We start from the raw sequence: 144,179 nt of genomic DNA on the forward strand, positions 1-144,179 counted from the left end.
CAAAACTGTGTGTGTCCAAATCATGTCTTGAACAGCAGACTGCCACTATACAAACAAAAGTATGTGGACACCCCTTCAAATGAGTGGATCCGGGTATTTCAGCCACACCCGTTGCTGACTGGTGTATAAAATCGAGCACACCGCCATGCAATCTCCATAGACAAACATTTGCAGTAGAATGGCATTACTGAAGTGCTCAGTGACTTTCAACATGGCACCGTCATAGGATGCCATCTTTCCAACAAGTTTCTGCCCTGCTAGAGCTGCCCGGTCAACTGTAAGTGCTTTTATTGTGAAGTGGAAATGTCTAGAAGCAACAACGGCTCAGCCACCAAGTGGTAGGCCACACAAGCTCACAGAACGGAACTGCCGGGTGCTGAAGTGCGTAGCACACAAAAATCATCTGACCTCGGTTGCAACACTCACTACAGAGTTCCAAACTGCCTCTAGAAGCAACGTCAGCACAAGAACTGTTTGTTGGGAGCTTCATGAACTGGGTTTCCATGGCCGAGCATCCACACACAAGCCTAAGATCACCTTGCGCAATGCCAAGCGTCGGCTGGAGTGGTGTAAAGCTCGCCGCCATTGGAGCAGTGGAAACGTGTTCTCTGGAGTGATGAATCACACTTCACCATCTGGCAGTCCGACGGACGAATCTGGGTTTGGCAGATGCCAGGAGAACGCTACCTGCCAGAATGCATAGTGCCAACTGTAAAGTTTGGTGGAGGAGGAATCCTGGTCTGGGGTTGTTTTTCATGGTTCGGGCTAGGCCCATAGTTCCAATGAAGGGAAATCTTAATGCTACAGCATTCAATGACATTCTGTCACATATACTCCCTCTCCGGCCTCTAGGTCATCAGGCTGCTGATTATCCTGTCACATCGTCTCGCGCACCAGTTCCTCATGACACTCACCTGGACTCCATCACCTCCTTGCTTATCTTCCCTATATCTGTCACTTCCCTTGGTTCTTTCCTCAGGTGTTATTGACTCTGTTTTCATGTTGGTGCATTGTTTGTGTTTCATGTTTATTGTTTTGTTTATTTATTAAAACACTCACTCCCTATACTTGCTTCCCGACTCTCAGCGCACTCGTTATACATTCTAGACAATTCTGTGCTTCCAACTTTGTGGCAACAGTTTGGGGAAGGCCCTTTCCTGTTTCAGCATGACAATGCCCCCGTGCACAAAGCGAGGTCCAACAGCTTTGGGATGAATTGGAACGCCGACTGCGAGTCAGGCCTACCTGCCCAACATCATTGGCCGACCTCACTAATGCTCTTGTGGCTGAATGGAAACTAGTCCTGCAGCAATGTTCCAACACCTATTGGAAAGCCTTCCCAGAAGAGTGGAGGCTGTTGTAGCAGCAAAGGGAGGACCAACTCCAACTTTTGGTCATGTAGTGTACCATGACCACCTAACATGCACATACCTCTGGTGTGTGGGAGGAATCTTGACTCAGTAGTGAATCTTGACTGGGTAGCAAATGTCTCTTGTGATGCAGTTGCTAAGGCTTGATGATGAGTTGATTATTTGAATCAGGTGTGTAGTGTTAGGGCAAAAACTAAAATGTGCACCCATTTGGGTCCCCAGGACCAGGACTGCATAGGGATATAGGTACACTCTAGATCTAGCTGTGGTGGGTTGGCCCAGTGTGCTGTAGGCAGCAGAGGTACTGAAGCTAGCGCTGAGTCAGCCATAATAACATGGGATCTCAATATATACTAAGCATGAATAATTCAACCAGGAGTCATGTGTTGCCATGGGCCTGGCTTGGCAGGATCATTAAACATTCACATGGATGAAAAAACACCTCTTCCTGCAGTAATCGCTCCTATTCAGGTGGCTGGGGTGTAGGGTCTATGCATATTACAGTGTATTCACATCCTGGTTAAAGATGAGCAAAAATGACCGTATAAAATACATCATATAAATACTGAGCTATATTGTATGCTTAATAAAAAACGGGAAAACAACATTATTTTATACTAATACAATTCCTCAGAGAAATATTTTTTTTTACCAATCGACGCCAAACCCAGCACTGGTGTGCGTGCAAAGCACCAGATCCAATCCAAGTGCCAATGCCGTTTAGCAAACTCCAGGTGTTTACATTTGTTCAATGACATGAAAATAGAGCTCTTTGGCCACGCACATCGTGGTGGGTGAGAATGCATGAGCAGAAAATAACCCAGTACCTACTGTAAAATATGGTGGTGTATCTTTGATGTTATGGGGCTAATTGGTTCCACTGTTGCTGGGGCCCTTGTTAAGATCAACGGCATCATGAACTTTACCCAGTACCAGGACATTTTTGCCAAAAACCTAGTTGCCTCTGCCAGGAGGCTTAAACTTAGCCCCAAGTGGATCTTCCAGCAAGACAATAACCCCAAGCAAACATCAACATCCACAAAGACAGTTAATTGGCTACAAAATCCACAAAGAGACAGTTAATTGGCTACAAAATCCACATTTTGCAATGGCCATCTTCGTCTCCAGACTTGAAATCCATTGAAAACCTGTGGTTTGAATTGCAGAGGACAGTCCAGCAGACAAAGGATATCAAGGATCGGGAAGGATTATGTATGGAGGAATGGTCTAAGATCCCTCCCAATGTGTTCTCCAACTAATAAAACATTTTAGAAAAAGGCTCAGTGCCATTATCCTTGCAAGGTGAGATATTCAAAGATACTGAAAACAGGGGTGTCAATAATTTTGACCCCTACCTTTTTTGAGAAAAACATTTGTATTAGTATAAATTCATATAATTTCCTTTTTTTGTTGTCGCACACAATAGACATTAGCATTTAGTATTAGTATTAGTATAGTATTTGAATTATTTATACTGTTTTTTTGCTCATCTTTATCAAGTGTGTCAATCATTTCAGACCCCACTCTACATGCACCTGTGCTCTGCATGTTTTAGCAGTAAAGGCCAATCAATCATTTCAGACCCCACTCTACATGCATCTGTGCTCTGCATGTTTTAGCAGTAAAGGCCTGCGAGTAACAATCATTTCAGACCCCATTTACAGCATCTGTGCTCTGCCCAGTAAAGGCCTGCGAGTAACAATCATTTCAGACCCCATCTACATGCATCTGTGCTCTGCATGTTTTAGCAGTAAAGGCCTGCGAGTAACAATCATTTCAGACCCCACTCTACATGCATCTGTGCTCTGCATGTTTTAGCAGTAAAGGCCTGCGAGTAACAATCATTTCAGACCCCACTCTACATGCATCTGTGCTCTGCATGTTTTAGCAGTAAATGTTTTATGCATCTGTAAATGGCAGTAAAGGCCTGAGTAACAATCATTTCAGACCCCACTCTACATGCATCTGTGCTCTGCATGTTTTAGCAGTAAAGGCCTGCGAGTAACAATCATTTCAGACCCCACACTACATGCATCTGTGCTCTGCATGTTTTAGCAGTAAAGGCCTGCGAGTAACAATCATTTCAGACCCCACTCTACATGCATCTGTGCTCTGCATGTTTTAGCAGTAAAGGCCTGCGAGTAACATTTGCATAACCATCTTTCAAGACAAACACTGAGAAAACCTTCCTAATTATGAGTTGCATGAAATGTATGAGCTTGACGATCATATCTTTTCACATATCTGTCTATTCAACTGCTTAGCATCTAAATATAGCACTGAGGCTGTGGTGGTGCGATAACGTCACACTGCAGGGAGGCACAATCATCAGATGGGCACATTAAGACAGTGGTTATGTCACGCAGCACATTACTTTACGTTGGATTACCGCCCCATGATGAGAGCCTGATAAATGAGCGCACACGCATGCAAGCATGGACATACACACACGGTCACACACACAAGTCACACACACATGCGTCACACAACCACCCACACACATATGTGTCACACACCCATACAACCACGCACGCACGCACACACACACACACGCACGCACGCACGCACGCACGCACGCACGCACGCACGCACGCACGCACACACACACGCACACACACACACACGCACACACACACACACACACACACACACACACACACACACACACACACACACACAGACTGATATAGTACTACATTTGAGCATTCCTCATATAAAAAAACGCAGAGCGTTCTATCTTGGTTTAGGGCGATGTGTAATGTTTTATAAATGAAGCTATATCATTTCCAGAGCCTTTTAAAATGTATGACAAATAAACGTAAATTCATGTCACACACCAGAACCAGGATTGGAAACACCTGGAATAAGGTATACAAAGTGACCTGCTGGGCCTGTTGTGCAGCTCAGATTCCCAGCAACATGACCCCGCATAAGCACCACTCCACACTCCCCTTCCCATCTAACTGTGAGCCAGCATAGGTCACTCACCACTTTGGGGAGAAGCACAGCCTAACTAGGCATGGGGGGAAGCACAGGGGAACGTGACACGAATGTGACACATACATGATACACCAACATACAGTAACGTTATAGACCAGGCCTAGATAATGTGTCATACTGTAGGATTACACAGGATTATCTTCTTCTGACACCCTGAAGGTTCAATAACAACAGTCACTATACAGTATATACATGTACCAACACAATCCAATAGTGCACATTCACACATTCAATTAGTTATGTTTAATTAAGAATGATAGATGTTGACATTGAAGTATTGGATTGAACCAATATTGTCAATCAATGGTTCAATTGTTTTAATGAAATCCTTGGGCTCCCAAGTGGTGCAGCGGTCTAAGGCAGTGCTTGTCAGTGCTAGAGGTGTCACTACAGACCCTGGTTTGATTCCAGGCTGTATCACAACCGGCTGTGATTGGAAGTCCCACAGTGTGGCACACAATTGGCCCAGCGTCGTTAGGGTTTGGCCGGGGTAGGCTGTCGTTGTAAATAAGAATTTGAATCTGACCTGCCTAGTTAAAAAAAATAAAAAATCATATTGATCCCATCTCCTTCTGATGTGATGAACCACATGACTGAACACTGCCAGGGTTAGAGGTAGGGTTAGGATCAACCCATTCTGTCATATCCATATAGTGGAAAGACACCTTACTGTACTTCATGCTCTGATTCTACATGAGCTCTCTAAAAAGCTTGTTGCCAAGATGTTCAAAAGAGGAACTTGAATCTGTAATGACCTTATGTCCATGAAGTGAATGGGTGATTTTGGATGGCAGGCTCTCTGTTAATTAAATCCTCTTGAAGCTAGGGGGCACGATTTTTATGTTTGGAAAAATAACGTTCCCAAAGTAAACAGCCTATTTCTCATGACCAGATGCTAGAATATGCATATAATTGACAGATTAGGATAGAAAACACTCTAAAGTTTCCAAAACTGTAAAAATATTGTCTGTGGGTATAACAGAACTGATATTGCAGACGAAAGCTTGAGGATAATCCAATAAGTGCCTCTTATTTTGAAACCTCTGTGTTCCTATGCGTGCCTGTCCTCCATTTAAAGGGATATCAACCATATTCCTTTTTCTGTGGCTTCCCTAATGTGTCAACAGTCTTTAGACATAGTTTCAGGCTTTTATTTTGAAAAATGAGCGTGGAGGATCACATTGCGTAAGTGGAGAGGTGGGGGCTCTCAGAGTGAGATGGTGCACAATTGAGTGAAGCGGCCATTGTTCCTCCCGCTGTTATGGAAAAAGCTACACACTCGGTTGATATATTATCGAATATATATTTAAAACACTACCTGAGGAATGATTATAAAAAACGTTTGACATGTTTCTGTGGACATTATGAAGACTATTTGGAATTTCTGTCTGCGTTGTCGTGACCGCTCTTTCCTGTGGATTTCTGAACATAACGCGACAAACAAACGTCGGTATTTTGGCTATAAAAATAATCTTTATGGAACAAAAGGAACATTTACTGTGTAACTGGGAGTCTCGTGAGTGGAAACATCCGAAGATCATCAAAGGTAAACGGTTAATTTGATTGCTTTTCTGATTTTCGTGACCAAGCTTCCTGATGCTAAGTGTACATAATGCTATGCTAGGATATCGATAAACTTACACAAACGCTTGGATTGCTTTCGCTGTAAAGCATCATTTCAAAATCTAAGACAACAGGGTGATTAACAAAATATTGCACTTATGATTTCATGAATATGAATATTTTCTAGTGATATTATTTTACTGTTGTTTTTTGTGATTTCTATTCGGACTCCCATTAGATGTTGAAGAAGCAGCAGCTATTCTTCCTGAGGTCCACACAAAACATAGACCATGTCCCATCTGCTCCTGCTCCTCCCCTCCGGCATACGACATCACCAGAGTACTAACCATTGGTTTTGGGATTCGTCATTACACACACCTGGACTCCATCATTATCTTCATCATGCTTCCCCTTTATATGTCACTCTCCCATGTTCACCCATCAGTTGGTATTGTTGTTGTGTATCAGCATTCTGCCTTATGTTAGTGTCATGTTCTTGGTTTTGTTGTTTCATTAAAACGTATCACCTGCTTCCGACTCACCGCCCCATCATTACAGAATACCAACTCAAAATATGGAAGCAGCACGACAACTGGACATCTCCCAAATAAACGATGAACAAGGTTACTTTCTTCATCAACACCATGATCAGCTGGCTCAACTGGAGAAGGCCACGGAAGATGTTCTCCGCAGTCTACAATGTCTCAACAGCGGAGGATATTCTAGATCCAGTCTACCCAACAAGTCAGCACACCAGCCCATCAAGCAACCCGCTCAGGTCAGTGATGCCCGTCTATCCCTCCCGGAGAAATATGACGGGAGACCATCCAAATGCCGTGGCTTCCTCCGTCAATGCTCCCTCTATTTCGCACATCAGATGGGAGCCCCCACCACCTAGAGGTCTAAGGTTGCCATGGTTATTTCTCTGCTGACTGGGCAGGCATTGGAATGGGCTGGTTGAGAGGAGGAGTTTGAGTCTTATGAGGGGTTCATGGCTCTGTTTTAAATTTATTTTTGATTAAATATATTTTCGATCATGAGCTTCTGCTTCAGCTCCAGCGGGGAATCAGACAGCTGCTGAGTATGCGCTTACCTTGCGGATAGTAGCAGCTTCCAGTGGATGGAATGAGCTGGCGCTCAGCACGTTATTTTTAAGAGGTCTGCGCGAGAAGGTCCAGATGGAAATGGCCTGCCGAGATGACAACCTCACCCTGGACACACTCATTGCGATGGACATCTGTCTGGATATCCTCCTCCTGGAGTGTCTGTATCTTCATTGCTTCTCTCCCTTGTTTAGTGAGTGTTTGGGATCAGAGCCTGAACCCATGGAGGTAGGGGTCACACGCCTTCCCGCAGCTGGGGCTCTGTCTGTACTGTGGCCAGGGAGGGCACAAGCACCAGTGGTGTCCGTTACTTCAGAATCTGGGCTCCACTAGAGCAGAAGGACAGTCACGGGATGTTACATCCCCTGGACCAGGAGTGAGTATTCCATCTACTGCTCTTCCTGTTAGACTCTTTGTAGTACCCATCACTCTGGCTGACTGGCCCTCATGCCCTGTGTCTACAGCGTTAGTGGATTCTGGCTCTACCTACCTGCTCTCCTCTCCTTTTCCGGTTCAAGGTCTTGACTGTCTGCCTCTAGGATCCGGAACCATCACACACATCCTCCTCACCTTGGAGCCCATTCACCAGGAAAACATCCCCTTCATCACCAGGTCATAAGATCATCCTCGGCCTACCTTGGCTTCAGCGCCATAACCCTACCATCTCATGGTCGGGGATGAGAATCACCAACAGGTCACCTGAATGCCGGAGGACCTACTTCCCTGTCCCCTGTGGTTCCACGTCAGTTGAGAGTCCTGTGGTTGCTCTCCTGCCCAACATCCGGGAGAAATATCAGGATCTAAGGGAGGTATTCTCCAAGACCCGCGCTACATGCCTCCCTCCTCATCACCCCTGGGACTGTGCCATTGACCTGTTGTTCTGGTGATACATCTCTGCGCAGACTCATCTACTCTCTGTTGGTGGCTGAGACCCAGGCCATGGAGGACTACATTCAAGAGGCGCTCCAACAGGGTTTCATGCGCAGGTCCACGTCCCCTGCGTCAGCAGGTTTCTTCTTCGAAGCCAAGAAAGAGGGAGGATTACGCCTTTGAATCGATTACCGTGGACTCAATGACATCACCACGAAGTGTCAGTACCCTCTCCCGTTGGTGCTGTCAGCCATCGAGCAGCTCCGCGGGGCCCGGTTCTTCAAACTGGACCTGCGGAGTGCCTACAATCTAATTTGCAACCAGGAGGGGATGAGTGGAAGACGGCGTTCAGCATGATGTCTGGTCACTACGAGTACTTGGTTATGCCTTTTGGCTTAACGGTTTAAGGGTTTCCCAACTTTTACCAACGCTTCATCAGGAGCTTCAGCGCTGTCGCCGCACCTCTCACCTCCCTCCTCAAGGGTGGGCCTTGTAGGTTGGTTTGGTCTCCAGCAGCTGACGAGGCCTTTCGTCTCCTCAAGGGGCATTTCACCTCCGCCCCCTTGCTAAAACACCCAGATCCCACGCTACTTTTTAAGGTTGAGGTAGAGGCATCGGAGGTGGGTGTGGAGCAGTTTTGTCACAAAGACAGGGGGACCCATTAAAATGGTATCCTTGTGCTTTCTTCTCCAAGAAACTGTCAACGCAGAGGAATTACGACTTTGGTGACTTTGGTGATCGGGAGCTCTTGGCGGTGAAGTTGGCATTAGAGGACTGGAGACACTGGCTGGAGGGCACCAAGGAACCATTCGTCATCCTCACCGACCATCGGAACCTTGACTACATACAGACAGCGATGAGACTGAATCCGCGCAAAGCCAGATGGGCCCTCTTCTTCACCAGGTTCGACTTCACGCTGACCTATTGCCCAGGTTCTATGAACATCAAGGCTGATACACTGTCCAGTATCTACAATTCGGGAAAGGGTTCTGTCCAGAGGGCACCCATGCTCCCGAGTCGTGGGTCCAGTGGTTTGTGATGTAGATGTGGACATTTACCAGGAATTGTCCTCCCGCGCGCATCTATTTTCCCACAGGGATAAGGGATCGGCTGCTGACCTGGGCACACACAGTTGTCATCACTGGACATTCTCGCACCATCCATTCCCTCACTGAGAAATACTGGTGGTCCACCTTGGTGCAGGATGTTCCGTGTGTGCTCAAACCAAGTCCCCCCCGAATGCTCCAGCAGGGAAGCTCCTGCAGCTTCCCATGCCTCAGCAACTTTGGTGCCATCTATCCATTGACTTTGTTATCTTCCCCCTTCTGAATGTTTCACCACCATTCTGGTGGTAGTGGATAGATGTGCCAAGTCATGTTGATTCATTCCTCTTCCTGGTGTTCCCACGGCTCTCCAGATTGCTGAGGCACTCTTCCAGCAGATCTTCCGGCATTATGGCCTTCCGGAGGACATTGTCTCGGACCGTGGCCCCCAATTCACATCCCGAGTAAGGAAGGCCTTCTTGGAGAAGCTCGGGTCATGATTAACCTCATCCGGGTATCGGCCTCAATCTAACGGGCAGGTGGAGAGGATGAATCAGGAGCTAGGGAGGTTCCTGAGGAGTCACTGTCAGGACCGGCAGGATGAGTGGGCACATTTCCTTCCTTGGGCAGAGTACGCTCAGAACTCTCTATGTCACTCCTCCACTGGGTTGACCCCCCCTTCCAGTGTGTTTTGGGTTGCCAGCCAGCCCTGGCCCCATGGACCCCAGGCCAGACAGCGGCTCCTGTGGTAGATGGAAGTCGTTAGAAGGAACAGGCAGACACTCACCACAGTGAGACCCCTGCGTTCCATCCTGGGTATTGCGACCGACTCTCTACCATGAACCTCCCACTCCACCTGTCTGGAGAAACTGAGTCCCCAGTTTGTGAGGCGTTCAAGGTTCTCCGGGGGGTCAATGAGGTGACATGCAGGATACAATTACCCAGTCACTACCGTGTTTCACCCTTGTTTTCATGTCTTCCTTCTCAGGCCGGTGGTTCCTGGTACCCTAGCTGATGCCGTCCACCATGACACACCTCCACCCCCATGGACATCGAGGCGTACGCTGTCAGAACCCTACTGGACTCCTGATGTTGTGGGGGTCAGCTCCAGCTCCATCTGGTGGACTGGGATGGGGTATGGCCCAGAGGAGCGGTATTGGGTTCCAGTGGAGGACATTCTGGACCCCAACATCTGTGATTTCCACCTTCGCCCACAGACCCGCTCCTCGGGGTCATCCCCCTGGTCGGTGTCATCCTGTGGCTGGAGCCGCACATCGGGGGTGCTGTCACGTCTGCTCCTCCCCTCCAGCGTATGACGTCGCCACAGTACTAACCACCGGTCCTGGGATTCATCATTACGCACACCTGGCACTCATTACACGCACTTGTTCATCATTGATTCACACCTGGACTCCATTACCTTCATCTCCTCCGCTTTATATGTCACTCTCCCATGTTCACTCACCAGTTGGTATTGTTCTTGTGTATCAGCGTTCTGCCTTATGTTAGTGTTGTGTTCTAGGTTTTATTAAAACATTTCACCTGCTTCCGACTCATGACCCCATCATTACAGGCCATGACAAAACCCCGAACACTAATGGACAAGAACAGCAACACACATTTAAACTAAGAACACTACGACTAACGAATGTAACTAATTTAAAAAAGGATAAATACATTATTAATCTTAAACATTCAAGTGCTTTGCCATGTAAACACTTTTAGGCTGTTGCAGCTAAAGAATAATGTTTGTCTCTTCAGTCCTCATTGTTCCTTGATGTGTTTTATTGTATTTAAAAAAAAATAGATTGTACTTCTAGCCTGAGGTAGAAGAGAATAACATAGTCATTGCTCTATACAGTATTGTCTCCCAGCCTCTGTTTTGGACTTGGACTATGCAGAGACGCCTGATTGCTTTTCTTGTGGGTATATATGGGTTTTTGAGCTGAGTTAACAGGCTGAACAGATCATTTCATTACTTTCAGCATATCAATACGTCTTACAAAGAGCAGCACTGATGCAGTCACTGTCACCCACCCTGAGCCAGCTCCCCTCTGGAATACACCTCGACATGTTTAACATCAGAAGCTTCCATTAAAGAACTGTCTATCCATGATATGGCAGATATAGCTTTTTCAATAACATGATGATCAATATCAAAGGCTGCACTGAAATCTAATTGTACAGCTCCCACAATCTTGTTATTATCAATTTCTTTCAGCCAATCATTAGTCATTTGTGTCAGTGCAAAACATGTTGAGTGTTCTTCCCTATAAGTGTGCTGAAAGTCAGTTAAATTGTTCAGAGAAACAGCATTGTATCTGGTCAACTAAAAAAATCCATAAGTTTGCTAAGAACTGGCAGCAAGCTGATTGGTCGGCTGTTAGAACCAGCAAAGGGAGCTTTACCATTTTGGGGTAGCAGAATGACTTTTGCTTCCCTCCAGGTCTGTGGAAAAACACTCTCCAGACTCAGATTATAGAAGTGGCAATATACAGTATTCTGCTACCATCCTCTGTCGCTTTAATCTAGGTTGTCAATGTAGCCCCAACTGTTTGGCTGCTCTGTTTGTCTGGTTCTCTGACTACTTGTGTTCTGATGCTGTCCACCAGACACTGCTGACTGATACACACTGAGTCAGAGCAGGCTAGGTTGGAGTATAATAACATTATCAATCATATAGTGATAGTGATGAATGTTTGGCTTGGTGGACGATTGCCATAAAACAACATTCTAAACTCAGTTTATTCACATCAACTCAAAGGGGTGAGCTGGAGGTTACCTGTGACAAATTAAACGAATGTGTTTTTTAAGCTATTTCAAAAAAGGACTATGTACCCATACCGACCTCTACACCCATTCCACACACCCTTGGATGTCATCTAGAATCAGAACTGAGCTTTTCTAACTGCCCCTTTACATTTAGGAGAGAGGAGACTGCACGCACACACACACACACACACACACACACACACACACACACACACACAGGTAGAGTTGTTGTCTGGCAAGAAGCAAGACAGCTTGACTGTTTCCTCAGTGTATACCCCTTCTACCACCATTCTCCCTCTCTTCTCTCGCGTCCTCCCTCTACCCTCATCATTAGTTTGTGATTAGCAAAAATGACAGGGGCTGAGGCCTCAGTTCAATGTGTCCTCATTCCTATCTAACTGGGTCAGAGTCAAGGGACTCAAGGATGGATATGGTACCTTATTTTATGGCATAATTACTACTGTATTAACTACAGTAAAGATTGGACTTAGTCTTTCAGTATTAAGATCCTGTCCTATAGTCTTTCACTATTAAGATTCCATCCTATAGTCTTTCACTACTAAGATTCCATCCTATAGAGTATTTTACTATTAAGATTCCGCCCTATAGAGTATTTCACTACTAAGATTCCATCCTATAGAGTATTTTACTATTAAGATTCCGCCCTATAGAGTATTTCACTATTAAGATTCCATCCTATAGAGTCTTTCATCATTAAGATTCTGTCCTATAGAATGGTGTTCCAGAGCAATCAATTTTATGAGAGGAAACTATTCGATGGAGAGCTAAATGCAATCTATTGAAAATATCAATGACTAGCTAATGAAATGTCATGGTAATATCATATGGCTGGAACTGGAACTCTGTGTGCCCTTGCATATAAAATAGATAACCTATACCATGAAGACATTATAAGAATATGCCCATCCATCAGAATGGAAAAAGTCAAGGACACCAAGAGTACCTGTTCTCTGTTATACAGCCTACATGTTAGAGACAAAATTGTGCCTGAAGCCAACCCTCCTGATCACAAGAGATCCCTCAACCTGTCCTCCTGCCCCCCAAAAACACCCATCGAACCCCACTCCCACCGAGAACACTGAGGGGCATGCCAACAGAGCTGATCAATTCACAAGGACATGTGTCTCGTCATGACTGCGGCGAGGGGCTGGGTGGCTGACCACCGCAGCGCAGCAAGACATGTTATGGCCTTCAGGACTAGGACTCTGTGTGGATTAGACGGTCATCTGATAAATGAGTCAGTCAGCTCAGAGCAGCCAGACAGCAGTGGAGCATTCAGAGGAGAAAATGAGATCTCTCATAATACAAGCAAAATCACACCCTGCAGGGAAATGAATCTGTAGAGCTTTGTATTTAACCTGTGTCATCTCAGAGGATACTGTGACATTGATTCTAGTTGAGTTAATAAAGCTATTGTAATGAAACGTTAAGGTAAATGGTTATTATAAACTGGTTGGTTAGAGCACTGAATGCTGATTGCCTGACAGCCATGGTATATCAGACTGTATACCACGGGTATGACAAAACATGTATTTTTACAGCTCTAATTACGTCAGTAACTAGTTTATAATAGCAAGGCACCTTCGGGATTTGTGGTATATGGCCAGTATACGATGGCTAAAGGCTGTGTCCAGGCACTCCGCAATGCGTCGTGCTTAAGAACAGCTCCTAGCCGTGGTATATTGGCCATATACCACACCCCCTCGTGTCTTATCGCTTAACTATACCATATAGTTATCATATAGAAAACTACAACACGTTTTCATTTCCCATCACAAAGGCCTTTATTACCGTTGTTTTAATAAAATATAGGCTACATTACAAACTCACCATAAAAATAACGGGTACTTCTGCCGTGCAAACAGACAGACTACAGTGATAAACATTAGCGCCAAACAACACGCCAGACACCAAGACACAACAACACAGACAGATGATGGATTGCAGTACGAAGGTTTGCATAGGTTCAAAATAAGAATACTGATAACCTTATAGGTCAAACCAAGGGATATTCACTTCCTCCACTCCACATATGAGTAAAGTGAACTTGATTTGAACTATTTCAGATGTATTACATTTCACAGTGAGAGAGAAAGCTGTGTATGAAACATGGAGAACATCTTGGTTAGTAGCATTTCACAGGAATACGTGTAAAGTCGGAAGAGGCATACCAAACCAAATCATGCCTCTTTTCCTAGCTTTTCTACTTTCCTACTCAAAGTGCACTATGAACTTTGAGTAGCTCAATATTACAATCATTAGTCACTCCTTTCAGACGTTTCAGATACTCAAAAGTGTATGTTATCTTTAGTGGCATGCATGCAACTCTTTAGCCTAAAGACCCCCTCAGTTTAGCCACAGTACATACTGTCCAGTATGATTTGACTGCTCGACCTATTATCACATGTTGAACAACCTACCATAACATCCCTTCACAGCTCAGACCTCTTATGTGTTCATTTCAGTATGAACTCTAAACATAAGGCAATGGAACCATCTTTAGTTACACCTTATACAATAACCCTATCATTCCTGGGACCACACCCGCATTTTGGCATAAGGTTCAGTGGCGTATCGGAGTTTTAAAGGACATTTCCTGAAATTCTATTTTGTTCAGATCGTTTTTAGATTGGATTGCTATTGTACATGTATATTTGGAGTTACTTTGTAGTTCTGAGTTGGGTATTCATCCACCGCTTGCAATCCTGGTTTTGAAATGCTATTACACTTCATAATATGGTAGCAGAAAGACATTCAATATGCGACACATAAAAAACAGATAAACATCAGCTAGTGATCATAAAATGTGGTTACATTGTGTTGACAAACCCCATACTGTCTGTTTCTGGAAGCCTTTCATCCTTCCCCTATAAAACATATTTAATTCCATGACATATTCACAAAGTTAAATGTTTGAAATGATTAAATGATTGAAACAATTCATGAGTGAAATCATACTGTACTACATGTACACTTATTGAGAGAATATTTGCAGTTAACAGAAATCATAAGCAAAAGCTACATGAGGAAAAATAACCATCATATTTCATCAGACTTAAGAACATAAAACAATCTCTGACAAGGCGTGACATCTTGTTAACCACAGTAGTCTTTGTGGAGATACAGCTGCCGTGTGTGGAACTCACTGACTGCACAGACCAGCATGTTTCTGAACATAGTGAGGCCAACCAGCTGCCAACCAATGGTCATGTCTCAACTCAAGACTGGTCTGCACAATTAATCGAATTCACGTCGAAATCACATATTGACATGTGTAATATCCATATTGCAAAAGAACCATATCATATGCAATATTTTTGAAACGCATCTCAGCCTTGAGTAACTTCAGGTTTTAGAGTTAACGTTTTTTCCTCCTCTTGCGGCTGCTTCGCACACACACTAAGCCTCGCCCCCTGTCACTCAAACAGCGCAGTTCCTCCCCCTCGCTGTTAGATGATTGACTATAAATTTGCATGTTGTTCCGTTTGGTCAATGCAGTCAACAAATTGTTCCAAAACAAGAACGATGCTGCTTTCCGCTTGCTTATGAATATAATTCAATATATTTCTATAATTCCAACAGTTCACCCAAATATTTTGATCTTCATCACACTTCAAATCGCAATAGCCATATTTGTTAAAAATAAAAATCGCTGTTAGATGTTTTTGCCAATATCGTGCAGCCCTAGAGATCGGTTAATGTCATGGTGGACGTGAGACTATAAATTCGGTTATTTTGGTCCAACCAGGCTCTACGGATTTCCCATGGACATATTAGAAAGAGCCAACCGCTGGACTCTGGAAACCAAACAGCTCTGCTAAATTGTATGGGTCATTTGGACATGCTCAGTGGTCACATGAGTAGTCTATTTTCCATTTTCAATCTCAAGGGTTGAATAGTCTGGCCAAGCTCCCTCCAAGTCCTGGTTCATGTAAACACAGGCTTTTCTTACTGACCACCATAGGCAGACAGTAACTAACTACATTAAATAACTACATCTGTTAGTCTCAGAGATGCATTCCATTTTCTAAACAGATACATCTCCAAGTTGCTGATCTCTCAGAGGCGTCCTAATAAAAACAAAATATTGATTCATTCCAAGCATTCATGTCATAGAAAACTCCCATAAATTATTACCCAAATTAATACAAACTCGAATGTAAACATGCTGTACATCCAGTACACAAATAGACAAACCATTTGTGTAATGTGGGCGGTTGAGTTACATAACCTAAGTTTAGTTTGCCATCCATCCATAATGAGGTCTCTCACCTCATGTCAGGGGTGTCAAAGACAACCAGGTGAGAGGAGTTCCTTATTAGTTATTGACCTTAATTCATCAATCAAGTACAAGGGTGGAGCAAAAACCAGCCGACACTCTACCCTCAGTTGAAGGAGTTTAACACATGCATTATGTGATGCCAATATGCCAACAAATGAGTTCAGCATGAAGAACCAGTGCAATAGCATCAACTGTACGATATGTACTCCCACCAAACACTGCTCTTTTCTATATCATCAGCCAAGTCTAACATTACGACTTTGAAATCAGTAAAAGTAGTTCAGATGCTGTCATCACTATAGTTCTACTGTAAAATACAACATTGCACAGTGGAAGTTATTTACAAAATACTGACAATGAAATGCTACTGTTTTACTGGACTGGGTGTGTTTAAAAAAATGGCATGAGTTTGACTATTTTGGTTCTACTGTATTTCATAAAAAAATAATGTTTTGTTTTGTTCAACCTGAATAAAAGGAGAAAAACCTGGATTTTTTTGGAAGATCGTCAGGTCCGCACTCTAGAAACGAACTGAGGTAAATGTATCATTTTCCACAGCAACAGTTGCTTTTCAGGTCCAACAAGGAACAGAAACAAAAGCCCAACAGTATCTGTCTCTGTAATTTATCATTGTGTAATAACAGTTATAAAATGGAGTAATATCCATGTGGATACTGTATGAGTGAGGCAGTGGTGACTGACTCTGCAGTGGACCTTAGGGTTAGAGCTATCCTCAACTATTGTTTACAAGACACCTGGTGAATTATTGTGACTGGTTGAGATCAAGAGTGTAACAACAGGAATGTTGTAAAATATCACCTGTAATGCCATAAAGTTTAGGCAGATCTGTGATTAGTGGTGCTGGAAATCAATTAGACACATGCAGACTGCACTGCAGAGAAAAATCTAGTATAAGATCCTGAACAAAATGTTCTGTACAATAGTTTTTTGGGTCAAATATACATGTCCTCTAGTTTAAAATAATGCATATAGCATATGCATTATTTGGCATTTGAGAGTGGTAAAGATCCACATGTTATTATGTTAAATGTTTGGGGGTTATACCAAAGCATCCTAATAGGCTAGCCTACTGCTAGACTGTAGGGCTCCACTCTGACCCACAGTCTACTCTCCTGCTAAAGGTTACCATCATCTGGAGAAAAAATTATGGTGCATTTATAACCAGCGAACAAGGCTCGTGGGATGATTTCCTTTTTCTAACATCATCTCGTTGAGCAGTGTTATAGAGAGGGTTTAATAATTTCCACAACATTTAAATATTCATGTTCAAATAGTTATAAAACTCAATACACCCAATATTGATCAGGATAAAAGCACAGCAGCGTTCCCCGTTAGTTATAAGGGGTATTATAAGGCATATCCAAGAAGATGAAAAGATGAGGAATTGGTAAGATAAATTACAATTTGATATTTCCTTTGTTGGTCCATTACGAATATTGTTGTGACTGGGCCTCGGCCTGCCCCATCCGCTGGAGTTTTCAGATGAGAGAGAATCGGATTGAAATCCGGCATGAAGGGTACACAGGGGGATGCACGTGAGCACAGTCCCATGCTATCGGAAATAAACAAAGATAAGACGTGCGGGAAGCTGTCTTAGAGTTTTTCATAACCATTTTCCTCCGTTTTTTTATAAGCAGTCGTTGACAGTTAAGACATCGTACAAGATGTTTAATAAAATAGTCAAAGGTGGGGATGGAATCGAGCATCGCTGCGTTTTAGAGAGGGATAGTGATGCTTAAATGGGGTATATTCCTGGCACGTTTTCAATGGCACGTGTCATTACATAAGAGTATAGTTGTGCCACACCAAAGGGCACAGGACTACAAAGCTCCCGACACCAAGGCTAATTATCATACAGCAGATTTACCTCCCGCGCCGGACACATAATGAAGGGCTTGTCTTTCAATCCAGTCAAATCTGTCAAACATAATGACATGAAACAAAACCATTGTGACCGTGGTGGGGGGGAAAAAATGTTAAAAAATGACTGAGTTTACAGTTGGACACGGCGGTTGGATCATTAACACAATGTGTAGAGGCTAAATTCGATGGTAGCCCTATTCTTCATTATGGTGAAGTAGTGCCCGTTGAGAGATTGCGTGCTTTACACACACAGTGCGCCGGTGAGAACGCCAAGGGCGCATGCAGGTTAGATGAAGTGAATCCAGCCATTCTCCCACTCACGGGGTGGAGAAATCTTAAACCTGTGGCGTCGCACTTTGTAGTTGACCCCGTTATTATTGTCCCAATACTCATCTCCACCAACGCAGTATCTTATGGCAAACTGGAATGTGCCTCCGCTCTCCAGAAACGTTGTTGGGGTGATTATCTTAAAGGAGAATTTGTCTGTCACGCCGTTGCTTGATTCTGGGACATATGATGCCAGACTGTCCATGAAGGTTATCCAGTTGTTGATTGAGAACCTCAAATAGACACTTTTCTCGAAAGCCATGTTCAAAACCCGCACGACGCCCGACAGACTGAACTCGTCGGCTTCAGCACACTCCAACAACACTTTAAGTTCTTTCACTTTCTCAGTAAAGCCTGGTAGGGTCCCGGGGTTCTTGAATTGCAGCTCCATAAAAATTGACTGGGTGGTCGGTGCCCTGGGGAACTTGTCAAATGGGTTCAGGTGGAGGGGACCCCTCTCGAATGTGGCCATTATGCGCTCCGGCACATCGGGCATGTCGGTGTCATTGAAGTGCTTCACAGAGGTGAGCTCCAGACCCAGAGAGTCGGCGAAACGGACCTTTTTCTGGCTGCAGGGACTCCGGCTGCGGGAGATCTCAAGCTTCGCTCTCTCTATGGGGGTCGGCAGAGACTTGCACCTTCGGCGCAGGTTCGGACTCTGCGGGGGTTTGAGGAAGGATTCCCGGCCTCTTGGTCTCTCATCCACCACATGGTGCATCTCGATGGGCTCGCTGGATCCGTTCAGCTCCATCCCCTCCACGTCTTCTAGTCTCGGGTCTGCTGCCAAGCTCCCGAACAACCCAGCTATGCAGCTGTAGTTCCTCGTGAGGCAGTTCTTGGGAGGCAGCATGACCACGACAGAGCGCACAGCCTCGGTTTCCATAAAGCGGGAGAGTCGCCGGTCTTTAGTCGAAGTCGTCGTGATCAGAGGCACTGAGAAAGGAACACACCGTCAGGTGTAAGAGATAAACACACGTATAGGCGCCGTAGTACCACGTCAGACTGTGACACTGCGCATTTCTGAACCAATAAACCAAGCTTCTACAAGTGCAGCTAGAACAACGCACCACAAAAACCAGACATGCCTTCCTAACGTCACATTAGATTTCATTCACAGGCATACAAATTCGTTCATTATGAAAGAATATGAAATATGGGATTCCCGTATCACTGTGGACATTTCCAGCAGCATGGCCCAGTTAATGTGTGTGTGGCTGAGCTTACAGTGCACATAAAACTAGGGGACCGAGTGAGAGACATGACATTACAGTCATCAGGTTTGTGCCTGGCTGGACCACGACGTTCCAAATAGCACGTCCCATTTCTTGCCTGACGACTCATCCTGCTATATCGATTGCTTCATGGAGAAGAAACGTGAGTGGGCGTGGCGTTTGGCCGAAGCGATGTGGATGGGCAGCTAGGCAATCTCATGTCGGCCATGAGCCAAAAACGCATAACTTCCTTTCTCATTTTTTTTTAAAATACCGAAACAGAGGTGAGTGCCCACTTTGTTATTGTTTCAATCAAGGACTCTAGCTTTGAGAGTATACTCTAGATACCTGTAAATAATTTACATAATGTAAATGAGTAGGCCTATGTAAAGGACGTCACACTGCTTGCGAGTACCACGGCCGTCAAGAAGCGTCAACAGTCGGTGCCACGCGAAAAGATAACTATTCGCTGGCGCAAGTGGGGACAGTTCAGGTTGAGGATTTTCCCACATCCCCATGTGCTACAGCTACTGTAGCCATACTATGAAGCATTGGCCAATCTGAATCAGTGCTAGACTTGGGTAGGAGTTCACCGGAGCTCAGTACCAGCACCTCAAATGTTCTACTGCTCGAGCTCATTTTATAGAATATTAGCTCAAAAGTGTTGTGGAGCTCGTGCACCTAAATATAAACAGTACTGCCACCTAAAATGAATACCTGAACCTATTTCAAAGTCAAGCACTGACCTGAATCAAATTCACTTAGGCCCATGCCCACTATTTTATAGCCTTACGTTATACAATATATATTATAATACTGTTATAATGGGCTATTTTGGATCATATTGTATAGGACAGTTTACTATAGATTACATACATTTTAGTCTTAATTATAGATATTGAATGAAATAGTCAGCAACATAGTGGACAGACACCATGCTGTAAATCAAGAATTGTAACAAGCAGCAAATCCAGGTCTAGAAATTGTTACATTTTCTTAGATAACATGGAAATTAGCAATAACCTGTCAAGTGCAATTTGTTTTCTCACGCCCCCTCCCATTTTCCTCTTCGTTTCCCCTGCGTCACTTCTGAGCGCCCTGTTGTAGCGGAGTTGTCACGGCAACGACGTTCTATCTCTTCTCCAAACACTTCGTGGGCCAAGCACATCTTTGATTTTGTTTGAGGGCGTCTCCTGCAAAACTGTAATAAATATTTGATGACTATTCTATGTTACTGCCTATTAAGTTGAATGTAAAAACCTCAAGGAGCAAATGCTTGGATGGTATTGCTAAGGAAAATGTCGAACTCGATCCCCTTTAATGGTAAGTTGTCTCTTTTACAGCCTTGCTTCTGGCTTCAGGTAACAGAACAAGCTTCCTACTTCAGTTGCTAACGTTAGTTTACCTAACGTTAACGTTAGTAGCTAGGCAGAAATGTGAGGTTCTCTAGCTAGCTAGAATGTTTATGAATCCATTTAATGGACAGGTTTTGTAAACAGGGTCAACACGTTTGTTAACACTGAGTTAACATGTCATAAAGTTGACGTTAAAGGCTACATATCTTCAGATATCTTACAAATAGTTTTGCTTACAATTAATTATAGGTTACTTGCTGTTTGTGTATCTCCACTTTTACCAGAGAGCCTACAAGATGAGTGCCGAATTAGGGATGCTTTTTCACTCTCAACAGATTTCACCCTGAAAGGCTCATCTTAGAATGGACAAATTCAAGGAATGGGATCAGGCGCCTGTAGAAGTGGCTGAAGACAGAAGTGTGGCAGTCGAGTACACAGGATGGGACCAGAGCTGCCAACTACCCAACACGGGCCACGTCGATGCCCTTTTGGATATCAGCGATGATACCTCATCAAAAGAGCAGGAGCCATTTGAGTTTATCTGTCTCTCCAGATGGGAGGAAGCTGTAAGTAATCACTGTGGTTACTCTTTTATTTTTTGGCTAGATTGTGAATGATATCCAGCCATATATCACATTAGGCACCAGATACACACTCCAATTACATGTGAGTTAAGACAAAGTGAAAGTGTCAGTATGTTTATTCACTGTTTATAACTACATTCAATCTCAGAAATCATCTTAAAAGGTAAAACCTCATTTTCTCTAAGTTGCAATACACTGATTAAAATGGAATTACGTTTCACTTAATGCTGTTGTGTTCGTTGTTGAGACAGATCCGGGGCTGGAGCAGAACTACTCCACTTGGCTGCCTGGTTCAGACCCAGAGGAGAGGAAAGAGGGTCAAGACTGGAGACACAGACCACCACTGCCACCTGTGTGTGGACCTTGTGAAGTTCTCGGTTCCCCTTGACTCTGAGTCCAACGTAACCCACTCCCCTGAGTCCTTCTGGGATTCCTCCCTGGACTCATGGGAGAACCCCTCCCCCACAACCCTGGGAGACTTCTTGAACAGACTCTACAGTCAAACCTCTAACATCTCTTCAGAGGAGTCCCCACCAGAGTCCTTCAGGTACCTTCAGAAAGCCACACAGCAATTGACACTCCAAGACAAGATGGTGGAGGACAAAGCTGGGTGTGTGAGATCAGTGACTCACTGCTGGGATCTGCCCCCTCCCAGGATCACGACCACTCAGCCTCAGAGTGTCCCATGACGCTGATCATCAACAGCTTCACCATCCTACCACCCGTGAAGGCCTCCCAGTCCAAACACACTAGGGTTACCAGCCAGCTCCGGAGGGAGGAGGCCGGCCCGGGGCGCAGTGCCTCAGACGGGGAGACCGCAGCGGCTGGGTCAGACGGTGTCACGCCTGCCTGGGAGAGCGGAGGTGGTGTGGAGAGCCAGCAGTCGCCACCTGTTGTCTGCTTTCAGCATCCCCATCCCCAAGACATGTGCCATACCCTCAGCACTGTCAGATCCTCTACCCCGCTCCACCTACACCCTGGACAGACACCTCAGACAGGATCCCCGGACCAGCAGTGCTCACAGACTCTACTTTGGACTGAAGACCAAGATTCTGAAGCGTGCAGAGCCCCAACTGCCCATTCTGTTTGGGAACAGGGTGCCCATCCCAGCCTCTGCACAGAGACTACTCTGAACAGAGACTGTTACTTTGCACTCCATACTCTCTCCCAACCCAAAAGCTCAGTCTTCGTGGGTTTATGATTAAAAATAAGCTTTCTTTGAAATATCTTCATATCTTTTACATGACACTGATGACGAATTCAACTTGGTCGTTTTAAACTACATGAAATTGACATTAGTTTACAGACTGCTGTTAGTTCTATTTGATTTATAGGCTATACCACCTCAGCCTCATTGTATAACCAGTTTATTCATGCGTTTAAAAAGGTAGCATTTGGTCCATCATCACACATGCCATCACTCTTAACATCAGCAATGCAAAGTAGTCCAGATTGCTAGAATTCATTGTGCAGACATGTTATGGTCATTTGTTACCACTGATTATTCAGCGTGAAATCATTTAACTGTTACATGAGCCTTCCATAATTACAAACCCTCCACGTACCTGGACATATGGAGTGACTCATTTTAAAATGGAGTGATACATTCATTTGTGTGTGATTTCAGTTCTAGATTTTGCATGTGCTTTTATTGTGGTGCTCACACTTACCCAGCAACTGTGCCTACTACTCTATGATGCTGAGCTCTAGGTCAGATTCTTGGATTCCTGAATGTTAAACTGCAGACATTATTCTCCTCAGTATGACAAAACATGATCTGAGCCATTACCAAAGCATGCTAGTGCACTCTAATGGAATGAGCAGTCAGTGATTGTAGTGTTCCAACCCATGTGAAGATGTCATTGGTAGCCTATTGAATTACATGCTAGATGTGAACCACACTGTGACTCTGAGGGGCTGTGACAGCATAGGTGTGTGGGCGGCGGGATTAGTATCATATTCCAAATGACTTACACAATTACAATCCTGTATTCAAATGGGCTGAGCATTATACATGTACATAGTACATTAACTTGTACTGCCACACAACCCAGGTGAAAACTACCTGACATTTACCGAAAAATAGCACATTGAGTGTGTACAATATTGATTTGACTTGGCTTTATACAGCACTGCATTACTGTCCTTTGATTTGAAGTGTACTGGAACTAAGCTAGTACAAACAACCAGCTACTACATCAACTCAAACAATCAACCCTTTATGAAGAGTTTATTATGAGCGTCTGCTGAATAGCACCAACAAAACAAACAGCGAGAGGCAACCTTTATCGACCCTCTACACATTCAGGCAACTGAAATACAACAGATAAGACCGCAAACAGAAATACAACTGAAATAACTTACATTGGCACCAAAGACTGCATGCACTCCCTACTGAGAAAAACCAAAGCGCTGAAGTCGACACCCCCATGTAGCATGGTTAGGATCAATTCCATTTCAATTCCAATTTTCTTTCAAAATTAGGAAAATTGGGAATTGGAATTTGGTTTACTTTCTCAATTACCTGGAATTAAAATGAAATTGACTTCAACCCTGCCATGTAGTCTACTGTACATGTTTTTTTTTTAAAAGCAAGGCAGTTTCTCCCCTCAGCACTATTATAATCAAGTTGAAGAACGATAAATTAAATAGAAGTAGTGTTTTCAGTACAGCACAATACATTGTTATGAAATGTGGTTGAGTATGAAAGTCTGTTATAAACTGGAATGAAACAGTCCAGTGCAAAAACTAAGCCATGTTGTGTAGTATGGGCACAGTGTCATGTAGGCTACATTCTGCCGTTTCTGGGTCCACTTCTCCACATATTGATAGTGTACCACAGTAGGGCGAATGCTGCCTTGGAAACAAATACTGCATTGCATTCTTAGAACCTAGATGTGTAACACAAAACAGGACTTCTAACATATCTTGCAACAAAATGTTCTTGAAAGTAGAGGTACAGGAAACAAACATACTCAACATGCAAATTAAAAGACACTTGAGTTTTCAAAGTATTCTTCCAAGACACCCTCCACAAATAAATATCATGTAAATGTTAAATACATTTAGATCCTGAACTTCTTCCTACCTCTTAAAGCTGCTTAGTGCATCACTGACCAATGGAAACATAACAAAATATAATGAAAAATACTTGCTTTAAGGCACCAACTTAACAAAATCCAACATGGACAAATACTCAAATCTTGAAGAGCTCTTGTAAAGTTCACATTCAATAAAAATGTCTCAACAAATGGGTTTCTTGAAATTTGAATGGGGTGCATGTGCAAATGAGGTAAAATATTGTAATGATACCAACAGCTAGCTTTGACCAATAAGGTAGGCTTTAGAGTATAGTTCAAGAAAAGTTTGATAGAAATTGTAATATTGTCAGTTTATGTTCAGTAACGTTTAGTGGGGTTGTTATACAGTACCTTCAGAAAGTATTCACACTCATTGCCCCCCAAATGGTGTTACAGCCTGAATTTAAACTGGATTAAATTGAGACTTGTCACTGGCCTTATCACAATACCCCATAATGTCAAAGTGGAATTATGTTTTAGGAAATTTGTACAAATTAACATATGAAATGAAAAGCCGAAATGTCTTGTCAGTAAGTATTCAACCCCTTTGTTATGGCAAGCCTAAATACATTGAGTAAAACTGTGCTTAACAAGTCACATAAGTTGCATGGACTCACACTGTGTACAATAAGTGTATAACATGATTTGTTTTTTAAATGACCACCTCATCTCTAACTTCCACACACACTTATCTGTAAGATCCCTCAGTCAAGCAGTGAATTTCAAACACAGATTCAACCACAAAGACCAGGGAGGTTTGCCAATGCCTCGCAAATAAGGGCACTTATTGGTAGACGGGTACAAGTAAAGAAAGCAGACATTGAATATCCCTTTGTGCATGGTGAGGTTATTAATTACACTTTGAATGGTGTATTCCTAACACAGTTGCAGGAGAGGAAGGAAACTGCACAGGTACTTCAACATGAGGCCAATGACTTTAAAACAGTTAAGAGTTTAATGGCTGTGATAGGAGAAAATGGAGGATGGCTCAACAACATTGTAGTTACTCCACAATACAAAACATGTGGCAAAGCAATTCACTTTTTATTCTGAATACAAAGTGTTATGTTTGGGGTACCACTCCACATATTTTCAAGCATAGTGGTGGCTGCATCATGTCATGGGTATGCTTGTAATCATTAAGGACTGGGGAGTTTGAGGATAAAAAAGAAGCGTAATGGAGCTAAGCACAGGCAAAATCCTAGAGGAAAACCCGATTCAGTCTGCTTTCTACCAGATACTGGGAGATTAATTCACCTTTCAGCAGGACAATAACCTACAACACAAGGCCAAATCTACACTGGAGTTGCTTACCAAGAAGACAGTGAATGTTCCCGAATATCCGAGTTACAGTTTTGACTTAAATCTACTTGAAAAGCTATGGCAAGACCTAAAAAAGGTTGTCTAGCAATGATCAATAACCAATTTGACAGAGTTTGAAAAATTCTGAAAATAATAAATGGGCAAATGTTGCACAATCCAGGTATGGAAATCTCAAAAGACTGACCCAGAAAGAGTTGTAATTGAAAGGTGATTCTAACATGCATTTACTCAGGGGGTTGAATACTTATTTAATGCAGAAATATTCATTACATTTTCCATAAATGCTCAATTTTTTGTTCCACTTAGTCCCACTTTGTAACAACAACATGTGGAAAACGTCAAGGGGTATGAATACTTTCTGAAGGCACTGTATATGGTGGACATACACAATCACAACATAATCACAGTGACTAGAGAGTAGCTAGATCCTCATAGTGTTTCTCTACAGTGTTGTATCACTTCAGCACACTGTGCTGCTAGCCAGCTAATGAATAAGTCAAAGACCATGACAGGCTAGTCTGCTAACGCGGTGACCCAGCTTATAGGTGGGTGGCCCTGTACCAATAGGGCAATTCTACAAGACTGCACTTCACAATCACATGTCAACAATGGTAGTGCGGCAACTATTTTAGAGTTTTACGAGTATATTTGTGCCACATCAAATCTGCCAGAAGCCATTCAATAGCAGAATGATTAAGGAAAGGCTCAACAGGCATTACATACTCTTTTACAGCAAACATTAGTGCTCAAAATTTAAAACATTGTAAACGGACTAAACTGGCTTTTCAGACAAAATATATATTTAAGTAGTAAGACGCGCAAATAAACATGTAAACAAGGATGGGAAATCATATCCATGAACTATAATAAAGTGCTTTCGAGCTAGCATGAGGGAGATGTCTGGACATGTTATCCTAGACATGCTACCCCTCTGTAGAATGTCCTAAGACTTCAAGAAGGCTCACTTCTACACCTAAACCTCCAGTAGTAGAGGGACAAAGACTGTAGAGTATGATGAGTAGGATCCCAGGACCTCCTGGACAGAAACCAGAACCCCATTGCGTGGACTGAGGAGGTGTGTGTGGGGGGTGGTAATTCAGCTGTTGGGTTTCTCAGAGTGCTGAAAGAGAGCAAACAGCTCCTCACACGTCTGCGTCTCCACCGAGCTGAAGTGGGACTCCATGTTCCAGGCCATGTCAGCTGACAGGAAGTCGTCCATGACTGTCTGAGTCTCGTTGCTGGTCAGGAAGAGGTTTCCGAGGCCCTCAGAAGATGCGTCGGTCACCGTCTGAGTCTCCGTGCTGCTCAAGAGCCTGGCCTGGTCACCCTGGGACACGGAGGGAAGGGTGTTGGAGTTTGGTGTTGGTGTAAGCTGTCGGTGGAGGTCGGTCTGCGTCTCAGTGTCAGAGGACTCTGTGCTCATGGAGAAGCTGGACTGGCGCAGAATGTTGCCTAGGGGCATGTGGCCTCCGGCTTTCAGCAGGAAGTTGAGGTCCGTCTGGGTCTGGGTGTCAAACATCTCCAGTTCCAGGTCGCTGGCCTGGCTCCGGCCCGGCCCCTCACTGTTTCCCAGGCCCTCCAGGAGGAGGAAGTCTGTCTGGGTTTGGATATCCAGGACCTCCAGGGGTGTGTCGGCCCCCAGACCGCTCAGCTCGCTCTCCTCCGTCTGGGTCTGGATGTGGGCCGCGTTCAGGAATTCCTCAAAGTCAAAGTCGATGCCCGTGTGCTGTTCCTGAACAGAGCCCAGACCTGACCCACAGCCTGTTGAATGATCCATCTGCGTCTGGTGACCGGATAGAGAGTGACCTGACAAGATATTCTCCAAGTCGTTGAACAGAGCCAAGGTGGTCTGGGTTTGGTTGTCCGCCACGCTGCCCGACTGGAGATCGTCTGTCTGCACGCCAAAGCACATGCCTCCTGCTGACTTGTCGTGGTCATAGAGACTGTTACCGGAAAGGGGGTCGTCTACACCGTGGGTTCTGAAGCTTCCGTCTGTCAGTGCCGTCTGTGTTGAGACACTGAGGGAGTAACTGTCGAAAAGGTCTGAGCACATAATGGCCTGGTCCATCTGAGCCCTCTCTTCTGACCCAGCCAGGATGAGTCTGGTCTGGGTCTGCTTGGTAATGTAGGGGGACTGGGATGGGGAGGAATAGGGGCAGGGCAGCTGGCTGAGGGTATCTGTCTGTGCCCCGATGGTGGTGGTGGCTTTGGCCTTAGAGGGGAACGTCTGGGTCTCTACACTGACCGGCAGCAGGACCTGAGCACTCACACTAATATCTGTCTGAGAACACGATGAGACCGACGACTCACCAAAGGGGCACATCTCCGTCCCCACCCCGACCCCCATAGGCATTCTGGACAAGTATGAGATGTCTGTCTGGATGTTGGTGGAGGTATTGCTCCCCCTGGTTCCTCCTGAGTCATTGCCAGAGCCCACTGACTCCAGACTTACCTGCACCCCCATGCTGACAGGCCCCAGACTGGAGCGGGAGGCAGGCATGCTGCCCCTGAAGCACAGGGTCTTAGGGTCCAGGTGAGGCACCATGGCCCCCATGGACTGGGGCATGAGGTGGAGGGTGCTGAAGGAGCCCTGGCTGTCCAAAGCCAGCACCACAGACCTCAGAACCCCGCTCTCTGTGGAGGGAAGGAGGACGGGGAGATGGGCCAGCTGCATGACAGGGAAATTCACCAGAGCCACTTCGGGCTTGGGTAGAAGGAGTTTCTGGAGGTGTTTAGGGGGGTTGTTGTGGCAGACCCTGTCTGAAGGGAGGGAGTCCTCTGAGAGTTCTCTGTCTGTTTTTATGATCTGACACATGAATTCACTGGGCTTGACTTTTTCCGCTCCACTTATCTGTCTCTCCATCTTCCGCTTTTTCACTGGTGGATACCTGCAAACACCGGGCGGAGGAGAGAATACGTCAAGCAGACAAAACAGCAGTAGGTAGTTCTAAAGCTTTGACAAACACTAATAAAAGCAAGGTACAGTGGCAGCATCGTTGTGCAGTCAAATTCAAGGTCTGTTCTCAAGCCACGTTGTGCATGCAGGCGTTTGTCCCAACATGATCTGTTATTGAATAATGACATGGTTTACTGGATAAACTGCATGACACTTGAAGACGTTGAGCCTCTCTGCCACCACGTGTCCCCACCATCTTTAAGTCCCCTCCAACAGCATGTCCAACCAAATACAAGTCTTTCTTAATAGAAACCCATTTGAATGTCATGTGTCGACTAATGCTTTGAGGAGCACCCACTGCCGATTCAATGTCACCACATGGCAGTGACTGCAATATGCAAGGAGGAAGGATAGCCTACAAAGTGAACGTTGGCGCCTTGCACAACACGTCTCAATCTGTCCATCTGGCTTGTCAAAATCCTCTGTTTCAGTGTCTAATTATTTGTCCACTTGTCTGTACCTCCATCCTTGGTACAGTAGCTAGTTAGTCAAGCATTTTTGAGCCAACTACTGAAACAGGCAGTAGACTAGAGGAAGAGTAGGGAAGCACGATTATTTCATCTCTTGCATTCCCCCTTAGTGGACATTACCGTACATTCTATTTTAGGGAGATTCATGTAGCATAAAATCATCATTCTCCACTGAGTCATGTGCATGCAGTTATGTGTCAGAGACTGGCATGTGAACATTTTGTGGCCTGTTCCAGTTGATATCTTGCTAATTCTCTAGTGAGAGCATGAGCTCAAGATAGCCAGGCAGGAAGAGAAACAGGCGAAGTAGAGAGATCATTGAAAGACGACGTGAACCAACCTCCATGCGTAGCTAATGTGATTTATGGAGGATGTTTTTTGCTGGACAATGTCTTGGACAATGCTTATATATGTCAGCTTTTGTGTATTTTGGACTTTAAATTGGCCAAAACCCGTCAATAACCTGTTAATGGAAACACTGCCCTCTAGTATGATATCCAGTACACACAGTGAACAAAACATTAAGAACACCTTACACCTTTGCCCTCAGAACAGCCTCATTTCGCAGGACAAGGTGTCGAAAGCATTCCACAGGGATGTTGGCCCATGTTCACTACAATGCTTCCCACAGCTGTGTCAAGTTGGCTGAATGTGCTTTGGGTGGGGAACCATTCTTGATACACACAGGAAACTATTGAGCGTGAAAATCCCAGCAACATTGCAGTTCTTAACACATACCGGTGCGCCTGAAACCTACTACCAGACCCTGTTCAAAACCACTTCAGTATTTTGTCTTGCCCAGTCACCCTCTGAATGGCACACATACACAATCCATGTCTCAATTGTCTCAAGGCTTAAAAATATATGTTTTAACCTGTCTCCCCCCCTTCATCTACATTGATTGAAGTGAATTTAAAAGCTGACGTCAATAATCAGACTGACCAGGTGAAAGCTATGTCATGGAAAGAGTACATGTTCCTAATGTTTTGTACCCTCTACCTGTGTTCTGTGGGGACCTCGTGGCCGGTCCTGTAGATATGTGACAGTAGCGCTGCTCTGCTGGCGTAGGGGCAGCCACACGTGCAGCGGTAGGTCCTCCCACAGTCCTCTATGTGGCGCCTCAGGTCCCACTCTGTGCTGTAGCCGTTGTTGCACTTGGAACACTTGTGCTTCTTCTCTGCATGCATTTTCATAAAGTGCTGGATAGAGCAGAATATACATCGGGCTATGAGAGGAGGTTACTTGTTACATGAACTGGAAAAATACAATAAAGGAATCTATTATTCCCTTCTTGTTCACTAATTCCAATTTCCTAGTTATACTTCAAAAGCCTCTCTATTGAGACATAATTATTAGACACACTTTCCAATAATTTACAATTCCCATCCACCATCAGGATCTCAGGGGAGATCCAAAGCAGGACCCGAAAGTGATTAGGGGAAAACCCAGGAGGAAATGTCTGTCTCAGTCTTTTCATTCATTAGACAATCCACATGAGTCTGACTCAGGTGGTTTCAGCCAGGCAATCTCTGTCATTATACAGATCTTAGACTGACTGTAGATATGTGGTACCTGTTTAACCAGGGAAAACTGGGAGAAGGGTCTATTGGGGCCTCGTGGACAGCCCTCTATGGGACAACAGTAGAGCTTCTGGGAGCCCTTCATGTCCTTCCTGATGGTGGGGTTGACAAGACCGTCCTGTGGTGAGAGAGGATGAATGATTAGACTGTGATATTAAAGGCTTAAGATTTAGTGTCATCTGTCAGCAGTGAAATAATGTAGGCTAACCAACCACATTTAGAAAGGTAGGCCATCAGACAACTCTCAAGACCGCTGAGCTAAAGGCTAGGCATTAGTTATACTTTAGTTAGAGAGAGACTAAAATCCTCTCTCTCGAAAACATCCAGCCGATGGACACGCCAATTATCCTTTGTAGAAAACCATATGAATGTCAAATACAGAGACGAAGGTGGTCCAGATGGAAGGTCCACATCTATGACTTTAAAGAGGTTCAGATGAAAGTTATTAGTTTAACAGCACATCGAGTTTGTGCTTTCCAGTGTGCTACATCACTCCACACTCCTGGCAGTCTCCAGACAGCTGTCAGCAGCACATTGTATTAACTCAATGAACAACAGCATGATGCTTATGTAAGAGTACAGCAGACACAGAGCTTGGTATGACTCACAGGCCACAGATAGACCTCAGCATCGACCCGTGTGTACAGCCTAACCATCATTACTAGCACTGCAGTATTTCACTGGCCAAGGTCACCTAGCAGGCTACATCGACTGTGTCATTGTTACAGTAAAAGAGACGTTTTGATGGAAGTTAGGCTAATATACATAAACATCCTGCATAGTGCTAAAATGATCTGTCTTCACAGGAAACAGACACAGTGTATCTTATATTATTGTAAAGGCTACATCAGAGGCATACAGTTCTGTATAGGCTACTTGCAGCAGCAGATGAGCAGGTTAACATTCAGACGGTCTGTTCTAGGCCAGAGCACAGTCCCTGAGCTGCTCTCCATGACACTATTATGTCCCTTCCCAGCAGACAGACCAGGCACAGTGCATTGCCAGACGGTGATACAGGCAGGCAGGCAGGACAGAGATAGCTTTGTTTCTGTCTGCTACAAGACAGCCTGGGTAGGGTCTGCTGAGCAGCATCGCTGCTAGGAAATGCAAACTGAAAACATGCGAGTTAAACATGTTAAGTGACTCACTGACACCTTGCATACAGCCATTACACAAGAAGTGTGACTAGTCTAACACTACAGCCTGCCTAGTACAGAAGGCTATTATTTGAGTACGATTTGTAATGTTCGGAAGTGTGTGAAATTAAATTGATTGCCGTGTTACACACACATCCAGCAGTTGGCCAGCAAATGTGATACGGCAGTTCAGCCGAGTTAAGGCACAGTGAGTGTCCAGTGACAACCGTGTTATAACTAGAGGTCGACCGATTAATCGGAATGGCCGATTAATAAGGGCCGATATGTTCCTAAACATCAATGCTTTTCTTAAAATCAATACACAAGTATATATTTTTAAACCTGCATATTTGGTTAATATTGCCTGCTAACATGAATTTCTTTTAACTAGGGAAATTGTGTCACTTCTCTTGCAACAGAGTCAGGGTATATGCAGCAGTTTGGGCCACCTGGCTCGTTGCGAACTGTGTGAAGACTACTTCTTCCTAACAAAGACAGCCAACTTCGCCAAACGGGGGATGATTTAACAAAAGCGCATTTGCAAAATAAGCACAACCATTGCACAACTATACCTAACCATAAACATCAATGCCTTCTTTAAAATCAATACACAGAAGTATATTTTTTTTTAAACCTGCATATTTAGCTAAAAGAAATCCAGGTTAGCAGGCAATATTAACCAGGTGAAATTGTGTCACTTCTCTGCGTTCATTGCACACAGAGTCAGGGTATATGCAGCAGTTTGGGCTGCCTGGCTCATTGAGGAGGAAGTGTAGTTTGAGGGCGTATGGATCTGTGCAAACCTGCTACAGTAAATGTATTTTATTGAAAGATTATTTCTAATTGAAATGAAGGATAAGTTCCATATGTTTTGAAAACCGTATCGCAAGCGATAACTGACGTTTCTAAATATTAAAACAGAGCGTTGGGATTGTAGTCACATGCTCCCACCGGTACTTATAGCGGGGAACCTTTGTGACAAGGCAGAATGCTTTGGGTTCTCAAAAGCAAGGGTATAGTTGCCTCTACTGGCAGCCCTGTCACACAGTCATAGACATCTAAGACTACGCTCACTTCACACCATTTTGTTCAGATTAACATTGTTTCCTTCATGAACTGCTGCATAATGTATTTTCTCCATCTCTCATTCTCCTGCATTAGGCCCAGTTGAATTAGTTCAATATTGAGAACAGTTAGCACTTCAGAAGCATGAAGTGCTTTTCAGACCTAATTCAAATTCAAACATTCACCTTTTCTTTTTTTCCAAAGAGCTCAGTCTGTAGCAAGACAAAAGACAGCTAGATCCCAGCAGAGAACAGCATTCATTTGGGGGAAACTGGAATCACTAGGACTCCCACAGGGCAGCAAGACTAGGCGAGGACAGTGCATACATTTCAGTTAAAGAGGAGGATCATTGTCTCCAAGACCTTTACTGTAGCCAGTATTCACATTTAGGCTAAAGACAGTGTGACATTAGTCAGACTGATTTGATTGCACATCTTGGGCTTAGCCCATCTTCTTCAGCCATATAAACATTAATTCACTGAGGGTTATTTTAATTGCTCGAATTTCCATAATCTTCTAGAAAACCAAATGACTCAATAATATTACAACGTTAGGCTGTGGGCATGGAGACAAGTATATTTACATGCACACTAATAATTCGTTATTAAACTGAGTATGACAGTCATTTAAACAACTTACGCCGATTTAAGATAAGCAGAGTAAGGTCATAATCGAAGTAAACCGATTAAAACACCTGGTTTTCGGAGCAACCTTCGAATTAAGGCACGTAAACAGTTTAATCGGCGTTCCAGCGGTGTATTTGATCTGCGCATGTGCCAGCACCCGTAGCGCAAACCTCCCTCAATCGTGAGTTCGGAAAAACTGAAAGTGTGCATCTTTTCACATACAAACATTATATGTCCTAATTCAATATCAAATCGTATTCTCAAATTAACATGGCCACTGTGGTAGAACGTTTATTTTTATTGCCGATGTTTTGCATTTATCAAAAGTCCCATCATTAGCATAACTTCAGATGTGTTTATGTAAACCGGATTATTACTGAAATCGTTGTTCTTGCAAAGCATGTAAACGTTTTAAACGAACTATTATATTAATCTGAATATCCACAATGTTCGTGTTATTGTGCGCATCTAACCGTGTGGGTTTGAACATATAATATATTTGTATGGCTGACATGTAAAGGCAGTACAAGAAAGCTTGTTAACTTAACATTAGCCAGGATAATCAGTCTCATACAGCCATGATCCTAGCCTAGGATGATAGTTCAAATGCTTTAAAGCAATGTTTCACAATAGTAACCAAATAACGTTATCAGCAATATACAGTTGTAGCTAGCCAACTTCAAAGAACTGGCCTCAAACAGTGCACAATGACTTGCCGTTTTCCCAATAAGCATGCCTCTAACTACCTAACGTAACTAGTTAGCGATACAAGCATCATGAATTGAAAAATAGACGTTTTGGAATATGTCAGTAGCCTCTTTGGTTAGCTTGCAAATAGGCTAACAAGCTAGCTACCTTTACTCTGTGGGACTTCACGAGATGCATGTTCAGGGCTGGCGTGTTCGGTAGAATCTTGCCACATCCTTCTACGGTGCATAGGATATTGGTCCGCACTTCTTTGGTGAGCTCGATGATAGACGGTTTGATAATCTCCCGCGTCGGTGCAGGGGGCTCTTCGGTGCATTTTTGACTGCCCGTGGAAGCGTTATCGTTTCGGTATGCATTCCCGGACGCAGAGGCAGCCATGTTTCTGTTGACAAGTCACCAAACCAACTGCTCCTCAGGCAGCAGAAAAGCTGCTGCAAACAAGCCAGGAAAATATGGTCCGGAAAATACAAGGAGGCGGCCACTTCCGGGAGACCTTTCTTAGCAACAGACAGCCACTCCCACAAGCGTCCTGGCAACATCAGAGGGCTGGCAAGTGGCAATATTGTAGCTACTTCTGTGATATATTACATATTTTCTGTACACTACTCAAGTAACACAAAGTTTAACATTTAAAAAAAAAAATCCATCCAATAACATTTATTAGAGTACAGATTGTAGTATATTAACTGAGAAACAATAACAGAGATTATTCTTATCAACACATGGGTGAAGGACTCTGAAAAATGCACTAAATTCATCAACATAATTGCAGAAATGTTTTATTTGTTCATATAAAATAAGTGAAACAAATGACATAAAACAAAACAGATTACATATGTCAATTGATTTATTCTGAAACAGAGTGAATGGGTAAACAATGTGTTCTAAAAAATATATGTTGAACCCCATGAAATGTCAACATTCAATACAAATATACACTACTTGTTCTGGTAGATCTTACAGTTAAACTTGATTTAAACTCCTTTGTCTGTGATAACAAAATAGTTTCTCCCTTTTTGTGTGATAGATGAGAGAAGAGGGGTGACTGGAGTTGACGCCATACCTGTAAAACACAATCACAAGCAATTACTGAGGGGATTCGTTTTTACCCACCCTGTTCAAGGGGTAGGCCGAGTTTACACAGCGTTAAAAGTGATTGGATTCGGGGGGGTTTTAAAACTGGGCAGCTTATCTGGCATGGTAAGCAGGTGCCCCGCACGAAACAAAAGTGACGTAACACATGGAGTAATGAGTTAGGATTTCATGTTCACTTGAACAAGTGTTTACTATTGATAAATCACTATCTAACGTCCCAAAGAAAGCTAGTTTGAAAATTTGAACATACATTTTAATGGAAAAAAACATGTTGTATGTTTCCGAATGATCCATCATGCTGCCATGTTGACAATATGACCAGGTTGCGCATATTACTGTTCAATTTGGGCAGGGTACTCTGCCCTCACCGGTTTCAGCCGGTCATGTGACTGGCCATAGTCTGGTTCACCCCGGTTGAGTCTAATCGAATCCACTCACTCAATAACAGACCCTCCGAAAAGCACCAAACAACTCAGCACATCTGTCTGGAGAATGAGATGGACACAGTGAAAGTCTGTCATGGTTCCTCTGCCCCCTTGTGGCGATGGACAGAATTGAATAAAGAAGTGGAGCCATATATGAGCAGTTAACTAACTAAAACCACATCAAATAAAACATTATAATGCTGAGCATACACCTGGAAGACTTGACTTCTCAACCTGAGGGTATGGAACAGAGTGCAGAGAGAGAGAGAGAGAGCAAAGGGCTCCCGAGAGAGAGCAAAGGGCTCCCGAGTGGCTTAATGGTCTAAGACACTGCATCTCAGTGCTAGAGGAGTCACGACAGACCCTGGTTCGATTCCAGGCTGTATCACAACCGGCCATGATTGGGAGTCCCATAGGGAGGCGCACAATTGGCCCAGCATCGTTAGTGTTTGGCCGGGGTAGGCCGTCATTGTAAATAAGACTTAGTTAAATAAAGGTAAAACAAAAAACTAGAAGATGTGGCTCTTCCCATTGACAGAGATTAAAGGGGATATTAAACAAAGCCCAGCCCCAGACATATAGATACTGTACCTGAGGACACACAGTGCCTGAGTGACTCTAGGAGGTTGGTGCTGGCAAACTCCACCACTCCTCTGAAGGGCTCTTCTCTGCCTGTCAACGTTTTGTTAGAGTTATCTCGGAACTTGGTCTCCAGCTGAGAAGAGAGCAGAATACATAGTCACACACAGCACAGTAGGCACACGAGGAGAAAGCTTTTCGTAAACAACTATAGTTCAACTTCTTGCACCTTGTAGACAGCTTTTTGCAGTTGAGGTAGTGTCCCATCGCCAAAAGCCTCACAGGCAATCTGAAGTCGGTTCTCTGTATTCTCAGCATGTTCTTTCTCTATATTGGGGTCTAAAATGAGAAAATAGTTTGTGTTTCACTGACATTCTAAGTCAATATTCTATTGATATCTAATTTGTTGTGGTTGTCACCATGATTCGGTTCATGTATACATTACAATTGTATTTTATAAGCAGACAACAAAACATACTTCTAGGGACAGGATTCTTTTCCTGAAGAGGTTTTGGATTTTTGGTGGGGAACACCTATGAATGAAGGAAAAGGTGCAGAACACAGAATCTCTATAGTTAGTTCTATAGGCTTTCTTTGTTAGCAGTAAGCAGTGGGATGGTCATGATAAAGGCTTTTACAGGCCTACCTGTTGGTACTGCCTCATCAGTAGGTCTCTGATGGCGGTGAGGTTCCGTCCACTGAGGTGAGCGTCCTTCATAGAGCCATATCTTGTGGCCAGAACCAAGGCCTGTATGACAGAACTCAGTCTGTGAAACAGGAGATACAGACCCTAGAAACAGAATTCTAAGCATTGCAACATGACGTTATGAATCCCCTCAGGGGCAATTAGGAAAGCATCCTTGCCTGGTTTAAAAGAGGCTTATACTTTGAAGTCAAGCCGGTCACAAAGACATAAGGGGTCTGAAGATGGTGGACAACATATGTGGGTTTAAGGTGGTTAGGCTTTGTGAAGTTGTCCCCCCAGGCAACACGTATCCATATGGCCTCATCTGTGTGTTTCTTTATTTTAATAGACACCTTGGAAGGAAAGACAAACACAGGCATTGACTGAGATGGCACGTGCAAGCACAGCAATTGAGGAACATTACAAGCCATTTTAATGAATGTTTGTTCTGTCTTTTCTACCAAGCATATAAAAGATGGAAGTCATACATACATTGCTGATGAGCTCTGTGAGGTTGGCCTTGAACTGTTTCTTGAACTGTGTCAGCTCAATAGATGGTGCATCCTCTGTGAAGAAAAATATACTTGAAATTAACAGTAATGCTGATTAGGCTACCTCTAATACCTTGGAAGTCTAATATTGATTAGGGTCCACTTTCAAAAGGAACTTTGTGAGTGTCAGTGAAAGCACTTATAAATGTACAGCAAGGTATTTGAGACTTTCATTTACCCTCTGCATCAAGGAGCTGGAAGCCATGCCACATTCCCTGGTTCGGATTCTCAATGATATCTGGAAAGCATTGGTAAAATGTATTATCTATTACTAAGTAGACCATTAGCTACTGAGGGGGGAATTAGTTCATTCACACAGTCAAATAACACTTACAGATCATCTCGAGTTCTGTGATGTGTTTCACTCTCAAGCCATTCTCCTGGGAAAGATACAAGTAGAATATATCAGAAAGGGTTGATTGTATAACAAAAATGTGGATTACACTTAGCCCATGATGAACTGTTAAAGTGAGTTAGATTAAGTTAACAAGTTAGCTAAAGAGAACATCACTAGAAAGCTAGTTAGATAGGTAACGTTAACTATATAGTCAAGCAGCTACATTTACCTCACAGAGAGCCAGTAGATGTTCCGTCAACACCCATTTTGGTTGTGTGAAGTCCAGCGAATGCAGGTCCTCCCTTGATAGATGAGCCCACTTGCCAAGCATTGTCTGGAGCATTTGAGAAGGGATTCGTCGCATCAGACGTTGTAATATACGCTTTGTAGAGTCATCCATGCTTAAAATCGATGTTTTAACCAATTAAACTCTTAAAACGCATTAGAAAGCAAGCTAACAGCAGACACGCAAATCCAAAACAAACCGCCGAACGAGAGTCAACCAATCGGATTAATTTGGTGGGTCAAACTTCCTGTTTCGTCATTTCCTCTTCAGATAACGTTTTCCACATATTCACATGCTTTAAAGGTGTTTAGATGTTAGTAAATGTGGTTTAAGATTGTCCTAAATTAAACCAAAAACGTGTAAAAACAAAATAAATAGAAAACTGACATCTGGGATTTTGTTTCGTAAAAATGTATTCGTCTTTCCACTGCAATATGCGATGGCGCCGTCTGCTGGAGAGGCATAGATGCACAGTGTTTAGGATGAATTACATATGATGATATAGCTATAATGCACATATACTACAATCGTACATAAATATGTAATATAATGTGTTTTATGTTCCAGTCTTGTAATGACTGGAGTTATTTGCTGTGTGCAATTGAGGGAATGCCCACCCACATGTGATCGACAATTAATGTGATTGGACCACCATCCAACGGGAGCGGGTGTTGATTTGCTACTGTAATGTCAATCAGAGTGTAGTCCTTTACCTTTACGAAAGATTGAGATAAATGTATATAGCTACCATCATGTCTTCCTTTTATCAAATAAATAACTAGGTTTACAATCGAATGCTATGTCTGAATTGTTAAACACATTTTTCAAGATTTGTACAGTAGCTAGCTAGATGTAAATACATCGACAGTAACCTGGCAGTAATAGCAGTTAAAACAAGGGGTTGAAAGAACGTTGCATTTGCCCTTTAGTGGTATTTCTCGCTACTACTAGCCACTTGCAGCTAGCGACATTTGGTCAACGATATATTATATTCCCGGAAGATAGATATCTCAATGATATCCCAACTGAACTGGTAATATCTTTATTCAATTAGCTACCTTATTCTATTCACAGCTTTAAGGTAATTCCATATTCCAGTATATTTTGTTAAATTACTTACAGTACTAGTAGGACTATAGCTGGAACAGTCTGTAACTAGCTAGCTAGTATCATTCAATTGAACAATTTTTGTTTCCTTGGCCCCTTTGCTGCATTACACATTTGAGTCTATTTCAACCGGTCTCTGAATATGTAGCAAAGTCCAACTCCATACAACCACAACTTTATGACTTAATAACGACGCTGCCACTGCTAGCCTACTTGTTACAGTAGAGGCTGAATCACAGCTTTGACATGAATCAGGATGAAAGAATGGGCTCTTATCATTGTGTCTGGTATTCTGTCCTTCATTAACCCACACAGGCAATGCTATCCATGTCTTTACCTGTATTAGTTTTAACCTGCCTACCTGTGTTTAAACCTGTTTTCTCTCTCATTGCAGGTAAGTATAAACAGAAAACGGATCATCCCCGTGAGTTTGCAGGATGGAGAGGGACTGGGTGGATGGAGTATAATTTAGAGTAGACAGTCATTACACAAACCCAAATAGTTAAATTGTAATTTTCAGTATACATTGTAGTCACAAACATGGTTGGTATTGTATGTCTTTCCAGTATTGTTGGAGTGGTAAGCCCTTAACTCAGAATGCACTCTGATCTGTCGCCTCACCTGCACACGGATGACTGCAACATACTGATAAATCTGCTGAAGCAGTGTCACACGGAGGTAAGATATTGTATACTTGCCTGAGAACCATAGACTGGGTCGTTACATGTCATTTCAGCAAGCCTTTACACCCACCATGTCAGATTGTTCTGAAATCGTTTCTGTAGTAGAACCAGATAAGATTAGCATTCCTGAAATATTATTTGTTGAAATGTAGTTGATCTCTGAGAAATTAAGCTAATTGATTGCTCCTAAATAGGACCTTTTAAATTATAAGATTCAAATAATATTCAACAAATATAGTACCCAACATTCAATTTGGATCAAACTTCTTCCTACCATTGCGTAAAGGCATAAGGAATTCAAGAAAAAGGTCAAAGCCACCCACCCACTGACCCACCACACCCCAGGCCAATCCCACCCTAACAACCAGTATACAGTATCAGTTTTCTGTGTCTCAGAAGTAGTATGGAGCTGCTGCTTGGAGTATTGCTTCTTCACCCTTTGTATTGTATTCCCTGGGAATCTGGTGATGGTTTTTCCCCGTTTAGAGAAGTTATCCATTGAAGTCTCTTGCATTATTTACCATAAATGAGTGTGGAAGTACGAGGTTTTGCACACTAGATGCCTCTGTTCTTGCTACTGCTACCACACTTTTATCCATTTTGCTGGTCTCTTGTGGTTCTTATCAAAGGCCCAGTGCAGTCAAATACGTGATTTTCCTGTGTTTTATATATATTTACACACTAAGGGTTGGAATAATACTGTGAAATTGTCTACGTTTTTCCCTCCCCACTTAGACCACTTCCAGACAGTCCTAGGTAAATTCTTGCTTGAGAGATTGCTCTTTGCTAAGAAGCTATTTTTGTTTCATTTGGACCATTTTAATGGAAAACAACCATAGTAAGTTGCTTAATTGGTACCCAGAAGTGATTTGATATAAATGTCACGATCTTCATCTGAAGAGGAGAGGCGAGAAGGATCAGAGGACCAAAATGCGGCGTGGTATGTGTTCATGATGAATGTTTTAATTAAAGAAAGAACTGAACACTGAATACAAAAACAAATAAAGACCGTGAAGCTATCATAAGGACTGTGCTGACACAAGCAACTAACATAGACAATCACCCACAAACAAACAGTGCAACCCAGGCCACCTAAGTATGATTCTCAATCAGAGACAACTAATGACACCTGCCTCTGATTGAGAACCATACTAGGCCGAAACATAGAAATCCCCAAATCATAGAAAATCAAACATAGACTGCCCACCCCAACTCACGCCCTGACCATACTAAATAATGAATACAAAACAAAGGAAATAAAGGTCAGAACGTGACAATAAAAACTTCTGCATTGGACCTTTAAATGGATCACAGCATTTTCTTTGAAACTTAGGGTTGAAAACCAATAGCGTTTGCTCATGGTGAAAATAAATAGTGTGGTAGAGCCAGTCAGTCCTTCTTTTAACAACCTAATGCTTCAACCCAACTCTCCATGAATAGTCCAACAAATGGCAGCTTTCTGAGAGGGCTATCCGTATGTAGCAATCTCATATGAACACTTTTCCTACAAGCCCAAAACTTGGGTTAGTGAGTAAAATGTTTTGAGAACCCTAATAAAATAATACAATTATTAACCTTTGCATGGCAGTCATGTTTTTCAATACAATTATTAGAAAACATCTCTGAATGTAGTGCGATTAGTGACATTTACCATTAAACTCAACCCAATACCATTATCAATGCAAAAAACGCTATACAGTGTGTGTTTAGGACTTTTACCATTGAAGACCATGAGACCATAATATTTAAATAATTAGAACTGCTGTAGCCTAATGGTTTGCTTGTTCGCCAGGTGTGGTCTAACTAACCCAGACCTTTTTTGAAGGGAATAAATCACACACACAGACACAAATTAAGCCTAAAAGAAGGCCAAACAGAATTGCTTTCATGGAGGACTGGCTTTAATTGTGAGGATGACCGTACAATTTATTTTCATCATGAGCAAAAGATATTGGTTTTCTACCCTAAGTTACAAAGAAAATATTGAGACCAGCAAAATGGACAAAAGGTTGTGGTGGCATTATCAGGAACAGCGGCATCTAGTAGGCAAAACCTGGTACTTTCACACTAATTTATGGTAAATAATTCAAGCGACTTCAATGGCTAATTTCTCTGAACGGGGAAAAAAAGAACATCACAGGGAATACATTTCAAAGGATGAAGAAGCAATACTCCAAGCAGCAGCTCCATACTACTTGTCAGACATAGAGAACTGATACTGTATACTGGTTGTTGGGGTGGGATTGGTGTGGAGGTCTGGGTGGATTTCTCATGAATTATGATCCAAATCATAAGTTAGGTACTATACTGAAAAAATATATAAACGCAACATTGCACAGCCATAGGCCCTCCCACTTGGGAGCCAGGCCCAGCCAATCAGAATGAGTTTTTCACCACAAAAGGGCTTTATTACAGACAGAAATACTCCTCAGTTTCATCAGCTGTCTGGGTGGCTGGTCTCAGACTATGCCGCAGGTGAAGAAGCCGGATGTGGAGGTCCTGGGCTGGCGTGGTTAAACGTGGTCTGCGGTTGTGAGGCCAGTTGGACGTACTACCAAATTCTCTAAAACGACATTGGAGGTGGCTTATGGTAGAGAAATTAACATTGAATTCTCTGGCAACAACTTTGGTGGACATTCCTGGACTTAGCATGCCCATTGCACACACCCTCAACTTGACATCTGTGGCATTGTTGTGTGACAAAACATCACATTTTAGAGTGGCCTTTTATTGTCCCCACACAAGGTACACCTGTGTAATGATCATTCTATTTAATCAGCTTCTTGATATGCAACATCTGTCAGGTGAAATGGATTATCTTCCCTAAGGAGAAATCATCACTAACAGGAATGTAAACAAATACTCTTTTTGTGCGTATGGAAAATGTCTGTGATCTTTTATTTCACCTCATGAAACATGGGACCAACATGCTGCGTTTATATTTTTGTTCAGTATATATTTATTGAAGAATATATGAATCCTATAAATTAAAATGGCCAATTAGGGTGCAATCAATTAGCTTAATATCTCAGAGATCAAATTATATTTCAACAAAGTCATGTTTCAGGAGTGTTAATCTAATACGTTTAACTACAGAAACAATTTCAGAACAACATGAGATGGTGTCAAAATCCTATTTTTTGTGCTTTTTGTGGTGGAATGACTCAACAGCATCTTAAGAACATGTCCCACATAGACCTCCAACTGAAAGATCTACTGTATTGCTCTACAATGTAGCTGTTCTAAACTAGTGTGTAGGAGCAGTCAAGTATAGCTACACTCTTACCTGTCAAAAAATATGGAATTAATGTCTCATCCTCAGCACAATGTCAAGAAGTTCTTTGGCCATTGCAATGATATGGACCGTGCCATGAGAGCTTGTTTGAAGGACGAGGTGAGGACTACCAGCAATTTGGTTTTAATTCTAAAGGGATGCCTCACCAGATGCCTACTGTTGGTATTTTCAACAATGTTTCTCTTTCTGATCAACAGCGAATTGCAAAGAGGGACAAAAGCAAACAACATGCTAAAGAGATGAGACAGAGGCTGAAAGACGGCCCTAAGGAAGACTTCTGAATGGCAGTAGACTGAGCCGATGCCCTAGGAAGGGCCACAGGAACTGGGTATTGGAGGACTTGGGATTTACTGGGGCCTACCATGAGAAGCCTACTTTACTGCCTGTATATCTGGCCACAAGAGGTCTCTCATAATGTTGGTTTCAGTATGTGTGTTGGGTGGGGTGGATTGTCATAGACAGTGGTGGATGATAATTTCGCTACTCAGTGATCAGAACACATGTGGGGTGGGGGGTGTCTGTTTTGAGGACTGCTATCATGGTTGATTACATATTTAAAGGACTTAACAAAATAATTGTTTTACATTGTCTGAGTTTCTGACTGGGGAATGACAATGATGAATGAACACTGGATTTCTATTGAATAAAGTTTACCAAAACACAGAATTGCCTTGATGTTATTTTCATTTGGGTAGTTAACCAATACTTTACTTATATGTGAAAGCTCCAAGCTCACATGACCTTTCATTCATTTACGAATGTGTCAGTGTCATATTCACAGCCTTATTCACCCAAGTCCTCAACAGATGCCTAAGAGGGTTGTTCATATCCAGCTCCCATTCAGCCTGAACAATCCACTGCATTTGTTATCACAGTAGAGCAGGCCGTTTTGACTCACCTGAGGGCTATTCTCAGCTGTGGTTGATTGTTATTGGTCTGGCACTTCAGTCAAACGAATAGTCTGGCTCCCACCCAGTGTGTGTGTGTGTGTCAGAACACAGAGGGGAAGCATCTGGACATCCATAAGGTCAGTGGATCTTCCAGAGAAACACAATACAATGACCCTCTATACAGCAGTTAGCACTAGGAATAACATGCACTTTGTAAATGTTAAGTGATCATTAGATCTTAGTTATGCAGAATGAAACGCTACAGAGACACAGCCATGGTTGGTATTGCCTAAATCCTGAATGATTGCCACTAGGTAATTGTGTGGAACATTATAATATTTCATTTAGAGCAAACATCCCCCCTCCTTTTCCTGTCCGGATGACTCACAGCGGTTTAGCATTAGGCCCCCAGTCATTTCTGGAAAGCAGAGTGAAATGCTGAAGAGGGTTATAGTGAGAGTGCCATAGAGGAGCAACCCATTCATGTTTATTTTATGTGGTGTGTTTCAATGGAGAGGAGCCCAAGGACAGATGGATGCTCTTTTAGTTTGGCCTACAATATATTTATCTGATCCAAATGATGTGTGCTTCTATCCAAACAAGGACATTGATACTATACAAATGCAGCAAACAAAAATATAGTTTGTAGGTATGATAACTAAGTAGGAACAAAACAGTTTTTAAACACACAACAAAAACACCATGTTTAAATTAATGTCATAGTTTATTCAAAGCAGCTTGACCCCCAAACTCTCACAACGTATGGATACAGCATCCTACAGACAAAAGATACAACTTCTAAGGCACCCCGAGGTGTGATTTTAGACTAGAGAAAGAGATGATAGGAGTTTACAAACCAAACCTAAACACATGGCTTACAGGGCCGGTCATAATATTCAAGGGTAAGTCCTCAACAAATTAATTATACATGTTTTACTTCAAATTATTCAAATGCATCATTCAAACACAATGTTTCTCTATTTGGGTTCTGGGAGAGCAGCCTGGTCTCAGACTATACGTAACAAAGTAAATGTAAACCAAGATACAAAGTAGTATGATATTTTACGTTTTTTTTATGGTTAGAATAGACAGATGGTTACTTAAGGCAAAAATTAGTTGGTTTGGGGTGGATGGGTTGGTGTATAACGTGAACGTCTAGCAACCTAAAGGTTGCGAGTTCGAATCTCATCATGACCAAGTTTAGCATTTTAGCTAATTAGTAACTATACTTGCAAATGTTTAGCTAGTTTGCAACTACTTAGCACGTTAGCTAACCCTTCCCTATCCTTAACCCTTTAACCTAACTCCTAAACATAACCCTAACGTTAATACTAACCCCTAACCCCAGCTAACATTAGCCAGATAGCTAATGTTACCCACCTAGCTAGAATTGGTAAAATATCATACGTTTAGCAAATCGTAATATATTGTACATTTTGCAAATTTGTAACATCCACAAATGAATACATACCATACGGAAGTAACAAATCATACTAAATGGAGTTAATGAATTTACGTACAGCATAATACAAAATGCTCTGAGACCAGGTTGGGGAGAGGTACAGGCAAAACTCAAATCTTGAATATATTAATATACATTTAATCTTACACTATACTTTAGCAATACACTGATCAACACGCAAATAATAAATTAATTAGGGAAATTGTTATTCAAATATAATTGGGAATGGTTGATTAGAAATTGATAGAGCTTTGATTTGTCAGTGCTGTCAATAGCAATATTACTGTTTCAGGGTTTGGCATAAAGTGGGTATCAACAGCCTTTAAAAATAATGATGCTACATGTAACCATTTTTTGTGTGTCTGTTGTGTCACCACTATCACACAGGGCAGATCTAGGGAAAAAAGCAATTTACTGAGAATATCTGGAACAGAAGATAAGAGAGAAAGAGATGCCTCTGGGGAAAGGGAACCATTATGCCACTGCCACCCCAAGGGGAACTTGAGCACTAACTTGAAATAAATACAAATAATGATTGTGCAAGATTTCTAACATTGCTTACTATGGCAATACAAAACATACCCTGAAATGTAAAGTATTTTGACAGGCAACACACGTATCTGCAATATTGTACATGCATATAGTTACACCATATAACACCTACATGGTTCATATATGTGTACAACTGCAAATATCCACCACTTCCTGAACGATACAAAACAATTTCCACAAAACTACATTTCATTATTGGGTAAACCAAAAATAGATATCCATACATACAATATATGTAGATATACATTTCCCATTTCCTGAAGCCATCATCACATGCAGGTATTATCTGCTTCAGCTGCACTACTACTGCATCTTCACAACACAGACAGCCAACAGACGAAAAGTGCAGTGATTACTTTGGAACAAAACATAATCTTTCTGTGCTTTACAAAAATACACAATGTCTCACTAATAACCAATTGCAAGGTAATATCAAAATAATTATCTGTCCAAATATCATAGCTACACGTTTCACAATGTAATATACATGCCTTTATAATCAACGGGGTATCAAACCCTGGTCGTCTTCACGATTTAAGACTGCAGTAGCCCTCTGAGCTAAAGGCCGGGCATTAGCTCTGGGAGCCAAAAGAAGTCTTCAGGTCTCAGGCAAGGTTAGTCAACACAGAAGAGTAAAGCAAACCCCTCCCGCTATACCTTTGCACTGTAATACATGTCATATATGTTCCTTGAAGATAATGATGACGCTGCACATGTTGCTGCTGATATAATAATGATGACACACATGTCTCACCCTCTTACTCTCATTCTCTCTCTCTTTCCTCCCTTTCCCAGGGAGAGGTCTCCTGTTGATCTATCGACAGTCTCCACATTCTAATGAAAAGATGGAATCAGACAGCTCTGGTTCTCTATGGGAGTGTTGGTCGTGGTCAAAGAGGGCCCTTCTACACATTCACATTCAATCAGAGGTCAAAGACCCTTACTGACAAACCAAATACATGCAATTGAATAAACACTTCCAAAAGAGCATCGCAAAACGACCTATATAAATCCAGAAAGAGTTCACTGTCAACACTGCCCATTCACATTGACTTCCCAATTATGGGTGTGTATCATTGGGCATTACCTACCTCTAACTCTTCCCCTGTGGCCCTCCTATTACACCACACCTAATTCAATTGACAGGTTTCACTTCAATTATTATTTACTTCTTTGGCCAGGGTTACTGCATTGTAAAGTGAGAAGATATATGTTCCACTCTGACCTCAAGCATAGCTTTGATTTTCACTACACCTCAGAGCCCAGGAGGACACTTCACCTCAAAACAGAAAGACTAAAGCAAGATACAAAGAAAACAAACAGCAGACTACTAGAAAATATATACACATGGTATGCTTTTTTTGTATTTAGGATCAAATCTAAATACATTTTCAAATAAATAACTGAACAATGACATTAGCCATCAGATGAGCTCTTTTGCCTCCATGCACTCACACCACCGCTGTGCCTCCATTTTCCTGAAGAGCCTTGTTCACTGTCATGACTTCCTGTTCCAGGTCAATGCTTCCTCTGGAAGGGGTTAACTGAACTCCAAGCAGGCCAGTATGAATGCAGAATGAATCCTACAGATGAATCCTCTCCAGAAGTTGATGCTTTGCTCATCTTACAGGCAGGGACGTTGAGGGATGACCAAAGTAAAACAAACATTGATGGTGGTGCTCTGCAGGCCCAGATGTTGACGAGAGGAGATAAGGCCTCAGAGACTGGCAAACTGCGTTCTGCTGGTTGTTAAAGAAGACTGTTTGTAATTGAAGATCAAAGCCCTATCTCTTCAGGGATGTTGCTCAGTAGGTAACTGAAGACCAGATCTCGTGGCCCATAGTTCTGCAGGTGTGTGGAGGTGAGAGGTCAGTTATCATACACCTTGCTCTGCAGGTAGCTGAAGAGCGCCTCCAGTCCCTTGGTGGAGCACCACAGCTGTTTGAGCATTTGACACTCTTTCTCATTCACCTCCTCCAGGACCGACTTCAGAATGCTCCGCACCAGGCATTTAGACTCTTCCAGAACCTTTCACACACAGGGACAAACAGAGAGTAAGAGGCGGCCTGCTTCATAGATAGAGGCCCTTCATTTTTACACCCTAGATATAGCAGCATTGTACTGTATTAGTTACAGAACCCAAGCACATACATACAGTGGGGCAAAAAAGTATTTAGTCAGCCACCAATTGTGCAAGTTCTCCCACTTAAAAAGACGAGAGAGGCCTGTAATTTTCATCATAGGTACACTTCAACTATGTCAGACAAAATGAGAAAAAAAATCCAGAAAATCACATTGTAGGATTTTTAATGAATTTATTTGAAAATTATGGTGGAAAATAAGTATTTGGTCACCTACAAACAAGCAAGATTTCTGGCTCTCACCGACCTGTAACTTCTTCTTTAAGAGGCTCCTCTGTCCTCCACTCGTTACCTGTATTAATGGCACCTGTTTGAACTTGTTATCAGTATAAAAGACACCTGTCCACAACCTCAAACAGTCACACTCCAAACTCCACTATGGCCAAGACCAAAGAGCTGTCAAAGGACACCAGAAACAAAATTGTAGACCTGCACCAGGCTGGGAAGACTGAATCTGCAATAGGTAAGCAGCTTGGTTTGAAGAAATCAACTGTGGGAGCAATTATTAGGAAATGGAAGACATACAAGGCCACTGATAATCTCCCTCGATCTGGGGCTCCACGCAAGATCTCACCCGTGGGGTCAAAATGATCACAAGAACGGTGAGCAAAAATCCCAGAACTACACGGGGGGACCTAGTGAATGACCTGCAGAGAGCTGGGACCAAAGTAACAAAGCCTACCATCAGTAACACACTACGCCGCCAGGGACTCAAATCCTGCAGTGCCAGACGTGTCCCCCTGCTTAAGCCAGTACCTGTCCAGGCCCGTCTGAAGTTTGCTAGAGAGCATTTGGATGATCCAGAAGAAGATCGGGAGAATGTCATATGGTCAGATGAAACCAAAATATAACTTTTTGGTAAAACCTCAACTCATCGTGTTTGGAGGACAAAGAATGCTGAGTTGCATACAAAGAACACCATACCTACTGTGAAGCATTGGGGTGGAAACATCATGCTTTGGGACTGTTTTTCTGCAAAGGGACCAGGACAACTGATCCGTGTAAAGGAAAAAATGAATGGGGCCATGTATCGTGAGATTTTGAGTGAAAACCTCCTTCCATCAGCAAGGGCATTGAAGATGAAACGTGGCTGGGTCTTTCAGCATGACAATGATCCCGAACACACCGCCCGGGCAACGAAGGAGTGGCTTCGTAAGAAGCATTTCAAGGTCCTGGAGTGGCCTAGCCAGTCTCCAGATCTCAACCCCATAGAAAAACTTTGGAGGGAGTTGAAAGTCCGTGTTGCCCAGCAGCAGCCCCAAAACATCACTGCTCAAGAGGAGATCTGCATGGAGGAATGGGCCAAAATACCAGCAACAGTGTGTGAAAACCTTGTTTGACCTCTGTCATTGCCAACAAAGGGTATATAACAAAGTATTGAGATAAGTATTTGGTCAATAAGAAAACTTTATGTTCCACCATAATTTGCAAATAAATTCATTAAAAATCCTACAATGTGATTTTCTGGAATTTTATTTCTCATTTTGTCTGTCATAGTTGAAGTGTACCTATGACAAAAATGACAGGCCTCTCTAATCTTTTTAAGTGGGAGAACGTGCACAATTTGTGCCCGACTAAATACTTTTTTGCCCCACTGTACATACAAATGATTTTCTGGATTTTTGTTTTAGATTCCATCTCTCACAGTTGAAGTGTACCTATGATAAAAAATTATAGACCTCTACATGCTTTGTAAGTAGGAAAACCTGCAAAATCGGCAGTGTATCAAATACTTGTTCTCCCCACTGTACATACATACATACATACATATATATATATAATACATAACAGTTCAAAAGTTTGGGATCACTTAGAAATGTCCTTGTTTTTGAAAGAAAAGCACATTTTCTGTCCGTTAAACTAACATCAAATTGATCAGAAATACAGTGTAGACATTGTTAATGTTGTAAATGACTATTGTAGCTGGAAACGGCTGATTTTTTATGGAATATCTACATAGGCGTACAGTGGCCCATTATCAGCAACCATCACTCCTATGTTCCAATGGCATGTTGTGTTAGCTAATCCAAGTTTATCATTTTAAAAGGCTAATTGATCATTAGAAAACCCTTTTCAATTATGTTAGTACAGCTGAAAACTGTTGTTCTGATTAAAGAAGCAATAAAACTGGCCTTCTTTAGACTAGTTGAGTATCTGGAGCATCAGCATTTGTGGGTTCGATTACAGGCTCAAAATGGCCAGAAACAAAGATCTTTCTTCCGAAACTCGTCAGTCTATTCTTGTTCTGAAAAATTAAGGCTATTCCATGTGAGAAATTTCCAAGAAACTGAAGATCTCGTAAAACACTGTGTACTACTCCCTTCACAGAACAGCACAAACCTGCCTCTAACAGGAATAGAAAGAGGAGTGGGAGGCCCCAGTGCGCAACTAAACAAGAGGACAAGTACATTAGAGTGTCTAGTTTGAGAAACAGATGCCTCACAAGTCCTCAACTGGCAGCTTCATTGAATAGTACTCGCAAAACACCAGTTATCTCAACGTCAACAGTGAAGTGGCGACTCCGGGATGTTGGCCTTCTAGACAGAGTTGTAAAGAAGAAGCCATATCTCAAACTGGCCAATAAAAATAAAAGGAAAAAGATTAAGCTGGGTAAAAGAAAACAGACACTGGACAGAGGCACTCTGCCTAGAAGGCCAGCATCCCGGAGTCACCTCTTCACTGTTAACGTTGAGACTGGTGTATTGCGGGTACACCTTAACGAAGCTACAATAGTCATTTACAACATTAACAATGTCTATACTGTATTTCTGATCAATTTGATGTTATGACCCCAAACTTTTGAACGGTGTATATACAGTTGGTCGGAAGTTTACATACACCTTAGCCAAATACATTTAAACTCAGTTATTCACAATTCCTGACTTAATCCTAGTAAAAATTCCCTGTCTTAGGTCCGTTAGGATCACCACTTTATTTTAAGATTGTGAAATGTCAGAATAATAGTGGAGAGAATTATTTATTTCAGCTTTTATTTCTTTCATAACATACCCAGTGAATCAGAAGTTTACATACACTAAATTAGTATTTGGTAGCATTACCTTTAAATTGTTTAATTTGGGTCAAACGTTTCAGGTAGCCTTCCACAAGCTTCCCACAATAAGTTGGGTGAACACTGGCCCATTCCTCCTGACAGAGCTGGTGTAACTGAGTCAGGTCTGTAGGCCTCCTTGCTCGCACACGCTTTTTCAGTTTTGGCCACAAATGTTCTATGGGATTGAGGTCAGGGCTTTGTGATGGCCACTCCAATACCTTGACTTTGTTGTCCTTAAGCCATTTTGCCACTACTTTGGAAGTATGCTTGGTCATTGTCCATTCGGAAAACCCATTTGCGACCAAGCTTTAACTTCCTGACTGATGTCTTGAGGTGTTGCTTCAATACATCCACATAATTTTCCTGCCTCATGACGCCATCTATTTTGTGAAGTGCACCAGTCCCTTTTGTAGCAAAGCACCCCCACAACATGATGCTGCCACCCCTGTGCTTCACGGTTGGGATGGTGTTCTTCAGCTTGCAAGCCTCCCCCTTGTTCCTCCAAACATAACTATGGTCATTATGGCCAAACAGTTAAATGTTTGTTTCATCAGACCAGAAGACATTTCTCCAAAAAGTACGATCTTTGTCCCCATATGCAGTTGCAAACGGTAGTCTGGCTTTTTTTTATGGTGGTTTTGGAGCAGTAGCTTCTTCCTTGCTGAGCGGTCTTTCAGGTTATGTCGATATAGGACTCGTTTTACTGTGGATATTGATACTTTTGTACCTGTTTCCTCCAGCATCTTCACAAGGTCCTTTGCTGTTGTTCTGGGAATGGTTTGCACTTTTGCACTAAAGTACGTTCATCTCTAGGAGACAGAACGAACGAACGCGTCTCCTTCCTGAGCGGTATGACGGCTGTGTGGTCCCATGATGTGTACTTGAGTACTATTGTTTGTACAGATGAACGTTTGGAAATTGCACCCAAGGATGAACCAGACTTGTGGAGGTCTATAATGTTTTTGTAGACCTTGGCTGATTGGCTGATTTCTTTTGATTTTCCCATGATGTCAAGCAAAGAGTCACAGAGTTTGAAGGAAGGCCTTGAAATACATCTACTTGTACACCTCCAATTGACTCAAATGATATCAATTAGCCTATCAGAAGCTTCTAAAGCCATGACATAATATTCTGACATTTTCCAAGCTGTTTAAAGGCACAGTCAACTTAGTGTATGTAAACTTCCGACCCACTGGAATTGTGAACAGTGAATTATAAGTGAAATAATCTGTCTGTAATCAACTGCTGGTAAAATTCCTTGTGTCTTGCACAAAGTAGATGTCCTAACCGACTTGCCAAAACTATAGTTTGTTAACAAGAAATGTGTGGAGTGGTTGAAAAATGAATTTTACTTCAACTGTATATTGCACGTTTCTCTTATTTGTGGTTAGATAATATTATCTAAGAGTTTTATTCAATTTACAGACCAATGCTCCTGGCAGGCTCCTAGCGCAAGTCCTGGGATATATAAATTCAGCTCTACATGACTATCTCTGTCAGAAAACCTTACCATAGCACTGCAGGTGGACATCTCTTTCACACGCAGCATCACTTCCTGGTTGAACGTGGTTGGCCAGAAGACCTGGGACACCAGGCCCCGGCTGCAGGCTTCCTGTGCCGTGAGCTTCCTCCCGCAGAACAGCATCTCATTGGTCTGTCAGGGTGAGAAGCGGGGACAGGGAGATATATATTTTTAAAGTGTACAACAATGTAATGTAGATGTAAAACATTGAATAATTAGTTGAATTGTGTTTTACTGCAGGGCTTGAACAAAAACCTGCACAGTGGACCAGGCAACCAGACTCACCAGAGCCACTCCCAGGATCTGGGGGAAGGTGTAGGAGGAGCAACCGGAGGGGGTGAGGCGGAGGGCAGCACAGGGCGTTTGGAACCAGGCCCGCTCGCTGGCCCACACCACGTCACATAGGGGCAGGATAGCGGCCCCCAGGCCCAGGGCAGGCCCGTTGATGGCCACCACGATGGGCTTCTTAAAGTGGATAAACGCCAGCACAAAGTCCCTGGGAGAGGAGACACAAAACAGTGAGTATAAACTATACAGTACAATATGATTGTGTCTTTGTGCTTATCCTGCTTTAGGCAAATCAGGGCAAGCAGCTTTTCTTAGTTTAAAGTATGAAAAATGATCTGCCAGTGCACTAAGATCATTTGTCTTGGTAAGACATCTTATTAAGATCAAATATCTTGAAATTAGATAATTTCTTACCCCACTTGTATCTAGCCTTTTTATAGGTTAAAATAAGCAAAAAATTATCTTCCAGTGCGCTAAGATAATTTACTTTGGTAAGACATCAAGTCAATGCACTCTAATGGTAGAGATGTCTAGGTAAGTGTGTAGATGTGTGTAAGTGTGTGCTGTGTTCTCTGTTCCTGCTGTAGCCTTCTTTAGGTGGATAATGGCAATTGTGTGTTATTTCTGTGTATGTGTAGCTATAGCTTATGTTACTCTCTTACCGTACAGCGTCAGCAATGCGGCTGCTCTCTTTCCGTCGGTCTGTGGAGAGGCGTCCTATCAGGTAGGACGGGTCCAGGCCACTACAGAAGATACTCCCCACAGCACTGAGCAGCAACAGCTTACTGTCATCAGCTGCTGCGTTCCCCAGAGCCCGACACACCTCCTTCATTATCTACACAGAGAGAGAGGGAGGAGAGAAAGTGAGAGGGAGTTAGGGTTGGGAGAGAGAGATAGAGGGGGAGGAAGAGAGAGTTCAATCTTCTATCAGACCAGAGCCCTGCTGTACATTACCCCCATGATCTACAGACAAGTTAAGAGTGTGTACACGCAACAGGCCACGCAAGAGTAGCTGTAGGATACCTTCTTTATCTACAGCTAGAGACAGGTAAAACCGGTTATATCTAACTGAGCAATCAGATCAATATATAATGAACAAAAATAAACGCAACATGCAATAATTTCAAAGATTTTACTGAGTTACAGTTAATATAAGGAAATCAGTCATTTCAGTCAATTCAATAAATTCATTAGGCCCTAATCTATGGATTTTACATGATTTGGTCACAGACACTTGTCATGACGTTGGCCTGGGGATAGGTTTATGACAGTCAAAAATACCTCTCCCCCCTTTTTCCTCTCTCTACCCTACTGATGTGACATTTGAAAATCCTTTGGTTAACATAGATTCTGGGAACATCAGAAGGTGGGGGGATTCTGGTAATCCGACCAATTGAACATATGCGGTGGTACTTAATGAATATGATGTCAGTTCGGTTGTCATCTGAGACATTCTCATCAATGATAGGATGACATAAACTCTACAGTGGAAAGTCTGCACATTGTCAGATTCACATGGAATTGTTGTTCAATTTAAATGTTTGAATATAAAATTATTGCTGAAAATATTAAATGTAATTTTAGCTTCCAAATGAGAGATGTGGGTTTTCATAAGGTTAGGGCTCTGCTCAATCAGTGGCCCGCCCCTGTGAAGAGACATGGGTTATAAAACTTTTCAAACACACCCTTCTCGCTCCACTATATAAAGCCTTGACAAAAATGTAACCTCCTGTTCCAAGTACGTGAGCTCTGCGTTAAAAGGACTAACATGTCAACTACAGAACTAAGCCAACCTCAGCGTGAACTTTGGTTGCGAATGGTATGAACTTTGAACTCTTATTCACTACAGAAGTGATGCCTCCTAGCCGTTGAGTTAGCAACAGCAGCTGCAAACGCGGGCTAGGAAAGTACAGACAGAGTATTTTATAGAATAGCATGTCATATCACTTAATCCGGCATAGCCAAAGACACGACACACCTTAAAATAAAAGTAGGGGCGTTGATCAGAAAACCAGTCAGTATCTGGTGTGACCACCATTTGCATCATGTAGCAGAGTTTATCAGGCTGTTGATTGTGGCCTGTGGAAAGTTGTCCCACTCCTCTTCAATTGCTTTATAATGTTGCTGGATATTGGTGGGAACTGAAACATGTTGTCGTGCACGTCAATCCAGAGCATCCCAGGAATTGTGTACAGATCCATGCGACATGGAGCCATGCATTATCATGCTGAAACATGAGGTAATGGTGGTGGATGAATGGCACGACAATGGGTCTCAAGTTCACGTCACGTTAACTCAGTACATTCAAATTGCCATCGATAAAATGTAATGGTGTTTGTTGTCCGTAGCTTATGCCTGCCCATACCATAACCCCACAATGGGACACTGTTCACAACGTCACAACAGAAAACCGCTCGCCCACAAGTCGCCGTGGTCTGCAGTTGAGGCCAGTTTCTCTAAAATGATGTTGGAGGTGGCTTATGGTAGATAAATGAACATTACATTCTCTGGCAACAGCTTTGGTGGACATTCCTGAGGTCAGCATGCCAATTGCACACACCCTCAAAACTTGACATCTGTGGTATTGTGTTGTGTGACAAAACTACACATTTTAGAGTGGCCTTTTATTGTCACCAGCACAAGGTGCACCTGTGTAATGATCATGCTGTTTAATCAGCTTCTTGATATGCAACACCTGTCAGGTGGATTGATTATCTTGGCAAAGGAGAAATGCTCATTAAAATGAATGTAAACAAATGTGTGCACAACATTTGAGAGAAATAAGCATTTTGTGCATTGGTTTCATGAATGTTAACATTAGAAGCCTCCTCCCTAAGTTTGTTTTATTCACTGGTTTAGCACACTCTGCCAACCCGGATGTCCTAACCGTGTCTGAATCCTGGCTTAGGAAGGCCACAAAAAATCCTGACACTTCCATCCCTAATTATAACATTTTCAGACAAGATAGAACTGCCAAAGGGGGCGGAGTTGCAATCTACTGCAGAGATAGCCTGCAGAGTTCTGTCATACTATCCAGGTATGTGCCCAAACAATTTGAGCTTCTACTTCTAAAAATCCACCTTTCCAGAAACAAGTCTCTCACCGCTGCCACTTGCTAAAGACCACCTTCAGCCCCCAGCTGTGCCCTGGACACCATATGTGAATTGATTGCCACCCATCTATCTTCAGAGCTCGTACTGTTAGGTGACCTAAACTGGAACATGCTTAACTCCCTGGCAGTCCTACAATCTAAACTAGATGCCCTCAATCTCACACAAATTATCAATGAACCTACCAGGTACAACCCCAAATCTGTAAACACGGGCACCCTCATAGATATCATCCTGACCAACCTGCCCTCTAAATATACCTCTGCTGTCTTCAACCAGTATCTCAGCAGTCACTGCCTCATTGAATGCGTACATAATGGGTCTGCGGTCAAACGACCAACCCTCATCACTGTCAAACGTTCCCCAAAACACTTCAGAGAGCAGGCCTTTCTAATTGACCTGGGTCGGGTATCCTGGAAGGATATTGACCTCATTCCGTCATTAGAGGAGGCCTGGTTATTCTTTAAAAGTGCTTTCCTCACCATCTTAAATAAGCATGCCCCATTCAGAAAATGTAGATTCAGGAACAGATATAGCCCATGGTTCACTCCAGACCTAACTGCCCTTGACCAGCACAAAAACATCCTGTGGCATACTGCATTAGCATCGAATAGAAATGCAACTTTTCAGGGAAGTTAGGAACCAATATACACAGGCAGTTAGGAAAGCAAAGGCTAGCTTTTTCAAACAGAAATTTGCATCCTGTAGCACAAACTCCAAAAAGTTCTGGGACACTGTAAAGTCCATGGAGAATAAGAGCACCTCCTCCCAGCTGCCCACTGACTGGAAAACCTTCCAGTAGGACAACAATCTCTACAGCCCTCCACCAATCAGGCCTTCATGGTAGAGTGGTCAGATGAAAGCCATTCCTCAGTAAAAGGCACATGACCGCCCGCTTGGAGTTTGCCAAAAGGCACATGAAGGACTCTCAGACCATGAGAAACAAGATTCTCTGATCTGAAGAAACTAAGATTGAACTCTTTGGCCCGAATGCCAAGCATCACTTCTGGAGGAAACCTGGCACCATCCCTATGGTGAATTGTGGTGGCAGCATCATGTTGTGGGGATGTTTTTCAGCGGCATGGACTGGGAGACTAGTCAGGATCGAGGGAAAGCTAAATAGAGTACAGAGAGATCCTTGATGAACACCTGCTCCAGAGCACTCAGGACCTCAGACTGGGGCGAAGGTTCACCTTTCAACAAGACAATGACCCCAAGCACACAGCCAAAACCATGCATGAGTGGCTTCGGGACAAGTCTCTGAATGTCCTTGAGTGGCCTCGCCAGAGCCGGACTTAAAACCGATCGAACATCTCTGGAGAGACCTGAAAATAGCTGTGCAGCGACGCATCCAACCTGAAAGAGCTGGAGAGGATCTGCAGATAAGATTGGGAGAATCTTGTAGCGTCATACCCAAAAAGACTCGAGGCTGTAATTGCTGCCAATGGTGCTTCAACAGAGTAAAGGGTCTGAATACATATATAAATGTGTTATTTCCATTTTTTTTATACATTTGCAGAAATGTCTAAAAACCTGTTTTTTCTTTGTCATTATGGGGTATTGTGTGTAGATTTATGGGGGGAAAAAACTATTTAATCCATTTTAGAATAAGGCTGTAATGTAACAAAATATGGAATAAGTCAAGCGGTCATACTTTGCGAATGCACTGTATGTATCCTGATGATTCAACCCTATACACTAATCACTGTAACCCTAAATAAAGAGTTGCAGTCCGCTTTAGAATGGGTGGCCAGTAATAAACTATTCCCGAACATCTCTAAAACTAAGAGCATTGTATTTGGTATAAATCATTCCCTAAGTTTTAGACCTCAGCTGAATCTGATAAAGAATAATGGGGCTACTGAGCAAGACTAAATTACTTGGTTTTTACCTTGGATTGTACACTGTCATGGTCAAACCATTTTGGTTCAATGGTTGTAAAGATGGGGAGAGGTCTGTCAGTGATAATGCAATGCTCTGCTTTTTTGGATCCCCACTCCACAAAGCTCGCCCTGCCGGCTCTAGATTTATCTTATCTTCCTTATTGCTCAGTCATATGGTCAGGTGCTGCAAAGAATGACCTAGAAAAACTGCAGCTGCCCAGAACAGAGCAGCATGTCCTGTTCTTCACTGTAATCAGAGGACTAATATCAATACTATGCTGCCAGTCTCTCTTGGCTACAAGTAGAGGAGAGACTGACTGCAACACTTCTTTTTATAAGAAACACTGTGCTTAAAAATGCCAAATTGTTTGCATGGTCAACATACACACTACTCTGACACACACACTTACCCCACCAGACATGCCACTAGGGGTCTTGTCACAGTCCCCAAATCCAGAACAAACGCAAGAAAACATACAGTATTATATAGAGCCATGATTGCATGGAACTCCCTTTCATCTCAGATTGTTCAAGTGAACAGTAAACCTGGTATAAAAAGGCAGCACTTCATGGCACAACGCCTCTCCCCTATTTGACCTAGATATTGTGTGTGTATGTACTGATGTAGGCTGTGTGTGATGTTTTAAATGTATGTAGTTCTGTCCTTGAGCTGTTCTGTCTATTAATGTCTTTATTATGACATGTTTTGTGTGGACCCCAGGAAGAGTAGCTGCTGCATTTGCAACAGCTAATGGGGATCCTAATGAAATACCAATTCAAATACCAAAGAAGTGGTTAGCTTGTATGAAGAGTTGAGGAAGGGCTGAAAGGGAGTTGTCACAAACAGAAATCATGAAAAACACTGCTTTATTAGATGTCAAAAGGGGTTTCCTTTGTAGCAGCTATAGTGAGTTCCCATTTCTAGTATTATTTCTTTCATAACTCCTATATCCCTCTGAGGGAGTTAAGTTGCACTAGCAGGAGGGTTACCTGCCTTTAGCGTGCTAACTCCGTGTCCCCTGGTGGATAGCTCTCTGTGGAGGGGTGCTTAGCCCGCTGACCTCAATCCACACAGACGCTGCATGGAGGGGAAAGACACACGGCCCAGAAGCCAAGCCTAGGGCAGCACACACACACACACACACACATACACACGCACACACATGAACACAAGCACAGTGCGAACACACATGCACACAGCACACACACAGACATGCATATATGCACACCCACACGCAAAGGACGCACAAGCACACGCTGACAAGTTAACACACACATATATTGCATACACATGCATTTTGCTTTTACAATATATATGCATGGTTCACCTTTACATTATTCATTCTACACTATACACACACAGTCTGTCCCTGATGCGGTGTAGTTTTCCTTCTCAGGGAGCTGACATGTAACATGGTTCTAGTCCAATTTGTTGTGGATGCCCCCCGCTGCTTCCTGGAAATGGCTCCCAGGCAGGGCCTGTGTACAGGGCGGGCTTCTGAATGACACTGTTTGGCTGCAGTGTCTTCACCACCACTACAGACAGCCTACCATGCCAGCCCCACCCCCTTCCAGTTGTGTCAGTATCACTCTCCTGCCCTGTCCGTCTGTTTGCAGGTTTAATTGAGCCGGATAAATTAATCTGACATCGGCACACACACACAGGAGCAGGCACACACACACACACACCACATCCGGCTGAAGTTCAGGAGGGTTTACGCAGTGTGTAGGAGATGTTAATTTGAGTTGACTGGGAGACTGGTTCATTTGGGTCAGGGGGTAATCAGTAGGATTGGACTATACCAGTATCGCGACACTCGTTAGTGTTCGTGGAAAGGAAACAAAACACGAAGCGGATTGAACTTCTTTAGGAAAACAGCCCTGATGTTGGAAACAAACATTATTGTGTTGTCATCCAGAGCCACATCTATTTATTTAACTATAGCACACTATTTTACATACAGCAGGTTTTTAAAGGACCAAAGACTTTGATCTGCTTCTTGTTTTCATTTTTGCCATGGAAAAAATATTGAGATACCGGTATTGTCCCTGACCTAGTAATCAGATTACATGGGTTAAGGTCAGCGAGTGGGGTGATGGCAGGGTTATGGAGGCTCCAGACGACCTCTGGGTTCATGGAATAATGGTCTCCCCCAGTGGGGGTTCCACATAAATACTGCATAGACCGAGACTCAAATAAACGCAATGATTGACTAGTGCTCTATGACATCAATACATACATGCATGATATACAGTGCATTCGGTAAGTATTCAGACACCTTGACTTTTTACACATTTTGTTAGGTTACAGCCTTATTCTAAAATTGATAAATACATTTTTTTCCTCATCAATCTACACACAATACCTCATAATGACAAAAAAAATGTTTTTAGACATTTTTACAAATTATTACAAATAAACTGAAATAAAACAATTACATAAGCATTCAGACCCTTTACTCAGTACATTGTTGAAGCTACTTTGGCAGCGTTTACAGCCTTGTGTCTTCTTGGGTATGACGCTACAACCTTGGCACACCTGTATTTGGGGAGTTTCTCCCATTCTACTCTGCAGCTCCTCAAGCTCTGTCAGGTAGGATGTGTAGCATCGCTGCACAGCTATTTTCAGGTCTCGCCAGAGAAGTTCGATCGGGTTCAAGTCTGGGCTTTGGCTTGTCCCGAAGCCACTCCTGTGTTGTCTTGGTTGTGTACTCAGGATCGTTGTCCTGTTGGAAGGTGAACCTTCGCCCCAGTCAGAGGTCCTAAGCGCTCTGGAGCAGGTTTTCATCAAGGATCTCTTTGAAATTTGCTCCGTTCATCTTTCCATTGATCCTGACTAGTCTCCCAGTCACTGCCGCTGAAAAACATCCCCACAGCATGATGATGCCACCACCATGCTTCATGGTATGGATGGTGCCAGGTTTCCTCCAGACGTGATGCTTGGCATTCAGGCCAAAGAGTTTAATCTTGGTAACATCAGACCAGAGAATCTTGTTTCCTTTAGGTGCCTCTTGGCAAACTCCATGCAGGCTGTCATGTCTTTTACTGAGGAGTGGCTTCCGTCTGGCCACTCCACCTTAAAAGTAATTGGCAACATCAAACGGTTTTGTGAAAAACGAGGCATCTGACTCAATGAAAGATTGAGTTGAATCAGTCTTTCTGCCCATAATTTCAATTAAAATCATACTTTGTAATTTATTTTGGTTTCATTATACAATTTATTCTTATTTTTGTTCAGTTGAGTCTCACAATTTCTCAATTTACAATAAGTTTCCCAAATCAGATGTCCGGCCAGACTTATTCAACATAATTCCAAAATGTAGATTATGGAGTATTGTGTGTAGGCCAGTGACCCAAAAAATCTCTGTATAATCCATTTTAAATTCAGGCTGTAACAACAAAATGTGAAAAAAGTCCAAGGGAGTGATTACTTTCTGAAGGCACTGTTTGAATGTTAACTGACTTTAGCAAATGATTGATTTCATAAACCATATTTCTAAGGCTAAATATATTAATAAGGGCTATTTTCTGCCCTTTCCTGGGGTAGCTAATCAGAAATAGACATCTGAAGAAAAAAAAAGACAAAGCATGAGTGATTCCCCAGACTGAAGGTTTTCACCCCCAACGATCCCTAATTTATCTGGCACAACTGGAGGAACATATGGCAGAGGGCAAATGTTCCATGAAAAATACTGGGTTGCATATGACCTTGTATAAGATTACGTCAACACTCCAGAGCCAGTTAAATATGCATTTCCATATACAGAGTACTGGTCATCTACAGGCTTGGTAAAAGGAAAGAAAGTGTCCAAGAGGTGGGGAGAGGGTAAGAGAGTGATTGAGGGAGCGAGCACATTAACATGGAGAAGACGAGAGGTGCTAAGAGTGAGACAGCTGTCGCTAAGTAACATCTGCTTGCAATAACATCTGCATGTGATCAATCAAATTTGCTTCGATTTACAATACAAACATGTAATTATGTCATGGCCTTCTGGGATGCACAGGGATGTGTCAGACTCATACATGACAGCATACAACTGCTTGCCATTAATAGCTTGATGCCTGGGGAAATAAGCAAATCAGCTGTCAGTCAAACGCACACAAAGACAGATAGAAAATCTTCTCTTGGGACATGTCTAAAGGAGGACCACAGCTCGGAAATGTATGGAATTATAGCATAGAAGAGCAGTATGAAAATACAGCACTTGAGAGTGGATGGGTAAGCCTTATTCCACACTTAAGCAGAAGGATTTTGTGCAAGGGAATCTTGCATATCACAAGAGCTCCTCTGGTAGCTCATGGCAGTTTTCTACAGTAAAAGTCACCAATGACATAAGCTCTTTTGAGGGTGTGAAAAAGTAAATTGAACGAACATTGGCCCTAGTTGTTGCAGCCATGTTGTGAGTTAGCCAGGACAAAGCCTCCAGTACCGTGGACAGTCAGAGCAGTAGAGGAACTAATTGGTCAATTAATACCAGCTTTTCAGCAATGGTAATGATCAGTTAAGGACCCGCTGATAACTGGGCACCAGTGTCATTTGAGAGGCAGTGGGGCTTCTCCCGTATCGACTCTCAGCATTTTTTCACCGCCACTAACGCTACGTAATGGATCGGCGTTTGAGCCACTCAGTACAGTTGTTTGAAGTGAAGAAAGTACTGCGGAGAACCACTGTGAAGGCATACTTTGACAAAAGACATCTTTTACACAAACACAATCCATTCCCAGTGTGTAATACAAATAGAAACAAACTCTTCTACGCTGAGTTCAGGCAATAAAAGTCTTTTGGCAGCAAAATGTAACACCATCGGTGAGGTATTCATTTCTCTGTCAGATTCCAAGAACACAGGATGAGATGTTACTATCCTTTGTGCAAGCACTTCCAAGAGTTAATGAACAGTGAGCGTGGTGAAATTTGGGGAGCGCATCGTCAGTAGTGTACCTTTGGTTCCTAGGGTGTTTCGGCCTTTCACACTATACACCCTCCCCAAAGGCGGCCAGCGACAGGGTGATCAATCCTACGCTTGCGTCCCATTCCCAATTAGTCATAGGAGTTGCCTTGTTGTTGATAGCCAACATCCCATGGGACTATGCATGGCAGGGGCGTCCTCCTCCCTGAGTCAAGCATTGTTGACCGCATACCTCCTGGCCCTCTCACTTCGGGGCCCAGCTGGGGTCTTTCCTCTTCATCCAGAGCCACTGACTGCTGCCTTCTGCCGCCTCCGATACAGCTTTGATTGCCGAACGCTGGCTCTGGCCCTTAATTCCCAGGTCTCTAAGCAGTCTGGTTGTAGATGTTGCCACAAAACCTCTGCAGCCCACCTCCACTGGTCGGACTTCTGTGTTCCAGCCATGATGCCGTGCTTCGGCAGCTAGATCAGCATAGCGCAGATGTTTTCGCTCATAAGCCTCATCTACTGAGTCCTCCCAGGGTACTGTGAGCTCAATGGTGAAGACCTTATTGAGTGACGGGACCAGAGCACCATGTCAGTTCTTAGGGTGGTGGTTGCGATCTCCGGAGGAAACACAAGTTGCCAGCCAATGTCAGCTAGCATTTTCCAGTCGCGGGCCAAGCACAGCTGGTCTCGCTCTAATGGTGTAGAGCCGCTCTTCGATGGTTTAGCCCCTTCGCGGACAAAGTTTGTCCGTAAGGAGTGTGATGCTGCTGTGGGTGGTAGGGAGTTGGTGGCAGCTCGCTTGTCCTCCAGGGCAGACGCAAGGTTTTTAAGGACTTGGTTGTGACGCCAAGTGTAGCGTCCTTGGGTGAGGCTTGTTTTACACCCTGTGAGAATGTGCCTGAGGTTGGCTGGCATGGAACAGAGGGCACAGTCCGGATCTTCACCATACCATTGGTGAAGATTAACTGGTGTTGGAAGGACGTCATATGTTGCTCCGATGGAAAAGCTCAACCGCCTCGCTTCCATGGCCCACAGATTCTTCCAGCTGATCTTCCTCTTCTCCACACTGTCCCATCGAGTCCACTGTCCCTGTTTGGCAAGAGAGACTGCCTTGGCCCACCTTGCAGCCTCCTCCTGATGGCGTACTTCCTGCACTACCATCTTCCGCCGCTCGGGTGCAGTGGCCTTACTCCAAGCAGCACGGCTAGTTAGCCCAAGGCCTCCTCTCCCTTGCTGAACATGACCCACAATGTCAGCATGTCTGAGGGCTGCTGTTGCCTCCTGGACTGCTTTTCCTGGCCTCCATTTTCGCCCAGTTGCCAAGGTCGGCGCGTTGTTGCTCACCACTGGGTCTCGAGATTCATTCAGTGTCATCTGGAGCCTGGTTTTTGCACACTTGAATTCCTCTGTTAGACTGGTGAGGGGCAGCTTGAGGACACCATCTCCATAGAGGCCTATGGTGGTAAGGCATCGTGGAACTCCGAGCCACTTCTTTAAGTAGCCTGTGACTCCCCTTTCCATCTTCTCCACTGTTGAGTTTGGAACCTCATACAGTGCTAAGGGCCACAACACCCGGGGTAGGAGACCAAACTGCAGACACCAGGCCTTTAACTTTCCAGGTAGCTGGGTGTTGTCGATGGACTGTGGGCTACTACTGATGTCTTTGCACAGCTGTTGCACCTGGTCTTTGTCCTTCAGGCTTGCATCATACCACCTTCCAAGGCTTTTTACCGGCTGCTCAGACACTGTTGGGATTTGGTCATCTCCGATGAAGAATTTCAGGTCAGAGAGTACTCCCTTCACAATCGAGATGCTGCGTGACTTGGATGGTTTAATCTTCATACGGGCCCAGCTGATGTTCTCCTCGAGTTTTCTGAGCAGTCTCCTGGTGCATGGGACAGTGGTGGTCAATGTTGTAATGTCGTCCATGTAGGCTCTGAGTGGAGGGAGGCGGAAACCAGAGTCGACTCGCTGTCCACCAGCAACCCATTTTGAGGATCTGATGATAACCTCCATTGCCATTGTGAATGCCAACGGAGAAATGGTACATCCCGCCATTATACCTACATTTAGGCACTGCCATGAGGTGGTGAACTCTGAGGTGGTGAAGCAGAACTGCAGATCCTGGAAGTACGACTTCACCAGGTTTGTGATAGTGTCCGGTATGTGGAAAAATCTGAAGGCAGACCACAGGAGTTCATGGGGCACAGAACCAAATGCATTGGCGAGGTAGAGGAAGACTACATGGAGGTCCCTTTTCTCCACCTTGGCCATTTGGATCTGGTGCCAGATCATGCTGGAATGTTCCAAGCAGCCAGAGAACCCTGATATTCCTGCCTTCTGTACAGATGTATCGACGTACGCATTCCTTTGCAGGTACTCGGCCATCCTCTGGGCAATGACCCTAAAGAAGATTTTACCCTCGACATTCAGTAAGGAGATTGGGCGGAATTGGCTGATGTTCACTGCATCCTTCTCCTTAGGGATCAGGACCCCGCCTGCCCTACGCCACACTTTGGGTATTATCTTCTTCTGCCAAGCTGTTCTCATAAGCCTCCAGAGGAACCTCAGGACGTCTGGTGCGTTCTTATACACTTTGTACGGGACTCCATTTGGCCCCGGGGCTGATGCTGTTCTTGCCCGTCGAACTGTGTTTTCCACCTCTTTCCATGTCGGAGGGCTGGTCTCAATATGATGTTCCGGGGGTTCAATGGGTGGGATATCTGATGGGATGGCCAGATGTTCATGTCACTTTGAGTCAAAGTTTGTTGTTCTCAGGTGCTCCTCTAGGTCTTTCTTTGTTGTTTTTAGAGCTCCACTTTTTTCCTTTGTGAAGAGACTTTTAAGGAACTTGAAGGGATCTTTATAGAATCGAGTTCTAGTTTGCTCTTTCTTCCTTCTGCGTTTCCGTAGGTTCTCTGCTCTACGGAGGGATGCCAACCGGGTTTTGATGTCAGCCTGAAGTGCCTCTATGCCCTCCTTTTCCACTTCCGAGGCCTTCTTCCACTGTTTCTTAAGCTGCCGCCTTTCTTGAACGAGGCACTTGATTTCTTGTTGCCTCCTGGAAACTGGTGGGGTTGGAACCTTTCTCCCGCCTTTTGCCTCTTCCACTCCAAATCTTTCTGTCCCGTACTCATAGATGATGTCCCCCATCCTCTCCAACTTCTTCTCCACTGTGCCTCGAAGTTTCTCGAGGGTCAAGGTAAGGTCAGTATTCACTGTTTCCCACAACTTCTTGTCACTGGCGCCAGGCCACTTCACATACGGTCTGTGCCCTGGCAGTCTCCTCTCGACTGCAGGTCTGGGAGGCTGGGTGAGTTCCACTCCTGTTGTTGGTTCCACCTCAGTTGTTACTTCGGTGCTTGAGTTTACGTCCTCCATGACAGTGGTACTGATGCACTGCAAACTATGGTTTACGTCCAGTTGCTGTGCTTCATTCGACTGATTTGATCGCTTTCACAGAAAGTAATCAATGCGAGTTCTCTGTCTCTCTTTACCCAAACACCCCTTCTTCCCCTGGTGGATCCTCAACCCATGGTGTGATGTAACTTTCCTCCAACCACAGACACATACCTGCATCTGTTTGTGGCCCACTGTTGCAGCAGAACTTGTGACAGTTGCTGTGGTGTTCTCTTGTGCTGTGCTCTCATTACTCGTAGTCGTAACTGGGCACATAACTGGGCACCAGTGTCATTTGAGAGGCAGTGGGGCTTCTCCCGTATCGACTCTCAGCATTTTTTCACCGCCACTAACGCTACGTAATGGATCGGCGTTTGAGCCACTCAGTACAGTTGTTTGAAGTGAAGAAAGTACTGCGGAGAACCACTGTGAAGGCATACTTTGACAAAAGACATCTTTTACACAAACACAATCCATTCCCAGTGTGTAATACAAATAGAAAAAAACTCTTCTACGCTGAGTTTTATGTCAAGGCAATAAAAGGCTTTTGGCAGCAAAATATAACACCATCGGTGAGGTATTCATTTCTCTGTCAGAATCTTCCTATTGAGATATCCTTAGAAATCACATAACACAATAGTCTGCAATGGGCCGTAATTCAGTCGATTCACATTGTTACTCATTTACAATGTGAGGCAATGCATAGTGACATATACATTATGTAGTGCTCCGGTACAACAGTACATACAAGGGAAGAAAATACTAGGTACTGAATTATTCAAAAAGGCAATGCATAGCTTATGAGTCCTATTTCTGTGTGTCAAAGAATCTACCTCTGGTGTTAGTGCGTTGTTGTCAGACGTCTGGCTGGAGAGCAGCACGTGCGTGAAGCCCTCCTCCTTCCTGACGACAATGTCACGGAATCGACAGTTGGTCTCGTTCTGCCGCACGTTGTACCTCAGCCGCTTGTCGAACACGTAGCCTTTGTCCTCTCCAAGCTTCCTCTTCACAGAGCTGTGCAGATTCACCTCACCGTTGGAGAGTGTGGAGCCTGTTGGAACATATGGAGCAGAGTGAGTGATGTGCAGAGTGTGTGATGGGCAGAGTGTGTGATGGGCAGATTGTGTGATGGGCAGAGTGTGTGATGGGCAGAGTGCGTGATGGGCAGAGTGCATGATGGCAGAGTGCGTGATGGGCAGAGTGCGTGATGGCAGAGTGCGTGATGGGCAGAGTGCGTGATGGGCAGAGTGCGTGATGAGCTGAGGATCCATCAGGAGTCAGAGCAGGGCACCCTAATTTAGAGACTTTCCTGGAAAACGACATGGTGCATCTCAAGTAGAGGTCGACCGACTATGATTTTTCAACGCCGATACAGTTAGAGGACCAAAAGAAGCCGATACCGATTAAATCGGACAATTCTTATATATTAATAATAAGTAAATGACAATTACAACAATACTGAATGAACAATGAACACTTATTTTAACTTAATATAATACATCAATAAAATCTATTTAGTCTCAAATAAATAATGAAACATGTTCAATTTGGTTTAAATAATGCAGTTGGAAGTGTTGGAGAAGAAAGTAAAAGTGCAATATGTGCCATGTAAGAAAGCTAACGTTTAAGTTCCTTGCTCAGAACATATAAAAGCTGGTGGTTCCTTTTAACATGAGTCGTCAATATTCCAAGGTGAGAAGTTTTAGGTTGTAGTTATTATATGACTATTTCTGTCTCTACCATTTGTATTTCATATACCTTTGACTATTGGATGTTCTAATAGGTACTTTAGTATTGCCAGCCTATCTCGGGAGTTGATAGGCTTGAAGTCATAAACAGCGCAATGCTTGAAGCATTGTGAAGAGCTGCTGGCAAAACGCACAAAAGTGCTGTTTGAATGAATGCTTACGAGCCTGCTGCTGCCTACCATCGCTCAGTCAGACTGCTCTATCAAATCATAGACTTAATTATAATATAATAACACAGAAATACGAGCCTTAGGTCATTAATATTGTCAAATCCGGAAACGATCATTTTGAAAACAAAATGTTTATTCTTTCAGTGAAATACGGAACCGTTCTTTATTTAACCTAAAGGGTGGCATCCATAAGTCTAAATATTGCTGTTAACAATTTGTTTTGTTAACAACGTTGTTTAGAATCAATCCTCAAGGTGTTTTTCACATATCTATCGATGATAAATCATTCGTGGCAGTTTAGTTTCTCCTCTGAAGAAATGGAACGCGCATGGACCTAGAGATTACGCAATAATTTCGACGCAGGACACCGGGCGGACACCTGGTAAATGTAGTCTCTTATGGTCAATCTTCCAATGATATGCCTACAAATACGTCACAATGCTGCAGACACCTTGGGGAAACGACAGAAAGGGCAGGCTCATTCCTGGCGCATTCACAGCCATATAAGGAGACATTGGAACACAGCGCCTTCAGAATCTGGGGCATTTCCTGTATGAAATTTCATCTTGGTTTCGCCTGTAGCATTAGTTCTGGGGCACTCACAGATAATATCTAAACGTCAGAGTTTTTTCTTTCCAAAGCTGTCAATTACATGCATAGTCGAGCATTTTTTCATGACAAAATATCTTGTTTAAAACGGGAACATTTTTTATCCAAAAATTAAAAGAGCGCCCCCTATCTCGAAGAAGTTAAGTAAAATTCTGGAAAATTAGTTCGCAAAGAGTCAGGCGGCCCAAACTGCTGCATATACCCTGACTCTGCATGCAATGAATGCAGAGAAGTGACACAATTTCCCTAGTTTAAAATTGCCTGCTATCCTGAATTTCTTTTAACTAAATATGCAGGTTTAAAAAAATATGATTTTAAGAAAGGCATTGATGTTTATGGTTAGGTACATTCGTGCAACAATTGTGAATTTTTCGCAAATGCGCTTTTGTTAAATCATCCCCCGTTGGCAAAGTTGGCTGTCTTTGTTAGGAAGAAATAGTCTTCAAACAGTTCACAATGAGCCAAGCGGCCCAAACTGCTGCATATACCCTGACTCTGTTGCACAGAACGCAAGAGAAGTGACACAATTTCCCTAGTTAAAAGAAATTCATGTTAGCATGCAATATTAACTAAATATGCAGGTTTAAAAATATATACTTCTGTGTGTTGATTTTAAGAAAGGCATTGATGTTTATTGTTAGGTACACAGTGCGTTTTTCGCAAATGCGCTTGTTAAATCATCCGTTTGGCAAAGTAGGCTATGATTCAATGATAAATTAACAGGCACCGCATCGATTATATGCAACGCAGGACAAGCTAGATAAACTAGTAAAATCATCAACCATGTGTAGTTAACTAGTGATTATGTTACGACTGATTGTTTTTTATAAGATAAGTTTAATGCTAGTTAGCACCTTACCTTAGCTCCTTGCTGTACTCGCATAACAGGTAGTCAGCCTGCCATGCAGTCTCCTCATGGATTGCAATATAATCGGCCATAATCAGTGTCCAAAAATGCTGATTACCGACTGTTTTGAAAACTTGAAATCGGCCCTAATTAAATCGGCCATTCCGACCTCTAATCTCAAGGGGTGTACTTGAGCCTCTTCATTGGAAGACTTATTCAGAGACAGCTTTTGTGCACACAGTAGTACTGAAAGTGCCAGCTCAGCTTGTGACACAATAGACATGCAAATCATATTTTAATATTTAACTTCTGTTGAGCTGGGATGTGCATTACTGATATCAAAGCAAAAAAACTTGGTCATCTATTAGAGGTCAACCGATTAATCGGAATGGACGATTAATTAGGGTCGATTTCAAGTTTTCATAACAATCGGAAATCTGTATTTTTGAGCGCTGATTTGCCGTTTATTATTATTTATTTTTTTACAACTTTATTTAATCTTTATTTAACGAGGCAAGTCAGTTAAGAACACATTCTTATTTTCAATGACGGCCTAGGAACGGTGGGTTAACTGCCTCGTTCAGGGGCAGAAAGACAGATTTTCACCTTGTCAGCTCAGGGGATCCAATCTTGCAACCGTACAGTTAACTAGTCCAACGCAATAACGACCTGCCTCTCTCTCGTTGCACTCCACAAGGAGACTGCCTGTTACGCATATGCAGTAAGCCAAGGTAAGTTGCTAACTAGCATTAAACTTATCTTGTAAAAAACAATCAATCATAATCACTATTTAACTACACATGGTTGGTGATATTACTAGATATTATCTAGCGTGTCCTGTGTTGCATATAATCTGACTGAGCATACAGGTATCAAAGTATCTGACTGAGCGGTGGTGCGTAAACATTCATTTAAACAGCACTTTCGTGCATTTTGCCAGCAGCTCTTTGTTGTGCGTCAAGCATTGCGCTGTTTATGACTTCAAACCTATCAACTCCCGAGATGAGGCTGGTGTGACCGAAGTGAAATGGCTGGCTAGTTAGCGCGCGCTAATAGCGTTTCAAACTTCACTCGCTCTGAGCCTTGGGGTGGTTGTTTCCCTTGCTCTGCATGGGTAACGCTGCTTCGATGGTGGCTGTTGTCGTTGTGTTGCTGGTTCGAGCCAAGGGAGGAGCGAGGAGAGGGACGGAAGCTATACTGTTACACTGGCAATACTAAAGTGCTTATAAGAACATCCAATAGTCAAAGGTTAATGAAATACAAATGGTATAGAGGGAAATAGTCCTATAATAACTACAATCTAAAACTTCTTACCTGGGAATATTGAAGACTCATGTTAAAAGGAACCACCATCTTTCATATGTTCTCATGTTCTGAGCAAGGAACTGAAACGTTATCTTTCTTACATATCACATATTGCACTTTTACTTTCTTCTCCAACACTTTGTTTTTGCATTATTTAAACCAAATTGAACATGTTTCATTATCTACTTGAGGCTAAATTGATTTTATTGATGTATTATATTAAGTTAAAATAAGTGTTCATTCAGTATTGTTGCAATTGTCATTATTACAAATACATTAAAAAAATATATATAAATATATATATATATATATATATATATATCTTTTTTTTATAAATCGCCCGATTAATCGGTATCGGCTTTTTTGGCCCTCCAATAATCGGTATCGGCATTGAAAAATCATAATCGGTCGACCTCTATCATCTATATTGCTCTGTTTGCATGTCTATTCAGACTCTTTCTTAAAATACTCCCTTGAAAGAGTGAGAAGGCTATATCAATTTTCTTTGTCATCAGGCAACATCCCCATTTTGCATGCTGCTCTCTTGTCAACGTATCATAACTATTGAATCAGACCCCATCTCGATTCTATTAGTCTCTAAGTCAATGAAAGAGGAATGACTGCAAATGAGCAGAGAGAATGGATTCACACCAAGGCCCCAGTCTGGGGTAAACTATGGCTGTGACAACATTCAAATGGAAGACCATGATCCTCAGAGAGAGACAATGTGACTCATTTTGTTTACAGGTCTACATAGAACCATTACTGAGCACTGCTGATCACAGAAGACCAAACAGGGACCAACATTTAGTTACTGACCAAGGCAAACATAACTTGACCCATTGAGAGATTAGCAACTACAATGATCATTTATTCTATTCCTACAAATATATTTTATCACAACAAATGTTTCAGCACAACTATTCTATGATCTGATTTGACCATGGGAAAAAGAGCTAGTGTAATGAGGTGCGTACTGGCGGCAGAGAAGTCAGGCGCAGGAGAGAGAAAACTGATTTACCACGGTGTCGTTTAATTAACATAAACCACCGTCAACAGAACAATACATGAAATGGGTCAAACAAAACCCTGTAATCACCAGCATACCATGCACAAGCACTACAAGAAACAATTACGGACAAGTACATGGGGGGAACAGAGGGTTAAAATACACAACATGTAATTGATGGAATTGGAACCAGGTGTGATGGAAGACCAGAGAAAACCAATGGAAAATCAAAAGTGGATCGGCAATGGATCAGTGACGTCGACCGCCGAACGCCGCCCGAACAAGGAGAGGGACCAACTTCGGCGGAAGTCGTGACAGCTAGTGTAAATGCTGGCAAACCGTGTTCAAACCTTGGCTTGATCCCTCAGGGGTAGGTAGGCCTTTCAGAGTCCCCAGACCCCAGCCAGATGTTAGACTCCAAGGCTAGCTGTAAGCGTGACAGACATTTCTCCTCGGTTATCTTAGACATCATAGATTATCACTCGACCAATAAACTATTACACTCGTTGCGATGAGACCATATTGAGGCAAATGTTTCTATGAAGGCAAAGTGACACTAATGAATCCGTATAGTGGAAGTATATAGATTGATGACATTAAAACGTTAACCCTGTCCTGCTTTCACGATAGACAGAGGTAGAGACGATAATGCAAAGCATAAGGGACTGTAGCTAATTTGTGATCGACCACCTTGATTCGGTCTTATGTGGAAAAGTTTTAAATTGTGTTTTTTACGTTGGACAAAAGTAGTGATTCACAGCTACAAAATGGTATATCATACACTGCAGATGAGGAACAATGGGAAAGTAATTCTGCTTTGAAAGTTAAACTTGTAACCTCACTTTTGAGGAAATGTCCCTTGAATGTTTTGGTACACCTACTGTAGAGCTCTTCTTTGTCTACACATTGGACGGGGCTAAAGGTTAGCCCCATCATCGTTCACACCCTCCTAACCTTTAGCCCCGCCCATCTCTTTAGAGATTTACATGCGAGGCCATGTGCTAAACAGAGTGAGTAAGGTATTGTAGTAGAGACCCAAAGATTTCAAGACTAAAAGTGGTGAATGTAGTAGCCTACAATAAGGAAAAACTCCAGGTAACAATACACTATGTAGTCCTTTGCCTATATACTAATCTGACTTTAGTGCAGGTAATGTTGTTGTTCACATTAACGTCTTTGGTAAACACACACAATATCAAACACAAAGGTGTAAACAGTACAGTGAAATGGTTACTTGTATATTTGCATAGTAGCAATATCAAAACAGAAAGTGTTCTGATAAAAATGTTGTATAAATATGTTATAATTATTAGATGATGCTTACCGAGACACACCTAAATTGATGGGTCATGTGAAAGAACTGCTTTAACCTCCCACCAGTCACATCTAGCTGGGATTGGTCACTATTGTCTAGACATGTACACATGTTTATGAAATGCAATAGATGGCCGTATTCACCCCCAGACACACCTGGCTAACTTGATGGGTCATTTAATCTGGCAAAGTCTTTTGTTTAGACATGTAGCTAGCTAGGTAAACAATGAATCATAATCCCAACCATACTACTAGCAATACAAACTGATTGTCATAGCTAGCCACCATGCATGAAATGCTGTAGTATGTTTCTGCAGGTAGCTAAAGCTAACCAACTAACGGTGACTAACCCCATTCAGTACAAATTTGCGCAACCGCGACATTCAAACAAGGCCGCAATGAAAACTAATGGGACTGTAGCAACTGTGTTGACATCAAAATCTGGGGTGTGAACTACATATCTATTCAAGCGTTGATTGACATGGTAGTGGCTCTATAGAGAAAAAAACTGACCCCTCCGACGCTGTATGTTAAATTGTGACGTGTCATGACATAACGTACAGCACACAAAAAGCAACTAATTCTGTCTTACACCCTCTCTCCACCAGGTGTAGCACTTCCCTCACCATTTAAAAACAAGAAAGGGACAGAGACAGGGTAAGGGAAATACCTAGTCAATTTTTGCATCATCACTGCAAGCTATCATGACTCATTGCCTTCTTGAATCATGCAGCTTCCCAACCCGCCCCTTTTTTTTAAACAGACGGAGCTCATTGCCTTCTTGAATCATGCAGAGATGGGCATCATGAAGGTCTCGTCATTGATTTTGTTGGAAAGAGGAGAAGTTGTTCTTTACAATGGTATTGGTATTACAGTTGATCTGGAAGTATTACGTTTTTGGGGCGTTAAAATAAGGTAAATTGTACGGACCAGCGCAATGTACAAAAGTGAGTTAGTTCACGTTAGGTTCATTGTTAGCTATTTAGCTAACATTAGGCTAGAACTAGCAATGCAAAAGGCTTTCTGAGATACAAATAATATTACTACAAATAATATTACTACACAGATCATACACGCAACATTAGCCAGCGAGCCAGCAAGCTAATGCTCGCTAGCTAACAGTTCACTTGCAATGAAAACAACTTTTTTTGACAAAATTAGAAAAGTATAATATCTGAAAATGTAGCTAGACTCTTACCCGTAAACATGGATGAATTCTTCAAAGCATTCTGGGAATCCCTTCAGCTGACTAAATAAGTTGTCCTGTGTTTCTGTTTTGTTTGTACAACACGTTTGGTCCGCGTTGTGTCAAGTCACTCCAGTTCACACTGACCGTGTGCAGAAAGTAGTCCATCACAACTTTTTCCCACTGATCTTTGTCGATAGCACCTGGTAAATTCAGGGCAGAAATGTTGTTTTGAGCAGTAGCAATTAGAGGTCGACCGATTATGATTTTTCAATGCCGATACCGATAATTAGAGGACCAAAAAAAGCTGAAACCGATTAAATCGGCCGATTTTTATATATATCTATTTGTAATAATAATGACAATTACAACAATACTGAATTAACACTTTTATTTTAACTTAATATAATACATAAATAACATCAATTTAGTCTCAAATAAATAATGAAAAATGTTCAATTTGGTTAAATAATACAAAAACAGTGTTGAAGAAAGTAAAAGTGCAATATGTGCCATATAAAAAAGCTAACGTTTAAGTTCCTTGCTCAGAACATGAGAACATATGAAAGCTGGTGGTTCCTTTTAACATGAGTCGTCAATATTCCCAGGTAAGAAGTTTTAGGTTGTAGTTATTATAGGACTATTTCTCTCTATACTATTTGTATTTCATATACCTTTGACTATTGGATGTTCTAATAGGTACTTTAGTATTGCCAGCCTAATCTCTGGAATTTATAGGCTTGAAGTCATAAACAGCGCAATGCCTGAAGCTCAGCAAAGAGCTGCTGGCAAATGCAGGAAAGTGCTGTTTGAATTAATGCTTACGAGCCTGCTGCTGCCTACCACCACTCAGTCAGACTGCTTTATCAAATCATAGACTAATTATAATAACACACAGAAATACGAGCCTTAGGTCATTAATATGGTCAAATCCGGAAACTATCATTTCGAAAACAAAACGTTTATTCTTTCAGTGAAATACGGAACCGTTCCATATTTTATCTAATGGGTGGCATCCCTAAGTCTAAATATTGCTGTTACATTGCACAACCTTCAATGTTATGTCATAATTATGTACAATTCTGGCAAATTAATTCTGGTGTTTGTTAGGAAGAAATGGTCTTCACACAGTTCACAATGAGCCAGGCGGCCCAAACTGCTGCATATACCCTGACTCTGCTTGCACAGAACGCAAAAGAAGTGACACAATTACCCTAGTTAAAATACATTCTTGTTAGCAGGCAATATTAACTAAATATGCAGGTTTAAAAATATATGCTAGTGTATTGATTTTAAGAAAGGCATTGATGTTTACGGTTAGGTACACATTGGTGCAACGACAATGCTTTTTTCGCGAAAGCGCTTGTTAACTTCTTGGTGACAGGGGGCAGTATTTTCAAGTCCGGATGAAATGCATGCCCAAATTCAACTGCCTGCTACTAATCCCCAGAAGATAAGATATGTATATTATTAGTATATTTGGATAGAAAACACTGAAGTTTCTAAAACTGTTTGAATCATGTCTGTGAGTATAACATGATTTATATTTTTATTTCTGAGTTTTGTGTCGCGCCTGCAGGGTTGAAATATGTTTTCTGTCTTTGTTTACGGAGTTGCTACCCTCAGATAACAGAATCATTTGCTTTCGCCGGAAAGCCTTCTTGAAATCTGACATGTTGGCTGGATTCACGTGTAGCTTTAATTTGGTATCTTACATGTGTGATTTCATGAAAGTTTGATATTTATAGTAATTTATTTGAATTTGGCGCACTGCATTTTCACTGGCTTTTGGCCAGGTGGGACGCTAGCATCCCACATATCCCAGAGAGGTTAAATCACCGTTCGACGAAGTAAGCTGTGATTCAATGATAAATTAACAGGCACTGCATCGATTATATGCAACCCAAGACAAGCTAGATAAACCAGTAATATCATCAACCATGTGTAGTTAACTAGTGATTATGAGAAGATTGATTGTTTTTATAAGATAAGTTTACTGCTAGCTAGCACCTTACCTTGGCTCCTTGCTGCACTCGCATAACAAGTAGTCAGCCTGCCACGCAGTCTCCTCGTGGAGTGCAATGTAATCGGCCATAATCGGTGTCCAAGAATGCCGATTACCGGCCGGCATGAAAACTTGAAATCGGCCCCAACTAATCGGCCATTCCGATTAATCGGTCGACCTCTAGTTTGAACGAATGCTTACGAGCGTGCTGCTGCCTACCAACGGTCAGTCAGACTGCTCTATCAAATATCAAATCATAGACTTAATTATAATATAATAAACACACAGAAATACGAGCCTTAGGTCATTAATATGGTCAAATCCAGAAACGATCGTTTTGAAAACAAAATGTTTATTCTTTCAGTGAAATATGGAACCATCTGAATAATTTTGCACTGCCTAATTTTTCAGTTTTTGATTTGTTAAAAAGTTTGAAATATCCAATAAATGTCGTTCCACTTCATGATTGTGTCCCAATCTTGTTGTTGATTCTTCACAAAAAAAAGTTTCCACAGTTTTATATCTTTATGTTTGAAGCCTGAAATGTGGCAAAAGGTCGCAAAGTACAAGGGGGCCGAATACTTTCAATGATCCAAAACAAAAGCAAAATCTACAATGGAATGGCAAGGCACTCGCAGCTGGCGCTACAAAGTATTAACTTAAGGGGCTGAATAATTCTGCACGCCCAAAGTTTTTGATTTGTTAAAAAAAGTCTTGTTGTTTGATTCTTCACACTTCATGATTGTGTACAAGGGGGCCGAATACTTTCGCAAGGCACTGTACTTGTGTATTGATTTTAAGAAAGGAATTGATGTTTATAGTTAGGTACATTTGTTCAACGATTGTGCTTTTTTCACGAATGCTCTTTTGTTAAATTGTCACCCTTTTGGCGAAGTTGAAGTAGGCTGTGATTCGATGACAAATTAACAGGCACCGCATTGATTTTATGCAACGCAAGACAAGCTAGTTAAACTAGTAATATCATCAACCATGTGTAGTTAACTAGTGATTATGCTAAGATTGATTGTTTTTTATAAGATAAGTTTAATGCTAGCTAACAACTTACCATGGCTTCTTGCTGCACTCGCGTAACAGGTGCCTGCCACACAGTCTCCTCGTGGATTGCAATGTAATCGGCCATAATCGGCATCGAAAAATGCAGATTACCGATTGTTATGAAAACTTGAAATCAGCCCTAATTTAAAAATTGGCCCTAATTAATAGGTCGACCTCTAGTAGCAACACTTTTTCAGTTCTCCAAGGATTATCTTCACATACTGAGCAGCTCATGTTATAGACAGAAGCATGCTACATGGCAGACCAATCCAAACTCATCTCTCTGCATGTCAAGCCCAGCCATTATCTCAGCCAATCATGGCTAGCGGGCAGGTTCCTGCCTTTTTCTGTGGCTAAACCAACTAGGCTCGTAATTTAACTATTGTATTTCTATTTACACATGGCTTACAAGTTTGTTATTAAGACACATGAAAGATCACATAATCCAGAAGGCATTTCTGTCAAAAAAGGAATTTTATAAAAATAAAAAGATTACATTCAAATGCCTCTCCTGTGAAGTAGTGACGTACGACCTGTTTCACGTACGACGTGAAACAGGTCACATTTATGAGCCCATTGCTGTGTCTTTCAGCTGGGGTCTAAGTGACTCTGGATTGGAAAACAATAATAATCTGTGGAAAGACACAAAGGGTTTCTGTGGAAACACAGATGTTTTATGCTTTTTACAAGAGTTTCAGACAAATATGTGCCCTGCAAAAATCACTGTTCAAGTGTAATACAAGCATGCCTGCTTTTGGCTTTTCTTCGTATGTTTGACGCAAATCGAATCTTCCATTCCTCTCAATTTAAAAAAAAAGCTGTTGCGCAGCAACACTGCATTCCTGGAGACGAACAATGTATACGAAATGCTTCAGTCTGGTTTTAGACCCCATCATAGTACTGAGACTGCACTTGTGAAGGTGGTAAATGACAATTTAATGGCATCAGACCAAGGCTCTGCATCTGTCCTCGTGCTCCTAGACTTTAAGTGCTGCTTTTGATACCATCGATCACCACATTCTTTTGGAGAGATTGGAAACCCAAATTGGTCTACACGGACAAGTTCTGGCCTGGTTTAGATCTTATCTGTTGGAAACATATCAGTTTGTCTCGGTGAATGGTTTGTCCTCTGACAAATCAACTGTACATTTCGGTGTTCCTCAAGGTTCCGTTTTAGGACCACTATTGTTTTCACTATATATTTTACCACTTGGGGATGTCATTCGAAAACATAATGTTAACTTTCACTGCTATGCGGATGACACACAGCTGTACATCAATGAAACATGGTGAAGCCCCAAAATCGCCCTCGATAGAAGCATGTGTTTCAAACATAAGGAAGTGCTAAATACGGCTGCTAGAATCCTGACTAGAACCCCAAAAATGTGATCATATTACTCCAGTGCTAGCCTCCCTACAATGGCTTCCTCCTGTTAAGGCAAGGACTGATTTCAAGGTTTTACTGCTAACCTACAAAGCATTACATGGGCTTGCTCCTACCTATCTTTCTGATTTAGTCCTGCTGTACATTCCTACACGTACGCTACGGTCACAAGACGCAGGCCTCCTAATTGTCCCTAGAATTTCTAAGCAAACAGATGGAGGCAGGGTTTTCTCCTATAGAGCTCCATTTTTATGGAATGGTCTGCCTAACCATGTGAGAGACGCAGACTCAGTCTCAACCTTTAAGTCTTTACTGAAGACTCATCTCTTCAGTGGGTCATATGATTGAGTGTAGTCTGGCCAAGGAGTGTGAAGGTGAACGGAAAGGCACTGGAGCAACGAACCGCCCTTGCTGTCTCTGCCTGGCCGGTTCCCCTCTCTCCACTGGGATTCTCTGCCTCTAACCCTATTACAGGGGCTGAGTCACTGGCTTACTCGTGCTCTTTCATGCCGTCCCTAGGAGGGGTGCGTCACTTGAGTGGGTTGAGTCACTGACTTGATCTTCCTGTCTGGGTTGTCGCCCCCCTTGGGTTGTGCCGTGGCGGAGATCTTTGTGGGCTATACTCGGCCTTGTTTCAGGATGGTAAGTTGGTGGTTGAAGATATCCCGCTAGTGGTGTGGGGGCTGTGCTTTGGCAAAGTGGGTGGGGTTATATCCTTCCTGTTTGGCCCTGTCCGGGGGTATGATCGGATGGGGCCACAGTGTCTCCTGACCCCTCCTGTCTCAGCCTCCAGTATTTATGCTGCAGTAGTTTCTGTCGGGGGGCTAGGGTCAGTTTGTTATATCTGGAGTACTTCTCCTGTCTTATCCGGTGTCCTGTGTGAATTTAAGTATGCTCTCTCGAATTCTCTCTTTCTCTCGGAGGACCTGAGCCCTAGGACCATGCCTCAGGACTACCTGGCATGATGACTCCTTGCTGTCCCCAGTCCACCTCGCTGTGCTGCTGCTCCAGTTTCAACTGTTCTGCCTGCGGCTATGGAATCCTGACCTGTTCACCGGACGTGTTACCTGTCCCAGACATGCTGTTTTCAACTCTCTAGAGACAGCAGGAGTGGTAGAGATACTCTTAATGATCGGCTATGAAAAGCCAACTGACATTTACTCCTGAGGTGCTGACTTGCTGCACCCTCGACAACTACTGTGATTATTATTATTTGACCCTGCTGGTCATCTATGAACATTTGAACATCTTGGCCATGTTCTGTTATAATCTCCAACCGGCACAGCCAGAAGAGGACTGGCCACCCCTCATAGCCTGGTTCCTCTCTAGGTTTCTTCCTAGGTTTTGGCCTTTCTAGGGAGTTTTTCCTAGCCACCGTGCTTCTACACCTGCATTGCTTCCTGTTTGGGGTTTTAGGCTGGGTTTATGTACAGCACTTTGAGATATCAGCTGATGTACGAAGGGCTTTATAAATACATTTGATTTGATCAATGGAGTGACTTTCCATGTCTTGTTCTAGTCAGATAAGCGAACATTATTCAACCTCTTCACAGCTCTACCGTGGCAAAGGGCTCCTGCTTATCCTGAGTGCTAATAGAGAACTAACAGCAACAATAAAATGCTTTACAGAACATGATTCACACCTAACATAAATATGAGGTGTACAATAGTACTGTGTTATAAAGTGTAACACACTGTGGTAATGTGGCCATTAACTGCTTTCAGTAATTCATCAGTATGCTGTAATGTGTTAAATTTGCCACCTGGCACTGATTTGCTTGGGTATTGGACAAAAACAAAATCATAAAATACTACCACTGACAAACATCCAGTCTATCCAGACAAATGTAGAAGAATCTAACTATCAATGTGATGACAAACAGCCTCCACACATTGTGATTTGACCCTGGCAGAGGTGGAAAGGACTTTATAAATATAATCATTAACTCAATGAGGCTAGTCTTGGACTGTGACCCGGGAGTGAAATTCACTGTCCTTATCACCACTCTCAGTAGTACAATACTGAACCATAAGGACCTCAGAGCATGCATTCAACTATAGGTTACGGAGGCATCCTCTGGCTGTCTCATCTACATCTGGTACAATGCAGAGATACAACCTGGTTTACCAGATCCACTATGGCATGTAGCTAACTGTCCAGGATACAACGCGTTTCCATTTCAAATGAATATTCCCATCCCGCTGGAATCACTGTAATTCAATAGAGAACAAAACTACATTGAATCGGAATTGAGTGAAAACTAAAAATGACAACAACAATATAACAATGTAATTTCCACTGGGCTATTATGTAAGCCTACTGGCTGGCATATTGGCAAGATAGCAAGCTGACTGAACAAACCAGCATCACCTCAAGCTGTGATGTAAATGTTCCGTCTATCCCTCTGTCTATCAATCCTACTAGAAATCCTAGAGATCACTGCACATGTTCATTCAATCAATAGCTAGGGGCACAAATGTTTTCTGGCCAGGTCACTTGTCCAGGACAAACTCATGACCCTGCTATCTATAATAAGGTGTATATATACACCATTCAGAGCGCAGCACTTACCTAGTTCATTGGCCAGTGGTGTCCCGGTGGTCTCCACACCCCCCATCACCCTCTCTACCGTGTCATGGGTCAGTCTGTGTGTCCTGGCTGCTGCCCTGTAAAGGACAGGGTCCATCTCTCCGTTCTGTAGTCCGTTATGAGGGGCCATTACCGGGGGCACAAACTGCAGTCCCCCCGGAGGAGCCTTGTACGGCATAGCTTTGGTCATCCTGTGTGGAGAGACATGCTTCCCACCCCCTCCTCCTCCTCCGCTCACCTTCTTCTGCTTCTGAGAAGCTGCAGTACCAACCCCCAAATGCATGCACTCCCTTACTCCTGCCCCAGGATTAACCCCGGCCCCTGGACTAACACCAGTCCTTTTCTTCTTACGTGCCTCTGCTCGTGCTCTCGGGGTGTCTGGGGCGGGGGGACGGGCGGATAGGAGGTGTGGTCCAACTCCCCCTGGTGGCCCTCCTGGCCTCCCTGGTCCCCCAGCCGTCCCGGGGGGCAGTTTAGGGGGTTTGGGTTGTTTGTGTTGGGTGTGCAGATGCAGGCCGTCGATGAACTCCTCACAGTGCAGCAGGTGGTGCTCGGGCTCCCAGGTGTCCTCCTTGCTGCCGTAACCCTTCCACCGGATCAGGTACTCCCACTTCCCCTTCTTGTTGCGCCGCTTGTCCATGATCCGCTCCACCTAGAGGCAGAAAATCAAGAAAGAGAGTCAGAATTTCAAACGACATGATCACAATTCAATGGCATTATCCTTACCTAACAAATACCTATCAGTTTCTTGGTGATTCATTCAAAAATGTTCACATGATACCATTTGTAATGATTTCAAATCAGATTCAAAAAGTACCACCTGTCACCATGACATTCTCTAGTAAGTATGTGTAATAGGGATGTAAATAAAGTCTGACCAGGTTAGAGCTCCACTTTGAATCTCTCCTCTTTAATGTTAGCATAACCAGTCTATCAGTGATTCTGTTCTGGAATTGCTGTGCTGATAGGCAAGCTCTCATCATGCGTTAGAGAGAGTGGTTATGGGAGATGTAGGAGAGGAACAATGGGAGCAGCACTGTGATCACACCAATACAGATGAACCAGATATCTGTTCTGTGGATGATGAGAGAGGATTGATCAGCAAGTCAGAGAGGTACATTTCAAGTTTTCTAACTTCAATCATGTAAAACGTGGAGCTGACAGACTGAGCATTTTGGCATAAGGGTAATTCTATAACTTTCTGACTGCCCCACTTTTGATTGGTACGAAACCTTCCATGCATGTTTGCCCATGGTAGGAGTGGTCAGAAAGTGACTTGCTTGACATAATTGCCAAAACATTCAGGAGATAAATGTGGTCAAAGTTGACCCCTTTTGCATACCCTCCCTACCATGAGACATCCATGTTTTCATCACTGAAAAAACATAAACAGCTGGGTTTGATATCATTTGAAAGCTTACAAACAGGGTTGTCAAACTCTTTAATAATCACGTAGAGAGGTGAAAGCCATGTCGTGCCTATAAACAAGTGAGAAGCGTGACTCCAAACTGCTGTCTGAAAGCAATGGGCACTTTCTCATTCACTCGAGAGATTTCATTGTTTTAGAAACATGGAAAAAAATTGGTGATTATAATGCCTACACTACAGTCTAGTTTGTCCATTGTGTAACAGACAGGGTGCTTTTGACATATTCTCAAATGCACAATAATTAGACTCAGGAGAGCTGGTAATGATGGAGACAATGTTTGGCAGCTTTGAACAAGTCCATTACCAACGAGGAAGTGTTCAATGTTCAGCGACTATATCTGTAATACACAAATAATACAAAGCACAAACCTTAAAAGTATAGACTGACACAGACAGACTCAATAAGAACAGCACACACACAAACAGAAAGACCAACAATAGAAGTAATTCCATCCTGGCTCCGACACAGAAGGACTGGTACAGGAACGCAAATGTACTGTTAAAGAGTAGATGTCAGTGGAATAGTACACACACACACACACACACACACACACACACTTCCCTGACTAAACAGAAGGATCTCTGAAGGGGAAGAATCTGTTTCAGAGCTGACCAAATCATTTGGTTTTGCCATATAGACACTTACTGTATAAGCTACAAAGAGATCCATAAAGCACTTCTTCCTCAGCTCTATATTAACACTACTCAAGCAGGCCAATAGTACCAACTCCAGAGAGCTGGGAACGACAGGGCAGCATACCCAATCTCCATTCCAAAATAGAGTAAAACTTAACATCTCAGACTATTCTAGCACAGATAAAGACACACTGTATATTCGAACTTCATGAACAACTTAGACATTATATGCAAATGTTGTGGACACCTCTTCATTGTGAAGTGAAAACGTTTTAGAGCAACAATGGCTCAGACATAAAGTGGTAGGCCACACAAGCTCACAGAATAGGACTGGCGAGTGCTGGAGCACACAGCGCGCAAAAATCGTCTGTCCTCAGTTCCAACACTCACTACCGAGTTCCAAACTGCTTCTGGAACCAATGTCAGCACAAGAACTGTTCGTTGGGATCTCATGAAATGGGTTTCCATGGCCGAGCAGCCGCACACAAGCCCAAGATCACCACCGCAATGCCAAGTGACAGCTGGAGTGGTGTAAAGCTCACCGCCATTGGACTCTGGGGCAGTGGAAACGGGTTCTCTGGAGTGATAAATCACACTTCACCATCTGGCAGTCTGATGGACAAATCTGGGTTTGCTGATGCCAGGAGAATGCTACCTGCCCCAATGCATAGTTCCAACTGTAAAGTTTGGTGGAGGAGGAATAATGGACTAGGGATGTTTTTCATGGTCTAGGCCCCTTAGTTCCAGTGAAGGGAAATCTTAACGCTACAGCATACAATGGCATTCTAAACTATTTTCTGCCTCCAACTTTGTGGCAATAGTTTGGAGAAGGCCTTTTCCTGTTTCAGCATGACAATGCCCACATGCACAAAGCGAGGTCCATACAGAAATGGTTACTCGAGATCAGTGTGGAAGAACTTGACTGGCCTGCACAGAGCCCTGACCTCAACCCCATCAAACACCTTTGGGATGAATTGAAATCTGACTGCGAGTCAGCCTTATTGCCCAACATCAGTGCCCGACCTCACTAATGCTCTAGTGGCTGAATGGAAGCAAGTCCCCACAGCAATGTTCCAACATCTAGTGGAAAGCCTTCCCAGAAGAGTTGTTATAGCTGCAAAAGGAGGGACCAACTCTATATTAATGCCCATGATTCTGGAATGAGATGTCCAATGAGCAGGTGTCCACATACTTTTGGTCATGTAGTGTATGTTTCTCGGCTTCCGGGGAGAATTGATTCTTAAAAGTACATTTGTAACGTCTTGCTGGTGGGAGATACAGTAGGACCCACTGTGGGAAGAAGATAAGAACCCATAGGCTGTCATGTAGGCTGTTATCATGGAGAACCCTTAAACATGACTGTGGATATTCATGGTCACACACACACACACACACACACACACACACACTGAGCATGACATTTGACAGAGCCATTATGAATGACCACAGAATACAAATAGTCAAGGGAGCTTTCTCCATTCTACACACAGACACCCGGATGCATAATAAAGGTTATGTTCTCTGGGTCAAGGGTTATGACCCTTTCAGTGGTCTATATTATTCTGTATAACATTCTGTTTTCGGAGTATGTTCATGTGTGTGTGTGTGTAGATTTGCGTGTGGTACAGGTGTTCTTCTGTTTGCCTGTTGCATGTCCACCCCCAGAGACCAAGCAGACAGAATCAAGCCTAATTGGTTGGCAGCAGCTCTCTCACGCCCTCCACCACGTCATCTCAGGAGGGACCTTCCTCCTAGATCTCCTGTTCTCATAGAGGCAGTTGACAATGGCACTGGAGAAACTAGCAGCAGACCTTGATGCATCAGGGACCTCACTGAGGTTCTCTGTAGCCATTCATGCTTTATTCCAATAACCATCATTACATGCTGCAGAAAAGCAATCTTTATTATCACCTTAAGGAAGCCAAACACTGTAGAATTCAAGTGTGTTAATAGACATAACTCTATCTATGATGTCCTCTTCAATCATCTGTGATGGCCTCTTTGTTTGCAAATGAATATACAGTACACTGATTGTCAGCTATTAACCTGAACTGTTGACCTAGGTTGTTCTCTGACAATGCAACAAAGATAGAAACCAAATTAGTATTGGAAAGCGGGCGGTTTTATAGAGAACAGAGTCTGTTTTATACTGCAATCCATTTCTTGATCCAGTCCTCCATTCATCACACAACCTCACATCTTGCCAAGAGTTGTTTTTCTTCAGCAGTTAACCTTGTACCAGATGGAAGTGCCCTGACATTTAGCCCCAGCCTTTCCTTGGTGTTTAGTTGTCTCATACACAATGCTGCGGATGACATGCTGTGGGAAGACAAGCAGGCTCCCACACTAAGGAGCATGCAGACATCAGTCTGGCTCCTATACTTTACCCTCCCCACTAGTTATGTAGCGGCCTGCCTCCAGTTCAAATGCTTTTCTCCTTTCCTTTAGAAAACATCCTCCCACCCACATGACTTCAATGGAGCTTGACTTAGCCCTAGCATCGAAGGTGGGAGGGGCAGCATGTGTGTGTTGGTGTGTGCCTGTGTGTGTACAGAGGAGAGTTTAATGAAATGCCTTTTTAAAAAGAAAAAAGTAGTAACAAAAAGTAGTGATTTACTCCCACACAGGAGAGAGCAAGCAGCGCAGAGCTCCACATGACATACACATCTGTGTAACACACACACAGCAAGCCGGAATGGCCGTCTGCCACCCAGCAAGCCCATTAACACATAGTAGGACACTGAGCCCAAATTACCATCTGCCCATTACCAGACAGTGATGGGATGAGCAACAGGGACATAAATACAGAGCCGCTCCACATTGAAACTATGCTGGCCTGTGTATAAAAATATGTATATGTGTAAAGAAAGTATTCAGACCCCTTCACTTTTTACACAATTTGTTACCTTACAGCCTTATTCTAAAATGTATTATAACACCCCTTCCCCCCTCAATTTACACACAATAACCCATAATGACGAAGAAAAGTTTTTTAGAAATGTTTGCAAATGTATTAAAAATAGAAAACTGAAATATGACATTGACATAAGTATTCAGACCCTTTACTCAGTACTTTGTTGAAGCACCTTTGGCAGCGATTACAGCCTCGATTCTTGGGTATGACGCTACAAGCTTGGCACACCTGTATTTGGGAAGTTTCTCCCATTCTTCTATGCATATCTTCTCAAGCTCTGCAGAGCTATTTTCAGGTCTCCCCAGAGATGTTTGATCGGGTTCAAGTCTGGGATCTGGCTGGGTCACTGAAGGACATTCAGAGATTTGCCACTCCTGCATTGTCTTGGCTGTGTGCTTTGGGTTGTTGTCCTGTTGGAAGGTGAACCTTCGACCCAGTCTGAGGTCCTGAACACTCTGGAGCAGGTTTTCATCAAGGATCTCTCTGTACTTTGCTCAGTTCATCTTTCCCCCGATCCTGTCTAGTCTCCCAGTCCCTGCCGCTGAAAAACATCCCCACAGCATGATGCTGCCATCACAATGCTTCACCGTAGGGATGGTATTGGCTAGGTGATGAGCGGTGCCTGGTTTCCTCCAGATGTGACGCTTGGCATTCAGGCCAAAGAGTTCAATCTTGGTTTCATCACACCAGAGAATCTTGTTTCTCATGGTCATAAAGTCCTTTAGGTGGCTTTTGGCAAACTCCAAGCAGACTGTCATGTGCCTTTTACTGAGGAGTGGTGGAGAGCTGCACAGATGGTTTTCCTTCTGGAAGGTTCTCCCATCTCCAGGAGCTCTGGACACAATTCTGTCTCTGAGCTCTACGGACAATTTCTTCGACCTCATGGCTGAGTTTTTGCTCTGACATGCACTGTCAACTGTGGGACCTTATATAGACAGGTGTGTGCCTTTCCAAATCATGTCCAATCAATTGAATTTACCACAGATGGACTCCAAGTTGTAGAAACATCTCAAGGATGATCAATGGAAACAGGATGTACCTGAGCTCAATTTCGAGTCTTATAGCAAAGGGTCTGAATACTTATGTAAATAAGGTATGCTTTAAAAAAAAATGTTTATACATTTGCAAAAATGTCTGTCATTCGCTTTGTCATTCTGGGAATTTGTGTATCGATTGATGAGGATTTTTTTCTATTTATTCCATTTTAGAATAAGGCTGTAACGTAACAAAATGTGGAAAAAGTCAAGGGTTCTGAACACTTCCCACTGTATCATATTGAGCCTGAATGGTGTTTGTCCAGCTTGCTCATTACCAGAGAGAGGAGATATACTAAAGAGACTTATGCTGTGGAGAGTCTTCACCTCATTCCCTGGAGCCAGCTGCTTCTTACAGCGCCATGGTGGCCCTGGCCAGTCTGCTCCTTCTGACAATGACCACCCCCAAGGGGGACAATCAGCAGGGGGCAGACGTTCAATCTCAGTAGCGCACACACACACACCCATGCATGCACATACACATACACAGACACACACACACACAGTTGGGCTGGTGTAATGAGACCGTAATATCCTCTTTCTCACTCTGACATAAGGGCCATTGTTAGTGGCCGGACCTGACATGTCACCCTGCTGGGTTCTTACTCCCAAATTGATTATTTCTGTATGCCTGTTCACCAACTATTCAATAGGAGTCACAAGCCAAGAAACACTGATTACGTGCACATTTGCAGACAAGTGGACATAAACACTAGAAACAAAAAAGAAACATACACAACTTCAATTCCCTTTGCATTCCAACTAGGCTATCAGGAGAATGTTAAAGGCTTTAGGTGTGGATGTGGAGCTGTTGAGCTCCAGCAGTGACGAATGCTCCTGCCACCCGAGGTGCTGTGCACATTAGTATGACTTAACAACCTAAGATGGACGAGCAGCAGGGTTGTCATGAAGAGACGATTATGATGCTTACCGCCCCGTGCACTGTCACACTAACCAGATCAAAGCCGACTTCGGAGAGAGAGAGAGAGAGAGAGAGAGAGGAGGGGGAAAACACTCTCCTTCCTCAGGTTAGTAAAACACACAAGGGGAGTGGGTTGGAGGGGTTCAACAACACACACAATACATGACTATGAGCTGGCAGGGAATCAGTGGAGGTGGAGATGCCTATCCTGAGCTGCCAAAAGCCTCAGTCTCCAGTTCACAGTACCCAGAGCCTGGGTATAGCAGGAACACACAGAGGTCAGCCAGGGCTGAGTACTGCAGTTTAAACGGTGTCAAAGGGGTTCACATTTAGTCCTTCTAAATTAAAATGGACATTTCTGTTTGTTGGTAGTGAACACAGAATTCACGAAAGAAGCCAAATCTCAATTTAAGAAATGGTCAAAGAACACATTGTGAGTATACTGTCTCTGAGACAGCTTTAGTGTATTTGGCGACCCATTAAGTGCTGTGTATCTCCCATGCAATGCATAGTTTATTGCCCTCATGGCCCACGTTTCCCCCTGCGAGGTCAACTCGTTTCCTCCAGTCTCTCTCCACCGCTCCCAATGGCTAGTTACAACTACTTTTGTTTTGAACAAGAACTTGTGGTGGTGTGTTGTGCTGATAAAGGGTGGAGGGTGGTGCGGTCTGCACAAAGTATCACTGGGGGCAAACTACCTGCCCTCCATGACACCTACAGCACCCCATGTCATAGGAAGGCCAAAAAGATCATCAAGGACAACAACAACCCGAGCCACTGCCTGTTCACCCCGCTACCATCCAGAAGAAGAGGTCAGTACAGGTGTATCAAAGATGGGACCGAGAGATTGAGAAACAGCTTCTATCTCAAGGCCATCAGACTGCTAAACAGCAATCACTAACTTAGAGATGCTGCTGCCTAGACTGAGACCCAATCACTGGACACTTTAATAAATGGATCACTAGTCACTTTAAATAATGCCACTTTAATCATGTTTACATATCTTACATCACATGTATATACTGTATCTTATATCATCTACTTGCCTGTGCCGCCCGGCCATCGCTCATCCATATACTTATATGTACATATTCTCATTCACCCCTTTAGATTTGTGTGTATTAGGTAGTTGATGGCAATTGTTAGATTACTTGTTAGATGTGTGTGTATTAGGGAATTGTTAGAATACTTAGATATTACTGCACTGTCGGAATTAGAAGCACAAGCATTTCGCTACATTCGCATTAACATCTGCTAACCATGTGTATGTGACCAATAAAATTTGATTTGAACTTGAGCAATACTTAAATCACTTGTTGACTAATCAAAAGGTTCTAATTTAGCTCACTCCATGACCACTTTCATGACATTTTCTGGAGGCGTACAAATGTGATTTATTTCTATAACAGAATATTCATATTTCACTAAATCATATCATGCATTTCTTGAAAACATAACACAAATTCCTAAATATAGCCTATCCATTGCTAATCCATAGGATTACTGCTGCTCAGTCACACAACAGAGGATTTAGCAGAACTGCAGGTGTTCTGAGACATTGGAGCATCTAGTGTAGGTAGTCACTTGAATAGACCAGACCATCTCAATCAATATGAGATAAGGAGAGGGAGAACATAAAATGAGTGTGTGTGAATGAGTGAGTGAGAGAGAAAGAAAGTGTGTGTGTGTGTGGGGGGGAGCAGAGAAAGAGAGATGCAAAGAGAGATTAATGTTTGAGTGATGGTGCATAAGAAAGTAGCATAATTGTACAATCATAGGCCTATCATATTTCAAAGATATTCCTCTGAAATCTTTATGAAATTAAGTTGAGACATGATCTTGAAATATCAATAATTCTGAGCTGTTCAATGTTTCAAATTTGATTCAGATAATTTTGATTCAACTTGCATGGCATTTAACTGGGTGTATAGGCCTAGATGTTGTAGTTCCTAATTGGAAAGTAAAAACTATAGTTCAAATTCCTCTTCTGCAAATCATAGCTTCTTAATTCTTCTAAACTAAGTGTATCATAGTCCTACAGTTTGCTAGGTAGCCTAAATACACCTTCACGTGTAACACACTTACAGGCCTACATTTCCTGAATACAATTCATGAGTCATAAAGAGGGACACTATTGATAGTGAAGTCTTCCTCTCATACTTGTATTACCACATGTGATTGAACCAGTTCACCTCGCTTACTGGAATACACAGATCTATGTGCAAAGAAGGCATGTCCAGAAAGAACATGTGCTAACTGTCAATTTCAATAAGTGATCGTTTTGACCGTCAGAAAGTGCATTTACGCTGTAGCCAATTCATATGCCATATGAAATGTGACCTGGGCTTGTTAGGTTATATAGAGCAACAGACCTCCCATCAATTAAATGCATTTGTCATTACTAAATATATTTTTTAAGGTCAACCTTTCACGGTGCAACGATTAAAATGACTGAATATGGATTCAAACACCTGAAGAGGAGTATTTGGTGGAAAGTGGATCGGCACATTTCCAACTACGTCAGCAAACACAGGAAATGTAGGCCTTATGACAATGTCATGCCTAATGACAAAAAAAACTGTATTATTACTAATGGCTCAGGTGGTAGAGCATGGCGGTTGCTACGCCAGGGTTGTGGGTTCAATTCCCAAGTGGTCCAGCATGAAAATGTATTTACTCACTCCTGTAAGTCCCCCTGGATAAGAGTGTCTGCTAAATGACTCAAATGTAATGAAAAATAATTCTAATCAATCACTACAGCCTAACAAACACAGGTAGACGGGGTTCATTTCAGAAGACATTTAAATGACCAAACCATTTCTCAAAGCAATAGTGAAACAATGTGAAACAATGAGGAGAGCACATATTTTAGTTATGGCAACAAACCGCAGGAAATAGCTCACAGCAGAGAACAAGCACTAATGTCAACCTGGTCAACAGTTGATGGTGACATGCCACACAATAGGTCAAGTACAAGGCAACTTATTTACCTATCTGGTGATGACCAGACAATCCAACTAGTTTATGACCTTGTAGTGCAACTGGTATAGGCCACCATGAAAAGAAAGTGAAACATGGTCGCATGACATCACTCCTCCAATAAAAAAGAGTTGGAGTCAGCTACATTGTCAACAAAAGGCCTACAATAAGCACAAGACTAGCATGGAAGACTGACCAAGTTGTTGGCAGCAATAAATCCAATCCATCACCATAAAAGTCATGCCATCCCATTGGGCCAAAACTGGTTGAATCAACGATGTTTCCACATCATTTCAACTCCCCAAAAAGCAATGTGATGAGGTTGAATCAACGTGGAAAACTGATTGGATTTGCAAAAAGTCATCAACTCGAGGGCATCTTTTTTTAGCACAACTTTTAACCCAAATCCAACAAAAAAAGGCACCATGTCATTGATTTCACTTTAGTTGAAAACTTAACTAAATGTAGGCCTAAATCAAAACTAGACGTTGAACTGACGTGTGTGCCCAGTGGGATGTGCGCGTAATCATCGAGACCTTCTAGGCTATTCCATCCATCCATCCATCACTCAACATTTGGCAAACTTTGCGCCCCGGAATTGTTGAGGCGCACATTTTGGTACGACAATGCATCATCTAGTTAAGCCACAATAACTCCATCGAAGCTTCTCCACTACATTGTTGTCACCTCCACTAAATGTTTGCTAGGCTAATAGTACATTGCCTATCCTCTGGCATGCGCACCTTCCTAACCATCACCCGTCTGGAGCAATTTAACGTGTCCGTTTAGTGCTCCTGTCACTTTATCGTGACTTTCAACAAGCGCGACCGATAGGGAGTTTATATTTTATGATCCTATCGCGAACTCGAACACTCACAACTCTATACAATTCACCCCATACAAAAGTCGCCGAGGCACATCGAAAAAAAGACGAGCCTCATCTTCTCGAGAGGGTTGGTTAGTTTCGCCTGTCAAATGGTTTAGGACTTCGTTTTTTCTCCATTAACGAGGACCTCCCCTTACTTCCTAATTCCAGTATTCGTCAATATTACTGAGTATTTCTTTTAGACATGGTTTCACAGTACCTCGTAAAGGTCTCCCGAAGCCATCATGTGGTGCGGACTTCGGCGGCGCGGCGTTCTTGCTTGCCTTGTTGGCTTTTTTGGATCCTATTCGCTCGGTGTTTTGGCGAAAGCCCTGATAGACGGGTATTAGCGAGCAGCCTTGTTATTCTGAGCCAGCCGCAGTAGCAGATCATCAGACAGTGTCAATCGAGCCCGGCGCTCTGCGATGGATCGCTCTTCACTTAAAACAAACAACCAAGGGGAGATTGGGGCGGTGCTGTTTATTCAGTGCCGAGTGGATGACTGAAATTAGTCAACGTATGAACGTAATCATGTGTGAAATGCGCTCCAGTCCCCTGTGCTGTCTGCGCTGTAGAGGTAGCCCAATCTCCATGAACCAAATGGCTGATGAATAGACGTCTACTGTTGAGGGACACCAAATGATGAGTCCAATTTGCTTTCCTTTCCTGTCTGTCCAGTTGAATTGAGACGATCATTTGAAGAACTAATTGGTTTTATAATCAATTTCACCTAGCACATATATTATTGTGAGTAATGCGATGTAGTACATTTGATTAGAGAACTGTCATTGCTCATTATAGTAGACATATTGCCCTCTTCCATTTTACTCCTATTTTTCACATTCAATGTTAAAATGACACGATGACCCTGACACTCACTGTAATGAATGTTCTCCATGTAATAACATAGTTGTTAACATTTATTTACCCTAAAGAGACAGGGAGACAGGCTGAGACAGGCCTACTTTTCCAATAGTGAATGGGTTACATTTACTCACCAGGTGTAAATTAAATGCAGAATAACATCGGCCTGCTCCTCTGAATACCTTCCTGTTTTAGTTGGTGCCTAAACTCAACTGGTTATTAATTTAATTAAGAATACGATTATCACTGCTTTTTCAATACTGACATAGTGTGGACTCACATTTTTTAAATATATTTTTAAACATAATCCTGCAGAACCTAGTGCATTCCACATCCAGGCTTGCCCAGCCTTGACTTGATAAATGGGCAATAGCCACAATGCAATGCAAAGATGACTGAAGACAGTGATAAGCAACAGTATGGTACTTTCAACAGTTGTGTATGTCACATCGGACAATTATTGACAGTTTACAGTTTAGTGGAAAGTGGATGACGGAAATAGATAGATCATTTTGATATTATTGCTCTATATTGATTGTAATCCGAGGGCCCTTTAGATACTCCTTACATACTTGGTGTCCTGTGATACCCATTTACTTGGCTGTGGTTTGCTTTCACATTAAACTCTTACTAAACGCTCAACACACATTTAGCCCCTACTCACCAGATATTTAGAGATACTTGGTTTCTCTCTAAGTAAGGCTGTGTGTGTGTATGTGTGTGTGTGTGTGTGTGTGTGTGTGTGTGTATATGTGTGTGTGTGTGTGTGTGTGTGTGTGTGTGTGTGTGTGTGTGTGTGTGTGTGTGTGTGTGTGTGTGTGTGTGTGTGTGTGTGTGTGTGTGTGTGTGTGTGTGTGTGTGTGTGTGTGTGGCTAACCACAAACCACACCCTTCAACCCCACCCCCAACAAATGGCCTCTAAGCCAACACAGCAGCACGGTTGACGTGAAATTAGGGCTTGTGGAACTTCCTGTGACCCCACTTACTGTCCCCTGTCTGTGTCTCTCTCTCCTACTGCAGTTCATACAGCCTCGTTCTGAATCATGGGTTTTCCCTGGCCATTTAATGACAGGCAAAATAAACCCTGGAGTTTCCTCAATGTTGTCAGAGGTTGACACCATTTCTAACTGTAACAAACCCTCTCTTGGAGTATGAAACAAGTGCTGAACATTTGTGAGAATGATTTGTAGGGATGTTACTGGTATGTTAAAACATTGACCTCAGACACGTTTTGCCTTTAAAATCAGGGACATCTCTGGCAGTAAGGGAATGAGGAAATGACAGAGGAGGAGGTGTAGTCTGAGTAGATTCCAGTTTGCTGTATGAGATCCCTTTTCCATTTGCTGAAAACCAAACTGTTTGGACTGTTTAGCCGGAGGTGCACCAACACCAAGTCTATCATATACTTCCAGCGGCTCTGCATTTCATTGTATTTGGCATGACTAGGCATAGTGTTATGTGTAATAGTGTTATGTGCAAAACTGAGAGAGGGTGAGAGAAAAATAAGAAATTACGTCCCTTAAAAAGTTGAATTCTCTGTATTTCTAGTTGTGAAACCACTATATACGTTATTGGTTTGATAGACACAAACATCTCCCATCTACAAAACTGCTGTAGACCTGTCATGTACAGTACTACTAAGATATAGTGGGGTTATAACGTATAAGTGCTCCTGGTAAGTGCTACAATGCCGTATGACTGCATAATAACCCATCGTACCTGTTGACCATAAGTAACATGTTCCTGCTGCTTTGGCAAACGCCCATGTTTAGCCATGGCTATTTACAGACCGTGACAAAGGGTTTATGCCCTTCACTGTTAGAATGACAACACAAATATCAGGCACAACGGGAGGTGTGCCCTTTTGAACACATGATGTCAGCTCTCTGTTTGCACTTTCACCTCATACCTTACTCCCAAATCATTTGTCACAGAGAGCAAAAAGGAGGAAGGGACAGAACTGAAAAGACTCTACTCTACTTTGGATATACAGCAGTGAATGTAAGCCTCGGTGTCCTACCTTCTATATGTCACCAGACAAAGCCAGCAGGAAAGTAGTGGGTGTGTGTGTGGTTTGTGATCACTTATAAATGTCATGCATGCCAGTGTTTGTCTAATACAAAAAAACAACCCGTGTGAATCCCACAGCAATGGTCATTTTCCATAGTCTATTTAGATTTTAAAACCCCATTTTGGACTTCATCTATTCTAGAAAATCTGTAATGTCTGTATGCCTTTCAAGTCAGGGTGCTTATGTGGCGTGCTTCTTAGACAGGTTTTAACTATGCCTTTTGCCTCTGAGGTGTTCATACTATCAACAAATCTGCTAAAAAAAACTATCTATCTCAGTGAATCCCCCTGTAGTTTACACATCAAGGTTCAGCCTGTCTTTTCCAGCCCTTGAAGCCATTATAAACCAATAGTATTTTGTGTTTGAGCCACAGAGTCCTCACAGACATATTTGTCCTTGTATCATTTGGGAGTGATTACTCATTATTTGGCGATATTTAAGACATTGTCTTTCTCAAACTATCTGTCCTCCCAACAGACTTCACTCAGGTAATTGTTTGATTTGTGTCTTTTATCAACAATGTCAGGCAGTTTCTTAAGTCCACTGTTGTTCCATTGCATCAGCAAGATGGTGTCACCTCTACGCAACACATTTATCAGAACTATCATATATTGTTGTTGATGCCTTTCATAAACAACTGATGTGTGCAGAACACTTGCCCAGAGCAGTAAACATATGGCACATTATACAGTTGAATTCAGATGTTTACATACACTTAGGTTGGAGTCATTAAAACTCATTTTTCAACAACTCCACAAATGTATTGTTAACAAGCTATAGTTTTGCCAAGTCGGTTAAGACATCTACTTTGTGCATGACACAAGTGATTTTTCCAACAATTGTTTGCAGACAGATTATTTCACTGTATCACAATTCCAGTGGGTCAGAAGTATACATACACTAAATTGACTGTGCCTTTAAACAGCTTGGAAAATTCCAGAAAATTATGTCATTGGGGGTGGCAGCATCATGTTGTGTAGGTGCTTTGCTGCAGGAGGGGTTGGTGCACTTCACAAAATAGATGGCATCATGAGGCAGGAAAAGGATGTGAATATATGAATATATTGAAGCAACATCTCAAGACATCAATCAGGGAGTTAAAGTTTGGTCGCAAATGAGTCTTCCAAATGGACAATGACCCCAAGCATACTTCTAAAGTTGTGGAAAAGGACTTAAGGACAACAAAGTCAAGGTATTGGAGTGGCCATCACAAACTATTGACATCATCCTATAGAAAACTTGTGGGCAGAAGTGAAAAAGCATGTGTGAGCTAGGAGGCCTACAAACCTGACTCAGTTACACCAGCTCTGTCAGGAGGAATGGGCCAAAATTCACTCAATTTATTGTGGGAAGCTTGTGGAAGGCTACCCGAAAAGTTTGACCCAAGTTAAACATTTTAAAAGCAATGCTACCAAGTACTATTTGAGTGTATGTAAACTTCTGATCCACTGGGAATGTGATGAAATGTGACACATTCTGACATTTCACGTTCTTAAAATAAAGTGGTGATCCTAACTGACCTAAGACAGGGATTTTTACTTTTACTAGGGTTGTGAAAAACTGAGTTTAAATGTATTTGGCTAAGGTGTATGTAAACCTCTGACTTCAACTGTACATATCTCAGAATAATCTGAAGTCACTCAGAGACTCAACTGTGTAATGGCACAGCTGTTATCCTGTGACACAGTACCTGAGGTGTTTGAGAAAGGTACACAGCATAGAACCTTGAGAGGGTTTGGAAGGCTTATTGAGATGTGTGTGTGTGTGTGTGTGTGTGTGTGTGTGTGTGTGTGTGTGTGTGTGTGTGTGTGTGTGTGTGTGTGTGTGTGTGTGTGTGTGTGTGTGTGAGAGAAGGCATCAACAATGAACAGTGTATGATATCCTATCAACCCTATAGGCCAGAAGATGATTGGGCAGAATCCCAAAATTGACCTCCAATCACACGGACTAGGAGAATGTAATGTCCCCTCTACTTTTATTACATCCTGTTCCAAATCAAATCAAATCAAATCAAATTTTATTTGTCACATACACATGGTTAGCAGATGTTAATGCGAGTGTAGCGAAATGCTTGTGCTTCTAGTTCCGACAATGCAGTAATAACGAACAAGTAATCTAACTAACAATTCTAAAAAACTACTGTCTTATACACAGTGTAAGGGGATAAAGAATATATACATAAGGATATATGAATGAGTGATGGTACAGAGCAGCATAGGCAAGATACAGTAGATGATATCGAGTACAGTATATACATATGAGATGAGTATGTAAACCAAGTGGCATAGTTAAAGTGGCTAGTGGTACATGTATTACATAAGGATGCAGTCGATGATATAGAGTACAGTATCTACGTATGCATATGAGATGAATAATGTAGGGTAAGTAACATTATATAAGGTAGCATTGTTTAAAGTGGCTAGTGACATATTTACATAATTTCCCATCAATTCCCATTATTAAAGTGGCTGGAGTAGAGTCAGTGTCATTGACAGTGTGTTGGCAGTAGCCACTCAATGTTAGTGGTGGCTGTTTAACAGTCTGATGGCCTTGAGATAGAAGCTGTTTTTCAGTCTCTCGGTCCCAGCTTTGATGCACCTGTACTGACCTCGCCTTCTGGATGACAGCGGGGTGAACAGGCAGTGGCTCGGGTGGTTGATGTCCTTGATGATCTTTATGGCCTTCCTGTAGCATCGGGTGGTGTAGGTGTCCTGGAGGGCAGGTAGTTTGCCCCCAGTGATGCGTTGTGCAGACCTCACTACCCTCTGGAGAGCCTTACGGTTGAGGGCGGTGCAGTTGCCATACCAGGCGGTGATACAGCCCGCCAGGATGCTCTCGATTGTGCATCTGTAGAAGTTTGTGAGTGCTTTTGGTGACAAGCCGAATTTCTTCAGCCTCCTGAGGTTGAAGAGGCGCTGCTGCGCCTTCCTCACGATGCTGTCTGTGTGAGTGGACCAATTCAGTTTGTCTGTGATGTGTATGCCGAGGAACTTAAAACTTGCTACCCTCTCCACTACTGTTCCATCGATGTGGATGGGGGTGTTCCCTCTGCTGTTTCCTGAAGTCCACAATCATCTCCTTAGTTTTGTTGACGTTGAGTGTGAGGTTATTTTCCTGACACCACACTCTGAGGGCCCTCACCTCCTCCCTGTAGGCCGTCTCGTCGTTGTTGGTAATCAAGCCTACCACTGTTGTGTCGTCCTGCAAACTTGATGATTGAGTTGGAGGCGTGCGTGGCCACGCAGTCGTGGGTGAACAGGGAGTACAGGAGAGGGCTCAGAACGCACCCTTGTGGGGCCCCAGTGTTGAGGATCAGCGGGGAGGAGATGTTGTTGCCTACCCTCACCACCTGGGGGCGGCCCGTCAGGAAGTCCAGTACCCAGTTGCACAGGGCGGGGTCGGGACCCAGGGTCTCGAGCTTGATGACGAGCTTGGAGGGTACTATGGTGTTGAATGCCGAGCTGTAGTCGATGAACAGCATTCTCACATAGGTATTCCTCTTGTCCAGATGGGTTAGGGCAGTGTGCAGTGTGGTTGAGATTGCATCGTCTGTGGACCTATTTGGGCGGTAAGCAAATTGGAGTGGGTCTAGGGTGTCAGGTAGGGTGGAGGTGATATGGTCCTTGACTAGTCTCTCAAAGCACTTCATGATGACGGATGTGAGTGCTACGGGGCGGTAGTCGTTTAGCTCAGTTACCTTAGCTTTCTTGGGAACAGGAACAATGGTGGCCCTCTTGAAGCATGTGGGAACAGCAGACTGGTATAGGGAATGATTGAATATGTCCGTAAACACACCGGCCAGCTGGTCTGCGCATGCTCTGAGGGCGCGGCTGGGGATGCCGTCTGGGCCTGCAGCCTTGCGAGGGTTAACACGTTTAAATGTCTTACTCACTTCGGCTGCAGTGAAGGAGAGACCGCATGTTATCGTTGCAGGCCGTGTCAGTGGCACTGTATTGTCCTCAAAGCGGGCAAAAAAGTTATTTAGTCTGCCTGGGAGCAAGACATCCTGGTCCGTGACTGGGCTGGGTTTCTTCCTGTAGTCCGTGATTGACTGTAGACCCTGCCACATGCCTCTTGTGTCTGAGCCGTTGAATTGAGATTCTACTTTGTCTCTGTACTGGCGCTTAGCTTGTTTGATAGCCTTGCGGAGGGAATAGCTGCACTGTTTGTATTCAGTCATGTTACCAGACACCTTGCCCTGATTAAAAGCAGTGGTTCTCGCTTTCAGTTTCACGCGAATGCTGCCATCAATCCACGGTTTCTGGTTAGGGAATGTTTTAATCGTTGCTATGGGAACGACATCTTCAACGCACGTTCTAATGAACTCGCACACCGAATCAGCGTATTCGTCAATGTTGTTGTCTGACGCAATACGAAACATCTCCCAGTCCACGTGATGGAAGCAGTCTTGGAGTGTGGAATCAGCTTGGTCGGACCAGCATTGGACAGACCTCAGCGCGGGAGCTTCTTGTTTTAGTTTCTGTCTGTAGGCAGGGATCAACAAAATGGAGTCGTGGTCAGCTTTTCCGAAAGGGGGGCAGGGCAGGGCCTTATATGCGTCGCGGAAGTTAGAGTAACAATGATCCAGGGTCTTTCCACCCCTGGTTGCGCAATCGATATGCTGATAAAATTTAGGGAGTCTTGTTTTCAGATTAGCCTTGTTAAAATCCCCAGCTACAATGAATGCAGCCTCCGGATAAATCGTTTCCAGTTTGCAGAGAGTTAAATAAAGTTCGTTCAGAGCCATCGATGTGTCTGCTTGGGGGTGGATATATACGGCTGTGATTATAATCGAAGAGAATTCTCTTGGTAGATAATGCGGCCTAAATCAGGTGAACAGAAGGATTTGAGTTCCTGTATGTTTTCTTCATCACACCATGTCACGTTGGCCATGAGGCATACGCCCCCGCCCCTCTTCTTACCAGAAAGATGTTTGTTTCTGTCGGCGCGATGCGTGGAGAAACCCGCTGGCTGCACCGCTTCGGATAGCGTCTCTCCAGTTAGCCATGTTTCCGTGAAGCAGAGAACGTTACAGTCTCTGATGTCCCTCTGGAATGCTACCCTTGCTCGGATTTCATCAACCTTGTTGTCAAGAGACTGGACATTGGCAAGAAGAATGCTAGGGAGTGGTGCACGGTGTGCCCGTCTCCGGAGTCTGACCAGAAGACCGCTTCGTTTCCCTCTTTTTCTGAGTCGTTTTTTTGGGTCGCTGCATGTAATCCACTCCATTGTTCTGGTTGTAAGGCAGAACACAGGATCCGCGTCGCGAAAAACATACTCTTGGTCGTACTGATGGTGAGTTGACGCTGATCTTATATTCAGTAGTTCTTCTCGGCTGTATGTAATGAAACCTAAGATGACCTGGGGCACTAGTGTAAGAAATAACACGTAAAAAAACAAAAAACTGCATAGTTTCCTAGGAACGCGAAGCGAGGCGGCCATCTCTGTCCAGGCTCTTCAACCAAGACAGAGCGGCAGGGGGTATGCACCATACCATCCCTGATACCTCAGTTCTGATGCAGGGGACAGGGCTGGCCCTAGCCTTTTGGGGGCCCCTCACCTCGAGTACAACATATTTTATTGGACCCCCTCTTGACGGCAGAGAGAAAACAAACATTTTAGAATTTGTTTCCTGCAATTCTATTTTTTTTCCATGGGGCGTAGAGATAATGATGCAGTTTAACCCTTTACACTCACACCCATAGACAGGTTGAACATGGCAGATTTGGGCACTGATAAGCGCCTAAATTGAAACGCATTGGTCTGCACAGTAATATGCTATAAATGAAGTCAGAGCTCAGACTCTGTGGTTCACAGCGCTGTATGGGTTTTGACTGACAGCTGTTCTGAACATGCACACATTTGTGACAAGAAGTTTCCCACATCCCTCCCAGTAATTATCTGAGTGAGGGAAGTGCTGTAAATTAAGAGTACCGTATTTTGAAAGATCAGACATTGAAGATGAAAGTAAATACCACTTTAATGTCATACAAGCAAGCCAAATGTGCACTCCACATTTTGTCATCATTAAACTCATGTCATATACAGTCATAAAACTCATGTCAAACGTTTATAATCACTATGTTTGATGTACAATTACAAGATGACGTAGCGTCATACCCTGGGTGTTCCGAACAGAATGAGCCTATTGTGAAGAAAAAACAAGCAAAGCACGCATAACTCCTTTCTATACACACCAACATTACAATCTTTCTCTAAAGTTCCTTGTGAAAACCTAACATTGCAAGATCATATTTTATAACTTAGCTAGTCATGTTGGCAATAGAAGACGCTTTCAAATGATGCCCACCTGACCCAGATTGTGATTTATAATGGACCGTTTTTGGATTGCGTAAACAACAGTAATTGTGTGTTGGCGGGGATGCAGGGCTGTGTTCCAAACAAAACAACTACAAGTGTGCTTGCTCTAGTTCCTCAACGGCACAGCTAGGAGACCTCAAAAGATAACCTTATAGTTGGAGACTCTTCTTTGAGTCATCAAGTGCATTGAAATTACTTAGGAACTGTTAACACTTTGGAGAGATGTGTGGCTGCTTGGAGACACCAGTTTCCTCTTACTCAAACCCTTATCACTTTCGTTGTCTTACGTTGCACCTACCCCACATTTTTCATTTTTCATATTCTTAGCATGTTACTGACTGTATTCAGAGTATTTTCACATTTCGTTATCATACATATGTGACAAATGTGTACAGTAAATGTAAAATGCACAGTGTAATCAACAGTGTAATGTTTGGAGTCGGTCTTGTGTCAGGTGAACTGTTGTGTCCTCAACTGGTCTAATAATATTCCCATAATCTCCAAACTGTTCCCTTTCAATTGCTACCATGCTTAAGCATTAAAAGCAAGTTAAAATCAAGTTTGCTGCAATTCTACACATTTTTCCATGGGGCGGAGAGAAGATTTAGCAGTTTTATAGCTAATTTTAGATTTTTCCAAGACGTATGCCATATCTGAGTGAGAGTGACTAACAAAATCAAAGGGGGCCCCCTGGAGGTCAGGGCCCCTGACCCTGATTACTACAAGTTTAGACAGCTGGGTAGACTAATTGAGTGACTGTCAGTGACTGACATAATAAGAGAAAAACTTCTGATGCACACCCACATTTTGAAATTGCATCTTGTGTATTCTACTATTCTAATTCTCAACGGTAAGTTGAGACCCAGACTGAGTTCCTAAAAAAGGATGTATTTTGGGGGGTTGGGGGCTTGCCTAGCGGCCACGGGGCCCTAAGCAGTTGCTAATGTCTAGGGACGGCCCTGACACGGGGTAATGTGTTTGAGCTCTAACAGGGTTAAAGCATAGTGATGTGGCAGGTAGCCAGGAGAGAGGAGCAGGGAGCACTGCATATGAATAAATAAAGCCTTCTAGAGAGAGAGGGGAAGAGTGTGAGTTAGTGAGGGTAGAAAAACAAGAGAGATAGTGAGGAAAAGAGAAAGAGAGACAGAGAGAGTAAGCAATAGAGACAATGACAAATAGTTAGGGAGAAATAGCAAGAGATAGACAGAGAAAGACAGAAAGAGTGAGAGTGAGACAAATTATTAAAGGACAAATGAAAAATGGCTGCCACGAGTAGTGTTCCAGAATTGGGGTTAAACAACATCCTGATGCTGAGTCGTTCTGGAGCAGCCTATGCTGGGGAATTACTTTTATTCATCATTGCCAATGTCTGGGGTAGGGATGTTCTCATTGCAGAAGAGCAGAATTAGGTTTCTTTCTAAAGCAATGCAAAATACAAACATAGAGCTGTCCCATTTCAATGCATTAGGAGAAAAAGGAAACTGGATTGGGTGAGCAACGCTCGCATAATGATCACCCTTGTTTGAGACCTGCAGATTTGCATTAGCAAACGCCCAGACTTTAGCTAGCATGCTAACACAGTCATATGGCAAATATACAACATAGTTTCAAACCTGATTGTTCACATACATTTTTGTTAGCATCACCAAATATGCTCTGTGTGTTTGACAGCAGCCCTACAGCACCATGTAAACACAGTTGGATAAACTAGCCCCTAACACTGATCTTAGGCCAGTGTTTGTATTTTCCCCTTTCCTCAAAGGTTACAATTCAAAGAGTGTAAGCTGACCTAGATCCTACATCAGTTCCTAAGGGCAACATCTAGTTGGAGTTATGTAAACACTACCAGGAAATGCCCACTTCCTCATTGAGTGCAGGAGTGTGTGCTGTGTACACACAGTCTCTGAACAGTATTGGGGCTATGTCACAAAGCAGCATCAATGAATTAGCCAGCTTTAACCACTTTATATTTCTGATTATCTAGATTCTCTAAATGTCCCAAATTCAAATATTATTATCCAACCTTTTATTCAACATTCATCTGGGAATTAAAGTCCAGTTTCATGGACCCTGATGGACCCTGATGAAAAATCAGCCTTTGTGGAGAGTCTCTATTGAAAGTTTATAAAAGTTAGATGGCTAGCGTATTGATCCTATTGTGCAACACAGAAATACAACCCCTTTGGTCCCCTTGGTGCAGAAATACAATCTTTGTCACAGCCCAGAGCACAACACACTCAGCACTGCACACTGGAGCAGATGCTGTGATCTTTAGCCAGGGGAGGATAATGTGCAGGAACAGAAAGAGACCACAAGAGCATCTCGCTGGATCAGATGAAAATGGACAATTAGGAAAAAATGATATCAGTTCAGAGCAACTCCAGAGTCTATTTGATGTTTGTATAGATGTTTGGTAGGAAACCTACTTGTACACTGGATAGGTCCTGAGAACACAGGACTGGACATAATACAGGAGTGTACATATGTACATATTTGACTATATTCATTTTACTATGTGAGTTCAAATCCCAGGTGAAGAGATGTTGAATACTAATTACCGTATTGAGGAACATGCACAATGTAATCATGTACGTATGTCAATGCATGTCAAATATGTACGTTTTAAACATTGTATGTTAAAAGCACTGTGTGTGTAACTAGTTCCACAGCCTTTTTTAGGTAAGATGCAAAAATAATAATTTCTAGTTGAATTAACATATGAGACAAATTGAGCAAACATATCATTTTAAGTTGACAGAATTTTAGCCTAAGTTTTTCTCATGTTGGAGCTAAGTTTGGTCCAACTAAAAATGTCACGTTCAGGTGACACTTTGACTAAAGAGTTGAGTAAAGAAAGAAAAGGCTGTGGAATCAGTTACTTGATTACCTCGATTACCTCAATGTGCCCCCGCACATTGACTCTGTTCCAGTACCCCCTGTATAGAGCCTTGCTATTGTTATTTTACTGCTGCTCTTTAATTATTTGTTCCTTTTATTTCTTATTTTTGTAGGTATTTTTTCTTAAAAGTGCATTGTTGGTTAAGGGCTTGTAAGTACGCATTCTATTCGGCGCGTGTGACAAATCACATTTGATTTGATTTATTAAGTTGAAACCACTAGATTGTTTTTCAAAGCGTGGTCACACTGCACTATCCAGTATGAGAACTTTTATAACAGTGAGGATGGGAAAATATTGCCTGGCTACCCAGACTCCTTTCTCCCACAAAACTCTACGCCACACCTACAGGCGTTAGTTTCTTCTCCACATTGAGTCTGGATCTGAGTACCTCCCTGACCCTCACTGAATGCGAACACATTTGGGACAGTCTGATTTGTCCAGAAATCTGTGGGTTGGGCCAGAGCCAGAACACACATGAGTAAAGCTGCATTGGCTTTGATATGCTGATTGGTTAGAGACGATCTAATCACTGATTACTTTGTTTTATACAACTCCCCTCGTCACCACAAACGACTTTAATGACGGCAGTCTCAGACTAACGTACAGTGCATTCAGAAAGTATTCAGACCCCTTGACTTTTTGAACATTTTGTTACGTTACAGCCTTATTCTAAAATGGTTTGAATGATTTATTTTTCTCATCAAGTTACACACAATACCCCATAACGACAAAGCAAAAACAGATTTTTTGACATTTATTTACAAAAGTATTCAGACCCTTTGCTATGACTTGAAATTGAGCTCAGGTGCATCCTGTCCATTTGATCATCCTTGAGAGGTTTCTACAACTTGATTGGAGTCCACCTGTGGTAAATTCAATTGATTTGATATGATTTGGAAAGGCACACACCCATCTATATAAGGTCCCACATTTGATAGTGAATGTCAGAGCAAAACCAAGCCATGAGGTCGAAGTAATTGTTGGAGGAGAAGCGCATTGGTCAGGGAGGTGAAAAAAACCCTGATGGTCACTCTGACAGAGCTCTAGAGTTCCTCTGTGGAGATGGGAGAACCTTCCAGAAGGACAACCATCTCTGCAGCACTCCACCAATTAGGTCTTTATGGTAGAGTGGCCAGACAGAAGCCACTCCTCAGTAAAAGGCCCATGACAGCCACTTGGAGTTTGCCAAAAGGCACCGAAAGACTCTCAGACCATAAAAAACAAGATTCTCTGGTCTGATAAAACCAAGATTGAATGCCTGAATACCAATCGCCACATCTGGAGGAAACCTGGCACCATCCCTACGGTGAAGCATGGTGGTAGCAGCATCATGATGTGGGGATGTGTTTCAGCAGCAGGGACTGGGAGACTAGTCAGAATCGGGGGAAAGATGAACAGAGCAAAGTACAGAGAGACCCTTTATGAAAACCTGCACCAGAGCTCTCAGGACCTCATACTGGGGCAAAGGTTCACCTTCCAACTGAACAACGACGCTAAGCACACAGCCAAGACAATGCAGGAGTGGCTTCGGGACAAGTCTCTGAATGGGGATATTATGTGTAAATGGATGTGGAAAACAACTATTTAATACATTTTAGAATAAGGCTATAACCTAACAAAATGTGGAAAAAGTCAAGGGGTCTGAATACTTTCTGAAGGCACTGTATATAGCGAATGACAGAGCAACGGAAGAATTGTATGTAAGTCATCAGGCAGGAAAATAAGCAGCAGCAAACATATGTTAACATGAACAAAGACTTTTACAAAACAATAAACAGGACAATGAACCGACAGAAACATAAACTAGCTAATCATCAAATAATAAGTAAATGAAGTCTGAGCCAAGATTTATACCCATTCTTTAATAAAGCCTGACAGCAACAATGTAGCAACCTGTCGCCTGACTGGCCGAGTTAAGGCTATACATTTTCATCAAGGCCTTAACTTGGAAGATACCATTTTGCACTCATCAATTACATGGTCATCAATATAGGCATTAATGCACATTGCATTTATTGGTAATGAAGTTAGTTACACAATTATCACAAATACACACTTCTCAACTACAGTGTTTAAATCATGCTTAAAGCATGACATATAGCGAGGTACAGGGCCGTGTAGACCTTTCAGGGTGCATGTGCTCAAAATATAAATGAAATACTTTCATAAATCATATCTCTCGCATGTTTTCCAGATACCATATATGTTTGGATACCTGGGCGCACACGAGCTCTGTAGGCTCCAGGGCAGATCAACAGGTGGAACCAATGGTGGGGTGGGGTGTGGCAAACTTGATGATGACATGCAGGCAGTCGGTTCCGAACAAAATGACCCCGATTTTTTTATTATTAATTTGACTAATTATACCATCACCCAAAAGCCACACAAAAGGACACTTTGGAGACTGGAAGGGCAAAGGGCAAAGGGGCATGTGCTCTGCACAGGTAGAGCCCTATCTTTCCATCTGCCTGTGACACAATACACCATCCCCTAGGGTTAGAGACAAGGCCTAGCATCACACAAACCATGTGATAATTGGCGCTTTGGAACAATTCTGAACGCAGCTCTGTTTGATTCACTTACCCGCAAGCAAGACAGAAATAAATTCCCAAAATGTCACCTCTTCTAAACACAATCTCTCGCGATCTCATTACCCCAAAACATGTGCACTTGTTAGTGATTACATTTAAATTAACAAAAGGCCTGGTAAGACAAATTAACCTAGCAGAGCAACAAACAAATGCTTGGCGCCAAAACCAATTGAATGACTACGTAAGAGTACAAACTTAGAAAATATTGGTTTTGTATTTAGAGTTTTCTGACATCGGCCTACATACTGTCATCGGCAGCTAGCTGTTCAATGGTTTGGCAATGAGACACAGATAGAAACTTGACATGTCTGCCCTTGAACAAACACAGTGGTTTGGCCACAATGAGACACAGATAGAGACTTGACGTGTCTGCCCTTGAACAAACACAGTGGTTTGGCCACAATGAGACACAGATAGAGACTTGACGTGTCTGCCCTTGAACAAACACAGTGGTTTGCTGAACACAAAATATAACTTATATTCTCCCTTTAACTGAATAAATATGAAATCAATAATTCATCTCTATTGATGTATTTTATTGCTTGTGTCTGCACCTTGACTTGTAAGCGGACTGGCTTCATGACGTCTGTATGGTTGCTCTGCTGTAGTTAAGGTAGCTCTGGAGAACCCAAGGCCATACAACCACATGTTCTCATTTGTACAATTGACCACAGTGGGGTCAATGTGTACAGCTGTCCCGACCCTCAGTCCAACTGTAAATAATCATCGCCAGGGCCGACCCTACAGCCATGATTAACTACACAGCAATACTTTGCCTGGTCCCGCTAGTTTCACCCATCATGTGGGTGCTAGCAAGCTGACAGCATTGTACGAAGTGCTAGGTATCAACAGCCAATTCAGTAGGGTCTGGAAGCTATGGTGAGCTTCGATTGGTCAATTGTGCCACGATATAGCTGAGCATTTGCATAAAGCTCAGCTTTCCCCAACTTCAGTCCCGCCCTGTTCACTCTCTCTTAACCTTACTCGCATCGCCTAACGCTCCCCTGCCCACTCAGCGTCTCATCTCTTTCCCTCCATTGAAATGAATGGCTACTGATGTTTCATCGCGTGACGTCATCCATAGTCAATATGGAATATTAGACTCTTACATGAGAATGATAAAGGACTCTTCTTAGTATATGTCCCATTATGGCATCAGTGAGTGCACAGGCAGCATCAATGAGGCCTTCTAAAAAAAAAAAAGTGTTCTTCTTCTACTACTTCTGTGATTGGTAAACAAACTGAAAGGAGGCATACTGCCACCAGGAGTGTGTTTCTGAACAGGTATAAAGCCAAGGTTGGTGATTTAATGACACCTGCAGTTATTGAATGTTTGCTCACGAGCATAGTTCATTGGCTGATCCCTCCTCATGACCCAGATTTAATTATTTGAGCCTTCCTTAACCCATTGGAAGTCCCACCCAGTTTACTACTTCAAAATTGTGAAAGTCCCCAATGGCACTGCCCATGATAAAACAGGCTTTTAAATCCTCTATCTAGCCACTAAGCGACATAAGCGACTGCTTTGGGTCCCGTGGTCGCTAACAGGCCCCCAAACCCAATTTAAAAAACAAATATGTTTGTCTTAACTTACTGTTGAGAGTTAGAATACTAGAATACACAAGGTGCTATTTAAACGTGGTTGTGCATCAGAACTGTTTCTCTTGTTATGTTATGTAAACATGTTACATATACAGTGGGGAGAACAAGTATTTGATACACTGCCGATTTTGCAGGTTTTCCTACTTACAAAGCATGTAGAGGTCTGTAATTTTTTATCATAGGTACACTTCAACTGTGAGAGAAGGAATCTAAAACAAAAACTGTAACCCATCCCAGCCTTGTGCAGGTCTACAATTTTACCCCTGATGTCCTTACACAGCTCTCTGGTCTTGGCCATTGTGGAGAGGTTGGAGTCTGTTTGATTGAGTGTGTGGACAGGTGTCTTTTATACAGGTAACAAGTTCAAACAGGTGCAGTTAATACAGGTAATGAGTGGAGAACAGGAGGGATTCTTAATGTAAAACTAACAGGTCTGTGAGAGATGGAATTCTTACTGGTTGGTAGGTGATCAAATACTTATGTCATGCAATAAAATGCTAATTAATTACTTAAAAATCATACAATGTGATTTTCTGGATTTTTGTTTTAGATTCCATCTCTCACAGTTGAAGTGTACCTATGATAAAAATTACAGACCTCTACATGCTTTGTAAGTAGGAAAACCTGCAAAATCGGCAGTGTATCAAATACTTGTTCTCCCCACTGTATATATTTTTTTGATTGGTAAGTTAGTCTAGCCAGCTATCTAAACTTGTAGTTATCATGGTCAAATTACCATCCGGACACGCAGAGCACTTGCCCAGGGTTCCTGACTTCCAAGGGCCCACATAGAGGGCTCACTCACAGCATATTAACATGGAATAAGTCATGACAAAATGTGTAGAATTGCAGCAACCTTGCTTTAAAACTGCAAAAGAAAATCTACGCCCAATGGCAAAATATGTAGAATTGCAGGAAAAATGATTCTCCACCATTAAGTTGGGGCCACTAAACCTTTGACTGGGCGGTGAGGGGCCCCCCTAATAAAATGTTGCTCAGGGCCCACAAAAGGCTAGGGCTGGCCCTGATCACTGCATATAATATTGTTTTCGAAACCCCAGAAACGTAACTTTCATATCACCCCCAAATAATTGTATAAATACAAAAGATGTGCTTATTGTGCGCTGTTTTAACACAGATTCCCACTGAGGTGTTTTACATTGTAAAACATACGTTGTCTCAAAGCTGTTACAAATAAAAACGAAGGAAAAAACTGCCAAAAATAAGTGTATATTTTGTATTTGTGCATTTATTTTTGGATAAAAATGAAGTTGAGTGTTCAAGGTTTCCAATCGCAATCAAAGAACAATTGTTTCTAGATATGCGTTTCACAGTTGACCAAATCACCTCAAATAAGGGATGTGGAATGACTCATGAGAAGGCCTATAGTTAGGGCTAATGTTAGCAGAGGCAATTGTAAGACAGGGCTTGTCCTGCAGTCTTGGTCAAATGCAGGCCATATCACTTTTAGACATGCTGCAATCAAGTCCCCCTCCCCTACCCATTCTTTCTTTAGACAATCTAAAATATTTAAGCAATACTGATAATAGTGAACATTCATCTTACCCCAAGGATACTACTTGCTGAATAGAATGTGACTTTAGGCAGACAATGTCCTTCAGCTCAAATGTGTGCCTGATTTGCATTTAATTGTGTAAACATTTGCATGGCTGATTAAACTCCTAATATAATTTTGCTGTTCATGTCCTGCAAAATAGCACACATCACTTTTCTATGCCCTGGGAAATTTCACTGGGTGTTTTCTTTGGAGGGGGGGCTTTTAAGACCTCCTTATATTGGAGGTGTTTAAAGAGGGCTTGTGGCAATAGATGAAATGAGAGGATAGATATGGACATACAGATGGAGAGGAGAGGGGAGGACACCTAGACGAGATGAGAGGATCCTAGAGCATAGATGGACAATGCGATTGAAATGAAGGCTAGAGAAGCCTGACAGCACTAAGGAAGAGGACAGTTTGAGAGAAGAGAGAGAGGATAGGGAAGTAGGGAGGATGAGAGGACACAGAAGAGGAGGAGAGGAGGAGAGGAAACCTTAGAAGTCATGAAACATTCAGGCTTTTACGGCTGTTTGTCTTCATCTCTAGTTCATCTCGAAGGCAATTAATGGCCAGTTCATAATGCATGAATTCACTCTGAGTCCTCATCTAGCTCTTCAAATAAAAGGACTATACAGACTCCATTGACCAGTAAATAAAACAGATATGCCACTGTCATGACGTTGGCCTGGGGGGTAGGTTTATGACAGTCATAAATACCTCTTCCCCCCTTTTTCCTCTCTCTAGGTTACATTTGGTTACATTTGCAAAACCCTTGGTTAACATAGAGATTCTGGGAAAATCAGTAGGTGGGGGGGGGGGGATGAACTATATTCTGGTAATCCGAACAATTGAACATATGCGGTGGTATTTAATGAATATGATGTCAGTTCGGTTGTCATCTGAGACATTCTCATCAATGATAAGATGACATAAACTCTACAGTGGAAAGTCTACACATCAGAGTTATGGATTCACATGGAATTGTTGTTCAATTCGGTTTGGCAACACGGCCTTCCATCTACCACCAAGCTACCGAAGCGCAGCTCAGAGTAAATATTTATTACATTTTCCTTTTCCAAATGGGCGGTAATTTAGAATGCATCAGATACTGTATTTACGATAGCACAGCTTCTCCCTGTGTCCCTCAGTGTTCCCGCTCTTTCACTCAAACCCAGCCCTTTTCCTTTGTGAATCAAGCTGTCATATCTGTTCCGCCCGCTAGAGACGTTTTCCTTTATGATGTCATTTGTAATCAAGTTATGATTTAATTATGTGTATGTGTAATTCTGCGTGATTAGTTAGGTATTTAGTAAATAAATGATTAAACCCAATTTTGTGTTGCTGATTCAAATAGTTAGCCAGGGTTCGTGCAGATAACCAAGAATTTACAACTTTCAGATGAGACTGAATTAAGATGAGGATTAATATTGACTGCTATTGATGTAAAATATTACTAGGTCTTTAAGAGTTTATTCGGAAGATAACAGCTCTATAAATATTATTTTGTGGTGCCCGACTATAGTTAATTACATTTACATGATTAGCTCAATCAGGTGATATTAATTACGGATAAATTATTTTATAGAATAGCATGTCATACCACTTAATCCGGCATAGCCAAAGACACGACACCACACTGTACCAGTACTCACCTAACTTTTCACAAGCATGTCATTGTAGGAGAGATCTTACAAGACCCCGGTGTTGTGACGCACATAACCCAAGGAATTAATTAAGATTATATCATTATGATAATAATGCATGTTTTAATAGTGAATACACTGTTAAATGGACTGTACTTTTCATATAAAAAGGTTTTGCCCAAGAAGCTTATAAAACGGTTAGCCCGGTCGTGTAATCTGATGGTCCGAGAGGTGTCCATAGGCCTGCAGGGTTTTTGTTCAGGTACTAAATCAGCCAGCACTCAAATAATAGAAGGCAACAAATGGATTGAGCATCTATTTCAATCAGAACCGAACCGTATATTCCCAATCAAACTTTAATCGCCCGGCTGATCCAGGCAGCACGTTTCTGCCAAAATACATTTTGTATGTAAACGTCTGCCGAAAGCTGCAGGTCAGTAAAAGTTGGGAGGCTGGGCGGGTAATTCATTTAAGGGCATTAATGCTTTTCATATATTCTGTAGTGCGGAGGTCCTGCCAGCCAGGTCCATATCTTATTCATCTCCAGTGCTGAGGCTGAGAAAATGAACCCCCATCAACACATCTCCTCAAACACTGTCTGGGGTCAAACTTGCGTGTAAAAGCTGGTGTAAAGTGGCGTAAAGCTTGCCGATATTGTACACTGGAACAGTGGAAATGCGTTCTCTGGGCTGATAAATCACGGTTTACCATCTGCCTGTCTGACTGCCGAATCTGGGTTTGGCGGATACGCTACCTGCACCAATGCATAGTGCCAACTGTAAAGTTTGGTGGAGGAGGAATAAGGGTCTGGGGCTGATTTGCTGCCCCTTAGTTCCAGTGAAGGGAAATGTTAACGCTACAGCGTACAATGACATTCTAGATGATTCTGTTCTTCCAACTTTGTGGCAACAGTTTGGGGAAGTCCCTTTCCTGTTTCAGCATGACAATGCAAACATACCCATCCCACAACAGGACTTGAGACTTGAGGTGAATGAGAGGAGGACATCAAGGACCCTTCTTTACTTAAGGACAAGTTGACTGAAATGGGACATCACTGCACTGTTCAGTTGATCACTCACTAGATGGCGTTGTTGTATTATAGAAAAAAACGTTGCTACACTGCTACCTCTCCTACAGACCACCACATTAAACTGTTGGTAGATGTTTCCCTGTCTTCATGCACAGATTTAGTATCAGTTAACCATCCCCCAATCGTAACCATAACTATAGGAGGTAGAAATGTAAATCTGACCTTAGATCAGTGAAGAAGTACAACTTCATCCCACTATGATACACTTTCAATCATTTCTCTAATAGACCAGCATTTCTATGATGGACGCTCAACATTCTTAATCACATGTTAATGCAGCAGCAGGAACATTAGTCCAGCTGAATCAGGTGACATCATTATTAATCAGAACAGATAGCGTCATCACATGCTTCTCATCTAATGGTCTTTAGACTAACCTGTACCCCCGCACATTGACTTGGTACCGGTACCCCCTGTATATAGCCTCGTTATTGTTTAGTCATTTTCTTGTGTTACTTTTTGACTATTATTTTTTTTCACTTTAGTTTATTTATTAAATATATTCTTAACTCTGTTTCTTGAACTGCATTGTTGGTTAAGGACTTGTTTGTCAGCATTTCACGGTAAGGTCTAAACCTGTTTAATTTGGCACATCTTATTTGAGACAGATGCATCCCCTCCTCCACATCTGATTGAATGATTGCCAGTGTCATGTCCTAATTGGAAATCACATGACATCTTATTTGCAGTTGGGTGAATTAGCTTGTAGATAGGAGAAATTAGACCTAAAGAGTGATGTGTGTTTTTCCACTCCTCTCACAAGCCACTCTAATCTGTTATGAAGATCAAACTCCCTTTTCAGTTTGTAATTAAACTTGTAGCTAAACTTGTAATGCAATGACATCTAGATATTAGAGTATAACAAATGATTTTCTATTTCATAACGGAGTAAATTACGAGGTGTTTGGTGGCCCCATCATCATAGGAGTTTGGTGAATGAGATGACTCATTCTCTTCTCACCCTGCAGAGGGCAGACAAATCCTTCACAAAGAATTTATGGAGCCAAATTAGTCACTCTATCTACATCCGTGCTAACATACTGTACACACACTGTTTCCATCTAAGGACTTTAGTACAATGTGACTGGTGAATTTGTTAACCAGCACTTTAGAGCACGGGAATATTTAAATAATTTGAGCACATTCTGTATTTGTTGGTCATCTGTATTCAGCAGCAACAGTATCCTGATTTAAATTTGGATAATGTCTCACCTCCTTAACCATGAACTACGACCTGAACTGAGATGGGGAACAGTAAAATAATACAATAAAACAATATTATGATTCTATTTCCAATTAGCGACTGGTGTCACTGCTGTTGCACCAGGGTTCAGGGCTGCTGTAGCCACCTCACCTTTCCCGGCCCCTCCTCTCCACAACACTAAATATTAATTATTCAGCTACAATTAGCGAGATGTCAATAGTAATTGCCACCAGTGCACTGCTCCTCTGACATTCAAACGGCATAATTGTGAACCCGTGTTTATGCCTCGCACATGCTAATCTCACCCGGTTTTAATCAAGGCAAGCTACTGAGTACACAGACACAAAGAAACTTGTATGCACGTGCAAGCGCTCACACAAACTTGTTTTTCTATCCTCGTGGGGACCTAACATTGATTTCCATACAAAATCCTATTTTCCCTCACTCCTAACCCTTACCCTTACCTTAACCCCTAAACCTAACCCAACCCCTAAACTTGTAACGTGGGAAATGTCCCCACGAGGGAGAATTTTCTTTGTTTTACAATCCTTGTGGGGACTTTTGGGGATCTGCACACACACACACACACACACACACACACACACACACACACACACACACACACACACACACACACACACACACACACACACACACACACACACACACACACACACACAGACACAGACAGACACACAGAGACACAGAGACACACACAGAGACACAGAGACACACAGAGACAGACAGACACACAACGCATGCCCGCCCACACTGCATTTATGAGAGAACAAGTAGATCTACAGTATTAGATGAAAGATAGAACAAATGTAACATTATCTAACAGGGAAATAATCCAAGGAAGCATTTCCTGCTGCATTATTTCTTCTGTGGTATTTACTGGCAGATCCACCCCTACCCACTTCTTCTGTAGTTTACTGGCAGTTCCATCCCTACCCACTTCTTCTGTAGTTTACTGGCAGATCCACCCCTACCCACTTCTTCTGTAGTTTACTGGCAGTTCCACCCCTACCCACTTCTTCTGTAGTTTACTGGCAGTTCCACCCCTACCCACTTCTTCTGTAGTTTACTGGCAGTCCCCCTACCCACTTCTTCTGTAGTTTACTGGCAGTTCCACCCCTACCCACTTCTTCTGTAGTTTACTGGCAGATCCACCCCTACCCACTTCTTCTGTAGTTTACAGGCAGTCCCCCTACCCACTTCTTCTGTAGTTTACTGGCAGTTCCACCCCTACCCACTTCTTCTGCAGTTTACTGGCTGTTCCACTCCTACCCACTTTTTCTGCAGTTTACTGGCTGATCCACACCTACCCACTTCTTCTGCAGTTTACTGGCTGATCCACCCCTACCCACTTTTTCTGCAGTTTACTGGCTGATCCACACCTACCCACTTCTTCTGCAGTTTACTGGCAGTTCCACCCCTACCCACTTATTCTGCAGTTTACTGGCAGTTCTACCCCTACCCACTTCTTCTGTGGTATTTACTGGCAGTTCCACCCCTACCCACGTCCTCTGCAGTTTACTGGCAGTTCCACCCCTACCCACCTTTTCTGCAGTTTACTGGCTGATCCACACCTACCCACTTCTTCTGCAGTTTACTGGCAGTTCCACCCCTACCCACTTTTTCTGTGGTATTTACTGGCAGTTCCATCCCTACCCACTTCTTCTGTAGTTTACAGGCAGTCCCCCTACCCACTTCTTCTGCAGTTTACTGGCAGTCCCCCCTACCCACTTTTTCTGCAGTTTACTGGCAGACCCACCCCTACCCACTTCTTCTGCAGTTTACTGGCAGTTCCACTCCCTACCCACTTCTTCTGTGGTATTCACTGGCAGTTCCACCCCTACCCACTTCTTCTGCAGTTTACTGGCAGTTCCACCCCTACCCACTTCTTCTGCAGGTACCTGGCAGTTACACCCCTACCCACTACTTCTGTGGTATTTACTGGCAGTTCCACCCCTACCCACTTCTTCTGCAGTTTACTGGCAGTTCCACCCCTACCCACTTCTTCTGTAGTTTACTGGCAGTTCCACCCCTACCCACTTCGTCTGCAGTTTACTGGTAGTTCCACCCCTACCCACTTCGTCTGCAGTTTACTGGCAGTTCCCCCTACCCACTTCTTCTGCAGTTTACTGGCAGTTCCACCCCTACCCACTTCGTCTGCAGTTTACTGGTAGTTCCACCCCTACCCACTTCTTCTGCAGTTTACTGGCAGTTACCCCCCTACCCACTTTTTCTGCAGTTTACTGGCAGACCCACCCCTACCCACTTCTTCTGCAGATTACTGGCAGTTCCACTCCTACCCACTTCTTCTGTGGTATTTACTGGCAGTTCCACCCCTACCAACTTCTTCTGCAGTTTACTGGCAGTTCCACCCCTACCCACTTCTTCTGCAGTTTACTGGCAGTTCCCCCCTACCCACTTTTTCTGCAGTTTACTGGCAGTTCCCCCCTACCCACTTTTTCTGCAGTTTACTGGCAGACCCACCCCTACCCACTTCTTCTGCAGTTTACTGGCAGATCCAGCCCTCCCCCCCTCTCTCTCTTTCCCTCTCTCTGGCTGATGTCTACCATTCATCCCCATTAGTGATCCTGTGTCTTCTCCTCACCCCTAATTCCTTTACATTGGCCTAAGTGACTGTTACTTACCTGCCTCTGTCGTCCCTTCGTCCATAATTCCCTTCTATTGGCCTAACTGTTATTTACTGAGCTGGAAGCCTGGGCCTGCTCTGTGGTTTTCCTCATATTGTTCTGAATGATAAGGATGGGCGTAGTGTCTGCTACTGAGAGACATTGGTATGATAAGACTATGGAACTATGTACTTGAATTATGCCTTTTGTACACAGACTTTAGACTGACACATGCACAGTTGTGTTTGAGTTTCCACTGAATGTGCCTCTGTGTGTGCAACACAGCCAACAATATGATGTATGATGACCTCTGCGTATTTACATGTCTCTATTCTATTTCATGGTAGGCCTCTGTGTATTTATAAACCAGCTCTATTTATCTCCTCACCTCAATCGATCTCTGTCTGTTAAGGTAGTCCAGAATAGGGGCTCATTTATTGTACTTTGTCCCTCTGTCATGAACAACAGCCTCATCTCCTGTGGTTTGATGCCTCAGCAGGCAACATACTGGTGCCTCCACGCTCCTGGCAGATAACCATCAACAACATTATGGTGAAAACATTTTTTCCCCGTTTCGGTCACATGTTTTAGAAGTGTTTGAAATAGATATCCATTAAAATATCAATAATAAAAGGTTTACTTTGACAATATAGATTCACCTTATAAATTGAAATTGAAGATCTTTGTAAACCATTTTGAAACGATGTTCATAGACTCAGCACTGAGACCCAGTATACAATATTGCCTGTGAACATCTCTGTTACTCTGAGTGATTTGCTAGGTGGTGTGCTGGTTTGATTTATTTAAGATTTAATTAGATTTTTTTCAGGACACCCCTCATCCCCTCGTGCCCCTCCTCCTTCCCTCATCGGCCCACTCCCCTTTGGCTGACACATGGAAATGTCCCACACTCCAAAACCATGATCTGCATTCAATATGGGTTTTGTATTTGGTTGAAAACTCTGGGGCTGGACTTGGAAAGACTAACCCTGGACTAAGAGGAAGGAAATGGCAGATGGATTTGAGGTGAAGTTATTAAATGACAAGAGGAGAGATGTGTGTATATAAAGTGTCCGCTTTAAATGTGTGTGAAACATGTGATTTACACACATACTGTATGAGAGGAGCGGTATGGAAATGATGGAACACATTTTCTTTCGTTGTGGTTTCTTCTCTCATCTCTTCTTCTTGTGATTCCCTGTCATTATTCCTGTCCCTGTCTTATCTGTGTAAGTTAATAGTTAGAGAAATGGAGTTGGATTTCTTGATGATGTCTATTTAATCTCTTTTTGATTCATTTGTTTATCAGGCCTGTAACAAAACCTCCACATGCTTGGTTAGTCAAATTATCGAACCTCTGCGTTCCTCAGAGGACAACACCGAGCAGCCAACCAGTATTAACATGCAAGAAAATGACATCCAAGCCCAGTGATCAATACTGATTATCTTCTCCATATAACTGAAGTGGTGACGATGTGGGATAGAGAATAAATAAACTACAAGCTGGATTGTAACATATGCTGTATTTACACAATTCTAAATAACGCTTTAGCGCTTTGGCCAAATAGCATTATCATACGGTGTACACACACACACACACACACACACACACACACACACACACACACACACACACACACACACACACACACACACACACACACACACACACACACACACACACACACACACACACACACAGGGTGGTGGAGGAGTATTGATGGTGGTGATAAAGATATGTAATAATATCATAAAGAGAGAGAAGACAAGGTGCTGTAAGTGGAAATAGGCTAGACAGTGTAACTAGTAATCAGAGCAGTGGGGTGAAAAACTACATGGGATGGCAGGTGTGTGTGAGTGAGAGACAGAGAGGACGTGGTGGATAAAGGGTGGAGGTTGTGAAGCCTAAGGAGGAGAGGAGGTTGGAGAGAACAGGAGGAGGAGGGGTGGGGCTAGAGGTCACCTCTGAAGGGGACAGGGCCTTTGTAGACTGATTACAAACCGTATGTCTCAATTTCTCACGACAGCACCATTAACTTTAATTCAGCTGGGGTAACTTCAGTGTCATGGGATGGAATATAAAGCTCCCATGGGTTAATGTTGTCTCCCTCAAAATATATCATGTAGAGAACAAAATGTTGAGGCCGAATAAAAACGTACCACGATGTACTGATGTTTCCCATACATATAGTGGAACTCTCAACAGCTCCTTCTCTTCATCTTCTCCATCTCTCCATCACTCCTTCTCTCCATCCTGTGGTGTGGTAGGTTGGGTTTTTAGCTCATTGTGTTGTGGAGAGTCTGACTGTGGACCTGTTCCTCTGCAGCCATTCAGTGTTTTTTTGTAAGGTTCCATTTCCTCCCTGAGATCCAAGAGTGTCAAGACCCTGGCAATGGAGAGACGTCTTTTTTAAAGACATATTATATAAGAACATGATCCACCTGTCCAATATGGCTTCATGGAAGAGGGTTTGGCCTTAACATGACCGGCTCATGTAACCTTCTATAATGCTCTTGATTTCATATTGAATGCAAGACAAATAGTTTTAAAGGTTGAGAGTTTGAGGTGGACATAACGCATTATCACATTTTAAATGTGAACTAATGAGAATAATAATCATTACCGGTGTAACGGTTCACCAAACCCACAGTTCGGTACTTATTGCGGTTTTGGGGTCATGGTTCGGTTTTGGGGTCATGGTTCGGTTTCAGTATAGTGGGAAAATGAAATGCCAACATTTACTGTAGTTAGTTTTGGATTATTGAAGAAAATAGAAGGTGTTGGTATTCCTGATTCCATAAGATCATGAGTCATATAATCCCTGATGAGAGTCCAACCAGGAATAACAACACTTTGTATTTTCTTCAATGAAAACACATTGAACACTCATCAACAACAGTAAGATAATTGCAATATGCGTGTGCCATCAGTATGGAACATGGCTCAGACCTGTATAGACCTATTCTATCATGCTTTCTTACAAAGAGAATAATATGCACGCTTGTGTGACTCTCATAAAGGGGGTGTGTCTGTAGCACTGTACCTCTAAATCAAATCAAATCAAATGTTATTTGTCACATACACATGGTTAGCAGATGTTAATGCGAGTGTAGCGAAATGCTTGTGCTTCTAGTTCCGACAATGCAGTAATAACGAGCAAGTAATCTAACTAACAATTCCAAAAAAACTACTGTCATACACAGTGTAAGGGGATAAAGAATATGTACATAAGGATATATGAATGAGTGATGGTACAGAGCAGCATAGGCAAGATACAGTAGATGATATCGAGTACAGTATATACATATGAGATAAGTATGTAAACCAAGTGGCATAGTTAAAGTGGCTAGTGATACATGTATTACATAAGGATGCAGTCGATGATATAGAGTACAGTATCAACGTATGCATATGAGATGAACAATGTAGGGTAAGTAACATTATATAAGGTAGCATTGTTTAAAGTGGCTAGTGATATATTTACATCATTTCCCATCAATTCCCATGATTAAAGTGGCTGGAGTAGAGTCAGTGTCATTGACAGTGTGTTGGCAGTAGCCACTCAATGTTAGTGGTGGCTGTTTAACAGTCTGATGGCCTTGAGATAGAAGCTGTTTTTCAGTCTCTCGGTCCCAGCTTTGATGCACCTGTACTGACCTCGCCTTCTGGATGACAGCGGGGTGAACAGGCAGTGGCTCGGGTGGTTGATGTCCTTGATGATCTTTATGGCCTTCCTGTAGCATCGGGTGGTGTAGGTGTCCTGGAGGGCAGGTAGTTTGCCCCGGTGATGCGTTGTGCAGACCTCACTACCCTCTGGAGAGCCTTACGGTTGAGGGCGGTGCAGTTGCCATACCAGGCGGTGATACAGCCCGCCAGGATGCTCTCGTCGGTGCATCTGTAGAAGTTTGTGAGTGCTTTTGGTGACAAGCCGAATTTCTTCAGCCTCCTGAGGTTGAAGAGGCGCTGCTGCGCCTTCCTCACGATGCTGTCTGTGTGAGTGGACCAATTCAGTTTGTCTGTGATGTGTATGCCGAGGAACTTAAAACTTGCTACCCTCTCCACTACTGTTCCATCGATGTGGATGGGGGTGTTCCCTCTGCTGTTTCCTGAAGTCCACAATCATCTCCTTAGTTTTGTTGACGTTGAGTGTGAGGTTATTTTCCTGACACCACACTCCGAGGGCCCTCACCTCCTCCCTGTAGGCCGTCTCGTCGTTGTTGGTAATCAAGCCTACCACTGTTGTGTCGTCCGCAAACTTGATGATTGAGTTGGAGGCGTGCATGGCCACGCAGTCGTGGGTGAACAGGGAGTACAGGAGAGGGCTCAGAACGCACCCTTGTGGGGCCCCAGTGTTGAGGATCAGCGGGGAGGAGATGTTGTTGCCTACCCTCACCACCTGGGGGCGGCCCGTCAGGAAGTCCAGTACCCAGTTGCACAGGGCGGGGTCGAGACCCAGGGTCTCGAGCTTGATGACGAGCTTGGAGGGTACTATGGTGTTGAATGCCGAGCTGTAGTCGATGAACAGCATTCTCACATAGGTATTCCTCTTGTCCAGATGGGTTAGGGCAGTGTGCAGTGTGGTTGAGATTGCATCGTCTGTGGACCTATTTGGGCGGTAAGCAAATTGGAGTGGGTCAAGGGTGTCAGGTAGGGTGGAGTTTCCCCCTCCAGGGTAATGTGATGGACTGTCACTGATAAGTAGCTCTCTGTAGCCCTGCTGGTCCATCCATCTGCAGCAAGCGCAACTCAGGGTGCGTTGGCCAATTCATTGACATCTTCGGCTTTAGCTTGCTTAGAGCGGGTACTACGTGTTAGCTGTAATGGGTGTTCGAAGGTGGCGTTCGTAACGTGGCTCGAGCATTTTCACGAGGTGCTGACACCCACTATTCTTCTCAACCACTGAGACTGGCGCATATCCGCGGCTATAAACATACCTATCACTCTTGTCATTTCTTTGGCCCAGTCACAATCGGCTGCAAAGGACTGCTCGAATGCAGAAGGGAGAAGAGGTCATGTTGTTTTTATGCGTTTCCATCTTGTTCTGGTGGCAGGAATACTCGGATGATGTCTGCGTAAATGTTTCAAAATGTTTGAGGTGTTGGCTGCTGCGTAGGCTATTCTCGTTAAACAGTGGCGATATACCCTCGCTGTCCATCGCCGTTCACCTACTGGGAAGCCAAAATGTTAAACAATGATGGAGAATCCTCCTGGTTTGTCCACCCCACCAATCGCTGTGTACAGTTCTAGTTCCTGGCTGCGCTTCACAAAAGGACAGTTTGAAATGCGTGTATTAAGATTTGAATTCGGATTACAAAGTGAGTGTGCTCTCATTGTTTTAATGGAAATGCCTGTAATGTTTTACTCAACAGACATACAAAAAAGCATCGAAAGCAGCTTGTTTTTATTTGTTCTATATTTATTTGATGTTTCATTCAGGTTCACAGACCGAACTGAGGTCTCCGTTTGGAAATCAACTTCAATCAAAGGCTTGGCCATGTGTGCTGTTCTAAAGATGTGTGCTGTTCTCTCCTCTCAATGGACAGACGTCTTTTCCACTGAGAGACACAGAGAGGAGCAACAACAGGGGAAGAGGGGCATTAGCAGAGGGCAGAGAAGGGGATAGGAGGAGACCGAACAGAAGGGATACTCAGAAATGAAGTGTTCTTCTGAAACAGACAGAAATGAGGAAAACATGAGGAAAACCTAAACCCAAACACGTTGTGCAGAAAGGATGTGTACATTCATGTTCAGATGAAAGGAGGAAAGAAAAGAGCTGATATGAGTGGGAAGAGGGAAGAGTAGAAGATATGAGTGTTACATAAGTGAAGAGAAGATAGTTAGCTGGGTAGAAGATGAGAGAGAGTAGAAGAGAGAAGGGTAGGACACGCACCTCAGCTCCTGGAGTTTGGCACACACACACACACACACACACACACACACACACACACACACACACACACACACACACACACACACACACACACACACACACACACACACACACACACACACACACACACACAGTCTGGCTGTTTGCTCTGTGTCTTGAGGAGATCTCTTGCAGGGTTCACAACTCCTCATTACAGTGGTAACGCTGAAATCTCATGTGCTCCCCTCTACTTACATGAGCTGGTAGGACTTCCCATCTGTGTGTTATCATGATGCTCTGAGGACCACACCTTTTCTTTAAACTGTCCTGAGGACAACATTTCAGTCTGGTGTTAATACCTAATGGTCAGAGTCAGAGATACATCCAGAGCATGATATAATATCACATTGCACAAGGCGTAAGCCCTGATCGCCAGGCGCCAGATTTCTATGCCAGTGGTGAGAAATCCTGTTTGGTTCAATGACCGTACTGATGAACATGGGAGAAGAGGGACAGCCCTGGGTCGTCCCGTCATGACTTTGGCATGTCTTGCTTATGTAAGGGAACCGCCACAGAGTAGCCAATGAGCGTAATGTGGGCACTGTGGGCATTAACAGTAAGCAGATGTGCATGGTGGAAAAACACTGTTGTGTCAGTTTAAAGGATATCATTTGATGTTTAGACATGACTGTCAGTTCATCTTGCTTATAGTCACATGTTGAGTCCACAAAGTGAGCATGGCTGTTTGTCATTTCATCGTTGAAGATTACAGGCCTCACTCTTGTCAACTACTCACAGAAGTCTCAGACTGTGGTAGCCCTTTATCCAGGACCATTCCCTCTCAGTCTTAAGTGTACAACAGGGTTACGTTAGGAGTGTCCTCACTGGTGCAACATGAAACAACTCTAAACCAAGTGGGATGGACAACAATGGTCAATGGCCTGTCCTCCATACAGAAGCCAAAGTGGGTTAAGTCAAGTAGATAAAGGAGTGGATCATCCAGTGGATGAGAGGGGCAGCCTGTGTGACTGGAGAGTTAATGGGAACCAGATGTCAGCCATAGCTGAAGGCCCGAATATCTCCCCCTCTGAGATCAGGCAAACATTAACACCTCATCATGCAGTGTTAATGTGGCTCAAATAGAATGACTAACACGGAGACACAAAGACAGGCAGGCTAACAGCAGCCATGGCAGACAGGCCTGGGTTAGTGTACTGTGTGTAGGGACAGGAGTTGGTCCTGGTCATATGACTATTATTTCCGGTCAACTCACATTGTTAGTGAAAACCTGGAACTAGTTGTTTTCCCTTTTCAGGATGTCCAACAAGTAAATATAGGCCTTGCACTCTATACAACAGAGTAAGATTCTCTTGACCTTGCTTGACCTCTGTTGAACTACTGACACCATTCACTTTATGTTAGTATTGTCACTGACAGGCTTACCATAAAATGTCCTAACAGCTATTAGAAATAAATAGATTATGAATGGGAATCAATTCCATAATAGTGTATCTAATAAAACCAAGGCGACCACAATATATCTCTTTGAGGTAAGGTTTATTTTTATTAAGGAAAGTAAGTTTAACGACTGCACACTACACAATGCCTGTGGGCATACACGCACACAAATAATTAAGGGATGTGTCATGAGGGATGTGGGATGTGTCATGAGCAGCTTAACAGCTGACCTCTGATCCCTTCAATCACAGCCAGTTAGGACTTAGAGAAAGAGAGAGGGTCATTGATAAGGCAACACTGAATCAGTTTCCTCTGGAATCAACACATGCCCAGATCCCTTAGCCACAATCTCTGCATCAGATTGGGAAATGTTTCAAAGAAACAGAGAACCAGTTCAAGGGTCAAAGGTTGAGTCTAGAGAAGAAGAGGACTATTTATTAGTGAAATAATCATTGTCTCTGTCTGCTACACCTCTTACAGGTCTTATTTGAAAGGGAGGTTGTTGTCAATAACCCACCAGGGAAATAAAGGCATACACTGTACATTAGTCATATGTGTTTTATATACGCATGATTGTTTGTAGCAGTGTGGTTATAAATGACCGGTTCTTAGCGTACATTTGAGCACACACCCATCCATAACCAGCATGACGAATAGATATTTGCTCATATTTCACCCAACAGGGAGACATAGAGAACAGCTCACGCTATCCCTGTAATAGCAAATGTGAATGATGGTGTTGAAATGTTGCCTGTTGGCTAGAGAATATGAGTTATGAAGGCCTGGAAGTCTCTCCTCACTCCAGGGAAGTGGAGGGATTCAGGAATACTTTGACATACATGAAATTGGCCGCTGTAACATTCCTTTCAATGGATGAATGAGGGGAGGAAGATGTTGAATAGGAGTTTCTGTTCTGTTGGCCTGTGAAGACTCCATTTTGCTTTGATTGCTTGTACAAGAGCATGTCGAGAGTTGAGATGTTTTAACAGTATGTTTGTATCACAGGTCCGTGTTTACCCAGCAGTGAAATATTTTGTGCCACAGTTCTCAGGCAAAGTCTTGACTAGAACAATTGTCCTGTACAATGTATTTTACTCCATTTGCTTTGTTATAGGAGTACGGCCGTGCCATTATCTACCTTCAAAACGTACTTGGTCACAGAATGATACTATGGCAATATCTGCCTATGAAGTGATGAGAGAGGAGGGGGGGAGGGAGGGAGGGAGGATGAGGAGGGAGAGAGGGAGAGAGAGAGAGAGAGGGAGGGAGGGAGGGAGGGAGGGAGGGAGGGAGAGAGAGAGAGAGAGAGAGAGAGAGAGAGGGAGGGAGGGAGGGAGGGAGAGAGGAGGGGGGAGGGAGGCAGGGAGGGAGAGAGGGAGGGAGGGAGAGAGGGAGAGAGGGGGGAGAGAGGAGGGGGAGGAAGGGAGAGAGGAAGGGAGGGAGGAGGGGGAGGGAGAGAGGGAGGGAAGAGGGGGAGGGAGAGAGGGAGGGAGGAGGGGGAGAAAGGGAGGGAGGGAGGGAGGGAGGGAGGGGGAGAAAGGGAGGGAGGGAGGGAGGGAGGGAGGGAGGGAGGGAGGGAGGGAGGGAGGGAGGGAGGGAGGGAGGGGAGAGAGAGGGAGGGAGGGAGGGAGGGAGAGAGGAGGGGGAGGGAGGCAGGGAGGGAGAGAGGGAGGGAGGGAGAGAGGGGAGAGGGGGGGAGAGAGGAGGGGGAGGAAGGGAGAGAGGAAGGGAGGGAGGAGGGGGAGGGAGAGAGGGAGGGAAGAGGGGGAGGGAGAGAGGGAGGGAGGAGGGGGAGAAAGGGAGGGAGGGAGGGAGGGAGGGAGGGAGGGAGGGAGGGAGGGAGGGAGAGAGGCAGGCAGGCAGGCAGGGAGGGAGGGAGGGAGGGAGGCAGGGAGGGAGGGAGGGAGGGAGGAGGGGGAGAGAGGGAGGGAGGGAGGGAGGAGGGGGAGAGAGGGAGAGAGGGAGGGAGGGAGGAGGGGGAGAGAGGGAGGGAGGGAGGGGAGAGAGAGGGAGAGAGGGAGGGAGGGAGGGAGAGAGGAGGGGGAGGGAGGGAGGGAGAAAGGGAGGGGGAGGGAGAGGGGGAGAGAGAGGGGGAGGGAAGGAGGAGGGGGAGGGAGAGAGGGAGGGAGGGAGGAGGGGGAGGGAGGGAGAGGGGGAGAGAGGGGGTGAGGGGGAGAGGGGGGAAGGAGGGGGAGAGAGGGAGGGAGGGAGGGAGGGAGGGAGGGAGGGAGGGAGGGAGGGAGGGAGGGAGGGAGAGAGAGGGAGGGAGGGAGGGAGGAGGCAAGCAGGCAGGGAGGGAGGGAGGGAGGGAGGGAGGAGGGGGAGAGAGGGATGGAGGGAGGGAGGAGGGGGAGGGGAGGGAGGGAGGGAGGGAGGGAGGGAGGGAGGGAAGGAGGGAGGGAGGGAGGGAGGGAGGGAGGGAGAGAGGGAGGGAGGGAGGGAAGGAGGGAGGGAGCGAGAGAGGAGGGGGTGGGAGGGAGGATGGGGGAGGAGGGGGGAGGGAGGGAGGGAGGGAGGGAGGGAGGGAGGGAGGGAGGGAGGGAGGGAGGGAGGGAGGGAGGGAGGGAGGGAGGGAGGGAGGGAGGGAGGGAGGGAGGGAGGGAGGAGGGGGAGGGAGGAGGGAGGGAGGGAGGAGGGGGAGGAGGGGGAGGGAGGGAGGAGGGGGAGGGAGAGAGGGAGGGAGGAGGGAGAGAGGGAGGGAGGAGGGGGAGGGAGGGAAGAGGGGGAGCTTTGACCTTTTGCAAGTCAGATTACTTTCTATGTGTACTATACAGTAATGTCGTTATTCTAGAATGTTCCCCACACATTTACAAATATTAGTCTTTAGCCTAGGGAGCGGTACTGTTGGCTTTGGTAGAGAAACTTCCTTCCTTGACAAACAAAATCATTTCACTGTGCCTGTTTTTATTTGGATATGACTTGAGTTTTTCTAAAACAAATATGAGTTAATCATATATGTTTCAGTCTCATGAAATGGTTAACTTTCAAATTTGCTTGGCAAGAGCTTTTTACTTTATTACCACAAGGTCTTTGAAAAACTACATACGAACTCAGATTTATTTGATGATGAATTCATGGTGGGGGAAAGTTGCCAAGAAGTTAATTAAATCAACAAAACAAACTACTACAAAAACTGTTTCAAATGTGTATGCTATTTTGCTGTGAAAGTGGTACCGTGTCACACCCTGATCTGTTTCACCTGTCTTTGTGATTGTCTCCACCCTCCTTCAGGTGTCATCCATCTTCCCCATTATCCCCTGTGTATTTATACCTGTGTTCTCTGTTTGTCTGTTGCCAGTTCGTCTTGTTTGTCAAGTCAACCAGCATCTTTGTGTCTCAGCTCCTGCTTTTCCCAGTCTCTCTTTTTCTCGCCCTCCAGGTTTTGACCCACGTCTGCCCTGACTCTGAGCCTGCTTGCCTGACCACTCTGCCTGCCCCTGACCCTGAGCCTGCCTGCCAACCTGTACCGTTGCCCCACCTCTGTATTATTGACCTCTGCCCACCCTGAGCCTGCCTGCTGTCCAGTACCTTTGCCCCACCTCTGTATTATTGACCTCTGCCTACCCTGAGCCTGCCTGCTGTCCGGTACCTTTGCCCCACCTCTGTATTATTGACCTCTGCCTACCCTGAGCCTGCCTGCTGTCCGGTACCTTTGCCCCACCTCTGTATTATTGACCTCTGCCCACCCTGAGCCTGCCTGCTGTCCGGTACCTTTGCCCCACCTCTGTATTATTGACCTCTGCCTACCCTGAGCCTGCCTGCTGTCCGGTACCTTTGCCCCACCTCTGTATTATTGACCTCTGCCTACCCTGAGCCTGCCTGCTGTCCGGTACCTTTGCCCCACCTCTGTATTATTGACCTCTGCCTACCCTGAGCCTGCCTGCTGTCCGGTACCTTTGCCCCACCTCTGGATTGTTGACCTCTGCCTACCCTGACCCCGAGCCTGACTGCCGTCCGGTACCGTTGCCCCACCTCTGGTTTAATGACCCCTGCCTGCCTTGACCTGTCCCTGTTGGATTATTAACTTCTTGGATATAGAGGGCACTCTTTTCATTTATGGATAAAAAAACGTTCCCGTTTTAAACAAGATATTTTGTCACGAAAAGATGCTCGACTATGCATATAATTGACAGCTTTGGAAAGAAAACACTCTGACGTTTCCAAAACTGCAAAGATATTGTCTGTGAGTGCCACAGAACTAATGCTACAGGCGAAACCAAGATGAAATTTCATACAGGAAGTGCCCCAGATTTTGAATGCGCTGTGTTCCAATGTCTCCTTATATGGCTGTGTATGGGTCACGAATGAGCTTAGACTTTCTGTCGTTTCCCCAAGGTGTCGACAGCATTGTGACATATTTGTAGGCAAATCATTGGAAGATTGACCTTAAGAGACTACATCTACCAGGTGGCCGCTTGGTGTCCTCCGTTGCAATTATTGCGTAATATCCAGCTGCGTGTATTTTTCATTTGCTTCGAGGAGAAACACAGCTGCCACGAATGATTTATCATCGAATAGATATGTGAAAAACACCTTGAGGATTGATTCTAAACAACGTTTGCCATGTTTCTGTCGATATTATGGAGTTAATTTGGTAAAAAGTTCGGCGTTGTAGAGACTGCATTTTCAGATTTTTTTCTTAGCCAAAGGTGATGAACAAAACGGAATGATTTCTCCTACACAAATAATCTTTTTGGAAAAAATGAACATTTGCTATCTAACTGAGAGTCTCCTCATTGAAAACATCCGAAGTTCTTCAAAGGTAAATTATTTTATTTGAATGCTTTTCTTGTTTTTGTGAAAATGTTGCCTGCTGAATGCTAGGCTTAATGCTATGCTAGCTATCAATACTCTTACACAAATGCTTGTGTAGCTATGGTTGAAAAGCACATTTTGAAAATCTGAGATGACAGTGTTGTTAACAAAAGGCTAAGCTGTACCGTTAATAATAGTGAATATATTTCTTTCATTTCATTTGAGATTTCCATGAATAGTTAATGTTGCGTTATGGTAATGAGCTTGAGGCTATAATTACGCTCCCGGATATGGGATTGCTCGCCGCTAGAGGTTAATAAACCATTGTTAATTCGATGTTGTCTGCATCTGGGTCTTACCTTCACACCTGATAGTACTGTACAATCATCTATATTGGCAGGTCAAAAGTGCATTCATCCTTTGTTAGCTGTAAAACAGAATGCATAGTGGTGCATGGCTGCGTAATAACATTTGGAGAATGTGTTTACATTTCAGTAAACATTAAAACAAATACCATTACAGTTGTTTTGGATTGCTTACACACTAAAATTAAAAGTAGTACACTATTAGCAAAGCCTTACACTCAAGAAGCAAAACATCAGACCATATTTGCACAACTATAAGCACATTGTCAACCTCACACTTGTTGCAAAACTCTACACACAGTGATTTGCAAAACACTAAACACACTTAACATACATTACACACAAAAATCTATCATGAAGTCACGTCTTTGCAATATCAAAGCGCTGACTGTCAAATTACCACACCCTCCAACCAATTGGTTCAACACAGTCATCAGGTGCGCAAACACTTGTTTGCTTAATTGTAGACACACCAATCAGGTGTATGAGCACTATAAAAAGCAGCAGGTGAGTTCATCGGTCTTCAAGCACAATGGAATGAGTCAGAGAAAGAGTAAGACGAGGAGGAGGACGAGGACGAGGACGAGGACGAGGACGACGAAGAGAACGAGGAGGACGAGGAGAACGAGGAGGACGAGGAGGACGAGGAGAACGAGGAGGACGAGGAGGAGAACAAGGAGGACGAGGAGGAGGAGGAGGAGGAGGAGGAGGAGGAGGAGGAAGGGGAGGAAGAGGAAGACAAGAAGGTGCTCAAAGAGGACCGAATCTGACAAATGAGATCCGCGCAACACTGGGTGACCACGTTGTCAACCACGGCCTGATGCTGAGGGAGGCTGGACTGCGAGTACAGCCAAATCTAAGCCGATATACAGTGGCAAGTGTGATGAGAACATTTCGACTGGAAAATAGGTATTGTAAAAATATCATCATATCAAAAACATCTGCACGGTTTCAGTAACTGCTTACAGTACTGTATTCTATGCACTATCAGCACTTCTGTTACCTTTTCTTGTGAAATTACTGTACTATTCTGTACTGTTTTTTTTCTACATAGGATTGAGGGTCAGGAACAACAAGGCGGAAGGCCTCCTATGTTCACAGAACAGCAAGAGAGGGAGATAGTAAACATGGTTTTGGCCAACAATGCTATAACACTCAAGCAGCTCCAAACTAACATGGTCAATAACCACGCCATTTTCAACGACATCCATCAGGTCTCAACATCAACACTGGCACGCATCCTAAAGAAACAAACATATTCAAATGAAGCAAATTTATCGAGTGCCTTTCGAGCGCAATTCTGAAAGGGTGAAACGACTGTGGCATGATTATGCAAAGGTATGTATTCACTTTAGCACTGTGATCTTGCATACTGTCTCAATCTTTTACTGTACTGTAATATGTATACTAGATCTACACTGAACTACACAATTTTGCCTGACACTGTTTTTCAGAGTTTTACGAATGGATGGAGAGGAGATCCAGCATGAGTTCATTTACGTAGATGAGGCTGGGTTCAACCTGACGAGAACACGAAGGAGGGGAAGAAACATCATTGGCCACAGGGCTATAGTCAATGTCCCAGGGCAACGTGGGGGTAATATAACACTCTGTGCAGCCATTACACAGAATGGGGTCCTCCACCGCCATGCCCATATGGGCCCTTACAACACAGCACTCATACTTACATTCTTGGACCAATTGCACAACATAACAGCAGCAAATCAAATGGATCATATGCAACACATTGTTGTCTGGGACAATGTGTCTTTCCACCGCTCTGCTCTGGTTCAGAACTGGTTTCAGCAACATCCACATTTCACTGTCCTATATCTTCCACCATACTCTCCATTCCTCAACCCTATAGAAGAGTTTTTCTCGGCATGGCGGTGGAAGGTATATGATCTCCGTCTCCAGGCTGAGGTACCCCTCATCCAAGCCACGGAGGAGGCCTGTGACCAGATGGAGGTAGCAGCAATGCAAGGATGGATTCGTCATGCAAGACGTTTCTTTCCAAGGTGTCTTGCTAATGACAACATTACGTGCGATGTTGATGAAATTCTCTGGCCAGATCAAGCTAGGCGAAGAGACAATGTCTAGTTATTTTTTTATTTTGATCTTACAATACGTAAAGTGACGTTTGGTTACAGTATTATGAATCTCCATGTTAACATTTTGGGCATGTTGAGAAATAAATGACTTTCTTCAGTCTGCAACATTGGTCTTGTGTAGTGTTTGGTGAATTGACATTATATTTGTACTTTGTTGATAGTAGCCTACTCTAATCATAGGGAAGTAGAAGTGCTGAAAGTGTTTTAGGTTTATCACAGCAGAGTGTAACTCGTGCAAACAGAGTATAGTAATGTGAAACGTCTGTGTTTCATATGGTAACAAAGTGTGGTTTTTAAAAAGAAGTGTATAGTTTTTACAAGAGTGTTTAATTTTGCAAAGGATCTGTAGTGTTTTGCTAATTGGGTGTGTGGTTGTGCTAATTGTGTGAAGTGTTTTGAAAACACGGTCCCTGTTTTGAAAATCGTGCTTAAGCAACCAAAAAAAACTGTAATACACAATCCAAACATACACTTAAGTGTATTCACATTCACATTCAATAAAGCATATCTCTGCTGAGAGGACATGTAGAGTGTACAGTTGTTTAGACAGCAGAGTCTTTGATGTAGCCCACCTGGACCCCTGTGTTTGACTGTTGCTTAGGGTCAGGTGTTTGTCAGCTGGACTTCCTCAGGAAACGACCACTGGTCTCAGGGGAGAGTACCCAGGGCATCAGGAAGTACAGCATGAACCACAAAAACACACACACACACACACACACACACACACACACACACACACACACACACACACACACACACACACACACACACACACACACACACACACACACTCAACTGGATTACTTGACCGGTATAGTGAGAGGTACAGGAGAGGGTGGGCTGCAGACTGACAGATTTTGGCAGGGCTGGCTGTGTTTCTGGCATGGCCGTAGCCCACAGGTATAGTATAGTTCAGTACAGGCCTGGGGCATGGCGAGTAGAGGAGAGGGAGTCAGACCTCTGTTTACACAGTTGAACTCTGGAGCTTTGGACACTTGGACAGCACACCAGGCCATGGTGCTCAGGTGTGCTCAGGTGTGTGTGTGTGTGTGTGTGTGGTAGGGATGTGGAAAATCAAACATTTTTCTCAATGTTTAGACAGAATTTATTTGAATCAGTTTTCTATTAAAACGATAAAAATAATTCCTAAAATTCCATGTGAATTCACAATGCAGCTGTGCTGCTGCCAGCAACGGTTTGGGTCTCACAGAGCGTCCCTTTCAGATGGTTAAGCATTGCACATTCACTACCAACGTTATACCTCAATTCCACCTCACAATGTTTGCATCTACTGCCACTGCTGTGGCTTGAGACTGCTAGCTAACAGTAAAGTGATAGGAAAAGGCTCTGACAGGACGGATTCATGCAGACAGGCTACGATGTGAATTTGTGGTAAGTTAGAACAGAGAGAGAGTATTCACTACTATAGACTTTGGTCATAATCAACGCTTTGTTAAGCAATACGTTTTTATGTGAGGCTGCCTGTAAGTTACAGTGTAACAGACGATGCGAGCTAGCTAACGTTAATGGTGTCTTTTACAGTCAATCCTAAATAAGTTAGGTGGCCATGATATCTAGTTAACGTTGTATTTAATGTAGTTTTGCTATCTGTGCCAGGCTATAAATGAGACAGATGATGTAACATCATGCACATATCTTTTCATACACAATTGCTTTCATTCAGTAGGCCATTGTAAAACAAATATCAGTAGGGCATGTGTAGAGAAGGTGACATGGTGTTGATCCTCAATTTCTCAACTGTAGGCTAGCTAACAACTAACTTTAGATGGATATACGGACATTCTTCAAGAGAGGCAGTGCCAGCAGCTCTGCCGAAGGCCAATCCAGTGAGAAGTGAAGATTTTACCAGTTCAAACAAAACAAATTAAAACTGATATTAAAACTGACAACAAAACTGATTAATCACCTATTAAGCCTTGAGTTATTGTAAATATGAAATTTGACAAAAAACAGATCCAGATAGAGAGGGACAACAAACAGATCCAGACAGGGAGGAACAACAAACAGATCCAGATAGAGAGGGACAACAAACAGATCCAGAGAGAGAGGGACAACAAACAGATCCAGAGAGAGAGGGACAACAAACAGATCCAGAGAGAGAGGGACAACAGACAGATCCAGACAGGGAGGAACAACAAAAAGATCCAGAGAGAGAGAGGGACAACAAACAGATCCAGACAGGGAGGAACAACAAACAGATCCAGAGAGAGAGGGACAACAAACAGATCCAGACAGGGAGGGACAACAAACAGATCCAGAGAGAGAGGGACAACAAACAGATCCAGAGAGAGAGGGACAACAAACAGATGCAGAGAGAGAGGGACAACAAACCGATCCAGACAGGGAGGAACAACAAACAGATCCAGAGAGAGAGGGACAACAAACAGATCCAGAGAGAGAGGGACAACAAACAGATCCAGACAGGGAGGGACAACAAACAGAGGGAGGAACAACAAACAGATCCAGACAGGGAGGAACAACAAACAGATCCAGAGAAAGAGGAATAACAAACAGATCCAGACAGGGAGGAACAACAAACAGATCCAGACAGGGAGGGACAACAAACAGATCCAGAGAGGGAGGGACAACAAACAGATCCAGACAGGGAGGGACAACAAGCAGATCCAGAGAGGGAGGGACAACAAGCAGATCCAGACAGGGAGGAAAAACAAACAGATCCAGACAGGGAGGGACAACAAGGAGATCCAGACAGGGAGGAACAACAAACAGATCCAGAGAGAGAGGGACAACAAACAGATCCAGAGAGAGAGGAACAACAAACAGATCCAGACAGGGAGGGACAACAATCAGATCCAGAGAGAGAGGAACAACAAACAGATCCAGACAGGGAGGAACAACAAACAGATCCAGAGAAAGAGGAACAACAAACAGATCCAGACAGGGAGGGACAACAAACAGATCCAGAGAGAGAGGAACAACAAACAGATCCAGACAGGGAGGAACAACAAACAGATCCAGAGAGAGAGGGACAACAAGCAGATCCAGACAGGGAGGGACAACAAACAGATCCAGAGAGAGAGGCACAACAAACAGATCCAGACAGGGAGGGACAACAAACAGATCCAGAGAGAGAGGAACAACAAACAGATCCAGACAGGGAGGGACAACAAACAGATCCAGAGAGAGAGGAACAACAAACAGATCCAGAGAAAGAGGAACAACAAACAGATCCAGACAGGGAGGAACAACAAACAGATCCAGAGAGAGAGGCACAACAAACAGATCCAGACAGGGAGGAACAACAAAACAGATCCAGAGAAAGAGGAACAACAAACAGATCCAGACAGGGAGGAACAACAAACAGATCCAGAGAGAGAGGGACAACAAACAGATCCAGACAGGGAGGAACAACAAACAGATCCAGAGAAAGAGGAACAACAAACAGATCCAGAGAAAGAGGAACAACAAACAGATCCAGACAGGGAGGAACAACAAACAGATCCAGAGAAAGAGGAACAACAAACAGATCCAGACAGGGAGGAACAACAAACAGATCCAGAGAGAGAGGGACAACAAACTGATCCAGAGAGAGAGGGACAACAAACAGATCCAGACAGGGAGGGACAACAAACAGATCCAGACAGGGAGGAACAACAAACAGATCCAGAGAGAGAGGGACAACAAACAGATCCAGAGAGAGAGGGACAACAAACAGATCCAGAGAGAGAGGGACAACAAACAGATCCAGACAGGGAGGAACAACAAACAGATCCAGAGAGAGAGGGGCAACAAACAGATCCAGAGAGAGAGGGGCAACAAACAGATCCAGAGAGAGAGGGGCAACAAACAGATCCAGAGAGAGAGGGACAACACACAGATCCAGAGAGAGAGGGACAACAAACAGATCCAGAGAGAGAGGAACAACAAACAGATCCAGACAGGGAGGAACAACAAACAGATCCAGAGAAAGAGCAACAACAAACAGATCCAGACAGGGAGGAACAACAAACAGATCAAGAGAGAGGGACAACAAACAGATCCAGAGAGAGAGGAACAACAAACAGATCCAGACAGGGAGGAACAACCAACAGATCCAGAGAGAGAGGGACAACAAACAGATCCAGACAGGGAGGAACAACAAACAGATCCAGAGAGAGAGAGACAACAAACAGATCCAAACAGGGAGGAACAACAAACAGATCCAGAGAGAGAGGGACAACAAACAGATCCAGAGAGAGAGGGACAACAAACAGATCCAGACAGGGAGGAACAACAAACAGAGGGAGGAAACACAAACAGATCCAGACAGGGAGGAACAACAAACAGATCCAGAGAGAGAGGGACAACAAACAGATCCAGAGAGAGAGGGACAACAAACAGATCCAGAGAGAAAGGAACAACAAACAGATCCAGAGACAGGAACAACAAAAAGATCCAGACAGGGAGGAACAACAAACAGAGGGAGGAACAACAAACAGATCCAGACAGGGAGGAACAACAAACAGATCCAGAGAGAGATGAACAACAAACAGATCAAGACAGGGAGGAACAACAAACAGATCCAGAGAGAGAGGGACAACAAACAGATCCAGAGAGAGAGGGACAACAAACAGATCCAGAGAGAGAGACAACAAACAGATCAAACAGATCAGATCCAGACAGAGAGGAACAACAAACAGATCCAGACAGGGAGGAACAACAAACAGATCCAGACAGGGAGGAACAACAAACAGATCCAGAGAGAGAGGGACAACAAACAGATCCAGAGAGAGAGGGACAACAAACAGATCCAGAGAGAGAGGGACAACAACAGATCCAGAGAGAGAGGGACAACAAACAGATCCAGAGAGAGAGGAACAACAAACAGATCCAGACAGGGAGGAACAACAAACAGATCCAGAGAGAGAGGAACAACAAATAGATCCAGACAGGGAGGAACAACAAACAGATCCAGAGAGAGAGGAACAACAAACAGATCCAGACAGGGAGGAACAACCAACAGATCCAGAGAGAGAGGGACAACAAACAGATCCAGACAGGGAGGAACAACAAACAGATCCAGAGAGAGAGGGACAACAAACAGATCCAGACAGGGGGGAACAACAAACAGATCCAGACAGGGAGGAACAACAAACAGATCCAGAGAGAGAGGCACAACAAACAGATCCAGAGAGAGAGGCACAACAAACAGATCCAGACAGGGAGGGACAACAAACAGATCCAGAGAGAGAGGCACAACAAACAGATCCAGACAGGGATGGACAACAAACAGATCCAGAGAGAGAGGCACAACAAACAGATCCAGACAGGGAGGAACAACAAACAGAGGGAGGAACAACAAACAGATCCAGAGAGAGAGGGACAACAAACAGATCCAGACAGGGAGGGACAACAAACAGAGGGAGGAACAACAAACAGATCCAGACAGGGAGGAACAACAAACAGATCCAGAGAAAGAGGAATAACAAACAGATCCAGACAGGGAGGAACAACAAACAGATCCAGACAGGGAGGGACAACAAGCAGATCCAGAGAGGGAGGGACAACAAGCAGATCCAGACAGGGAGGAAAAACAAACAGATCCAGACAGGGAGGGACAACAAGGAGATCCAGACAGGGAGGAACAACAAACAGATCCAGAGAGAGAGGGACAACAAACAGATCCAGAGAGAGAGGAACAACAAACAGATCCAGACAGGGAGGGACAACAAGCAGATCCAGAGAGAGAGGAAAAAACAAACAGATCCAGACAGGGAGGAACAACAAACAGATCCAGAGAGAGAGGAACAACAAACAGATCCAGACAGGGAGGAACAACAAACAGACCCAGAGAAAGAGGAACAACAAACAGATCCAGACAGGGAGGAACAACAAACAGATCCAGAGAGAGAGGCACAACAAACAGATCCAGACAGGGAGGGACAACAAACAGATCCAGAGAGAGAGGCACAACAAACAGATCCAGACAGGGAGGGACAACAAACAGATCCAGAGAGAGAGGCACAACAAACAGATCCAGACAGGGAGGGACAACAAACAGATCCAGAGAGAGAGGAAAAACAAACAGATCCAGACAGGGAGGGACAACAAACAGATCCAGAGAGAGAGGAACAACAAACAGATCCAGAGAAAGAGGAACAACAAACAGATCCAGACAGGGAGGAACAACAAACAGATCCAGAGAGAGAGGCACAACAAACAGATCCAGACAGGGAGGAACAACAAACAGATCCAGAGAAAGAGGAACAACAAACAGATCCAGACAGGGAGGAACAACAAACAGATCCAGAGAGAGAGGGACAACAAACAGATCCAGACAGGGAGGAACAACAAACAGATCCAGAGAAAGAGGAACAACAAACAGATCCAGAGAAAGAGGAACAACAAACAGATCCAGACAGGGAGGAACAACAAACAGATCCAGAGAAAGAGGAACAACAAACAGATCCAGACAGGGAGGAACAACAAACAGATCCAGAGAAAGAGGAACAACAAACAGATCCAGACAGGGAGGGACAACAAACAGATCCAGAGAGAGAGGAACAACAAACAGATCCAGACAGGGAGGAACAACAAACAGATCCAGAGAGAGAGGCACAACAAACAGATCCAGACAGGGAGGGACAACAAACAGATCCAGAGAGAGAGGCACAACAAACAGATCCAGACAGGGAGGGACAACAAACAGATCCAGAGAGAGAGGCACAACAAACAGATCCAGACAGGGAGGGACAACAAACAGATCCAGAGAGAGAGGAACAACAAACAGATCCAGACAGGGAGGGACAACAAACAGATCCAGAGAGAGAGGAACAACAAACAGATCCAGAGAAAGAGGAACAACAAACAGATCCAGACAGGGAGGAACAACAAACAGATCCAGAGAGAGAGGCACAACAAACAGATCCAGACAGGGAGGAACAACAAACAGATCCAGAGAAAGAGGAACAACAAACAAATCCAGACAGGGAGGAACAACAAACAGATCCAGAGAGAGAGGGACAACAAACAGATCCAGAGAGAGAGGGACAACAAACAGATCCAGAGAGAGAGGCACAACAAACAGATCCAGACAGGGAGGAACAACAAACAGATCCAGAGAAAGAGGAACAACAAACAGATCCAGAGAAGAGGAACAACAAACAGATTCAGACAGGGAGGAACAACAAACAGATCCAGACAGAGAGGAACAACAAACAGATCCAGACAGGGAGGAACAACAAACAGATCCAGAGAGAGAGGGACAACAAACAGATCCAGAGAGAGAGGGACAACAAACAGATCCAGACAGGGAGGGACAACAAACAGATCCAGACAGGGAGGAACAACAAACAGATCCAGAGAGAGAGGGACAACAAACAGATCCAGACAGGGAGGAACAACAAACAGATCCAGAGAGAGAGGGACAACAAACAGATCCAGACAGGGAGGAACAACACACAGATCGAGACAGGGAGGAACAACAAACAGATCCAGAGAGAGAGGGACAACAAACAGATCCAGAGAGAGAGGGACAACAAACAGATCCAGACAGGGAGGAACAACAAACAGAGGGAGGAAACACAAACAGATCCAGACAGGGAGGAACAACAAACAGATCCAGAGAGAGAGGGACAACAAACAGATCCAGAGAGAGAGGACAACAACAAACAGATCCAGAGAGAAAGGAACAACAAACAGATCCAGAGACAGGAACAACAAAAAGATCCAGACAGGGAGGAACAACAAACAGAGGGAGGAACAACAAACAGATCCAGACAGGGAGGAACAACAAACAGATCCAGAGAGAGAGGAACAACAAACAGATCCAGACAGGGAGGAACAACAAACAGATCCAGAGAGAGAGGGACAACAAACAGATCCAGAGAGAGAGGAACAACAAACAGATCAAGAGAGAGAGGAACAACAAACAGATCCAGACAGGGAGGAACAACAAACAGATCCAGACAGGGAGGAACAACAAACAGATCCAGAGAGAGAGGGACAACAAACAGATCCAGAGAGAGAGGGACAACAAACAGATCCAGAGAGAGAGGGACAACACACAGATCCAGAGAGAGAGGGACAACAAACAGATCCAGAGAGAGAGGAACAACAAACAGATCCAGACAGAAAGGAACAACAAACAGATCCAGAGAGAGGAACAACAAATAGATCCAGACAGGGAGGAACAACAAACAGATCCAGAGAGAGAGGAACAACAAACAGATCCAGACAGGGAGGAACAACCAACAGATCCAGAGAGAGATGGACAACAAACAGATCCAGACAGGGAGGAACAACAAACAGATCCAGAGAGAGAGGGACAACAAACAGATCCAGACAGGGGGAACAACAAACAGATCCAGACAGGGAGGAACAACAAACAGATCCAGAGAGAGAGGCACAACAAACAGATCCAGAGAGAGAGGCACAACAAACAGATCCAGACAGGGAGGGACAACAAACAGATCCAGGGAGAGAGGCACAACAAACAGATCCAGACAGGGAGGGACAACAAACAGATCCAGAGAGAGAGGCACAACAAACAGATCCAGACAGGGAGGAACAACAAACAGAGGGAGGAACAACAAACAGATCCAGAGAGAGAGGGACAACAAACAGATCCAGACAGGGAGGAACAACAAACAGATCCAGAGAAAGAGGAATAACAAACAGATCCAGACAGGGAGGAACAACAAACAGATCCAGAGAAAGAGGAATAACAAACAGATCCAGACAGGGAGGAACAACAAACAGATCCAGACAGGGAGGGACAACAAGCAGATCCAGAGAGGGAGGGACAACAAGCAGATCCAGACAGGGAAGAAAAACAAACAGATCCAGACAGGGAGGGACAACAAGGAGATCCAGACAGGGAGGAACAACAAACAGATCCAGAGAGAGAGGGACAACAAACAGATCCAGAGAGAGAGGAACAACAAACAGATCCAGGCAGGGAGGGACAACAAGCAGATCCAGAGAGAGAGGAAAAAACAAACAGATCCAGACAGGGAGGAACAACAAACAGATCCAGAGAGAGAGGAACAACAAACAGATCCAGACAGCGAGGGACAACAAGCAGATCCAGAGAGAGAGGAAAAAACAAACAGATCCAGACAGGGAGGAACAACAAACAGATCCAGAGAGAGAGGAACAACAAACAGATCCAGACAGGGAGGGACAACAAACAGATCCAGAGAGAGAGGCACAACAAACAGATCCAGACAGGGAGGGACAACAAACAGATCCAGAGAGAGAGGCACAACAAACAGATCCAGACAGGGAGGGACAACAAACAGATCCAGAGAGAGAGGAACAACAAACAGATCCAGACAGGGAGGGACAACAAACAGATCCAGAGAGAGAGGAACAACAAACAGATCCAGAGAAAGAGGAACAACAAACAGATCCAGACAGGGAGGAACAACAAACAGATCCAGAGAGAGAGGCACAACAAACAGATCCAGACAGGGAGGAACAACAAACAGATCCAGAGAAAGAGGAACAACAAACAGATCCAGACAGGGAGGAACAACAAACAGATCCAGAGAGAGAGGGACAACAAACAGATCCAGACAGGGAGGAACAACAAACAGATCCAGAGAAAGAGGAACAACAAACAGATCCAGAGAAAGAGGAACAACAAACAGATCCAGACAGGGAGGAACAACAAACAGATCCAGAGAAAGAGGAACAACAAACAGATCCAGACAGGGAGGAACAACAAACAGATCCAGAGAAAGAGGAACAACAAACAGATCCAGACAGGGAGGGACAACAAACAGATCCAGAGAGAGAGGAACAACAAACAGATCCAGACAGGGAGGAACAACAAACAGATCCAGAGAGAGAGGCACAACAAACAGATCCAGACAGGGAGGGACAACAAACAGATCCAGAGAGAGAGGCACAACAAACAGATCCAGACAGGGAGGGACAACAAACAGATCCAGAGAGAGAGGCACAACAAACAGATCCAGACAGGGAGGGACAACAAACAGATCCAGAGAGAGAGGAACAACAAACAGATCCAGACAGGGAGGGACAACAAACAGATCCAGAGAGAGAGGAACAACAAACAGATCCAGAGAAAGAGGAACAACAAACAGATCCAGACAGGGAGGAACAACAAACAGATCCAGAGAGAGAGGCACAACAAACAGATCCAGACAGGGAGGAACAACAAACAGATCCAGAGAAAGAGGAACAACAAACAGATCCAGACAGGGAGGAACAACAAACAGATCCAGAGAGAGAGGGACAACAAACAGATCCAGACAGGGAGGAACAACAAACAGATCCAGAGAAAGAGGAACAACAAACAGATCCAGAGAGAGAGGCACAACAAACAGATCCAGACAGGGGGGAACAACAAACAGATCCAGAGAAAGAGGAACAACAAACAAATCCAGACAGGGAGAAACAACAAAGAGATCGAGAGAGAAAGGGACAACAAACAGATCCAGAGAGAGAGGGACAACAAACAGATCCAGACAGGGAGGGACAACAAACAGATCCAGACAGGGAGGAACAACAAACAGATCCAGAGAGAGAGGGACAACAAACAGATCCAGACAGGGAGGAACAACAAACAGATCCAGAGAGAGAGGGACAAGAAACAGATCCAGACAGGGAGGAACAACAAACAGAGGGAGGAACAACAAACAGATCCAGAGAGAGAGGGACAACAAACAGATCCAGAGAGAAAGGGACAACAAACAGATCCAGAGAGAGAGGGACAACACACAGATCCAGAGAGAGATGGACAACAAACAGATCCAGAGAGGTAGGAACAACAAACAGATCCAGACAGGGAGGAACAACAAACAGATCCAGAGAGAGAGGGGCAACAAACAGATCCAGAGAGAGAGGGGCAACAAACAGATCCAGAGAGAGAGGGGCAACAAACAGATCCAGAGAGAGAGGGACAACACACAGATCCAGAGAGAGAGAGACAACAAACAGATCAAGAGAGAGAGGAACAACAAACAGATCCAGACAGGGAGGAACAACAAACAGATCCAGAGAAAGAGGAACAACAAACAGATCCAGACAGGGAGGAACAACAAACAGATCAAGAGAGAGAGGGACAACAAACAGATCCACAGAGAGAGGAACAACAAACAGATCCAGACAGGGAGGAACAACCAACAGATCCAGAGAGAGAGGGACAACAAACAGATCCAGACAGGGAGGAACAACAAACAGATCCAGAGAGAGAGGGACAACAAACAGATCCAAACAGGGAGGAACAACAAACAGATCCAGAGAGAGAGAGGACAAAAACAGATCCAGAGAGAGAGGGACAACAAACAGATCCAGACAGGGAGGAACAAACAAACAGAGGGAGGAAACACAAACAGATCCAGACAGGGAGGAACAACAAACAGATCCAGAGAGAGAGGGACAACAAACAGATCCAGACAGGGAGGAACAACAAACAGATCCAGAGAGAGAGGAACAACAAACAGATCCAGACAGGGGGAACAAAACAGATCCAGAGAGAGAGGGACAACAAACAGATCCAGAGAGAAAGGAACAACAAACAGATCCAGAGACAGGAACAACAAAAAGATCCAGACAGGGAGGAACAACAAACAGAGGGAGGAACAACAAACAGATCCAGACAGGGAGGAACAACAAACAGAGGGAGGAACAACAAACAGATCCAGACAGGGAGGAACAACAAACAGATCCAGAGAGAGAGGGACAACAAACAGATCCAGAGAGAGAGGGACAACAAACAGATCCAGAGAGAGAGGAACAACAAACAGATCAAGAGAGAGAGGAACAACAAACAGATCCAGACAGGGAGGAACAACAAACAGATCCAGACAGGGAGGAACAACAAACAGATCCAGAGAGAGAGGGACAACAAACAGATCCAGACAGGGAGGAACAACAAACAGATCCAGACAGGGAGGAACAACAAACAGATCCAGACAGGGGGGAACAACCAACAGATCCAGAGAGAGGGACAACAAACAGATCCAGACAGGGAGGAACAACAAACAGATCCAGAGAGAGAGGGACAACAAACAGATCCAGACAGGGGGGAACAACAAACAGATCCAGACAGGGAGGAACAACAAACAGATCCAGAGAGAGAGGCACAACAAACAGATCCAGAGAGAGAGGCACAACAAACAGATCCAGACAGGGAGGGACAACAAACAGATCCAGAGAGAGAGGCACAACAAACAGATCCAGACAGGGAGGGACAACAAACAGATCCAGAGAGAGAGGCACAACAAACAGATCCAGACAGGGAGGAACAACAAACAGAGGGAGGAACAACAAACAGATCCAGAGAGAGAGGGACAACAAACAGATCCAGACAGGGAGGAACAACAAACAGATCCAGAGAAAGAGGAATAACAAACAGATCCAGACAGGGAGGAACAACAAACAGATCCAGAGAAAGAGGAATAACAAACAGATCCAGACAGGGAGGAACAACAAACAGATCCAGACAGGGAGGGACAACAAGCAGATCCAGAGAGGGAGGGACAACAAGCAGATCCAGACAGGGAGGAAAAACAAACAGATCCAGACAGGGAGGGACAACAAGGAGATCCAGACAGGGAGGAACAACAAACAG

General features: G+C 43.6%; 6 protein-coding genes across 10 annotated transcripts; 2 read left to right on the forward strand and 4 right to left on the reverse strand.

The window, feature by feature from the left end:
• Window positions 1-13,507: 13,507 nt before the first annotated feature.
• Window positions 13,508-19,412, reverse strand: LOC112249589 (protein phosphatase 1 regulatory subunit 3E). The gene has a single exon (XM_042319611.1). The coding sequence runs from the start codon at window positions 19,116-19,118 to the stop codon at window positions 18,195-18,197; it is 924 nt and encodes a 307-aa protein (XP_042175545.1). The 5' UTR covers window positions 19,119-19,412; the 3' UTR covers window positions 13,508-18,194.
• Window positions 19,413-19,860: 448 nt separating this feature from the next.
• Window positions 19,861-22,979, forward strand: LOC112249257 (uncharacterized protein C16orf46 homolog). Of its 2 annotated transcripts, none has more exons than XM_024419056.2 (3): window positions 19,861-20,769; window positions 21,086-21,367; window positions 21,637-22,979. In XM_024419056.2, the coding sequence occupies exons 2-3, from the start codon at window positions 21,164-21,166 to the stop codon at window positions 22,072-22,074; spliced, it is 642 nt and encodes a 213-aa protein (XP_024274824.1). In that variant the 5' UTR covers window positions 19,861-20,769; window positions 21,086-21,163; the 3' UTR covers window positions 22,075-22,979. The 2 variants fall into 2 exon arrangements, with proteins under 2 accessions (XP_024274824.1, XP_024274823.1); XM_024419055.2 differs by having other exon boundaries at window positions 21,137-21,367.
• A 2,953-nt stretch (window positions 22,980-25,932) lies between these two features.
• Window positions 25,933-34,810, reverse strand: LOC112249258 (ATM interactor). The gene is made up of 4 exons (XM_024419058.2): window positions 34,477-34,810; window positions 30,787-30,912; window positions 30,214-30,413; window positions 25,933-28,676 (listed from the first exon to the last, which is right to left on the reverse strand). Exons 1-4 carry the CDS (start codon window positions 34,705-34,707, stop codon window positions 26,885-26,887), a joined length of 2,349 nt encoding a protein of 782 aa, XP_024274826.1. The 5' UTR covers window positions 34,708-34,810; the 3' UTR covers window positions 25,933-26,884.
• Window positions 34,811-35,087: 277 nt separating this feature from the next.
• Window positions 35,088-39,597, reverse strand: LOC112249259 (centromere protein N). Of its 3 annotated transcripts, none has more exons than XM_024419062.2 (11): window positions 39,408-39,597; window positions 38,231-38,335; window positions 37,999-38,044; window positions 37,843-37,902; window positions 37,606-37,679; window positions 37,293-37,466; window positions 37,075-37,176; window positions 36,907-36,961; window positions 36,658-36,767; window positions 36,441-36,564; window positions 35,088-35,392 (listed from the first exon to the last, which is right to left on the reverse strand). In XM_024419062.2, the coding sequence occupies exons 2-11, from the start codon at window positions 38,330-38,332 to the stop codon at window positions 35,304-35,306; spliced, it is 936 nt and encodes a 311-aa protein (XP_024274830.1). In that variant the 5' UTR covers window positions 38,333-38,335; window positions 39,408-39,597; the 3' UTR covers window positions 35,088-35,303. The 3 variants fall into 3 exon arrangements, with proteins under 3 accessions (XP_024274830.1, XP_024274828.1, XP_024274827.1); XM_024419060.2 differs by having other exon boundaries at window positions 38,231-38,736; XM_024419059.2 differs by having other exon boundaries at window positions 38,231-38,739.
• On the forward strand, window positions 38,987-44,035 carry LOC112249260 (COX assembly mitochondrial protein 2 homolog). Of its 2 annotated transcripts, XM_024419064.2 has the most exons (5): window positions 38,987-39,320; window positions 39,789-39,818; window positions 39,961-40,072; window positions 43,400-43,471; window positions 43,570-44,035. In XM_024419064.2, the coding sequence occupies exons 3-5, from the start codon at window positions 39,992-39,994 to the stop codon at window positions 43,651-43,653; spliced, it is 237 nt and encodes a 78-aa protein (XP_024274832.1). In that variant the 5' UTR covers window positions 38,987-39,320; window positions 39,789-39,818; window positions 39,961-39,991; the 3' UTR covers window positions 43,654-44,035. The 2 variants fall into 2 exon arrangements, with proteins under 2 accessions (XP_024274832.1, XP_024274831.1); XM_024419063.2 differs by lacking the exon at window positions 39,789-39,818 and having other exon boundaries at window positions 38,988-39,320.
• A 932-nt stretch (window positions 44,036-44,967) lies between these two features.
• Window positions 44,968-93,107, reverse strand: LOC112249262 (chromodomain Y-like protein 2). The gene is made up of 7 exons (XM_042319621.1): window positions 92,788-93,107; window positions 81,772-82,441; window positions 67,400-67,617; window positions 53,942-54,114; window positions 53,277-53,487; window positions 52,980-53,123; window positions 44,968-48,304 (listed from the first exon to the last, which is right to left on the reverse strand). The coding sequence occupies exons 1-7, from the start codon at window positions 92,812-92,814 to the stop codon at window positions 48,146-48,148; spliced, it is 1,602 nt and encodes a 533-aa protein (XP_042175555.1). The 5' UTR covers window positions 92,815-93,107; the 3' UTR covers window positions 44,968-48,145.
• Window positions 93,108-144,179: the final 51,072 nt, after the last annotated feature.

Source organism: Oncorhynchus tshawytscha, unplaced genomic scaffold, assembly GCF_018296145.1.
Source record: "Oncorhynchus tshawytscha isolate Ot180627B unplaced genomic scaffold, Otsh_v2.0 Un_scaffold_4_pilon_pilon, whole genome shotgun sequence".
In the NCBI taxonomy this organism is placed as follows: Eukaryota; Metazoa; Chordata; class Actinopteri; order Salmoniformes; family Salmonidae; genus Oncorhynchus; species Oncorhynchus tshawytscha.

Coding starts and splice junctions, on each gene's coding strand:
- LOC112249589 (XM_042319611.1), bottom strand. CDS start 19,118: ATGGAAACCGAGGCTGTGCGCTCTGTCGTGGTCATGCTGCCTCCCAAG.
- LOC112249257 (XM_024419056.2), top strand. CDS start 21,164: ATGGACAAATTCAAGGAATGGGATCAGGCGCCTGTAGAAGTGGCTGAA. Junction 21,368..21,636: donor TCTCCAGATGGGAGGAAGCT/GTAAGTAATCAC, acceptor TTGTTGAGACAG/ATCCGGGGCTGGAGCAGAAC.
- LOC112249258 (XM_024419058.2), bottom strand. CDS start 34,707: ATGGCTGCCTCTGCGTCCGGGAATGCATACCGAAACGATAACGCTTCC. Junction 30,913..34,476: donor TGAAGTCCCACAGAGTAAAG/GTAGCTAGCTTG, acceptor CTCTCACCACAG/GACGGTCTTGTCAACCCCAC. Junction 30,414..30,786: donor AGTTTTCCCTGGTTAAACAG/GTACCACATATC, acceptor TGCTCTATCCAG/CACTTTATGAAAATGCATGC.
- LOC112249259 (XM_024419060.2), bottom strand. CDS start 38,401: ATGGATGACTCTACAAAGCGTATATTACAACGTCTGATGCGACGAATC. Junction 38,045..38,230: donor ATCTACTGGCTCTCTGTGAG/GTAAATGTAGCT, acceptor TATCTTTCCCAG/GAGAATGGCTTGAGAGTGAA. Junction 36,768..36,906: donor AAAGAATCCTGTCCCTAGAA/GTATGTTTTGTT, acceptor TTCTCATTTTAG/ACCCCAATATAGAGAAAGAA.
- LOC112249260 (XM_024419064.2), top strand. CDS start 39,992: ATGCACTCTGATCTGTCGCCTCACCTGCACACGGATGACTGCAACATA. Junction 40,073..43,399: donor TGAAGCAGTGTCACACGGAG/GTAAGATATTGT, acceptor TCTCATCCTCAG/CACAATGTCAAGAAGTTCTT. Junction 43,472..43,569: donor GAGCTTGTTTGAAGGACGAG/GTGAGGACTACC, acceptor TCTGATCAACAG/CGAATTGCAAAGAGGGACAA.
- LOC112249262 (XM_042319621.1), bottom strand. CDS start 92,814: ATGATGGCTTCGGGAGACCTTTACGAG. Junction 67,618..81,771: donor ACCACTGGCCAATGAACTAG/GTAAGTGCTGCG, acceptor ATGTTCCAACAG/GCTCCACACTCTCCAACGGT. Junction 54,115..67,399: donor ACAACGCACTAACACCAGAG/GTAGATTCTTTG, acceptor CTCTCTGTGTAG/ATAATGAAGGAGGTGTGTCG.